Source organism: Hippocampus guttulatus, chromosome 10, assembly GCF_054856545.1.
Source record: "Hippocampus guttulatus isolate MCC_2025c chromosome 10, RoL_Hgut_1.0, whole genome shotgun sequence".
In the NCBI taxonomy this organism is placed as follows: domain Eukaryota; kingdom Metazoa; phylum Chordata; class Actinopteri; order Syngnathiformes; family Syngnathidae; genus Hippocampus; species Hippocampus guttulatus.
The window spans coordinates 19,057,285-19,179,180 of NC_141270.1; the positions used below are offsets into that span (position 1 = coordinate 19,057,285).

General features: G+C 41.2%; 4 protein-coding genes across 9 annotated transcripts in view; 3 read left to right on the forward strand and 1 right to left on the reverse strand.

Annotated features, from left to right (window-relative positions):
- Nucleotides 1-4,792, forward strand: part of vax1 (ventral anterior homeobox 1) — an 8,532-nt gene extending 3,740 nt beyond the window's left edge. Inside the window, exon 3 of the mRNA XM_086122205.1 lies at nt 3,945-4,792. Coding sequence (XP_085978331.1) covers nt 3,945-4,475 — 531 coding nt within the window. The 3' untranslated portion in view covers nt 4,476-4,792. The remainder of the gene's footprint in view (nt 1-3,944) is intronic.
- A 14,214-nt stretch (nt 4,793-19,006) lies between these two features.
- On the forward strand, nt 19,007-52,662 carry atp6v1ba (ATPase, H+ transporting, lysosomal, V1 subunit B, member a). Its single transcript, XM_086122387.1, has 14 exons — nt 19,007-19,241; nt 32,068-32,123; nt 32,454-32,552; nt 34,171-34,264; nt 35,628-35,705; nt 36,487-36,626; nt 43,205-43,306; nt 44,445-44,542; nt 44,681-44,804; nt 49,021-49,171; nt 49,874-49,956; nt 50,044-50,148; nt 51,012-51,141; nt 51,781-52,662. Exons 1-14 carry the CDS (start codon nt 19,136-19,138, stop codon nt 51,921-51,923), a joined length of 1,509 nt encoding a protein of 502 aa, XP_085978513.1. The 5' UTR covers nt 19,007-19,135; the 3' UTR covers nt 51,924-52,662.
- A 685-nt stretch (nt 52,663-53,347) lies between these two features.
- On the forward strand, nt 53,348-88,521 carry shtn1 (shootin 1). Of its 6 annotated transcripts, none has more exons than XM_086122759.1 (17): nt 53,348-53,477; nt 55,774-55,826; nt 56,388-56,541; nt 57,306-57,366; nt 63,254-63,348; nt 68,183-68,345; nt 68,851-68,948; nt 70,884-70,965; nt 71,132-71,226; nt 71,347-71,493; nt 73,144-73,297; nt 81,030-81,144; nt 82,084-82,163; nt 83,232-83,332; nt 87,049-87,099; nt 87,469-87,598; nt 87,892-88,521. In XM_086122759.1, exons 2-16 carry the CDS (start codon nt 55,786-55,788, stop codon nt 87,586-87,588), a joined length of 1,557 nt encoding a protein of 518 aa, XP_085978885.1. In that variant the 5' UTR covers nt 53,348-53,477; nt 55,774-55,785; the 3' UTR covers nt 87,589-87,598; nt 87,892-88,521. The 6 variants fall into 6 exon arrangements, with proteins under 6 accessions (XP_085978885.1, XP_085978886.1, XP_085978883.1 ...); XM_086122757.1 differs by lacking the exon at nt 53,348-53,477 and adding an exon at nt 53,494-55,156; XM_086122758.1 differs by lacking the exon at nt 53,348-53,477 and adding an exon at nt 53,494-55,156 and having other exon boundaries at nt 87,469-87,589.
- A 2,083-nt stretch (nt 88,522-90,604) lies between these two features.
- On the reverse strand, nt 90,605-119,509 carry eno4 (enolase 4). Its single transcript, XM_086122674.1, has 13 exons — nt 119,257-119,509; nt 118,453-118,581; nt 112,580-112,764; nt 109,664-109,797; nt 107,789-107,955; nt 107,375-107,503; nt 104,149-104,217; nt 103,485-103,649; nt 103,251-103,376; nt 99,141-99,315; nt 96,001-96,062; nt 91,581-91,698; nt 90,605-91,138 (listed from the first exon to the last, which is right to left on the reverse strand). The coding sequence occupies exons 1-13, from the start codon at nt 119,416-119,418 to the stop codon at nt 91,080-91,082; spliced, it is 1,680 nt and encodes a 559-aa protein (XP_085978800.1). The 5' UTR covers nt 119,419-119,509; the 3' UTR covers nt 90,605-91,079.
- Between the last annotated feature and the right edge of the window lie 2,387 nt (nt 119,510-121,896).

Here is a 121,896-nt window from a genome sequence, read left to right on the forward strand (position 1 = left end):
AAAACATGAATTTGAGGCCCAAAACAAGATTTCTGTTCAAAGTCAAAAGCTCATCTTCTCAGTTTGAAGGAGGAGTAAGACCTCAAGTCGTTGTCCGTGTCAACTCACAGAAACTAAATCACATTGATTAAATTTAGCTTTGTTTCATCAAAGTCACATGCTGCTACAATAATCAATCATTTTTATTTCTCAGCTTCTCCAGGACTAAAAAAAATTGCTCTGATAATATATGAGCAGTGGGGTCTTTTATTAACAAGAGAGCATTGTTTACATCAAATGGTTCAAACAATTTGGTCAATGCAATGCAACGGTAAAATGGCTTATGGGAGTAAGCAGTTACGAAAAGTGAACAAAAGCTCCGTCAGAATAACAAATAAAGGACCTACAGAGTCATTAGAATTCTCGCCCCCCCCCCCCCCCCCCCCCGAGACCTGTCTTTGATTCAGTGGTACTGAATTTGAAAAAAATATTGAGTTATTGCTGCAGTTAATTGAGATGAACAGATTCATGTTGACAAATGAGCATGAAATGACACACCACCAGTGAATGGGATTTAATGCGCGAAATTGGAAGAACAAATTGAAAATAATGATTTTCTTTGAATTGTTATGGAACTTCATTTACATTCTTGCTGAGCACATTATAATGAATGTACATTACTTTCTGAGTCATTGGTCTAACCTATCTATCAATGATTTTTTTTAACTTACGTTTACAAACGCATACACTTCCATAATATTTCTTTATATTACATTTATGAAAATGATTGATATGACCTCATTATGCAATAAAACCACACCAAAACAAAGTGTCTAAAATTCAGTACAAGTGGAAAGAAAATAAATAGTTTTAAACACAGCGTATCAACAAATTAAAGATAAATTCACCTGCCCCATCACGCTAAATAGATTTACAAATATTCGTTAATTTATTTCCCTCAAAGGTTTACAGAATATCTGAAAATGTCCCAAGGGGACTCTCCAGGATCCAAGAAAATGTAAACGGTTGCCAAATGAGTTCCGGGGTACATACTCTTTGACACATTTGTCAACAAGATGGACTAGGCAACACTTTGACAGATTATCTCGTTATTTCTGACTAACTTGTGTCACAACTGGAAAGCCAAATATTTCATTTTAACTCAAAGATAATTGATCTGTCTTGTCTGAGATCTCGTTTGATGGACAAACCATTTCCCGATATTTAGGAATTGACTACATCCTACAGTGTTTGTGTCGGCCTTTCTTGCATGTTTCCTGTGTTGGCATACCGAACATCCACCTGTATGTGCGTGACACTACCTGATTAACGCAACCTTGAAATATAATTCCATTGAATGTTACCCGGGATTTTGCTGATCACTGGCAAAAAAATGCTTTGTGTCACATTGAGAAATGAATTAATTAGCGATGCTCTGGGAAAACACCTTTCATGATTTTCACAATACACAAGTTAATTTGGTATTTAATCAGCATGGCTGTGGAGCAACTGCCGTGATTTGCGCAGCGCTCTGCTGTGTGCTTCAAAGGAGTAAGAATGACCCAAAGGTTGCTTATTAGCTGAATCCAAATGATTAAGCTCAAATGACCCCCGAATATTCTACGCTATACATATTTACTGTATCTTTCATAATATTGTCCCTGAAATGAATGTTTCATATTACATCGCTACACAGTTCATTCAAATTCATGTTATCCATTTCAATATCTTTCATAAATATCATTTTAACTCTGCTCGTGCATCATCAGCAAATAAGTTGCTTACAAAAAAAGCCATGATGAAAATACGCCTTAGGAAGACATTGGAAGAGGGCTGTTGTCGTGCCCTTAAGCAAGGCCCTGAACAACCGCTCTCAGCTCAGGGGCACAGCACCAGCAACGTCTCTCCTTGCATGCCTCCGCATGTGTCGTCTGTTTCTCTGTATGGTGTGAAAACAAAACTCTCAATCTAATTTCCATGTGATGACAATTCATGAATTCAACAACTCTGTGATGAATCTTTTTTTTAAATCTGGGTCAGTAAGTCAAAATGTAATCGTCATTATGATTACATTTAGAATAATATACAACTGAAATACATTATTTGAATTGACTTTAAGAGTTTATTTTTTTGTTGGTATTTTATGATTATCGTTTCCTTTCGTCAATGATTATCCGTGCGAAATGTCAAGGCTCGACTGGCTTTATAGTGAGATGTGTGGAATCCATGTTTATGAAAATAAATGACCAAAAACGGATTGCAATTGTTAATGTGATGGGTTAGTTAGCCTCTTAAAATAATATAATGACCTAGGTTATATATATTTTTTGCCTTAGACATCTTTTAGGGATCCTGTGCACCTCTGCTAAAATCTGCTACATCCTTAAACATATACCGGTAATTCATTTCTTCTCCTGAAATGAAATTACCGGTAAATATAATCTAACTAGAATTTAGTTCTGTTTTTCGTGTTTTGTGATCTGAAAAAGTATTTCAGGAGTGTATCATTATTTTAGGTGAGTGGCAATATGCATGACCTTGTTACTGGCTAGCGACCAGTTCAGGGTGTCGTCTGCCCTCTGCCCACAGCCAGCTGGGATAGGCTCCAGCACCCCTCGTGACCCTCTTCAGAATAAGCGGTTTTGACAATGGCTGAAAGTGACAATATGCATCTGGCACGTGATCACTGTGTCCTTCACAATCACTTTTTTTTTTTTGATTGATTTAAAAAATGTAATTCCTAAATTATCCATTAGGGGTACACTGTTTTAGTCGCAGTCGAGAGGCGCATTGTTATTGTAGCAGAAGAAGCAGTGCAGTTGAAAACAGATGATGCCAATGCGCCTTCTGCTAATTACGGTGTAGTCTACCCTCTTTAGCCAAAATGTCTTTGTCAAACAAGAGAAAAGTGGATGTTGAGTGCATTGTTTTCCAAGAAAATGGACCGGTTCTTAGTTATTCACAAAGGTGAGTGTAATCAACAAGTGTCAGAAGGAACATGACGTGGCGCCACTGAGACTCATGGTGAAAAAAATACGACCGCTTGCAGGGACATTAGAAGTGAGAAGATCAATGAAATGTTAGCGGTCTGAGGAAAAAGCAGTCAGGTTTTTTTTGTTTTGTTTTTATTTATCTTTATGTATTTTGAAGCAGCAGTCGGTTTTCATCCGAAGCCAAGAGGTTAATGACGCAGCAGTAAACGTCACCGATTGCTAATGAAATAGCATCAGCATCAAAGCTGTATTCCTACCGTGCGTGCGTTAAAATAGGCATGCAGAAAGCTGCAGAATTCGTGGGTCCCGAGAAGCGACAAGCTTTTTACCAACATCAGTCTGACGATCAATACTTTAAAACACATAGTGAAGACATTTCTTGCATTTTTTTGTTGTTGTTGCACTGACAAATGTGTAAAAATGTTGGAGCACTGACATGACACACGTTGCTCAACTGGCCATATTTGTATAGACATTGAGCGTCACTCAGGAGTGCCTTGTGTTGACAAAGGAAGGGAGGAGGAAGGAACTAAAGGATGTAAGGAAAGACATGAGGGAGGAAATAAAAGGAAGAAGGGAATGAAAGAAGATGAAAAGAAAGCAGAGAGGGAAGGAATGGTCAAAACAGGACAAGAGGATTTATTTATTTGTATTCATTTAGTTCGTTTTTTTAGTGACTGTAGTTTATTATTTTTGTATGGCACATTGTTGATGTTTTGTAAAAGGATATTTCATTCCTATAAAAATGTTCCTAGTGTACTTGTACTTTGCACAAAAAGAAATGGAAAAACATGGACTTATTGTTGTTCATAGGTAATTATGCTGTGACTTTACTGGTCCGGCTCGCTTGACATTTAATTAGGCAGTATGTGGCTCCTGAATGATACTGAGTTTGGGGTCTATAGTGTTACGCAATCTTGTGCCTATTTGAACAATACCCTTTTTTTTTTCTCCATGTGTCTTTGTCTACAGGTAAAGGTTTGGTTCCAGAACCGGCGCACAAAGCAGAAAAAGGACCAGGGGAAAGACTCAGAGCTTCGCTCAGTCGTTTCGGAGACTGCAGCGACCTGCAGTGTCCTCAGACTGTTGGAGCAGGGTCGGCTGCTCACACCCACGGGCCTACCAGGCATCTTGCCCCACTGCGGTAGCGGCACTTTGGGCTCAACCCTGCGGCCCGCCTCCATTAACATGGGCAACAATACCAGCAGCATCGGAGGTAGCAGCGGAGCCGCTGGTGGCAGCCCAACTCTACCCGCCGTCACCAACTCCGGGACGGTGCCAGGCCTGCAGAGCTCCGCGGCGGCTCACGGCTTATTTAGCTTCCCCATGCCCTCCTTACTTGGCGGTGTCACCAACCGCATGTCGTCAAACCCGCTGACCATGGCCAGTTCATTGGCCGGCAATCTGCAAGAACTCTCTGCCCGCTATCTGAGCTCTTCTGCTTTTGAACCTTACTCGCGGACCAATGGCAAAGAATCCATGGACAAGAAGATTCTGGACTGATGCTGTCTTTTGATGTGGAAGTATTTTTTTTTCCTCTGGAATTTTTGGGTTGTTATTTGGCTGAACCTGTCTTTGTTTTAGTCACTGTCTCATCTGTCTGTGTCATCGAGTTTAGTGATTGTCTGGTAAACGAGATACATATCAAGACCTCCACACGCTCATCTCGTATAGACAGATTTGGTTGCGGAAATGTTGTCTGTAAAATGTTAATGGAGGGGTGATTTTGAGAGGCAATTCTTAAAGGGATCATTTGAAGATCTTTCAGATTCCGAAAACGCTCTGCGGTAATCAACTTCAAATATTCTTTCAAAAAAGGTTGAGGCGGGGGCGGGGGGGGGGGGGGCGCACATTGCATAGGGTTGCGACATGACAAGACATGACAAAAGGAGGCCAGCATAAAAAGATATTTCTTGACTGTGTAATATTATTTCATGTATTGGGTAGTTCAAACAAGACACAAGACGTGAGTAGTTGTAGAGAAAGAAGCTGTTTTGTGTAGCAGTACTGTATGTCAGATGACACGTGTCACAGTCACCTGGTTTTGAGCTGTCTTGTATATTCATTTGTGAGAAACTTGGCTTCAACAAAAACATTCAAGAGATGTAGTGGTCATTCAGCAGAACTGCTCATTGTCTTCTCAATGGTTTATTGAAGACTGGAATATTTTTATTCAGCGCGTCTGTGGTGGTTTTTGTCCTCAACTTGCAGTACCCAACCTTTACTTTCGATCATTTTTCTTGTCTGTGATTTTGCTACCATTGTGACTTTTGCTGTATAGTCCTTTAGAAAAGCTTAGCTTTTCACCAGCAGCGTGCTGCTTGCTGTGATGATCACCAAAATGGGAAAAGGTTTATCAGCCTCAAAGAAATCCCTTTAGCTCCTTTGTGAAATCAGCGGCCATTAAGGCAGACACACTTGGAGAAAGGGTGAAATGTTTGTGCTATAAAAATACTGCAAATGAGAGATGTATGTTTTAAAATGGTTATTTTATTGTAAATTATTCAATTTTGTAATTATTATATTAGTATATCTGGTAAATCAAGGATGAATGGATGTACTGAACGGATTGCGTGATCAGTTCAAAGCTATTTAGTGCTGTGTTGTGAGGTTTGTCAAATGTGCGGTCCAAATGTGCGGTCCAAATGTGCATATATATAGACTGTATATCATGTATACTCTTTGGCGACATGCTTTGCCTTGTTTCTTTACTTCATCTTCCCATGAATCAAGTTTATTGATACATTCCGTGACTGTTTTATATATATATCTAATACATGGTGGTTTGATAAGTATGACGCCCGATTTTTTTTCAGTCTTTCAATGCGCAAAACGAACACACTCATAACCGTTATCCCAAAGCGGGACCTCTTTAAAACGGCAGATATTTAAATAAGAGGTTTATAAATAATGTGACGACTGCCTTGTTTCATTAATTTGATAAATTTGAATAACGGCTAGTAATGTCAATTCAATGAAAAAGATTGCTACTCTTATTGTTTTTTCCCCCTTAACGCATACTGTAATGCTATCAGTATTTTTTTCCCCCCCGAATGTAGACGTAATACATTTGGCAACTTGTTGAATGCCGCGTTGACATTGCCCAGAAAGCAGTATTTCTTTAACCACCAGTTCAGGTTCCCTACTTTTTGGGCTCCACCTTTGCTCTCATAGCAAGTCCTCATCAAGCCAGTTACTGCTGCATCCAATCAATTATTATACTCCATTCCAGCTCATGCATATGTATGATGAAAATTGATGTAATTCTTAAGAATAAGGTCGCTCAACATGGGAATCTTTCCGACAAAACTTACTGTGTGTGTGTGTGTAATCAATTGACTGAGTTGGGGAAACAACAAATTTCTTTCTGAAATCCCGAGATGGTCGCCGAGCCGGCCAGCTACATTGAGAACACATTGTCCAGCATGTAATCCATTACCTCTACAAAATTATTCAAAAAGGTCGAGTATCAAGAAGATAATTTTAGATGACACCGGTAGTCATCACAGCGTCTCACCTTCAGAGAAATGTGTGTGTGACTGTAAAAATAAATGTTGAATGTTGCCAGTAGTGGAACATGCTCTCCACTGTATATTGCAAATGTTCTACTGTGTTAATTTACTACTTGAACATTCAGTAAAAACATACTGATTCAAATTATCACAGCAAACTCGTCTGAGATAAAGGAACCAACAATTTCAATTATAATGTAATGTAGAATGTATCCAGTTCGTTACATAACACTCATCTTTACATTTTAAAAGACATTACAATATACCAATGAAGCAGGTAAAGTGGACTTGTATAATAGGCTATAGAAACATAGCTGAGAAGTACTAGAGAAAAAAATGGGACTTTAGTGAGGAGGAAACTATTAGGGCTCACACTTCTGGGTTTAGAAAAAAAGAAAAACATTTGTTTCTACTGCATCTGTCTTGGGAATCCCCCCCTGGAGAAGGACTGGGGAGTGGAGGTCGCATTTATGCTTCCTAACACCCCTCCAACAACCCTCTAAAGTCCCTCCCCTCGCCCCCATCTATTCTCTTTCTTCACCCTAAGTCTAATTAGGATGAAGAAATGTGTTTTTGTAAGAGTGTGTGTGTGTGTGCGTGTGTGTGTGTGTGTGTATTTTGGGGTGGGGGTCCTCGAGGCTGTCATAGGAGCAGACCACCAACACATTTTCTCTCGTCACATGGTCCTCAGAGTATTCAAGCTCACGTCGGCGAAAGAGAGGTCACATCCTGTCTTGTTTTTTTCTGTGACTGTTTTTTTTTTTTTTTGGGTGGTGGGTCTTTGTCGTGCCTTGGGTTTCAGTGCTAACGAACTAACACGCCTCCAGCAACAGTAATCCTAAGGTCATTGCACTGCAAAATATTTCAAGGAAGCTCCTTTTGTTTTCACGTGTTTAGGGGAAAACAAACATGTTGCATGGCTTTATTGTCCTGCTTTTTTCAAAATAATGAATCTCATGAAGTACCGGGTAATCAAACAAGTGGAATTGCTGTAGAGATTGTTCAACTTTTGGATTTGAAAACAGAAAGCCAAATGTAAAGTATTCCTTTGATGGCTTGAGTTTGTACCTGAGCTTTGTGGGGTGGCCTCTAAATTTTTAGGGATGGTGATTCCATGAACTGCGATTGGCTGGCAACTGGTTCAGGGTGTCCCCCGCCTACTGCCCGAAGACGGCTGGGATAGGCTCCAGCGCCCCCCGTGACCCTAGTGAGGATTAAGCGGTTCGGAAAATGGATGGATGGATGATTCCATGAATAAATAAATGAATATTGAGTAGAAAAACGAATACAATTATTTCTCTTTTCATTTTAAGGTATAAAATGAAATAGCTTGAGTCGGGAATGAAAAAAAAAGACTCCGTTGCTTAAGAAAAACAGAATTACGATTCATAAATAAATATCCATCCATTATCTGAATTGAGGGTCGCAAATAACTAAAAATACATGCAAATATCGAAGCTAACAGTTTACATGAAACTAGCAGCCATTATGTTTTGCTTATTCTGTTGAATGATATATACGGAAGAGGATTAGGGCCAATGAAGAAAGAAAAAATAAGGTTGGCAAGATTCTCACTTTAATCTCAGAATTCTGACTTTAAAGTCAGAATTCTGACTTTTATCTCAGAATTCTGACTTAATCCTCTTCCGTAGATATATGTCCTTCAACTGTGAGCTTCTTAAGTTGGTGAAACAGAGATGAAACTGAAACGGCGAGATTGGTCCTTTCGGATGCTATGTCCTTGGTCGTTGATGTGCCATAAGGTTTATCTAGGGCAGGGGTGCCCATTAGGTCGATCCTGATCTACCGGTAGATCTAAGACAGGTCCCAAGTAGATCCGAGGAGTGTCGAGGAGAAAACAAACAAACAACCATTTGTGTGTCTTTGTACATGTTAGTAATATATTTTTTGTGTTAATACACACTGCACCCTAATCATTTTATCAGTCTCATTTTCACTAAAAAAATATTTAAAAAATAAAATAAAGCAGGTAAATCTTAAATTTACGGTGGCGCGTGATTACGTCACCGGAAGTTGTTAGCGCTCAGCAGCCTGCAATTGCAGCTTGTGTTCAGAGCTGTTGCGCTCTATCTTTTATCGTCATTATTCTCATTCAGAGTTTGCTTCGTGTGCAATTCACCGAGGGCACGGGCAAAGAATAGGAACCTAGGAGGGCCCAGGGAAGCACTTTAAAACGGTACGTGTGAGCTACGATAGTTAACAGGCTGCAAAAGTGCGTCGCATGCCTCCGTTTCAGGCTGTTTCTCATCATGGCGTGCGCGCGTGTGCGTGTGTGTGTGCGTGTGTGTGTGTGTGCGTGTGTGTGTGTGTGTGTGTGTGTGTGTGTGTGTGTGTATGTGTGCGCTGGTAAGGGTAGATCCCGGGAGGTTAGTTGATCGAAAAGTAGATCTTCGATCCAAAAAGTTTGGGCACCCCTGATCTAGGGCATCCAGTCAAATTGATGATTATTGAAAACAACAGCAATATATTAAAAGTCACCAAACCATCCATCCATTTTCCGATCCGCTTTATCCTCACAAGGGTCGCGGGGGGTGCTGAAGCCTATTGACAAAGCTAAAGAACTCACAAAGGATATATGAGAAAAGCTAGTTCAAACTTAGATATTCATAAAATTATATACCTGTATATATGATTTGAAAATGCCAGTCTTTCATGTTCAGAACTTCAAATTGATTAAGAAGTGCGAAATTGGTGGTTCAGGTGATGGGTAAGTCACAGCTATGTAGACCAACAAATATTTGAATGACAACCACTTGGAAGATTGTTTGGGCTGCTGTGACTCGCCGCTTTCACATGAACAATAAGGAGGTGTTTGAGCAAAAATGTGCTATTAGGTTAAGTTGCTCATAAAAAGTCATTACTGCACCCTCACAAAACAGCCCACTGTAATATGCCAAACAGCACGCAGACAAGTCTCAAAACTTTTGTCATTTCAAATCAAGTCAAACATTTTTTATATAGCTCTTAATCACAAAAAGTCTCAAAAAGCTTCACATGCCCGCAGTGGACAATTAACAACCCTGATCAGCAAGGACAAGGAAACATCCATCCATCCATTTTCTGAACTGCTTTATCCTCACAAGGGTCACAGGGGGTGCTGGAACCTATCCCAGCTGTGTTTGGCAGTAGGCGGGGGACACCCTGAACCGTTTGCCAGCCAATCGCAGGTCACACAGAGACGAACACCCATCCGCGCTCATACTCACACCAAGGGACAATTTTGAGTATACAATCAGCCTGCCATAGCATGTTTTTGGAATGTGGGAGGAAACGGGAGTACCCGAAGAAAACCCACACAGGCCCGGGCACCCGGGGAGAACATGCAAACTCCACACAAGAAGGCCGGAGCCGGGATTGAACCCACGACCTCTGCACTGTGAGGTCGACGCGCTAACTACTGGACCACTGGGCCACGGCAAGGCGGGGAGGGGTGGAGGAATCAAAACACAAAAAAAAAAAAAAGAGAAACCATGAGAAGGGGCCGCAGATGGGGGAATCCCCCATCCAGGATGACCAGGCTGCAGTCGATGCCAAGTTGGCAACATTTGACACAATCTTGTGGTATATGTTCGTTAAAATTATGTAATATTCCAGTGAACAAGATGAAACAAGAAGACAAGACTTCGGAGATATGGTTCCACCTCAAAACCCAGCCCTGATTGGTTAATGAAGAAATCTTCATAGCACCTCCTCTGAGTAGGTGGTCCACCCCTGATCTTGTTCAGCTCAGTTGGTGCAGATTTTGTCAGAGCAGAAGCCGTACAGCTACATCCAATTGGGTCATCATCGCCTTGCCCCCTCTCCAGATGAGGGAGGTGCGGGAAGGATAAACAGAAGAAGCGTCAATCAACAGGCCACCATTTAGTTGAGTTCAGTGCAAGCATGTACAAATGAGCCTCAAGTTGGGTTTTAAACATTTCTACTCAGGTAACAACTCTAATTTCCTTGGATAGGGCATTCCAGAGCAGTGGAGCCCAAAAAACACTCAAGAACAGGGGTCACCAACCTTTTTGAAATTAAGAGCTCCTCTTGGCGACTGATAAATGCAGTTCCAGTTTGATCGTGTGGACTTTTGAAATAAATTTGCTCGAACTACCTATACATGTTGTAATTAATGAGTCATGATTTTCATTTCTGAGAAGACCCTGATCACATTAGGGATTTCACACAATAATTGTGAAATAGAAAAAGAATCAATTGGCCACACTTTTTTATAAATATCTGCCAGTGTTCACATTTCGAAATGATCGCTTCTACAATATTCCTGGAGCGTCACGTGTCTCATCACTGGTGAGCTATTTTTGGAACAGGTCCGCGGGCTACTCATGTAACCCTTGAGGGCTCCCTGGTGCCCGCGGGCACCACGTTGTTGACCGCGACTCAGTAACCTGCAGACTTCTTTACACCCTGAACTGGTTCGCAAGCCAATTGCAGGGCACTGATAGATGAACAAACATTCACGCTCGCAATCACACCTAGGGACAATTTGCAGTGTTCCAATAACCTGCCATGCATGTTTTTGGAATGTGGGAGGAAACCGGAGAACCCAGAGAAAAACCGACGCAGGCACATGGCGTTCAGCCACCTGACAGAATAAAACTGATTAAATTCAACACCCCATTTTTTGTCAGTGGTCAGTATCCAGAATAGTGATACATTTTGGATACATCTATCCATCCATTATCCAAAATGCTTCTACTCACGAGGATCGCGGGGCATGCTGGAGGCTATCCCAGCTGTCTTCCCTGAACCGGTTGCCAGCCAATTGCATTCACACTCACACCTCGGGATAATTTGAGTGCTCAATTTTTAGCTCTGTCCTGTGAGGCGGATATGCTAACCTGTCGGCCGTTGAGCCTCCTGCTGCATAGATGAGACAGAGAATGTTTTAAAACCGCCGTCAAAGGAAAACATTTTGAAAGGGACTTCCCTTCCCCAAATGATAATCCTGGTTGGGTGGCTGAAATCCATTTGGTGTGCCAAGGTATTTATTATTGAAGGTTGAGTATTTTAAATTTGTTTTCGTTCAAGGTGGGATTTGTTTACATGGAAATATCAGCCTTGTCACACAAATGCGTCACTTTAATTTGAATCATTTTGACCTGCAGCGTACAGGTTGATTGAATTTGACATGTCAAGGAAACTTGGGTTTCAATGTGAGGCCGAGCAATTATATTCATTTGCAAACATATCAGTCATTATAGATGACAAACTATTCACTGTTAAATTGTTTGTATCAGTTAATCATAAGATTTAAGCACTGTAATTTGGCAGTCCTTTGTTTGATATGCCTTGTCAGGTGTGTTCTGTGACCTGCAGGATCTTCTGTTATTAATGAGTGGACCCGGTAGATGATGTTTTCAAACATGTCAAAGACCATCTATTCAGTCATTGAGTGCATATGTGTGAAATTAGTCCTTGCAGATGCCAGAGTGAAAGTGACCAATCATCACATTGCAATGATTCTTTCCTATAACCGCCCATTTTTTTCCTCCCCTACCTACTACAATTGGTAAGTGATGAAGCACAGACTGCACAGAAGTGTAAAAAGAGATGTGATTTAGATTGGAAAAGAAAATCAATTAATCACATTGTTTTCTTAAAAGTTTTTTGTGTTGAATCACTGGTGGGTGGTCGGGGTGGGGTGTCCACAGATAAGGGGCCTGGCCTTTTGTAAATATTTGAAGATTATTCATTTTTTTAAAATATGTCATTTATTTTGCTGTGCAAGTTCAATATTAGGGCGGCCCAGTGGTCGACTGGTTAGCGCGTCGACCTGACAGTGCACAGAGGTCGTGGGTTTGACCACAGCTCTGGCCTTCCTGTGTGGAGTTTGCATGTTCTCCCCGTGCCTGCGTGGGGTTTCTACGTGTACTCTGGTTTCCTCCCACGTTTTTTTCAAGTGTGCCGCGAAATATTGTCAGGTGTGCAGTGGGAAATTATCCGATATGTCTGCCTGTGCAGTCTATCGCCTGACATTGTAATCGCGTAGTACTCTTCGATACCGGCAGGGAGGCAGCAGCTACCTAATTGCCTTCTGCTTCGAGATAAGCGAAGTTTTCGGCGCGAGGCAATACAACGAAAGGTATCTTTCATTTAGATTTACGTTTACCGTAGATGCAACGGCACCAATGTTCCCTCTAAGCTGGTTGCACACTCTCAGCGCACAAGAAAACCTATCCAGCGCAGTGAACGCACAGCAAATTAATTCGATCTATAACTTGACTACGACTTTTTTTCTGTATCAATTTGCTGTGTAATTCAGTGAGTGACAGGTGTCCCGCCAATCACACGAAACGATGCAATGACGCTATGCTATCAATCACGTCATTGACATTACTTGCGCATGTTCTCCATTCCATAACAACAACGTGCGGCGGCGATACGTGACACTCGTGCAAATCCTTTATCATGGCAAAACGACGAGTCAGTCGTAAGTGAATGTGATACATCGACTCCTCAAACCAAAATAAGAATGAACTGCGGTTCTTTTGAGTTGGAATGGCTGTCGGAGTATGTGCAAACAGAAGAACAAGCAGTGAAACAGGGTGAGATACTTTGTTTTTCGAGTGAGAAAGGTCTGCTCTGCAAAACATGCAGCAAAGCTAAAGTTGAAAGCAAATTTTCCGATGGAAAAATATGGACTAAATGGAAGCTGGACTACCTCAAGCGACACATTCAGCAGAAAAGTCATTTGAATGATGTTGGAATTATACAAAGACCAAAGATGGGAAAAGGGATTGGTACAATATTGCGCGAGAGCGCAAACGACCGTGAGAAAAAGAACTGGCTGTCACACAGAAAAAAATCTGAGTTAAAGTTCTACTTGACTATATTTTACTTGCCATTAAAATGAATGCACCAAATACTGGATTGATGTTGTTTTGATTCCTATTCAATGTGTTATAATATTATTTTTCAATGTTTAATAAACACTTATAGTAACAATATAACACTTAATTGTTAAAATAAGCTTATTTAACATTTTCGGGTAGTGGTGTGCCGCGGGATTTTTTCAACGAAAGAAATGTGCCTTGGCTCGAAAGAACTCTGCTCCAAATTGTCCCTAGGGGTGAGTGTGAGCGCGGATGGTTGTTCGTCTCTGTGTGTCATGACTGGCAACCGGTTCCGGGTGTGCCTAATGCCCTAAGACAGGGCTCGGCAACCCATAATGTTGAAAGAGCCATATAGGACAAAAAAAACAACAAACAAATATGTCTCGAGCCGCAAGAAAATAAAAGCCTTCTATAAAACTTACAATGAAGGAAACACATGCTGTATGTATGTAGGAGACTGGACTGTCTCAGAATTGTTTATGTTATTCATTCCTTTGTTGTGTGTTCACAAACGCCCCCATTGAATTTATTTTGTGATTTCCTCGCTTGATTTTTTTGTTTTGGTGCATTATTTTCGCTTTTCTTTGTCTCAGTGAACTGATCATGAATTTCCATTTTTCGGAGGCTGTCGAGTCGAACGAGAAGAGAGAAGGCACGGAGTCCGACGCAGACGTGTCTGCAATTGTCGTGACTGTTAAAAGCATAAATAAAGTGTACGTTTTAAAAAACCAACACCACAGCGCTCCTTTTTCGGAGCTGCAACATGTACCTCTATCTATTTGAGCTATATTAGCCTACTATCAAAATATTTTTCCATTTTCAAACATTTTTTATAAAGCTCCCGGAAGCCACCAGATGTCGCTAAATAGCCGCATGCGGCTCTGGAGCCGCGTGTTGCCGACCCCCGCCCTAAGACAACTGGGATAGGCTCCAACACCCCCCGCAACCCTTGTGAGGATAAAGCGGATCGGAAAAAGGATGGATGGATGGATGGATGGCTGTATATACAAAGAGAGTGATGACATTTTATGAATTGTATTGCCTAAAGTCAGGCTGAGGATAAAGCGGTTCAGAAAATGGATGGATGGATGGATGGATGGAAGTTCAATATTAAGGTTGTTTTCATCAAATTAAGACTTCTGTGGTGATTCCACATGTTCAAATGGGTTTATTTGATGGCTGAGGAGCAGTGGGGGCTTCAAATGCAGTGGCCATAAATAGTTAGCTGTGTCTTAGGTGCCACCAGTTTATGTAAATCACTGCTCAAGGTGAGCTAGGGAATGTTTTTCACCACACTTGCTATGAGCTAACTAGCCGCTATGCTAATTTGCAGTCACATTTAGAGCACTGTAGTGCGGCAAAAATGCCCGAGTTGTTTTGACCCATACGTATCCTGCTTCACACAGACACATTTTTTTGTTTGTTGCTGTATTTTTGTACTGTATATTGGTAATTGTTTTTAAAAATAAATAAATAAAATAAATATATAGCAGACCAGCATGTTTTTTTTGTGTTTAAATGCAAGACCAGCAGCAGTAGAAAAATAAAACAACCAAGATTCAAACAGCTGAGCATTCCATTCAGACCCTAGGTAATCTGGTCTATGAACAGAGCCACAGCCGCCCAGGATCTGGACCAGCATGTTGCTGGGGTCCAGCCAGGAGCTGGTGATAGCTGGTGACCAGTAGCAGGCGTGCTGGTGTCACCAGCTTCCAGCAGGGCTGGTCATGCTGGGTTACTGTAGGTCAGTTAGTAGACAGTGTTGCCACATTTATTTTAAAAAACGGATTCACACCCGGGCGGCCCGGTAGTCCAATGGTTAGCACGTCGACTTCACAGTGCAGAGGTACCGGGTTCAATTCCAGCTCCGGCCTTCCTGTGTGGAGTTTGCATGTTCTCCCCCGGCCTGCGTGGGTTTTCTCCGGGTACTCCGGTTTCCTCCCACATTCCAAAAACATGCATGGCAGGCTGATTGATCACTCATGATTGTCCCGAGGTGTGAGTAAGGGCGTGCATGGTTGTTCGTCTCTGTGTGCCCTGCGATTGGCTGGCTACCAATTCGGGGTGTCCCCCGCCTACTGCCCGAAGACAGCTGGGATGGGCTCCAGAACCCCCGCGATCCTAGTGAGGATGCAGCGGTTCGGAAGATGAATGAATGAAAAAAGGATTCACACCCACCTTCACACTGTCACTGAATGGCAACTGACCGCACGGTGCCCGCACACAAGTCAGTCGAGTGTCGCACTACAACATCTTTTAACACATTTCTAAAATAATACAAACACATTTAAAACACATACAGTATACAGCATATTGAGAGAGAGAGAGAAACAGCAATGGATAACCCAAAAATATTGTAGTCTAACAGTGTACCAATCCCTCTGTGTTTCCGGTAAACAAATCCAGTTTTTCCTTTCCAAACTAACTCACTTAACTTATGATCGTGCCGAGCCCAAGTCTAGTGCCGTCCAACTGTGCACATTTGTGGAGTTTTCCTTCATTTGATATTTTGCTAGACTCTACAGTCTACACAGATATAATAGGTCGAAACGGGGCTTGGATCCTGCACGTTTGGGTCCATTCCAGTCGACAAAATGGTAGCCTCCCTCAGCCTTAAGGTGCGAGGACTGTTGTTTGTGGCTTTCCACCAAACGCCAGCTCAGAGTATCCACTCTTTATGGAGTCCTCAGACTGTGTGCAAGAGAGCTCCCTGGGGACTCCCTCATTCTGCCGGGGGACTTCAGTGCTACTGTCGGCAATGACCGTGAGACCTGGAAGAGCGTGATTGGGAGGAACGCCCCCGATCAGTCAAGCACTGGACGAAGCCTTGGAAGAAGTAGCTGGTGAGAGCAAAGTCTGGGCTTTCCTGCTAAAACTGCTGTTCCCGCAACATAACCCAGAATAAGTGGTCGAAAAAGGCCGGAAGGATGGAGTTGCAAATTGTTAAAAACAATTTAATTGCTTGACAGCGCTAATTTAAACCGTTTGTGTAAGAACAGTGCTCAACTGCTGAAGTGCAAATGTAAAATATAGTTTACACATCGCGGGAGATCAAATCCCTTTGATCTCATCATAAAAGAGTGGAGACAACGGGTATTTATAAAATGAGGGCAAAACTTGTGTAGGCAGATGTCCTTCAGTTGCATTAATTTTCTATTTTTTACACGCCACCTGAAACGTTTGAATGAGCTCTCATGGGACTACCATCAGCCTCAAACCGGCAGTGCTTTCCTCTTCAGTTTTCTAGTGATTTTTTCCACTGCCATCACATCTATGCATGTGTCTCTGTGATGCGTGACTGCAGATGTGCTTGTTGGGTAAGGGTCATGGGTCAAATATCTTCTTCAAACACACACTTACAAGCTATTGTACAGACAATGTTAAACGTACCTAATATGATATAAGGTGACGAACGAATACTGTAACACATTCAGCATAGAAGAACAATTTAAAACAAAATCATTAAAAAAGTCAATCAGTGCACAACTTAAGATACTGTATGTCATAACATGATACAATACAAGCAAATTATAGGAGAACAAAGAAAATAATATGCGGGGATACTGTATACTGTACAGCACTGTCAATTTTAATTGCACAGACGTAAGAATTTCAACAACTAATATTATACACTGTGCATATATCCCTCCATCCATTTTCTGATCCGCTTATGAGGCGCAAAAAGGGTCGTGGGGCGTGCTGGAGCCTCTCTCAGCTGTCTTCGGGCAGTAGGCGGGGGACACCCTGAATTGGTTGCCAGCCACTCGCAGACAGTGTATATATTTACTCTTATTAAATGGCAGCACGGCGGTCTGTCTGCCTCACTGACGAGAGGAATCGGTCCAAATCTGAGCTCACTCTCTGGGGCGCATAGCAAGTTTAGCGAGACGAGCTGTCCAACTCTGCATGAAGGCAGGTTAGACAATGTGTTGGTATTTTCATAGATGCACTCACCCTTAGCACAGTTAAAAACAGGGTGTTTTGCGCTGTTGTTGGTGTGAGCACAGCCGACTTGATTTGTCATCAATCACAGTAGTTCTTTACATTCCCTTTAAGATTGTCGGGGGAGAGCCGCAGTCCTTGACATGGCGGAAGAAAAAAGCTAATTTGGTGGAAATACATTGAGAAGAAACTGCAAGCAGACCTCCATTGGCAGATGATGTACTGGTAGAGTTAGCCAAGGAGATTACAGATACTCTATGTGACATGGGCACTTGGAGACCACCTTCCACCCCAATCGTTCGTGTTTGTGTGTTCCATTTTTTGCATGGGTTTTCTTCAGGTATTGCAGTTTCTTCTCGCGACCCAAAACATGCTTCTTAAATCTTAAATTGCCTAAATTGTCCATTGGTGTGACTAGTGCTTTGTTCATACAGTATTCATGGGACCAGACATTGGTCAACGCTGCCATCTGCTCAAGTTCAGCTGCACAGAAGGAAAAAAAAACACATTATTTTTGGTTAGACATAATTAAAATGTGTTCAACAAATACATATATTTTTTGGAGGAAAATAGGAAAATTACACAGGTTTACCACATTTTAATCATGTGCAACCGATAAACATGTTTGAATTAAGTAAATCCAAAGGATCCTTTTTTTTCAGTGTGGGAATGAGTCCACCTAAGGGAGAGAGAGAGAGAGAAGATTAGATTTTTTAAAATTATTTTTGAAAATTTACTCAATTTGAAAATGTTAATTGCACAAGAAATTGCCTTAGAGACAAACAAAACTAATTTAATTAATTTGAACATTACAAAAGGAGGTGGCCCGGTGATCCATTGGTTAGCACGTCGACCTCCCAGTGCAGAGGTTCAATTCCAGCTCCGGCCTCCCTGTGTGGAGTTTGCATGTTCTCCCCAGGCCTGTATGGGTTTTCTCCGGGTTTCCTCCACATTCCAAAAACATGCGTGGCAGGCTGATTGAACACTCTAAATTGTCCCTATGTGTGAGTGTGAGCGGGGATGGTTATTTGTCTCTGTGTGCCCTGCGATTGGCTGGCAACCAGTTCAGGGTGTCTCCCGTCTACTGCCGAAGATGGCTGGGATAGGATTTGACCTGACTTCTATATACCCCTCAATGCAGGGGGGGTGGGGGGGGGGGGGGAGAGTGCTTAGAAGTTTAACTTTATCTGGTATTTGCACAATTTGAACAAATTATTTTTTGCGAACAAAATGCAAAAATAAATAAATTGATTAATTTTTACATTACAAAAGTAAGTCTGCATACATTTGTTTTTGCTGTGGTAAGACTGCGTAGTTTTTTGCAAGGATCCAGATCAACACTACCAGTAACTGTATTTCAACGTATGTTCACATACTCGGATCGACGAGAGAAGGGCGGGGGGGGGGGGGGGGGGCGAGAGCGAGAGACTTTTTCCCCAAGTGTATTGAATACAATTTTTTTCTGAAAACCAAATTCCCTTAGCCTGTAGTCCATGTGACAAGGATTTATTTTAACAATTGTGAAACTAAGTCTGTTTTATGTTGAAAATAGGAGGCAAATAAGATCTTGACAGTTTCTTTGGAAATGGTCGAATTCTGTACGCATTTTCTGATTCATTTTGGTTACATACTATTAAACACTCAAATGAACAAACCGCACACGAAATCTTCTTTCAGAGACTCGATGACGCGCATAAACTGTGACCGCTCAGTCGGGTGCCAGCTGCCGTCATCAGCTCAGTCAGACAGTCATATGACCAGCACTCCGCTGTCATCTATGTTGTGCAGCACCAGTTAGCTAACTCACCGAAGACCGTTCCCCATTCTCAACTTGCCGTACATTTTCCCAACAATGGCAACACTGGTGGCAAACAGGGCGATGGACAACGGCCTGTCAGCAGCAGCGAGGACCCACACTCAAGCCGTGACCAGAAATTACATCTCTCAACCAAGGCTAAGTACGTACCTTGACTAGTTGCTACTTTAGCTTTAGGCTAACACTGATGTCACGATACATTTGGCTTGAAGATATACAGAAGAAAATAAATATGTTCATCTCTCCCGAGGTTGTTACAATGTTGACTTTAGGACTGGATTACAAGTTGTGTGTGTTGAAACTAAAGGGGATGTACTGCTGTTAGATCATATGTGCAGTCTGAAATGATGATTAAATGATTTTAAAATGAGCGAATAAGTTGCCGGCAACAATACTAAGGGCTCAATAATAAAATAACACACGTTTGTCTTGGGTATATCTGGTTGGTGTTGGTGCCTATGTGTGTTTGTTTTTGACAAAATCGGGATTCGTGTCATTCATATCAAGGAACAAATCGGCTAAGCTACATTGCAAGCTATTGCTAAGGGTGGACAGCGTGTCGTACTTTGGCAAGCTGTATTCGTTGCGTGGCTTCTATTAAATGAATTGATGTCATTCACTTAGGTCATTGTATTCAGATTTATTAATGTCGTGCGAATATTTTAGTGATGTCGGGACTACTGTCTTTGGCCTGCGATTTAAGGTTCTGTCATAGCTGTAAGCCTTCGGTGTTGCGGTTAAGTCACCGTTGAGGAGACTTCTTTAGTTATTCGATTATAGGCGTTGCAAAGCTGCTTCTGTTGTACCTTTCCTGTTAAAATGTTACAACAGTAGCTAGCACACTATCAGGGAAACTCAGGAGAACGTCGTTGGCTTGGTGAAGACCGAATGATGACGGTAATGTGTCATGTGACGCGATCACGAGTGTTGCGGCACCCGGAGCGCGAGGTCACGTGACCATCTAAACAAAACTGAAAATGGACAAATATTGCTGGCTAAAGTCAATGTTGGTTAACAGGGCGTGCCGCCTGCCTCACGACCTCTACAGTAGCAGATCCTAAATGTGCTTTCTGAACGTGAAGTCAGGTGACTAGATGAGGTCAACCGTAAGTTTTGATTGATCATGTATAAGTCATGGACTGTACTGTATATAGTGGGAGCCAGCACATACCTCTCACCTTTTAAAGGGACAATTTTTTGGGGAGATTTTTCACTGTTCATGATTTCAAAAATTCAATAATTCTTTTCAATGCAATTGTCAGTGAAGTAGTCGTCAATTACATTATGTCGGGCCTGGCTTCCCCGCAAGCGGCTGCATATTTCGCCACCAATTTTCTGCTTCAGATATCTGAAGGAGACAAACTTAGCAAACGTAGTTCCTCACCATGATGAGTACAGCATGTGTAACAAGTACCATGCACTTACTTCATCATTTGAGGGAATATGTCGCTTTGAATGACGTTTTGCTTGCACGTCTACCGAAGAAATTGCTGGTAGACTCGCCAAGTGTGGTCGTTGCTTTCTATTAGTTCAGCATCAGATGGCACAAAATACGTAGAGGGACATCAATCACTCAATCAGCACAGTTGGAGCTTTAGATTGTGTTAAACAATGTCAATCGGACTGGATAGGAACAGCCAACTCTCAATTTTGAAGGCAAGAAAAAAACCTGTAAAGGTAGATGCCACTGTTGCTGTGGATAGTGTGATGATCCATTTGTTGTGTGGCTCTTGGCGATTGTCAATCCGGGGTCTCCGTTGTTTTATTTTATGCTTCATAATGCGCTCTGAGACAAGTCAGGACTGCAGGCAGGCCAGTCAAGTACCCGCACTCTGACTACAAAGCCATGCTGAAATAAGCAGGGGCTTTCATGAAAAAGACATTGCTTGGATGGCAGCATAACGGTGCCTTCACAGACTTGTAAATTACATATACCATTGGCATGAACACAGCCCCATACCAGCACAGATGCTGGCTTTTGAACTTTGCATCCTCAACTGTGCGGAAGTTGAAACAATTAGAATGAATATTCTTGCGGATTAGCATTAACCACCCATCAAATAGAGAGTTTGAATTAATGGCACTGCATTTGTCGTTTTTGCCAGCTGCAAACAAGAAGTGGAATGGCCTGCTACTATTAAGCAAATTATGTAAATGTTGAATGAAGGCATTTTAATACTTAAGGCATTGACGTGGGCACGTGTTAAAGAGTTCATAAGATCATTGGCAAGATGCTTTTTGTGACATTTTTTTTGACTTGTCAGAGCTCTCTGAGATGCCAAGGTTCAAACCTCTTCTGAGCTAGAACAAAATAAACAAATGAAGACATTTTCCATCATACAACGTCTTTTCTTTCTGGCGGCCTTTGTCTCTCGTGTCAAACAGGACAAAAGCTATTAGTCCATGAAATGTTGGTCTTTGTTTTTAGTGGTGCATTCTGACATGAAGTGCAATGAAAAGACATAGAGCAAGTCACAGTACGGCTTTTGTGAAGACTTAATTTGTGGTAATAATGTCGTGACTATTTAAAGCCTCATCTGTCACTACCAAAGTCATTTCTATAAAATCTGTAATTCTATAAAAGTTACCTAATTTGTATTCTAATTAGCCTGAAGCAACTCGCTTTTTCAGTAACAGGGAAAGGGTTGCCTCTTTTGTTGGCATCTGTCTCTCTTATTTGTGTCAAGCAAGAACAGGAAGCAATCTACTTGAACAGTCTACTTATTACTTGCCTACAGAAATCCCAGATTCCATTATTCAACTTCCCTTTCGTGTTTTTTAGTCATGTTTGACAGTGGTGATTATAAATCTCTTTGTTTCAACTGGGGATTAGTAGTTGCTTTTGTTAAAGCATCAAACGCTGTGTTTCCAGGATGATAATTGCGGTGAATTGGAACTGAAACAACATGTTTGCAAAAATTTTTATTCCAAAGTAGGGAAAGAGCAAGTATTGGCCGGGCTGATTGTCAACGGCAATATTCGGCATATTGACAAATATCGGCATCTGTCTTTTTAACAATCTGACAGCTGATTAAAAAAATCAATTTAAATACTGAAGGGAACTATTAAAATTTTCAGTTAACGTTATAACAGATCCCACTGACTCTGGCAACTCTCTGCAGCTTTTGTTGTAGTTTGAAGTTAAAACAAAGATAAGTGAAAGTTTAATATTTAAGTGATTCGGAAATTTGGCAAAACGTTACTTACTCTAGGAAACTGCAACAGAAGGAAGCTATTTACTTAAGTTTTCTTTGATCTTGAAATTATGATGACCCAGGCGGCCCGGTAGACGAGTGGCGAGCACGTCGGCTTCACAGTGCAGAGGTAATTCCAATTCCAGCTCTGGCCTCCCTGTGTAGAGTTTGCATGTTCTCCCCGTGCTTGCGTGGGTTTTCTCCGGGTCCTCCGGTTTCCTCCCACATTCCAAAAACATGCATGGCAGACTGATTGAACACTCCAAATTGTCCCTAGGTGTGAGTGTGAGCGCGGATGGTTGTTCGTCTCTGTGTGCCTTGCAATTGGCTGGCAACCGGTTCAGGGTGTCCCCCGCCTACTGCCCGAAGACACCTGGGATAGGCTCCTGCACCCCCCGCCACCCTAGTGAGGATAAAGTGGTTCGGAAGATGAATGAATGAATGATGATGACCCAGGGAGCGCCCTGAACTTTTTTGTTACACATCTGACCAGTTTGAGACAGCGTTGTCACCATCTCTGACTTTTCCATGTCAAATACTCAGTCCATCATGATCCAAAATCAGCGGCAATAAGTGGGAAAGACACTTTGGCCCCGACGACCTTTGTTGAAGCCCAAAACAGCAGAGGAAACAACCTTTTTGGTCATTAGCTTACAGAGGACATAATACGTGGCGTCTTTGAGTATTGTTGTTATATTACCTGGATGTATGTCCAGCATTTGTGTGGGCTTATTCATTATTTGAAGCAGTGGTTCTTAACCTCTCAACTGTATTTATAGAGCACTTTCAAACAGCCATCGCTGCGTACAAAGTGCTGTACATGGAGCAACTAAATGATGATCCCATCGCACCTTATATTTTAAATTACGGATATTCACAAAAGCTGCGCATATTCATTTTCAAAGGCAAGTTGATGTTCCTAATTTCAAATCTGTCAAGACATCAACTCACTGTTATCGAGATTCAACATGTAGCCCAAAAACTTGCCATATTGGTGTAACAAGCCACGCCCAGGTGGAATTGAAGTCTGAGCATTGGATATGTAGAGAAATAAATGGTCAGCGTCCAGCAAGAGCCGATGTTCTATCCCTCCTGCATTGATACCTGTTCTAAATTGATCTGACAGTCACAGCAAGGGGTTAAATGGCCAAAATGAAAAGCAGAGTGCGGAAATGACACCTTTGACTTGTTCTGCGATATTAATTGATTGTCTCTGAAATGACCTTGTTAGTTAAAATCCTGGACGCAGGTCAATATAATAATCCAATCAAAGAAATGGATGTACTGTAGCCTCAAATCCAAACTGCCACAAAGTTACAACTGGTGCACTTGGAAAGATAATGTCATTTGCTTTCACTGGATGTCATTCAAGGAGATAGTGAGTCTATAACAGTTTGATGCTATCAGTGTTATCGCTTTGTGTTTAGACTCGCTACCGGAAGTTAGCACACCATCCTGACTGTCAACAAAGTGATCATAACTTTGCTGCTGTGAATTGGGAATTTCTCCATTGCGAGACTAATAAAGGTTTTCTTATCTCATCTTATCTTATATGGACAGATTCCTGATCGAGCTCTCATAGTTTGGTCACAGTTGTGTCAGCATTCACTGCATACCAATCTGTCATAAAAAGAAGGCGGCAAAGAAGACTGTTTATGTAAACAATACTGTCAGACATAAGGAGACAGAGTCACTCTCTGTCTTTATGAGAATGCAGATGCGTTCCTGTGTTAATGTTTTATTAATTCCAGAAATACAGTATATCACGTTCTTCGTCCTCCGCAAGCATACCCCACTTTTATAGTCCGCAGCTGTGTTTCCATCCATCCATTTTCTGATCCGTTTTATCCTCACAAGGGTCGCAGGGGGTGCTAGATCCTACCCCAGCTGTCTTCGGGCAGTAGGCGGGGGACACCCTGAACCGGTTCCCAGCCAATCGCAGGGCACAGAGAGACGTACAACCATCTGCGCTCACACTCACACCTCGGGACAATTTTGAGTGTTCAATCAGCCTGCCATGCCTGTTTTTGGAATGTGGGAGGAAACCGGAGTACCCGGAGAAAACCCACGCAGGCTCAGGGAGAACATCCAAACTCCACACAGGAAGGCCAGAGCTGGAATTGAACGCGCTAACCACTGGACCACCGGGCCACCGCGGCTGTTTTTATTTTATTTATTTTTTGTGACGACATTACATAATATACGGTCACAACCTGAAATGTGTATCCAGTCCTGTTTTCGTATGTTTACAAACCTGTTTCCATAGCCTCTTTTTATCGATACACTGAAAAATCCACACCCTCCAAGTGTAAAACCCTGTTTTTTTCCAATGTGAGACCTTTTCTTCCCTAGCATTACCACTCTGGTTTATTTTTTTTTCGCAATTAAAAATGTGAATCGAAATAGGTAGTTGGTAACACACCGAATAATTGTTATAACGCATGAACACGAAATTCAGGCAATTATGACACAATTTTATTTGGATACGTTCAACGGGACACCCGCAGCGGCTCCTCTTGTTTTATGTTGAGAGGGAAGAAATTTCATCTGTTCTGTATGTTGCACATACAGTACATTTGACAATAAAGCTTATCCAATCCAATCCAACATGCTCGGCGAAGTACATTCAAGTGTAATAGATGACATTTCTATTCGCCACTAGGTTGCACTATATTTCGAACAAAACATTGACATTTAGATGTCTTCTGGTCGTGGCTAATATACATATGAAGTTTGGGGGGGGTTGTACCATGTACAAACATTTCCGACTTAGTGGCGAGGGAAGTAATGCCCAAATCGATGTCCCGCCACTGTTATATACAATGTCAAACTCAAGATTTTTCTGTTTACTTTTTATGATATGGCTTGCCGTCTACTGACTTTTTTTGTACATCTTGGGGTGCTACACATGCCCCCTATTTTTTGTAGCCCTTGGTGAAACATACAGGGATCCATTAAACTTCTTTTGGGGTCGCTAAAGAGTTTTTTTTTTTTAAATCATGGATGGCAATTTTTCGCCAGGCCTTATGTGCATGCAAAGTTTGTGTTGTCGTGCATCTTTGTGCTTTCAAATATTTGTTTCTTTGTTCACGACCACGATAATAAAAGAGGTACGGGGGGACATTTCTACAAAAACAGTGACTTCACAGCAGTCACCACGCTCGAGCCCTACTCATGTAAAACAATCGACCATGAAATCATTTGCCAACATCGAAACAAACAAGTCGCAGTGAGTCAGAGGACATGTACTGAACGTCATGATGGTTGATGTGTGTTGGGGGATAAGGTGTGGACGAGCGCGGATTTTTGAGGCAATTAGCATTCCCACTTTCAGTGGGGCTGTGGGAATCCCTTGTAGTTGAGGCTAAGACGTGAATTTGAAGCTACACATCACAGCAGCCACTGCTTTGTTGCACTCATTTATTGTTAGAACAGTGGCGCCCCATCTCCATCCCAGCTTCAGCCTCCTTGCCTCCCCCCCAATTCCCCTTTTTAGCTGGAAAATCGAATTGTGTTGGAATGCTATGCGCCTCTTTTCTCTGGCACTTGAATGGCCTCTTCAGTATTTCACACCAAGGTGTCCTTCAGGGTGCGAGGTCAGGCTACCAAAACAGCCTCTAGTGGCAGATTAGGACCAATTAACATCTTTGTTCACAAAGGCCTTGGCAGTTGAACAGACTGCAGGGTGACCCACACTGTGGTTGCCTGCCAAGCCAAGAGACCGCTGCACTTGAGCTGAAGTAGAAAAGAGGGGTGGAAAAAGTTTTCGAAACCTAATGGGAATTGTTGCTACTTCACAACTCATGAACATGTAGTTGATTGAGTAATGGTGATTGTTATGAAGTGAGAGCAAACTACCTTCACTTTTTTTGCTGCAGCGGCACATAATGGCCTACAAAGGAGTGCCTTGGTGATATTTTATTATTATATGGGAAAGGTACAACCACATATTCAAAAGTAACACACACACACCTGCACACACCTGCACATGGGCTTAGTGCCACCAGCCATGCCACAAGGACTTAAAAGAAATCAATCTTAAAAACACTTGAACAACCTGTGATTTTTATTTAATTATTTATTTATTCATTCTTCACAAGGATAAGAAGTCATTTCAGATTTTTGGCAGACTACAACAAATTCATTGGTTTTAGTGGTTTCCCTAAACACTCATATTGCATTGATGAAATAATTTGATAATTAAAAAAAAAGAGAGAGAGATGCAAAAAGGCAGACCAAAGAAGATGCTTCACAAAAGGTAGTAAGAGGGAGGGACAGACAGGGATCTATTTTGTAATGTTGCAGAAACCAATGCCGCACTCCACCGTAACATTGGCTGTGGAAGACTGCTGAACAGACCACATGCTCATGTTGGTTAAACAATACTTAATGATTGGTTGAGCTACTTGCCACAACACATAACATGATCAAGACTAGGGCTGCCACAAACGATTATTTTCCGATTTTGTCCCATCATCAACAGTGTGAATCGCAGCATCTTGCCCCACCAATCTTCTGCTCTTCTAATATTGTCGTTATATTGCAGCTTGAATTTTTTCAGGTATGTCCAAGTTCATAAAGACAATTAAGATGATATGCTAAATGTTGATGAAATTTTGTTGCTTGTACCGCCATTCCTGACATGTCTAAGTGATGGCTGTCCCCTGAGATGGATAACTTCAGGTAAATATTTCAATATTAATCAAATGCTGCTCACCCCTTAACTGGTCCTCGTAAGAGGGAGCACATAACTCTTACTCTGGCGTCTCTTCACTGACTCCCTGTACATTTTCGAGTTCTATTTGAGATACTATTTTTTGTTTACAAATGTTTAAATGGTCTAGTCCTACCTTACCTCTCTGAGCTCATTCACCCCCTACGCACCATCTGGGTGCCTCAGATCTGTAGACCAGACACTCCTACAGGTACCAAGGACTACGCAGTCTCTGAGGGGATAGAGACTTTTCCATTGCCGGTCCCTCTCTTTGGGAAGACCTCCCGCTAAACGTTCGACAAGTCACCTCGGTGCCCATCTTGAAAACTCGTCTTAAAACTAATTTTTATTCTTTGGCTTTTGACTTAGCATGAGATTTGGTTTTAGTTTTACTGTTGTTGTGGTTTTTTTTTCTTCTGTCTTTATTAATTTGTTTTACTGTTTGTTGCATGACTAAGTTTTAAAGTGCTCTATAAACGTTGAGTTGAGAAAGCCATGTTTAGACTAGTGGGGGCGCATTGAACATTTAAAAAAAAAAAAAAAAAACTTGACCTCTTTAAGGCTGGGTACGTACATAAGGATTTTTAGAAGTTCGGATCTACAATGGACTATATGCACGGCAGATCATGGCGTACTCCCGGTACAAAGATTCTGAGGCACATAACCTTATGCTTCCTGTTAACTTCAAACTCCCCGGGATGCCCTCTGAAGGACAATCAACCTCGTTCTTTAAAAGTGTGTTAACATGGGTTTTTGTAATCGGTTTATTTGATCGGAGCTGGTGCTTTTCCAGGTGGACATAAGATAATAAAACCTTTATTTGTCTCACAATGGAGAATTTAAGCAGCAAAAGTTTGAAAGAAAGTAGAAAAACAGAGTATTTCCATGCACACAAATAAATTTAAAAATGAACTGTACCACTAAGGCAGCCATCTCGTTACCTCTGTGTCCCGCATCCTAGACGCATAATTTTCCCGCGGGACACACAGTTCCAAATAATGTGCGTTTTTAGGACGCAAGGAAATTTCTCAGTCAAAACAAAAAAACTACGGTAAATAATTTTTTTTTCCAGCAACGATTGCAGTTTGACCTTCACCGCCATTGTTGCTTTGATCTCCTGTTAAGTAATCTCGCATGACGAGATTTACGTTCTCGCGAGACGAGATTGGCGAGCTCATTCACCTCGCGGGAAGCAGACGATTGCCAAGTTGTGTAATATTAAAACAAGTGTTGCGAACAAGTGTTGCGAAAGTTTATTGCGGAGATATCACAGAGGAAGCAGCTAAAGTTGGATAGTTTTTTGCGATAAGTTGATGATAAGTTGAAAGTCTTGCATCATTGGAAGCAGAGTAAAGAGAGGAGAATTTATGAACTCAAAGACTGAACCATGGGATGAAATAAGAACCTATTTCTCAGCAAATCTTGGATGCCTGAATTATTTAAAATTTTGCAGCATTTGTTTATAAGAAATAAACTTATTATCAATCTATATTGTTGTTTGTGTTACTATCATATGCAATTGAATAAGTAGAATTTTGGGAAATTTGGGACTCTCAAAATGCATGATGGGACTCATACTTTTCTGATCAGCTTGTCCCTGGGACTCGCAGGGCTCAAACTGTAAAATGATCACTGCTAAGGAAATAGAAAGTTTATACATTCGGCGTGACAATTTAAGTATTGCAACATTGCTTTGAAATGGCTTTTTTTTTAAAGGGGCTTTGAAGTCAAGATGGCGCCCGAGTAGGCAGCCGTCGGCAAGTGCTCTCATGAGCCTTGCTTTTTTTGTTGTTTTTGTGTTTGTTTTGTCACTTTGTGTTTGTTGTTACGTCGTGTGGACCTGATGTGGACTTTTTTCAGCATTTTTTGGCCACGACATTCATCAAGGAGGAGACTCTGTGCTTGGTGGTTGCGCCGTCTCGGCTGCATGGGTATACCAGCACTGTTTTTGACTGGGAGGAATGTCGGCGCCATTTGACTGTCGTTGCTGGACAGTCCCGGGGCGCTTGTGTCTTGCGCCTGTAATGGGCAGCATTTTTCACAGCCCCGCTTTGTTCAGCGGAGAGATCGGTGCTGTTGAACGGTCTGCAGCTGGATGGATGTAAGTCTTGAGGAGCGTTAGCGTGGAGCGCCGATGCGGATTTGGAACTGGGAGTAGCGGCTTGGAGTTTGAAGCGGATTACGTGGGACAGGAGAAGTGAACTAATCTCTTTTCGTCAATGGACGCTACAGCTTCGTGTTTGCTTTCAAAACTTAGCTTGAAGCAGACCTGTGCACATTTTCAGCATGACGTCTCTGATCCACTGGCGAAAGGACACTTTGATCCTCTCCTCTTTCATCTATAACTGCTTCAGACAAAGTGTATTCAGAAAATTGGTGAAGATTGCACAACTGTCTGTGTCCTATGTGTTGTGTTGTGTTATTTTTGTTATTTTGACTTCAAAATGGCGCCGCGAGAGTGGCTGCCTTTCCAGCAGCTCCTATATTTTGTTGTTCTACTTCTTCCTTTCATAACTTTGCTGCTGTGAATTTGGAATTTCTCCATTGCGAGACTAATGAAGGTTTTCTTATTTTCTTATTTAATCGACAAAGATAGTTTGTCCGTCTTTCACTGAGTATCTCAATGCTTAGTTCCCCAAGCTGCACTGTACTTTTTCTCACTCCCTCTCCTCCGTTGTACATGCAAAACACCCGATACCGAGGCGATGTCGGTCACGGCGTCACGAAAACTTCGTGGAATCATTTATCCTCATCCTGCAGTTAGTTTTATATGCTGGTTCATCTTTTTTTCATAAGCTCAATTTTGCTGCGTCCGCACCATAGAACGTGACAATAGGCTGTTTATTGTGGTTTTGGGTTGTTCTTGGGGCCTCCAAACAGTTGGGTTGAGTGTGTCCAAATAAGCCGTGCAAGTCTATGTTCACATGGACCGTACTGTGAAACAGCAAATGGCTCCTTAAATGAGATATGGTGCCATGATCGTTTGCCAAAACTTGGATAACTCGAGCAATTAATAACGCCATTTACGGTAACGTGACTTAATTTCAGCAGACTGCGAGTATATTTTAAAGCATTTGATGCTATCACGCTGTGTTGAATTTGCGACTGGAAGTTGGCATGTCTAATGCGAAAATTATGGGGGTCATAGAGTCCGTTTAGTGTGGTTGCATCTACCAATAAATTGACATTGATGAATATTAATCCCAAGGAAGCCATGCGAATAACATGACCTCCACTATGTTTCACAGATGATCTTGTATGTTTTGGATTACAAGCAAATGCTTTCTTTTCTTCAAATGTAAATGATTAGAATGGTTGGTGTCTATTTCTTAATGAAGTCTTCCTGCAAGCAGCAGATTGGGATCCCTTCTCTCTTGCTCTCTGGAGGCTGTTTCTGATTCACTAACAGTTGTTTTGAGGTCTTTTAATAAATGTTTGTCGTTAACTACTGTTGTTTTCCTTGGTCGACCCATTTGTTACTTTGTTCACCAGTGCTTGCTTTCTTCTTCAGAGCCTTCAAAATGGTTGTACTGGCTATGCCCAGTGTTTGTGCAGCGTCTTTGCTTTTTTTTTTTAAACATTGATCTTTCAGCCTTATTACTTGTTTTTCACCCACTGACAGCTGTGTTTTTATGCCGGTTACACTTAAAGTAGAAATGTACAGGACCCCCCCCCCCCCCCCCCCCCACCTTTTTGTTTTTACATATTCATCTTTTGGTGTCAAACCCAAATATTTTCAGTGTACAGCAAATGTAATGGAAATAGCCACACCGATTCTATACTTTTGGAGGGGAGTGAAGGATGATGGCTGTAGTGAATGTGAAAATGCATATTTGAGTCAAATGTCTTAAAATTTAATTCACCTCTTTGGCAGGCTGTTACTGGATCTGCTATTAAGATGCTGTAGATGTACAGATTGTGAGGTTTCTATATAATTATGTGGACCAATTTCCCCAGTATTATTATTACTATCATCATCCATCAGGAAATACTGTAGCTGTATGTATCTCTTTTGAAAATGTCTGGCAATTTGTTGTGTCTAAGTGTGGTTATTATTTCTTAAAAAAAACCACAGCGTCCATGGCATTCATATGAAGAAAGGGTCAGCGAACAATGCTTGAAATTTTACGGGACTTTCCATTAAAGCATATTTTCTGTTGCTGCAAAAGGGTATGTGTGGTTGAACTGTTGTTAGGTTAAAAAAAAAATATATATCTCTGAGCAGGTTGGATTGTGTGCGTGTCTTAAAGTCCTGTGCTTGGCTCCACTGTTGTTATCAAGATAATATTAATGAACACTGACAACTGGTTTTAAAATATTTAATGGTTTTCTGGATTTTCCCGCAGTTCCAGATTTTCAAATTTTCATGAAATTTCCACCGGAAAATTGAGGAAAAATTGCCTGAAATTAATCCGGATATTAGTTGACAACATTGAACGAACACGCGTTTGAGTTTGTTTTGCTTTCACGAGCGTAGCCATGTTGAGGCAATAACACTAGTAACAGTTACACCCCTCCCTGAGCAAGGAGCCATCTTGGGGGGTCGACATATTACCGTAATGACCATACACAAGACGTACCGGATTTTAAGGCGCTCGGTGAGCTTTTAAGTAAATGGAAGACTTTTTGGTGCGCCCTATAGTGTGGAAAATACGGTAATTTATCCGTGATTTTCTTTCACCTTCTTTTATGATGACACGCTGTGTTGAGAGATCTTTTATGAAGATGGTCAGAGCTTGCCTTGTCGCAATGTAATTATTGGCTAAGTGAATTGTATACATTTTTATGACATTTTCCTGTCTTTGACATTTGGACCGGGAGCATGAAGTGCAGAAAGCTGTGAGAATCTGAGAGTTAAAGGTCATCTTGCGTTTATTCAGCGCAATTATTGCATGTTAAGAAGTACGCTTGTTTCTAAGTCGATTGGTTGCTTTCAACAAGAAGTGAAAATTGGAATACAGTAATAATGATATTGTCTTTGGTTGACTGCCATGTAGACCCCCCCCCATCCGCACTAAATCAGATAACTAACTCTATTTTGAAAATGTTTTGTCTTTCAGCTTATTCGACAGTGTCAGGAGTGAATGGGCCCTTAGTGATTCTGGATAATGTCAAGGTGAGGCGACTAAAACTTTTTTCTACATTTCATTCAGATAAGATTTTGACGAAAATAAAAATTCACTTCTCTTCTTCCTCTGCACTTTTTATGGCTCATACTGTATTATTTGTTTTGAGAATCAGAATCTGTTAATCTCATGACAACAGTACTGATTCATTTACATTCTGTGTTAAATTAAGTACTTGTTCCTAAAATGTTCAATTTTTGGAAATATTTTAGCTGCATTTTTAAAAGCATGCATAATGCTTCTGTGTGCTTGCTTGAAGTAATTATTCAAAACAATTCCGTTTGTTTCCATGGTAACTCTGTTTCATCCGTTTCAACTAGTTCCCTAGGTATGCTGAAATTGTTCACCTGACTTTGCCTGATGGCACAAAAAGGAGTGGTCAAGTCCTTGAGGTGATCGGTAGCAAGGCAGTTGTTCAGGTGAGACACCCGTTCACCACCATGTGTTTTGAGTTGTCTTTTGTCCAATCAAACCATCAATGTTAGGTTTTCTTTAACACATGCAGTTTAGTTACATTTATTAATTTATTTGAGCTATTGCCACAGTTCGGTTGCTGTATTAATGATTTAACTTCGGCTGCCCCAGTCACGGTAGGTGGTCATTAGAGGGTGACACAAGTTATATTTCAGTCCCGTCTCACCCCACTCCCACAGAATACATCTCATCCTCTCCTGGACCATAGGAAAATACATAAATAATCAAGCAATCAATCCTGTCACGTCCTGGTAAAAATGACTCCCATTGCGTCCTGCTCCCATTCAGCATGACTCCCACTCCTGTACTGCTCCCATCGCAGAGGTCATCTACATACAAAAAACAAAAATTGCAATTAACCCATTTATTGAACAGCTACTTACTGCTGACTGCTTATTAATAAATCCCTGTGAATTGAATGTATACAGTCGAACCGAGTTGTTTAAATGGCTTTCAAAAGCTGTTCCACCCCAAATGTGAATGCGTGCGTGTGAGTGCCCTGCCTTGCACAGTAGCGAGCAAGACGACCGACGGCAGGAGAGCTAGACAGGCTGCGCGGCTTAATGTTGATGGCGTATGTAAACAAATATGCATTTAAATCACCATTTATCAAGTTTGAAAAAACAATCGTATTTTTTCCCATTGAGCGATAAGTCACCATAGTAATTATCATGACAGTCCTACCTACTGAGTAATCCCGCTCCTGTCTGCTCTTGTGAACTTTTTATCCTTTAGCGTCTCATTCCTGTGATTAAATGTAAAGGTGACTCCCATCACGGGGGAATCCCACGGGATTCCCATGACCGGCGGTATTCCCGAAAAATTGTCAGCGTCTCGTGTTCATTTGGTCGTCTATAATTGATTCTAGCGTTGTCATTGTCAACTCCCGTGTATCGTTTGGTGTTCAACTTCAAGTCAAACTTCAGTGGAGTGGACAAGCAAAAACATGCTTTGTTTAAATTCCTATGCAGTGCTTCTAAGGCCAAACCATAAGTCATCTTTTAATTTTACAACTTTTCTCATATGTTGATTGAGATCCAAATTGTATGACATCAGGACCGTTGAACTACAGTTTAGGTTTGTTCGGCCAACTTTTCGCACCACTGTATATTTTTCTTAAACGTGTATTGGTTAACTAACCCAGCACCCGGCTTTTAAAAGCAAATCATCCGCCTCACCCCAACCCTCCTTAAAAAAAAACATTACTTTTATATGGGGACTTATTTTAATCAGAGGAGCTTTTCTCGAAGGTCATTTCTCATACAGCTTAGGTGGTGAAACACCACTGTACACATTGATTTCCTTTGAAACTATTCTCTCACCTATTTCAGGTGTTTGTTTTTTTTAAAGACTATTTTAATGACTGGACAGACGTGTGCATAAATCAGGAAACAAACAAACAAAAAAAAAAACATTTTGAACCTTCAGTTAAAAGTCCAGTGAACAGTCCAACACCTGATTCAATTGTTCATGATCGTTTCAGGCTTCTACAGAGCTTACTGTTGAGCTGCAATATATGTTGGACAAGGTATCCTGATAATGTTTTATTTTGCGTTTGCTCAGGTGTTTGAGGGAACATCAGGCATTGACGCCAAGAAGACAGCCTGCGAGTTTACTGGCGATATCCTGCGTACACCAGTTTCTGAGGATATGCTTGGTATGAGGACCATGGTATAAATTTAGCCACACATCATTATGTTAGGTTGCCAATTCAGTTCGTCTGCTGTCATACAATAAACCAGGGGGCCCAACACATTTTCAGCATGTGAGATCCTTATAAAATGACAGAGTCCAAATGATTTTCTGACTTAATTCATGTCGAAATATACTTAGAATTAGGGCTGGGCAATATGACTGAAACGTTATCATGATAAGTATTTCCTATTGTTCCTTGTCGATATGTATTGATTTTTTTTTGGGGGGGGGGCGAATTAAGGTAATTTTATTTGAATATATAATCCTTAACCTTTAATAAGAGGTCAGCATAACTATGAAAACCATCAACAATAAGTATTTCATATCAGTCAATGTTGACAATTAGATTTTTTCTTAAACCCATTTAAAATTGGGGAAAATGTTTTAGGTACTTTGTAATGTTGTGTAATGAAATGTGCTCAGACAGGAGCACACTCTAAATGCATATTTGTGGAAGACGCTGCACCAAAGCAGTATTGTTGTTGTTTTTTTTTTTTTTTTAAACCTTCATTCAATTTTCAAACAACGTAAGTGTCGTGAATTAAAACTTTAGGACTACTTTATCGCCACACTTTGTTGGTTTAGCTCCTTCATCTTTTTTGGTTAAGCTACTTCTTTTTCATGTTTGGAGGTGAGTATGTACTGTCGACAACACATACAATGCCGAAGTCGGGGTTTGCGTTCTGACTTTTTATCAAACATTTGATCAAAAGCGTTTTGTATTGGTATCGATTACGTGTCTCTCACGATACATATTGATATTGAATTATTGCCCTTGGCTAGGCGGGAGTCTCGAATGCATTTTTATCAATGGCATAAAACTGGGAGGGCTGTCACTGATTGAATTAATGCAACGAGAGTCACCAGCACTCCCTTCGTGTGCTGGTCGCACACCATCTAATTAATAGGCACCCCTGCTTCAAATGGTTGTTGATAGCAATTTAATATTCTTATTCCTAGTGTATTTCACATCTACTTATAAAACTGTTGCAAAATAACAAAGTTTTAAGTCTTTTCTCTTATTATCCATGCTGCTCTAGTCTCAATAAATGTGATTATCTCACAATTATACAAGGTAACACATTTGAATTGCAGTTAAGAAAAAAAGAAAAAGTAAGCCTACTTTTGTTTTTCAAGTATCATTAATCATGTCCATCAAGTCAGAATTTCTATGCTTGTTACTACTCGTTCACTCATAAGAGCCACTCTCAACTGTTTAGTGTCTAACGTGAAATTAGAATATTCCTTCTATGCCAATAAATGAGTTAGTTGATCCAACAGTCTCAATTTTCTATTAGCTGAAAAGAAAATCCCTTCTCTTTCAGGGCGGGTGTTCAACGGCTCAGGCAAACCAATCGACCGTGGACCTAGTGTTCTGGCTGAAGACTATTTGGACATTATGGGTACCTACTCTTTTTATCATGTGTATTTTATTCTTTCCGACGGCCTCAACGCAATGTTCAAACAGGTAGACAGGCAAGCTGACATGCGTGCAATAGACGCGAGTGTTAGGAACACGTTCAAGTGGTCATGGCTTGAGGAAAAGGACTTGAACGGAGATTTTTTTGTCCGACTACATTAGAAAGGTCGACAAATCTGGTAAGTCAGTTAAAATCATATATATATAAAACGTGATATATATCTCAAAATATTAAAGGCAACTCATTATACTATTAGTATTACTAGATCTATATCTATCTCAGATAGTGAGCAATCTGGTCGAGTGTATCAGTACAACGCGACGTAACAAGTTTGAGACTTGAACGTTAATAGTAATTACTAGAGATGAATTTCTTAAAAAAAATCAAAACATGTTTAAATCGCAGAACTAATATAAGTGATTCACTATTTAAGTATTACTTTCCATTCTTATCAGGAGTAAGAAATAAAAAAGTAGAAATTTTACTTTCAATTTTTGTCAGAATTTTGTTCACGGATATCGCCAGAATGCACCACAGCCATCCATTTTTTGAAACATTTTCCAAGGGGGCATACCCCCAGCCCCCCGAGCAAGAATTCGCACCTTTGGTGCTCGCATTTGTAATTTCAGGAAAGTCCACTTTCATCTCCTCATATGGTGTTATCACTTTGCACCGTACTAAACTGTGGATACTGTCTGCACCATGTGACCAAGCGTGCCTCTGTTATATAGCAACTTAAAGCAAAACTGTGTTTACTGTCCAGGTCAGCCTATCAACCCTCAGTGCCGCATCTACCCTGAAGAAATGATCCAGACTGGCATCTCTGCTATTGATGGCATGAACAGTATTGCCAGAGGACAGAAGATCCCCATTTTCTCTGCCGCTGGGTTACCCCACAATGAAGTGAGACCACATGTACACTTGTAGTCTGTTTATTAGTCTTCCCTTAAAACCCTCAGTCATTGTGTTACAAAGGAAGAAATAATTATTTCCCGCCCCTGCACTCTCCACCATGACTATAAATCTCCACAATTTGAGGACTGCTTTAAAGAAAGAAAACACCACAATGTTCAAATTTGAACCTGACAAAAATAATTCCAATTACAATTTCCGAGAAATTAAGTAATGCAAATCAGGTGTTGTTGTGGCCCAAATAAATTATTTCAAACAAAGTCTTTGAACTCGCGTGGGCAAAACGTACGGTACAACTGAATAATTTCAAATAGGAATGGGTACCACATTTGAACTGGTTCTTTTCCGATGCTCATTACCTGGAAATCGATCCCTGTACTCAGCAGGACCTAGTTTTGGTACGTTTCTTCTTTTGTCTGTGGAAATAAATGTTATTATTTTTTTATTTAACAATAAAGTAAACAATAAAACTAAATTAATACACCTGTATAAAATTTCCATGGTAATTGGGAGGAATCTTTCAGAAGAAAACTAATTATGGTGGGAAAAGGCGCAGAATGAGAACATAAAAGGATAAAAATACACAAACTATACAACAACTAAAATAGATGCTCTTTGCACAAGATGGTGAAAACTTTCTAAAAATATTGTACATGTGCCTATGCGCCTTCACGAGTCAAAACACTGCATTTTGATTCATATTGCCTTTGTGGAACATGAGTTGAGCAGCAAAATCCACCTCATCTGAAAATTACCTCGGAGTTTCTGAAGGCTCGGGTAACGAACAATCGCGGTTCACCTGTTCCCTGAAACTGAGCTATGATTGGTCATTACCTGATCTCTGAGCAACTGTAATGTCATTTTCAGTCAACAGCAAGTGGCAAAATGGCCATCCCCTGTGATGGACAACAAGGGTGGGTTTTACTGCTTCATCATATTCCACAAATGTATTGTTGAATGTTGAGAAAATATTGGGGTTGATTTTTACTTAAAACTTTTACACTAGTAATTTGCACTCAGTGATTGTTTTCTGAATGAATAAGCTGTGAGGAGAGGAGTTTGTCATAATTCGCGTCTGCATTTGAGCTGGCCAAGTTGGAAGAAAAAAAATGAAAAGAAAAAGTAAAAGAGAGGAAAACGGAAAAAAGGTGGTTTTGCGTCACACTTAGGACTGGTGGGTGCGGTGCATTTGATTGTTGAAATCTCCAGCCTTCTTCGAAGGTGCACTAGAGAGAGTTCTGTGTGCCTGGTTTGGCCGACAAGTTTCTTGGGTTGGCAGCAGAGCACGAGTGTAGTCTATGCTGATCTGACCAGATTTCAGGATGGTTTTGTCCATGCGAGGCAAACACACAAGGCCAGAGAACACTGGGCGCACCAGCAAAGAGGGAGAAAAAAAATTCTTGAAAGAAAGGCACATGGCGGCTTGGGAAAAAGGGGAACCCAAAGCGAGGGCCCAGCCGCGTGCACATGGCCAAAAGATGCCTGTCATCTGCCCAACGGAAAAAAACAGCAATCGAGAGAGACAAAAGAGGAAGCAGGAACAAAAGAGAAGAAGGAAAGAGGAAATGGCTTCGACTTTTATAGGCTGTGAGTTCAAACCAGGCCTCTTCCGCAGTCTCATGTGGGGCTAGGGAGGATTTGCCAAACTCATCAAATGATTAAAATTTGAAACACAAGTGAAGTTAATCATGGCTACATACTTGATTTATTGTAAAATTATACTTAGTGCATAATAAAGCTTTGAAAAAATAAATGTTCAATCAATCAAATAATACTGAAGAAAATAACACACTATAATTCAAAGCAGTAACTCCTTTCCTCCTTAATCTAGATAATGCCAGTTGAGGAACATGAGACATGGAACGCAACATCAAACATACTTTTGGTATCTTGTAACGTTATATTTTTCTCAAACTTGCATGCACATGAAAGTTTTTTAATGATCTGTTCACGAACGAAAAAAAAAATCAACTTTTGCTGTGCCCTCGAGAGTCACTTGACGGGAATGCGATCATCTTGAGATGGGGGGATGGTCTTCATCCTCCCTTAGACAGAAAACTTTGTTTTGAGCAAATAATCATTAACTTAGAATTTTATGGCTGCAAAACGTTAGGATAGGGTCGTGTTTACCACTGTGCGGCATCATTTCTTTTAGGAAAATTTAGTAAACGTTTGGGAACTGAGGACACCATTTGTAGGAAGTGGAATTCTCTCCCATTCCTCCTTTATATACAGCTTCAGCTGTTCAACTGTCTGGGGTTTCCGTTGTCGTATTCTACCCTTTATAAATAATCGTACATTTTCAATGGGAGGCAGGTCTGGACTGCAGGCAGCCCAATCTAGTACCCATACTCTTTTATTATCAAGCCGCGCTGTTGTAACACATGCAGGATGTGGTTTCGCATTGTCCTGCTGAAATAAACAGGCAGGTTTATGTCAAAGACATTGCTTCGATGGCAGCATATGTATCCCCAAAATCTGCATGTACCTTTCAGCGTTTATGGTGCCTTCACAGATGTGTACGCTAACATAGTTTTCTGAAGTGTTCCTGAGCTCATGTGGTGATTATCCTAAACGCATTTGTCCTTTTTTGATGCAGTGCAGGCTGAACCCTGCACCATCTTTGCTAGTGAATGAGCAATTCAGGGAATCTCCTTCATACCCAAGTATGGCACCCACCTATTCCCAGTTAGCCAGTTTTTGTTTTTATTTATGTTTAACACAGCGTACCAACTTCACTGGAATTGGGTTTGTATTATCCACAGCGATCCATAACTTTTTTTCATTTAAAGTAAAGCAGTAATTTTAGGGGACGGGAATAGAATAGAAACAAATATTTTGGTTGCCATTATTGCATTAAATACAGCTTTACAAAGATAGGATATTGGAAATGGAAGCAAGGTATTCAGTGGTATTTTTTGGGCAGTTTCTGGCTTAGTTTGCCACACATTCCACAGAGCCAGAATGTCCTTGGTCCTTGAGAATAACATGTATTATTTTATTTGAAGCTGCACCAATTAAGTGCAAAAATTGCTACAAACTTGATTGCTCACGAAAATAGATGTATTAGCCAGGTGCACCCAGGAATGTCTCTGCCAAAAATGACTGCAAAGTTAATTTAGCAAGTTCCGGGAAGGCTACATCCATACAGATTAATTAGGCACGCACAATGGGATTTTTCAAACCAGAGACAAATTGCGATGGATGAGTTTGCATATCATAGCAGTTGGCCCCAGGGCTAAATTATTGATGTTCTTCTATGTCACGTAAAACAAAACTTCTTCCAACCCTGCATTTTCTCACATCTGGATCATTTGATTTGAGCTTAACTGTGACATTTCGTGCTCCCGGAGTAGTTTTTCGGGTTTGTTGTCCCAAGTTTTATGTGCAGCGGGATGAGCAGATGCATCCAAATGAAACAAAACATGGCTTTATGTGGTTGCCAATCCACTCAAAATTCTCGGAGTGATTGATTTGTTATGCCCTTACTTTGTAAGATGTTTGTCACTTCCTGCTAAAACTTGATCCTCTTACGAATTTTCCATGGCGAAAACAGAGCTCCTCAAAGCACAAAACACGATTTTAAATCGGGTGCATCCCACCAGTTTTACCACGGTGCACAATTATTATTTTTTTACTAGGGAGCATGCAATGACGTTCCTGCTTTTTGGGATCTTAAAAAGATATTGCAATCTAAATAGATCACGCACAACACACCTGTCAACAGTGTACCGGATGTGTAACCTCAAACACACAATTTAGCACCTACCATTTGTTACTTTCCTGCCAGAAGGTGGCCACCGGCAGTAATAGACCAAAAGTATTTGTCAACCGCCAAAAGAAAGTCAACACGATTAGGAAACAGGAATTTGGTGCCAGTCGAATGCTCTAATATTAATTTATAGTAACATCTGAATATAAGTTGCAGAGCCAGCCAAAGTATGAATAAAGTGTAACTTAATAGTCTGAAAAATACAGTACTTCCATTCCAATGCATTTGGTATATCAGTACTATTCTGTTAATTTTTAAGGTATATAAAATAAAAAACCAAAGTATCAAAGGTAAATAAATCTGTAATAGCGAGAACACAATAGCATCAGTTTCTTTAATTATTATTGTGTTATAAGCACCAATGCAGCTGTCATCCCTAATATCATTAGCACTTGATAAGTGTCTGATCAAAAGGGCCCTACTGTAGAATCGGTCAAACAAACACGGCTTGTGTCGCCCTCATAATGATGACCCACTTGTCGTGCCATCTGGATGGTGTGAAAACCTGGCTGGTTATTTAATTAAGTACAGGTCACATAGGTCATTCATGTGGGGGGTTTGCTCTACATGGACCAGGTGCCTACTCCCAGGGTGCATTGAGGTGTCGGGCCGGATCAACACACATTAAGCGAAAAGCATGAAATTCCTCTTCACTCGTGCAACACTACTTCGACAAAGGAGTGGCAGGCTACTTACTCTTGACTTTCTACTCCAGTGGTCTCAAACACCACACCTGCCTTAAACGGCAATTGCACACAGAGTTCGTTCACGAGTGTGGAATTTGATTTCATAGGTTTCCAGGTCTTGAAAATGGGTGGGAATATTCATGTTTGCAAGACTCTTACTACAGATCTATTTGGTAAAACAAACAAAAAAAAACATAAAAAATAATTCGGATTGATCCGGTGTTTTTTTTTTTCCTCAAGGCGCTTGGAAATACTGGTACAATGTGTGTGTGAGAGTGCACAGTGTTATTACACGACTCTGATTGGCTTCGGAAATGACATCAGTGTACGTTATCAGCTGATAATGAACATCGCAAGTATCAGTAGTTCAAAAAAGTATGACTGTATTTTCTGGATTATAAATTGCTCCGAAATATAAATCGCACCAGCCATAAAATGTATAATAAAGAATAAAACCCCCCCAAATATAAGTCGCATTTTTGGCGGAAATTTATTTGATAAAATTCAACACCATGAACATACATGCCATCTTAAAAGCCAGTTTAAAATAAAAATGAAATAGAGAAGAACAGGCTGAATAAGTCTACGATATGCTAACGTTACGTGGCACGTAAACAACGAATTTAGAACGTGCCTGGTATGTTCACGTAACATTCAGTTATTCAGATAACTATGGCATAAAGAACTTGCTAACAAGTTGATCAAACCATCAGTGTCACTCCAAATCACATTATCCAATGAAATCTTCATCCTCAGTGTCAGTGTATACCAACTCCGCCAACTCTGGAGGTAGAAGTTGTGGCGCTTCCTCTTCTACGTCGTTATGTCAGACTCATCATCAATTTTTCAACACAGGCCTAGAACCCCTTCTTGTGGTTGAATGTGAAATTATATAATAATGTGTTCATAATTTTACTCATAAACTGCTCCATGTTATAAATTGCACCCCACCCGGCCAAACTATGAAAAAAACCCTGCGATTTATAGTGTGGAGAAATGCAGTATATCATTTCAAATTAATGCACAGGTCCATGTGAAGTACGCAGAGGACAAAAATTTACAAGTTTAAAACAATGAGTGATTTACTCATTCACATTATTTGGTGATCACAACACCTTTGATGACGGGGATGGTGCTGAAGAATTGAATGAAAAATTTAGCGGCAGAAACGGCACAGAGGGATAGCTGTAAGATTTATATCGACTTGCAGGTGAGGAGCATGCAATTAACGGAAAGGAAACAACCAAATAGGTGATTCAATCGTAGAAACACTTTCTACAAACTGAAGACTTGAGCGTTGATCTTTGGAATGATGCCCTGTGACAATGTTATGCCACCGTCCAGTCAACAAAGACTGCCAAGAGTACAGTATTACAGGCCTTGAGACCTTGCATCAATCATCACTTATAAATATAACGAATGTGTGATAATAAATGCAGATTTTAGCATCTTGTCCAAGGTTGTTATTTAACACTCTCAAACACGAAAATGTATTTGCTGGTCTACTGAAAAGCATTCACATTACATTAAGAAAGTTATGGGAATTGGAAGAATATTTCTTATTCAAGGACTCAGGTCTTTCGAGGGGGGAAAAATATTTTAGTAAAACTCAGAAATGTATGAAATGATGAATTGGTTTCATTTTTGTTAGCCAGTGATGTATGAGTGGGTTAATGCCCTTCGAGGTATACAGTTACCAGGGATTAATGGACTGCGCACACACCAGGGTTCTCGGCTGTGCGTCATTTCACACCTCCACGCCGTCTATTAGTTCCTGGTAGCTAATTGTACCCCTGGTTTGGCATTAACTCTGACGTTTGCAATTGTTTGACATGATGATATTAAGAATCAAAATAAAACACATCTACTTACTCATGTCACAAATTATGATTTTATACAGCTAAGTCTGGAAAATATGGTCCCTAATCATTTATTTTACATTCTAATCATATTTTTGTTTTATAGGGGGGTTTTCCCCCCCAAAGTTAGTCCATACATATTAGAGTACCTGTGACTTTGTACACAAGTTGTACACAAGTTGTAAGTTTTGATTTTTGGAAATAATTGTTAATGATTTGTGCGCTCTAAACCCATTTACTGTCTCTGTTAAGATTGCAGCCCAGATCTGTCGGCAAGCTGGCTTGGTGCAGAAATCCAAGGATGTGATGGACTACAGCTCGGAAAACTTTGCCATTGTGTTTGCAGCCATGGGGGTAAGCAGGGAAAGTCAAGCATCCAGCCGAGGTGTTTTTTCTGTCGTGCACATCTGTGATGCTAATCCACCTCTTAACCCTGAAATGACAGCCAGCCTCCTTTTTTCTCACCCTGCTTTTCAGTCTTTTATTCATCAGGTGATTTAACCTTTAAGTCGTTCTTGTTACTTCTGCACCTCTGAGCATATCCTCCTGCCATGTAGAGGTTACTAATTCAAGAGACCCTTAACACTGTCATCCTGGCAGTATCAAATTCTCTCCCCTTCAGCGTCCCCTCCTGCATAGCTTTTGTGACAGGTTTGACCTTTATCAAACTCCCAATTTGCTTCACTTGCTGAATACTTTCAACCCCCACTTGACTAAGTCACATCCTACTGGGATTATTTCAACAGGGGAGTTTGCAAATAACCTCAACAGAAATTGAAGAGGTTACAGTTACACATCTTTTGAGGTGGGGGAATCCAAAGAAATGCTTCCTTGACTGCAGAACGCCTTATTTTAATCTCATTCATCAGAGGTTTCCATGTTTCCTGAACTGTGACATGTCACATCTTTCCTGACCGAATGTCGTGCATGGATGAATTACAGTCTAAAACAAACTGCTGCTTCGACTTAATCCACCAACAAATGGCACTGCCTATCATTAAACAAATAATTGAATGCTTGACATGTGCCGCATAGTATAAGATCATGTAACCACCATAGTATGATTTGCTGATGTTAAATCCGGTATTATGAGACATTCTCTGAGCAGTTCGCTGTTTTTTATATTTTTATTTTTTGTAGAATTTGCAGCCCATTTACACAAATACATTTGTTTTTGTTGCATATTTCGCTTTGCTGTCAGTTGATGCTTTTCAAAAAAGGAGTAGGGATTTTATTTATTCATCAATTTAGAGCATTGGCTTCCAAATGATGGCTCAGGGGCCATTTGTTGCCCACCATTCACGTTTAAGCAGCCCGTAGAATCTCCTAAAAATACAAAAAAAAACCCCTCCAATGTTTTTACAAATTATAATTTTTTGGGGGGGGGGGCTCTTGAAAAGTGATGATTTTGGAGGTACGCGTCTTCCACCTGATGACAGCAATTTCAGTTATGGAGTGTCACCGACATAATGTTTCTACATCTCTCCCCCAGGTCAACATGGAAACTGCTCGTTTCTTCAAATCTGATTTTGAAGAAAATGGTTCAATGGATAATGTTTGCCTTTTCTTGAATCTGGCCAATGATCCCACGTAAGATTCACTCAGACCTGATTGGATTGGATTTCCTCTCGTCATATGACAGTTGTATTGTATTAATGGTTTGTACAATGAAACATAACATGGGCTCTTAAAGGTTTTTTTTTTTTCCTCTTTTCTGTGACCAATTAGGATTGAACGTATCATTACTCCTCGCCTGGCATTGACTACAGCAGAATATCTGGCCTACCAGTGTGAGAAACACGTCCTGGTCATCCTCACCGATATGAGTTCCTATGCTGAGGCTCTGAGAGAGGTAACAGAACGACACCACCTCACTAATACCGTATGCTGAATTTATTGTTTATGTTGCTGAATTTGTAATCTTAATTCATTGTTTGATATAGAGCCGTTAAAGACAGGGTGAAGCAAAAGTAATGCTGTATATCAGAGGGACAGCCCTGCCAAATGACAAAAAAAATAGATAAATATCATGAAGCATATTAAAATGAGGCATGAAAATCATGAAAAATCAAGCAGTTGTCTCTGTTCTCTTACTTAAGGCGTGTCCACTGAATGTGCTGAAATCATGCCCCATCCAAACGTTAACTGTCAATCAAAGTACCACTGCTGTAGGTAGCTCTTGTATGCTTGGACGATAAAAACGGTAAGAGAGCTTACATTATGTGGTACCATTTTAGCAGCCTCACCATCAAAATTGAATAACTTTACACTTCAATCCTAAAATAAGTGACTTGTTTTTTGTATTCTAAAATAAGTGACTTTTTCAGACCAAAATGACAAATCTTGATACAAAGTGTGAATCCGTTTCGGTGCTGCGGTCGAGAGAGATCGGAGAGCGAGAGAGTGAGAGCAAGAGAGAAGCAGGTTAAACGAGCAATGTTCAAATTTTTGTTTTCTGTCGTCGGAGAAGGAAGACCATCTCCCCTTCCATGCTCAAAGCAACCCCCATATTGTTCACCCATGAACAAACTCATGTCAGACAGGTGGGGCAATGTGATATTTTGTGTTTGGTCTGAGCATTGCACAAGTTCTTCTACAGTGGGGGAGCGGCACCTCATGCTCGACGCCCAAGTGCGTCACTCAGCTCTGTTTTACTAGGCCCGCAAAATCAGGAGAACAGAAATGGTGAAAAACTATTTTACGCAATATCTCCACCATTAACTACTACATCCAGTCTTTGCATATTCCAGTTTTCAATTGTCTTCAGACACGTATAGTAAAGCCGATCTATAATTTCACCTTACCTGGATTGTATTACCGGTATTTGGTGCGGTGTTCTCATTTGATGAAGAAATTGTTCAAACAGGCCAGTTGTTCTTACTCTTTTGTAGTGCAGCCCCCGCCTACTACTAGATTAAGCTGTGATCGATATGCTTTCAGCAACTGTCTCAAAACCCTAATTTTGGATTTGCAAAATAAACCAGGAAAACTGTTCACAGTTTACCAAGGTCAATAGGAACATATATGAGCTACAGAATGTGACTTTGTTGCGATACAAGTGTTAGCAATCAAATTCCCAAAAATGTGTTGTTCAGCAATGGAAAACCGGTCAAAGGATGTGGATGGGCCAGATGAGGCCAGCACGCCCTATTTTGCTGAGAGGTGCAATTACCACCAAACAGCAACCTCTGGGGTTCATTTGAGAACTCCAGCAAAATTGTTGTTCACTGCGGATTATTGAGCCCTTTACTTTTATTTATCTATTTTTTTAAACAGCAGATTTGGTACCACATGTTTGTGTGGAGGTCACATTGCACAGTTTGTATTAGTCACTATAAGATGCTTTATTTTGAGCTCTCAACGGTGATATTTGTATCTTTACTTTTGACTGTATTCGGTAAAAGGGCAACTAACATATTTCCAGCACTATAAAGCATATATAATCCGATGTGCCTAATATAAAAAGACTGTAATTCTCTTTATATTGCCCATTGAGTTGTTTCCCTGTCAGTGTTCCAATGGCATCTTGTCATGATTATTGTTATTATTAGGAATCCATTGTAACCTATAAGGGTTCTGCCCGACACCAATTGACAGGTGCACTTGCCAACACACACTCAAACGGACAACTACTTTATGAGCCCTGCGCAGCCATTATGAAACGAAGATAATACCAAAAGCATAGTTAACTACTGACTAAACGAAGCAAAAAGTAGACAAGCAAGACTTCTCAGGATATTTAGCCCCTTGTGGATGTGAGCCTGCAAGGTTTGTGTGCTTTCTTGTTGAATCACCGGCACCGACTTATGGTCCCAAGTAAGCTTAAACTCCATCTCCAAATACAACACCCTTCACTTCAAAACAAAAATGTGGAGTATTTTGTTCACCTGCGTGAACACATGGAGAAACAAGCAACGTGCATGAGAAAAACCGCAAAGGTAAACGAGAGAGCCCTGAAAGCAAGCTACCATGTCGCTGAACTTGTGGCTGAATAAAAAAAGTGGCAGAGCAATTTATACTTGCCGCCTGCAAAGCCATTGTAAATGAGATGTTCAGACCCACTATTGTAGCTTCTATTCTATGCTTCTTCGAATGCAGTGCGCCCTATAAATGAAAACAGTTTTAAAATAGGCCATTCATTGAAGGTGCACCTTATAATCCGAAGCGCCTTATAATGCAGAAAATACGGTACTCTTAATGCACTCACTCAGTGAGCAAAATTGGTGTGGCCCTGCTCTGGGCCAGACACTGCACGTACACTCGGCCCACATACCATGAATGACAGTCCTTTAGTGGGCCATATCTGGGATCCACAATGTGAGCCACCTAAGGCCCATATCTGAGCCAAATTGTATAACCATATCTGGCCCTACTTCCCCCGAGCTTCCTCTTACAATAATACTTAACACAGTCCCATTCCCACCCACCAACAATCAGCTCGGTACAAGTTTTCTTCTCTCACACTGTTTCACACCCTTTTGTTTGGCACAATAATGTTGTCCATTTCTCAAAACTGACGGGCAAGTATAGAAAGTGGATGGGAGAAAAAAATTGACGTGATTGTAAACAAACATTGTGTGTATTTCGTAGGCAGAAAATCATTTGCTGTCAATGAGCGACTGAAGTCAACCGGCTGAGGAACATTTCTTAAATTAAAGCTGCAAGTCTACACTACACTTACTGTTGCAGGGTCAAGTGATGCCAATTTTTTAAAGCACAGGCAAATAATCGGAGGGCATATGTTGCCATTCTGTTAGATGACCTCGTAAAAAAAAAAAGAACCCCCCCCCAAAAGACTTTATTTTATTTTTTTATTCCAAAGTCAAGTGAATTCAAAGCAAAGGGGAATGTAAATCCAAGCCATTTATTGCCGGAGTTACAGGTTGATGTTGGGGAATAGGGCTAAATACATGTGTCAATTGAAGACTCAACCTTTCCATGGCTGAATAGGAATCTGCTATTTTTCTCAAGGCCCTTTGTATGTGCTGAACTACATGTCCAGCAATTCGCCTCTTAGCTGTGTAGACGACACGGGTCAAGGTTGGGGTAATCACAAATGCAACATTAAAACCTGGAATTCTGCTACGAGTGTATTGAAAAGCAAACTGCACAACACAAAAGCATTATGATGGGGATACAAAAGGGTGAATAGCAAGGATCTGACTTTCCAAGAAGCAGCCAAAGAAAGAAAAGAGAAGGTTTAACAGAGAAAAAAAGCAAGATGTAGCAGGAGCTTGTAAAGCTCGGCTGTTGATAAAGGTCAGATGTTTCCAACTAAAAAGAGACACTTAATTTTCCCTATTTTATAGAGTTATTGTTCTACTAATATTTCACCTCTAAAATTAAGTTGAACATTTTAAGATGAGAAAATATGTTACTATTTTTGGTTACTTGAAATTTATGTTGGACATCCATGAGTGGATGCGTCATTCCACCCCGCTATTAACTGCCTCATACCAGCACGACAGCGTACACTTGCCAATTAATTCATCAAAGAATGGGGAAGGCAACGCAATACAGCGTTTTAAGACGGCAAAACAACTTGGGGTACTGCATGTTTTGTTTTTTCCATAGCAATTATGTTGTAGCAAAGAGCTGATGATTTTCTGTGGACAAATCAACAGAAAGTAATGTGTCCAATACTCTTAATTTTCATGCTCATCTTAACCATGATAATTCCAGCTACATGCTAATTCCATTAGCATCCGCTGGTAAAATTTCTTTGATTGATTTTGCTGCTGTTGTGGAGCAACGACGCACGGGGCAGTATGGTACTGGATCTGACGTCCGTATCAGACAGACAAATGGACGGTTTGTCTTTAAATTCCAAATAGGTCATTTGACAAGAGTAACTAAAAACAGGCAAACCTTTCTTAGTTCAATGCAACCTTCAGGTTATTCAGTAACTCAACCTGGAACCTTACTGGCGCTGCAGTCATCTTGAGAATTTCCCATTACATTTCATTTGGTCTTTCTGGCCTTGGGACTAAAATGTAGTGGTCTGAAATTGGAAAATTGTTTTCATGTGGCCTTCTTCCTTCCCACCTACCCTTTTATCCACACTGTAGGTGTCTGCTGCCAGAGAAGAGGTGCCTGGCCGCCGAGGCTTCCCCGGTTACATGTACACCGACTTGGCCACCATTTATGAACGTGCTGGGCGAGTTGAGGGCAGGAATGGCTCCATCACCCAGATCCCCATTCTCACAATGCCCAATGACGGTAAGAATCGCAGTCCTTCAACAAAGCTCGATATTCTTTATGGGCAATCTCACCGGGATATTGGTTCCTGTCCATTGATTGAAAATGTCAGACAATATGGAGGACCCCACCCCCATTTACAGCTATTATACGTTTCACTCTTCTGGGAATCATTTCTAGAAGGGTCTGGTGGAGTGTGTCTGCGGACATCTTTGGCCCTTCAGTTTTTTGGGTGAGGGTCACAATCATTTTCCCTAGAAAGTCGATGTCATGTGGGTTGCTCGTTTTGGGAATTGAACCAATGATCTGTCATCGCACAAAAAAAAAAAAAGGTAAGCATTAGAAATGGGCTTACAGGCTATCGCTAATGCCTGAAGTTACCATAGCAACCGCACCATGTAGTGCACACTCATACCCCATTACAGCATTACAAGTGGGGGAGTGTGTTAACCTTTACTTGAACACTGCTGGTTTCCTAGCGATTCTCAGGCGCTTGATTTGGAGTGAAGGTGGTAGAAATGGCTGCTAGAAAGGTGATTTATGCACTTTTATGTTCTAAATTTGGCTTTGTTGAAAAGCCAGCTCTGAACTGATTTTCGAACCCGTTTTTTAAGTCTTCATTTCACTATGAACGGGAAATTAACACAATAAAATGTCTAGCTTGTTCATTTATTCCATTGTTGAAACATAAATAAAGGATCTCTTCACCCCCCTTCCCGGTAGACATCACCCATCCGATTCCTGATCTGACGGGATACATCACTGAGGGTCAGGTGTATGTGGACAGGCAGCTGCACAACCGTCAGGTCGGTTGGCCAGATGCCCTGAAGTCAGTCTTTTTCAACTGTAATCAAATTTCTTTCATTCATCTTCCAAATATGCTTGTGTTTCAGATTTACCCACCCATCAATGTTTTGCCCTCTTTGTCCCGTCTGATGAAGTCAGCCATTGGAGAGGGTATGACCAGGAAGGACCACGCTGATGTCTCAAACCAGCTGGTAACACAAGTTCATTTGTACCGTATTTTTCGGATTATAGGTCGCTTTGCAGTACGGGTCGCACCAGCCATAAAATGCTAAATAAATAAGAAAAAGAAACATATACATTACAAGTTGCACTGGAGCATAAGTATAAATTTATTTGATCAAATCCAACACCAAAGACATGTCATCTTGAAAGGCAAATAAAAATACAAAAAGAAAAAATAAATGATGAAAATAATATGATAATATGCAAAGTAATGAAATCTTCATCCTCTGTGTCACTTTTAATAAACAACTCTGCTTACTCCGGAGGTAGAATATGCGGCGCTTCCTCTTCTACTTGGCTTATGTCAGACTTATTGACATATCGACACAGGCGGAGAGCGCCCGCTTACTGTTTAACGTGAAAATAGCCTGTGAAATGATATAATAATGTTTTAATAAGTATAAATCGCCCCACCTGTCAAACTATGACAAAAACTGTGACTTATTATAAGTAAAATACATTAGTCTAGTTTACAATAGTCTTTTTCTAAGTCTAGTTACATTTCAGGGAAGAGCAGCATCTTAAGGGGAAAAAAATACAGATACATATAGGGTTTTTTTTGGGTGTGCATTTCATTGCTAACTAAACCTTGCTTGACAGACAACTCTTGCTGTATTATACAGCTCAGTAATTTTGTTGCTTTTTCCTTGGTTCTTTCCAGTCCCGACAAATAGTTTCAAAAGATTTAAAGAGTGGGCTCAAGCTCTGAGTGAAAACACGAGAAGGAATTGACAGCATACTTGTTTTCTTTTCCTTCATAACAACATTTTAATCCTTTTTTCCCCAGTCTTTGATAACTTTGAACTCTTTTCATATCCTCGACCATTTTTAGTATGCCTGCTATGCTATCGGAAAGGATGTTCAGGCTATGAAGGCTGTTGTGGGAGAAGAAGCCCTCACTTCTGATGACCTGCTCTACCTTGAGTTTCTACAGAAATTTGAGAAGAACTTCATTGCCCAGGGTGAGTGGGTTCTGAACAAATGATGCCCCCACTTAATGTGTTCTGTTCATGCGTTAACAACCGTGGTAATACGGCAGTGAACGTTGAATTACTTGTATTTTTTTTCCTGACATACACCCGTATATTTTTTTAACATCTATAAAGTCTACAAAAACGTTCTTCTGAAAATGTCTTTGTGAATTACCTTCCGTTACGAATCCTGGTGTTATCCTGTATAGAAAACGTACATCTCCTTATTGCTCGAAAACATTTTCCACATGGACATCCATTTCTGTACATACACATACTAAGCAAATAACAATTTTCTGCAAAATTGAAACGGGATAAGAGCTTTGATGTTTGAACACTTTTTTCATGGAGACAGGGTTGGTTACTGAGAGACTCATCATACATTTTGTGTGACGAAAGCTCGGCAATACGACTGGAAAATGTATCACGATGTATTTGGTCAAAAAAGGTTGGGCATCCCTGCCTTAGGAGGCTAAAAGAATGAAAACATGTACACACACAATCACACCATCTTACCTGCCCCCCCCCTCCCCCCACCTATTTGACTCTTTTTAGGACACTTTTAGAATCACATGAACAAAGGCTATACAGTTTTAATGTGTGGCCTTTTGACATTTCTGTGTGACTCAGGCCCATACGACAACAGGACGGTGTACGAAACCTTGGACATCGGCTGGCAGCTGCTCCGAATCTTCCCTAAGGAAATGCTGAAGAGGATTCCTCAGAGCACGTTGGCCGAGTTTTATCCCAGGGAGTCTGCTGCTCGCCACTGAGGCGCCAAAAATGAATTTTGTGATTCTTTGTCATCTCATCTTCTTACAACCATCTTCCTCCCTCTATGATGCCAGCAGTCTTCTCCCTTCTACCTTGTGGCATGGCGATGAATGTTGTTGAGCACCCCTGATCCCAAAGCTTACTTCCTTGCCCCAAAGTCACCTTCCATGATACCCATGTCCCTAAAATACCCTTCTCTCGCACCACAAGATCACAGTAGTAAATTGATGTCTGTGTACTGTTAGTGTATCCTTCTGCAAAGTATGTGGTATATGAAAAGTATCTGTGGTTGTATTTATGACAAAGAAATGTGATCATATCGGTAAACCTTTAGTCAAGCCCATATTACATATGTTACTGCTGGATTCTCCACATTTTTTAAAACATTATGTACTGTCCAATGTCACAAAGCATTTCTCGGTGAAGAATGTTCCATATGTGATATAAGCTGAATGGTATCCTCAGCACTGATTCATCAATCAAATGAACACTCAAAGCCGTCAGTGTGAACCGTATTCATGAAAGGCAGGTGGTAGTCATGCTGTACTTCAACTCTCTTGGGCCCTCATACTAACTATATCGTGGATGTTTACATTGTTAGTGTTTTGTTGTTTGGTTTGTGTTCTAAACGTATACGTATATTGAACGTTCCTAGTAGTCAGAAAAATTATTTGTTGTGCAATCACAATGGGGGTTTTTTGAGTTGGTGAACAGAAATAAATTGAATTATGAGTACAATTTATCTCCATCCTTTGCTGATCTATGGAAACCTCCTCAGCAGATTCATGTCAGCCCTTTTTCCACATTGCTTTGTACTGTTTCCCCATTTTATCACCTCAATTCATTGGGAGTTGAAGCCAAACCTCGTTTGCATTTTATGGGACAAAATTCGCTTTTTTTTTAAACAGAAAATATTTTTGCCTCTGTGTTGAATATATCCTGCGTACTGCCAAAGAACCAATTTAAATGCATGCACACATGCAAGTCAAGCATCCGACAGAAAATAATTGGGTGTTTGGCTGTATATAGATTTCAGAGTGAATTTGAATGAAAGAAAAGTAAAGCACATGGAGGACAGAGGGTCAAGACTTGCATCTCAGTCCTTTCAGTTTCACTGACTGAATTTTCAGAATCCGTATGATTTGTGCGATACGGCCATATACGTAAGATTCACCACAAAATCCGTATAAACTATGGCTAAACCGTATGATTTACCCTGTGCAGCCAAAACTTAATGTTTGAGTTTCACTTTCTGAATTAAACGAAATGGAACATTTCTTCACAGTTAGTAGCTTGAGAAGCACACTTTAATCAATACGTTTTCTTAAATGGTGAACACTTGTTGCGTTAAACACTTGTATGTTGTGTCGCGTGCTTGCGCATGCGTGTTTGTGTGTGAGTGAAATACTGACGATACTTTGAACTGCGGCGCTCGTGCGTGGACTAGATTGTGCCACTGATTGAAAGTTACGTTCACTTACTGCTAGAAAAAAGACGTATGGCTTCCGAAGAGTTTGATAAAAAGAACACCATTGCCGAATTGACAAACCAAGGTAGGCGTGTCAAATAGTTTACGCTTTTGAAGAAAAAAAAACTTATTTTGTATAGCACCTCGCAAGGTCTCTTGCTTAAATCGTATCCTAACGTTGTTAACAAAAACTACTTCAGCCTATACATTTGTGTCCATTATATGATTATATGTGCGTACTGTGTGTTGCTTTTACATTCCTAAAAGGAGAACCGGCTTGAGGAGTTTTTCTGCAACATACTGTACTTTGGAATGAGAGTCCACCGTGTGACATTCAGTATGCGCTTGGCCTGTGAAAATAATCATTTACAAGCCTGAAACGCAATTACAGAGGCATTTGAACTTAACTACGAATACTTTTTTTTTTTTCAAATGAATTACAATGTGGTTGCTGTAAAGACTGTATTCAACACTAGTGCTGTGGTCGGGTCGGCCCCCGCTTACCTATTCAAAACGAATGCTGCGTTCGAGGAAGGTGGGAAGTCGGAATCTGCGATTTCCGACTATGTAAAGTACACGTGATCGCCCCTTCTTACTGGGCTGTCTGGGTTACGCTGTTAACAAACAAAACAAACCCACCCCAGTTCATCTATCTACTTAAATGTAACATCACTCAACAACGGCGACCCTTTGGAGAAATACCGTGAATGGCAAAACATATTTCTCAAATTATCAACATATATTTAGCAATATATATTATTACATTAATGTAGTAAATCAAAATAACGTAAAACAAACCCTTTTTTGTGCTGACTTCGTGAAGCTATGGTATGCTGTTATCTCCCTACATTACATTTGGTAAAATGCTTTGAAGATAAAATATTCATTTTTGTAAATACATTATGGAAAATTATGAAGAAAGGTTGAGGTCAAAATGGGTTGTGATGAACCCGAACAACAAACAATTTATCAGAATCAGCAAACTTTGTTTTTTACATTTACCTTGAAAATGTTGAGGTCGAAACTGGGACAACCTGAGTGGGTTCTCTCCAATTTTCCACCTTCCTCGAATGCAGCAATAAATTTCGGGGGAAACCATCAAATACAAGCCACCCTCCCGAACTAAGATGCAAATTTTTCAACATTGACAAACGGAACAGCACGCATATCGTGGCATTTCATCAATGTTCACAAATAGAATGGCCAGAAAGTTGACACACTATATATTTTATAAAGACAACAGTGCATTTTTTTCAATCATTTTCTATGAATGAAAAAATATATTCGAATAGTATTGCACCAACATGATGAAAATTACACTTCACCAAGGAGCACACATACTGCACTCTTGCCCTCACAGTACATGCTCAGACCAAAATAATATTCAAAAACTAATAAAGTACAAAACACGACAGAGGTCTGGATGGTTGCGTTATGCATCCCATAATGCCCTGTGCCAAATTCAAACAACATAATTTGGGATAGAAAACTTGGCGTTAATATGAGGAAACGCCACACTTTGGCAATGGTAGAGAGTCGTGTGCACTCGGGTGCCACAACAAGAAGGAGCAAACGAAAGCTACCAAAGGAAGAACCAATTAAATTGTCACGCCGGCGTTTGGGTGGAAGGGTTGCTGCAAGCGAGCGCGCCATTCGAAGCACACTTTCTACAGTGAGGCCGAGACGCCCTGCATTGGCATCCCCTCCTCGCCTGCCCTCAACTACGGAAGCAGGATGTCCCGTGAGCCTGTGGCGTGTATTCCGGTGAGCGCCGCGTTGCAATTTTTGAAAGTTGCAAGGACTCACCAGTGTAGTGCTCTCTATTTTAGGAAATGCAGGGTTTTATGATTCTTGAATATCTTCAGTGTTACTGACAAAATCCTGTCAGTACTCCAAAATCATCACTTTTCAGGAGACCACCAAAATATCAAATTTTTTCAACCATTAACATTGCAACATCAAAGAGAGCAAGCCATAATTCATTAAAAAAAAAAAAAAAAAAGAACGCCCGCACGTGCTGACTAACCAAAAGTATAGTTTCAGAAAGAACATCAAATCTACCAAATTGTGACAGCTGAGGTTTCAGCCTGATGTGAGCGATTTGTTCCGTATGATTCGGGAACTGTAAAACATGTACAGTAGGTGTATATTTATATTATTGAGGAAATGGATTTCTTGAAGTTTTTTTTTCCTTCAGCCTTCCACTGTTCCACTCAAGTGACACGAGAGGAATTAGTCAGTGCGTGAGAAGTTATCACATGTTTTCAAAGTTCCCCTGTTCTCAATATACGAATCGGAGAGTGAGGGGAAGCTTTGACTCTTTTGTTTTTTTGTGGGTTTTGATTTGACCATGGATGGCTGGCATCCTTTGCTTCCCACAGCTATCCAGGAATATGAAGGCCTGCAAAGGAGACATGAAGCGGCAACTAAGGAGGTAAATATCATTTAAAATGAAATATAAAATAGTCCACGCCATGACCAGATCCTTATTGACACATTCATAGCTGTGGAAGCAGATCATCTTATGAGTTTACATTCTCATTCATCCAGGTCATTTCCTTACCCTACAAACCCTTTCAGGGACAGTGATTACTACAGTGGACAGCTTATCATTTTATCATTATGGGTGCATGAAAGGGTTAAGAGCTCTTGTATGTTTTATCAATATACATTTGAAGAAAATGCAATGTCTGGTGTGCAAATGTATCTAGTGTGTTTGGAACATCGACATAATGGGCTGAGTTGCATACAACTGTACAAGGAATAGAGACAGCTGAAACAATTCTGCGATGACGAGGAAATAATGAGTGAGGGGCAAAACTATTCTGATTTGTCATCTATCAGGGGAACCGTGGCGCATTGCAGTAAACGATTTATATTTTGCACATAGATTCATTGTCATATCGAGACTACTTTCTATAATTTTCTCTCTAATCTGGTCATGATACTGTTTTGGTATGCGATTTCAAATGAAATGTACTCTATTCATTTACAGGCCCGGTCACGGGAATACCGCTGTCACCTTTTCGTTGTCTGTCCAGATGCTCCCAAAATTGGAGATCATGCTCAAACTCAAGAAAAATTTTCATCATGTCGTTTTTCATCTACCCCAGCCACTTCACTTTGGGCGAGGAATGGGCTACACTCTGGTAACCCATGAAACAAATTGGCAACAGAACATTAAAAAATGATCGCAAAAATGTAAAACGAATAAATAAATAAAAAGAGAGAGCATTATATGATGAAATATAACACAGCATTTATTTGTTATTTTTTAAGGAATATTAATGGTCATCATAATTCTTATTTATATATAAAAGGGCATTATGATGGACGACTGGTTCGCACGTCCACCTGACAGTGCAGAGGTGCTGTGTGGAGTTTGCATGTTCGTCACGTGCCTTTGTGGGTTTTCTCCGGGTACTCCGATTTCATCCTACATTCCAAAAACATGCGTGGTAGGTTGATTGAACACTTTAAATTGTCCTGAGGTGGGAGCACGGCTGGTTGTTTGTGTATGTGTGCCCTGCGATTGGCTGGCAACCAGCTGGGTGTCCCCTGCCTACTATCCTTGTGGTTTCTTTCTGACTTCTGGGTTGAGTGAACGCTGGCGCGTTTTGGCTGCCGCTGCTCAACCCGTATTGTTTTGTGTTTTTTGTTATTGTAAAGTGTCCTTGGGTGTCTTGAAAGGCGCTTATAAATAAAATGTATTATTATTATTATTATATCCTAAGACATCTGGGATAGGCTCCTGCATGTCCTGCGACCCTTGTGAGGATAAGCGGATCGGATAATTCATGGGTGGATCAAGACAAAACAGTAAAAAAGAAAATTGCATGTACTTGCCGATCAGGCGTTTGGTTTGGCCCAAAGGAACAAAATTGCATTAAAACTGTATGTTTGCCTCCCTTAGCGAAAGATACTGGAGGAGGAACGAGATGAGGCAATTAAGAGGCTCGATGCGTTTCAACAAGGTAAGTTGTGTTAAATACATATCTGCAAACTATTTTATAAAAGTACATCCAGTTTGCCTGATTGGGAGTGTGTACTTTGTATTACGGCAAGGCAATCATTTGAAATGTAGTCATGATTGACATTTTGGTCTCTCACAATCATAGAAACATTAAATGTCAATCGCCATTATGTGTGTGCACCCCGTATACCACTTTTTTTTTACTTGTGTGCTACTTTATAAATGACCAACTCAAAGACACACACACACACACACACACACACACACACACACACTATACGGCAGACATTTCTGCCGAAGCAATCTGATATCACTCCCACCAATCGCTGCAATTGCCTTCTGCTCGGGCCGTCGCTACCGCAACCTCAACGATGCCTGTCAGTTGTATTTTAATTCAAGTATTGAATCAATTGTAAGAAGACGAACCTGAACAAAATTCGCTCTAGAGAACAAGTGGCTTTGGAAAAGCCTTTAAACATGCACTCCCACCGCTCCACTTTCTCAGCTAGCTCGGCAGTCTCACTGTTTGCAACTCAGGTACAGTTACTTCATTTACGTTTGTCATGACTTCGTTATACAATGCTGAATTATTATTATTATTTTTTTACTGTTCTGACTTCGTGGTTCAGTTTTTTCTTTTCTGTCATTCCAGGCAGCATTTATCTATAACAGACAGAGGGAACAACTGCCTCGAAAAGATGTCATAACTATGATGCATACACACCTGTGTGTGAGATCATCCTTTAGCAACGGTGCTATGTCCACCCCCTCCAACCATGCAAGGGCTAGAAAGTGCATCTGAATAATCAATACTGTATCTTCAAATTTGAGACCATAGTCCTGAGTCGGAAAAGGGTGGGGCGCCCTCTTCAGGTCGGGGATGAGATCCTGCCCCAAGTGGATGAGTTCAAAGATCATGGGGTCTTGTTCACAAGTGAGGGGAGGACTGGATTGGATAAACTTTATTGTCAAATGTACTGTATGTGTAACATAAGCCGGAGACTGACAGGTGGATCGGCGCAGCATCTGCAGTGATGCGGACTTTGTATCGGCATGTCGTTGTCACGTAGCGAGGTGGTGGTGGCGGACCCCAAAAAGCAGGCAAGAGGGAGGAGCAGGGTGAACTTGACGAGTTGTATTAAAACACAGAAAATGAATCCAGAACATAGTCATGAAAACAAAAAGATTCCAAAGTAACAAACCAAAACCATGGCTGTGGCAAAAAACTAATGTTAAGGAATTTATTCCTTACTGTGATTTTATTTAGCCCCTCTCTGTTGTTGGTTCTGTTCAAACACGAAAACAAAGAATGTAGAATGCTGTTGGAGGTATTTACTGCTCACTGTGATTACAATCACCTTCAGTGCCCCTTGACCCCCACTACTTTTAGGGCCCCCTCCAGAGGACATGTTTGACATCAAAAGAGTACCGTATTTTCACGACCATTCGACGCACCGTATGGTTGGGCGCAGTCTCATTAATGGGTGCTATTTCTGTATTTTACACATAGACAAAACGCACTGTATTATTGGGCGCAATTTTAAAGTGGTAAAACATACGCCAGCTTAAACATACGGCATGCATGCGCGCACGCTAAAAACACGTTAGCTTGTAGCATACGGTAGCATGCCAAGACATACAGATACAAGCTAAAAACACGTTTTTAAAAAGGCAACGGAAAACTGAGTTCCGTTGTATTTTATTTAGCCATCGTACAATGTACTCACGTTTTTCGATCAATCATCACCCAGAAATCCATCAAAGTCCTCATCCTCTGTATCAGAATTGAACAATTGTGCAAGTACCGGCAATCCATCAAAAACGCCGTGTTCCCTCTCGTTGTCAGTCACTCTCATTGCCATGTGGCTCCACAGAAATGATGCCGGCTTTGCCAAAAACTCGAACAACAGTGCAAGTAGACACGTTCGTCCAAGCAGCCACAATCCATTCGCAAATTGTGGCGTAACTCGCCCGGCGCTGCCTCTCACTCTTTATAAAGTTGTGTTTGCCATCGATCATTCATTGTTCCCATGCCGTTCGCAACTTTACTTTGAACGCCCGGTTGATGCCGATGTCCAGCGGTTGGAGTTCTTTAGTCAAGCCTCCGGGAATGACGGCAAGCTCAGAGTTCATTTGCTTGACTTGGTTTTTCACCGCTGCTGTGAGATGGGCACGCATCCCAAAAGCATAACCGATGGCTTGAAGTTTGAACTGAGCTTCGTAGGCGTGTCTCTTTGTAGAATTTATTTTCGGGGGTTCTTAGAAACCAAAACCGAAGTTGTTTTGCAACAATGCACATAGCCACACTCTATACAGGTGTTGGTACCTGCTTGGGGCGTCCCTTTAGCGTCCACTTACACGCCCACCCTTCACTCATTGGCGGACTTCTTCCCCGCATGCCTGTCACTCACGTCTGCCTTTTCTCTCTCTTTCTCTCCATATATGTATATATACACGCCCACCCTTCACTGATTGGCCGACTTCTTTGCCGCATGCCTGTCCGCAGTCACTTCCGCCTTTTCTCTATATAAACAGCGTGTCGGCTGTCAGTCAGGTTTTGGAACTCAGCACATAGACAAGACACTCCGCATCATAAGGCGTCCTGTACATTTTGGAGAAATTTTTAGACTTTTAATGGCGCCTTATAGTCGTGAAAATACGGTAACTGTTATCTCGAGTATCTGTGTTCCTGCCATCACATCACAGATCAGACCGAAGACAATCGTGGGTAGTGGTGGTCTGGTCTCACCTCACCACTCCCAACTTTTTCCAGCTACACCGAGTCAGACGACATGTACATTCCTTTGTTTCCAGGATTTGCATGGAGGCGTAACTGCCCGCCTCTCATTATCATATTGTCCCTATATATTCTCATGACTGCATTTTTTTCTAGGCTTCCTGATGAAATCTGAGACTCTCAGGAGCCCAAATCGATTCGTGTTGCGTTGTGATAAACTTCAGAAAAGACGATGTGGTGTTGGGTCTTCTTCCACCTTATAGAGAAATAAAAGAACCTGTGTCCGAGGAGGGCCGAAAGGAAATTGACAGCTCTCACTCCTCTACAACTAACAGGAACAAAAACATGGCAGCAGCAAGGAGCAACAAACAAACATGACAGTAGCCAACAGCAACAATGACCCGACAATGAGTGCTCGGGCTGGGAGTCCTTTTAAAGCACTAATTACATAACGACCAACAGGTGTGCAGCTGCAGGGAAAAGCCCCACAGTGCCACCTGTTGGTCACAAACCGAAACATGACAGTCGTGAAGACGAAGCTTTTGATTTACCCGTGAAACAAAATAATTAAAGTAAATAGCACTCCAAATAGGCATAATGGTAGCCTGCTCTATGGGCTTTTTTGTTGGCTATACCATGTCATACAGTACATTAAAAACATTAGAAAGTCTGATTTCCTGTGATTGCGCACATGGCAGACTTCATTGCATCAAGGACCATAGTAGAGACAATGCCGCCCATTATTAATCTGTGCCTTGACAACAAATGTGGAAATGTTGGCGTCAAACAAGTCTGACAACTACTAACTGGCGAGAGACTGCAAAATCTCATATTTAAAAGAAACATTGTTATGGTTTCACAATCACCACCACTCTCGAGCAGAGGTGCCCAACCTTTTTTGCCCCACGAACCGGTTTCATGTCAGACAATATTTTCAGGGACCGGCCTTTTAGGCCAGATATTTACAACAATATATGATATGACCTGCATGAAAAGTGTGGTATTTTCAAACCATAATAATAAACACGAATCATGTCACAAGGAACATCCTATCTGGCCGCAAAATTTCTTGGTCACTATGGTAACATTTAAACGTGCCTTCAAAATAAGATACGCCGCAAATAAAAAGTGCATGAAAAATACGACTCACCATCGCCGTTTATAATGCAGAGTAGGCTTGGTGCGTGTGAATCTCCCGTTGAGATAAAGCCGTATTTGAAATAGGACTTCTGATACTGTCTATTAAATGTAGCCTTGTCTTTCTTGGAAGTCGTTGGCTCCTCTTCTGTATCCTGGCTGGGCCTTCCCCCTTCCCGAAAAAACTTTTCAAAGATGTTTGCGGTTTTTTATGCGGTAACCTATCACATGACCGAGATGCGTGCATTCACCTGCGTCAAGAGTGACATACTGTCAACTGATATAACAGAGAACTTGGTAATTTTTTAAAATAAAACATCTTTCAGATTCCAAAATGAATAAAATGGAAGGAATGTAAGTTATTTATTCTTTCTGTGCGACCAGGTGGCGCATTGACTTGAAGTTGCAGAACACGGGGGGGCGGGGCAATCTTTTCGACCACCTAGTACCTCTGTATGGCTCTACTTCTACTGGTCTGATCACAACCCATCTGCGGCGATGCACAGGCTAAAATAGGTCATCAACAACACTTTTGTCATTTAAAAAAAGTATATTAATACCGTACTTTCATGCTTTTGTTCTGTTGATGTTTGATATGGACTGTCAACAAATGCAGTTTTTTTTTTTAATGTACCATAGCTCGTGCTGACCTGGCCCTGCTGTCAAATTTTAAAAGTCAATGCGGCCCCCGAGCCAAGAAGTTTGCCCACCCCTGCTCTAGAGCGCCCCTAACAAATTGCCCTCCCACTTAACTAATTTAAACATTAGGGCTGAGCCCGGAAAAAATAAGCCCTCGTTCCATGTCTGTAGGCAACCCCCCGCCGCTGCCACCTAATTAAGACTTTGATGAACACCACGATCCCCATCTATTCCTTCCGCCCTTCACATCAGCCTTCAATAGCACTTAGCTGCCAGTTTTTATCTTCTCTGTCTCGCTTTCGACGCGATCTTCCTGTCACCGTTCATGCCCCGGCCACGCCGATAAATCTTCCAATGGACACCTTGAACTTAATGACTTGTTAATTATGATTACTGCCAGCCATGATAAACAAACAGCAGTGTCGAAGTGATGAAAGTCAGCAGGGGCCCCCTCTGACACATCAAATATGGCAGTCTTAATTGTGAGTTTTGGCATCCCCCTTTATCACCATCACCATCATCATCATCATCATCACTCCATCTGTTTTCTTCTCTCTTTTTGTGGCTGTCTTTATTCATTCTCCTCTCAGGAAAGACAGTGATTACCCCTATGCCGATGGGCCGCATAATGGTATCAGCGCCGCCAACCGAACGGTGAATTAAATTGTATCTTCAGCCACTGTGAAGCCGTGATGACGGGGCCAGATGCCTTTGTGGTGTTATCATTATAACACAATGGTCATGTTGTCATCAACCTTGCCATCGCCAATTGAAAAGGCATGATTGTGTGTTAGGGGGCTTTTTGTCCCGTCCTCCAGCTACTCCTCACCAACCCTGCCACCCCACCTCCAGCCGTTTTGTTGTGAATAGGAGCAATTTTCTAAGAGCTATGAAATCACGTAATGGCTCCTAATATGCAGCTGCTTGGCACAGTGAGGCAGCCTCTATTAACATGGAAGTCAAACATAATATGTGTTTTGGCTGGAGAAGTGCTGAATACACGAGCACGGGTGAGATTTATTCAAATGAAAAACGTCTGTAACTGTCATCGTCACAAACACAAACTGTTTGCGTTTTTTTTAACATCTCATCCTCCATTTCAAATTCTGTCTTGTCTAAAGTGGTTTCAAAGCTTTTTGGAGAATCATTTGGTGGGGGAAATGAGTGGAGGGTCAAAACATTTGAAACAAGTTGCTGCACCCTTTATGTTCCTTTCAACTCTGACGGATTTTAAAAGCATTCATTGAAATGGCCCTTACTTTAATGAGTGTTTTTCCAAAATATGCTATTCAAACCACTGTCCATGAGGATATCACACATCATCATTCAGCGCTTGTGCTTGATCAATTTGTTTCTCCTTCTTTCTCTTCCTTAGTTTCTACGATGGTCATTGAAGAGATCAACGCCATTCAGGAGCAACTGGAGATCGAGAGGACGTGCAGAGGAAGCGCTGAAGCCCTGGCCTCCAAGGTGCACTTCTACATAGCATTTGATCCCAATGACTACAACACCCGTTTTTCCCCCCTCCCCCCACGTTGTCCGTCGTTGTTGAGAATGACAAACAAATGTGACAAATAACAACGTGGGGAGTAAAAAAGGATCACTAGGTATGAACATTTGTCAAGCAAACATTGCACCAAATCCAGTGAAATTTCACAGTAATTTGATGATTTGGACAAAAGCAAAAGCGGTTTGTGCCCAAATGGTTCTTGTCCTCTCCTTGTGTCTACTGAATTGCATTGTAGTCTTTTGATCCAGAGCACAATTTTGGAGTCCTCGCTTAACTGTGAGTTATTATTTGAGAGTGATGGAGTCTAGACATAGTAGTTTGCAGCTTTTTATATCATAATTTCTCATTCAATTCCTGGACAAAAGCCCCAGTTTGCCAGATTCAACCAAATTTTGTCAAGTTGTAGTCTGTGGAAAAATTGATTGTGAATATTGACTGCCTTCCTAAATCTTCCCCATTGTCCTGGGACTTTTTATTTTCATCCCATTGCTGAGTTTAGTGATGGTCTAACTAGACTTTTATGTTGCCTGAGAGAGACTGAGATCATTATGACTTCTTGCAGGATCTCGAGAGGATAATGCTCAATCAGAGCTCTATAAACGGAAGTACTGTATTTTCCGCACGATAAGGCGCGTCGGAGTATAAGGCGCCCCTTCAATGAATGGCCTATTTTAAAACTGTTTTCATATATAGGGCGCACCGCATTAATAAGGCACACAGAATAGAAGCTAAAATAGTGACTGCATTTGCGCTATGCATCAACTAGATGGAGCTACGCTAAGGGGAATATAACACAGCGTTATTTAGATCGAGCCTTCACAATCGCTGCAGCTGGAACAAAGCCATGAGAACTGGTCACAAACACGGACATGAAACATATCAATACAAATGGCATGACAAAACAATAAATGAAAGACAAAAGTTAGGAAGACAATTGATTCAACAAAAAGGCACACTGGTGGGCTCACATCCACAAGGGGCTAAATATCCTTCGAAGTCTTGCTTGTCTCCTTCTTCCTTCATTTGGTCAGGAGTTAACTATGCTTTTGGTACTAACTTTGTTTCATAAGTAGTTGTCTGTTTTAGGGTGTGTTGGCGAATGCACATGTGAATTAGTGTGGGTAGTAGTACCCTTTTAATTACAATTCCTGCTCATAATCACCACCAGATGTCAGAGGAACACTAACAGGGAAACAACTCAATGGGGAATATAAAGAGACTGTGTAACACCATCCATAAGGCGCATCGGATTATACGGCGCACTGTTGGCTTTTGGGAAAACTGAATGCTTTTAGGTGCGCCTTACAGTGCAGAAAATAAGGTCATTTAAAAAGTAATGTCTTATTCTGATCACATGCATAACAGGGTGGGATGAGTGAGTTAGAGTTTATCAAGGCTAACTATTTCATGAAAAGTTGAAAATAGAAGAGAGGACGTAACCTTGCTCGATCTATTCTTTTGGTCAACTGTTGATGATTTCAAGTCCAGCGTATCATGGGATTCACTGCTTTCCTTTTCTTCTACCATGCTAAAAAGGTTTTATGGTCACAGGGTTCTTATATGAAATCTTATGTTTATTCAAACTAATTTTCCTGCAGTTACAAGAGACAGCCATGAATAAAAAAAAAAGGAAAGACATTTAAATTTCATTTTAACAGTTTCATTTCCAATTCAGTTTGGTCATTGCTGTGGTAGGACAAGAGAAAATGGCATTTTCGGGGTACTATTTGTCTATTTTTAAAACTCTTATTAAACATTCTTTTCTCTGAGTTTTTTTTTTTTTTTTAGATTTGTTCTCAGGACAATAAAATTTACTCGAGCAATTATCATTGCAAGCGACACTTGGGCTAGGATGGTCAATTTTTCACAATCAAGCTCAATTTTTTTCCCCCCGGAATCTGGGAGTAATTTGCATTTTCGATTATATTAATTTGTTTAGGAGAAGGGCGGCGCGGCGCGCCACTGGCGAGCACATCCACCTCACAGTGTCACAGTGCAGAGGATTTGAGTTCAATTCCTTTGTAGAGTTTACATGTTCTCCCCATACCTGGTGGGGGGTTTTCTCCGGGTACTCCGGTTTCCTCCCACATTCCAAAAACATGCATGGCAGGCTGATTGAACACTCTAAATTGTGCCTCGGTGTGAGTGTGAGTGCAGAGGGTTGTTTGCCTCTGCGTGCCCTGCGGTTGGCTGGCAACCGGTTCAGGGTGTCCCCTGCCTACTGCCCGAAGACAGCTGGGATAGATTTCAGCACACCCGCGACCCTTTTGAGGATAAGCAGACTAGAAAATGGATGGATGGATGGATGGATATACAAATTGAAGTCTATTTTGACATTTGTGTGTGTGTGTGTGTGTGTGTGTGTGTGTGTGTGTGTTCAGTGATGGTATGCTGGATGTGTTGAAATGCCTTCGATTCAATTTTCTAAACATTGAGATAAAGGCTCGCTATATCTGGTCATAGAGTTCCCAATGTTCATTTTGCATCTGTTAAAGAGCATTATATAAATGTTATTCTATGCTCTATATCCCGGTAATTTCAAAGAAGGTTTTCGAGAAAAAGGCCTTCAAGCTTGTTTCACGAGGGTGCCGTGAAATATTCATTTTTGTCTGTTCTTTCCCATCTTCATTTTTTTCCCAACTATTTCCTTTTCTTTCTTCAGAAACCAGCATTATAAATTGAATTGATCTGCACTATATCCCATGTTTATGTTTTTCTTCGAATGGGCTTCTTATTTTTACACGGTTGTCCTGATGATTGAACTTGTTGAATATGGCAATGCAATACGCCAGCCTCATGTTGAATGATTCAATCTGAAAATACGGTTCAAAAGGTTCAGAAATGTTTGATGAATAACTTAAAAATATATGAATAAAATATGAATAACTAAAAATATGCATAGAAGGAGAGATTCTGCCTATTTCTTCATCTGCATGGTCCTCTTCTGATTTATGTTTTTCCACGCCTGATCATAGCCTTTGCATGTGTCCTGCCATTATAACTGATTGCAGGGCAAAAGAAAAGAAGAAACAGCTCAACTGCCCTGTTAGTTGCGCGGCTACCTTATTTTCTTGCTCGATTTTCCTGATTGTAAATACAAACTGACTGCCACTTCACACATTTGAACATTTGAATATGAGCTCCGTTATGTCTAAGTGACATTGGCTTCGTGTTTCAATGTTGTCCATGGTCGCACCTTGTATCATGTATCAACTTTATGTTGTATTAAATGAAAACAGTGCTTACTAAATAGTACTGTGGTCCACTGAAAACACAAATTACTGAAGGTGACATTTATTCTTGTCATGTTTCCAGAAACCAGAGACCTACAATTAGTTCATCAAGTCATCATATTACGCAATTCGATCCAGATTCTCACAGTCCAAAACGCTCAGGGTCACAGGTGACATTATTATTGCCGAAGTAGTTTCAAAGAAAATTACATCTCTGACTGTCACCAAGGGCGGCCCGGTAGTCCAGTGGTTAGCACGTCGGCTTCACAGTGCAGAGGTACCGGGTTCGATTCCAGCTCCGGCCTCCCTGTGTGGAGTTTGCATGTTCTCCCCGGGCCTGCGTGGGTTTTCTCCGGGTGCTCCGGTTTCCTCCCACATTCCAAAAACATGCATGTCAGGCTGATTGGACGCTCTAAATTGTCCCTAGGTGTGAGTGTGAGCATGGATGGTTGTTCGTCTCTGTGTGCCCTGCGATTGGCTGGCAACTGATTCAGGGTGTCCCCCGCCTACTGCCCGAAGACAGCTGGGATAGGCTCCAGCACCCCCGCGACCCTAGTGAGGATCAAGCGGTTCGGAAAATGTATGGATGGATATTCATAAGATAAAATTTTAAATATATATATATATATATATTTTTTTTTTTGAAGTCTGCAAACGGTCCGCGAGAAGCAGTGAAAGTCAGCAAAACAACAGTGAGTCACATAGAGTAGCATATACAGTACATGTGGGTTGGGGGGGGGGGGTGAGAAGAAAGCCATGTTGATTGGCTGTGCATCTTCTTTCTGTCTTACACGTGGGTTACTCTTTGATCTTTAATTGTGTCTAAGTGTTGTTACATGCTGCTGGTGTGCGTGCACGTGTCTGTGTGTATGTGTGTGTATGGCTGAGAGAGAGAGAGAGAGAGAGAGAGAGAGAGAGAGAGAGGAGGCTTATAAGAACAAAAGCAGGTCTCTTCCATCCTTAATTATCTAATCAATTAACTTTATGATAACCAGCTGTTGATCACCAGTTTAATATCCTGTTAGTATTTTTACATAATGAACCCTCCCACATCAGTGAGAATTATTCATTGTGGTGAATATTATTAAATACCGTATTTTCCGCAGTATATATTAAGCGCTTCAGAGTACAAGGGATACCTTCAATGAATGACCTATTTTAAAACTGTTTTCATATATAGGGTGCACTGCATGAGAAGGCACATAGAATAGAATGTAAAATCGTGGCTGCAGTTGTGTTATGCATCCACTAGATGGAGCTACGCCAATGGGAATACAATAAAATATAATACAGCTTTATTTCTATAGAATGTTCACAACCGCTCCAGCTGTAACAAGGCGCTTGACAGAACATTTAAAATACTACATCCAAGAAATCAGAATATTGATTCATATATAAGGCGCAACGGATTATAAGGCACACGCTCGGCTTTTGAGAACATTTTAGGTGTGCCTTATAGTGTGGAAAATATGTTACTTTCCATCTAATTTGCCAACGTGAAACCGCATACTTTGAAGTTTATAGCTTTCATCTTTCTTTTTTCTGCACTTCATCCCTGCAGTTGAACAAACAGAACCATGCTCTGAAACGCCAAAGCATGATGTTGCTGTCTCAACTTAGCCCAGCGACCATCAGCGAGATAAACCTCGAGGATGAAGTTGAAGAAAGTGACGAGTTGAATGTTGCCAACTGCTTGTCAACCATGTGCCAGACCAAAATCTCAGGTACAAAATTTCTCTCAGGATTACATTATGATGGTAACCGCATTGTTTTTAGTTTTCAACATAGACACACAAAAAGATAAGATAACATAAGAAAACCTTAATTTGTCTCACGATGGAGAAATTCGCAATTTACAGCAGCCAAATTTGGAGGGAAGAAAGTTGAAAAAACATGAAGTATTTGCATGCACAAAATAAATTAAAAAAATGGACTATACACAGTCCAGAATGTGATATCAAATATAAAATATCAGCATATATGCAACTGCATTTATGCTGCATAAGGTGCAAAAGACATGCACAATTCTTCATTCAGGTTGAACTTATGACCAAATGTCTTTTGTCTTGGTATGTAATTCAATCTGATATGATGTCATGTAATATGCTTATATTTTCCTGCATCCCCTTGTGTTAAAAACTAGATACGTGCATCGGTACACCACTGGCGCCTCATATTGTCTGGATCAAGTCTCATTTTTAAGAGTACAGTATTTGTTTTTGTTTTCAGAGCTGCAAAGTCAATTGCAGTTGACGCTGAGGGAGAAAGATCACCTTTGTGAAAATCTTGCAATGCTGAATGAACAACTTGAGGGAACCAGGCAACAAGTGAGTGCGTCGACTGTGGGCATTTTCGTGGTTAGGCATTCGCATACCCTATTGGCAAATTTTGGGGGTGGGGACCTACTCTGCGTTATTCACGTAGACAACAAACTGAACCAATCAACATCAGTTGCAGAGCGACACGGTATCTTTTGGGATGGTCAGAATCATGTCTTGAGATTAGAGCATTCAATTCTTGCAGTTTATTATTTTCACACCTTAGCAAGAAAGCAACATGGCTGAGAAATTAAAATAAAAGAAATAAAATGCACATTGATAACATAAGCAAGAACAAGCCTAAGTAAAAAGAATTGTGACGAATATTCCAGTTTTCCTCCCACATTCCAAAATCATGCATGGCAGGTTGATTGGGCACTCCAAAATTGTCCCTAGGTGGGATTGTGTGCACGAATGGTTGTTTTGTTTATGTGTGCCCTGCGATTGGCTGGCAACCAGCTCAGAGTGTCCCCCGCCTACTGCCCAAAGACAGCTGGGATAGGCTCCAGCACGCCTCATGACCCTTGTGAGGATACGCGGATTAGAAAACAGATGGATGTTATGTCTTTATGCCTTTAAGATATGATTTGAATGAGAGGGCCATTAATTGCAGAATGAAAAACAGTGTTGGCTCTTATTGGTACCTAGCAAGTGCATGATAAGTAAAGCAAGGCAAATAAAATGGCATTACCTCGGATATAAAGATCAGCAAAAGGTAGCTTTTTCGACTTTATCCTGCTTGCATTACGAGTGTGTTGAGCAAGGTTCTGGATATGGGTGCCTTTTATTTCATGAAACCCTAACTGTGGATGGAATGACAAACAATGACTACTCAGTTCTAGGGGTACTTGCAAGCATGCGCGTATTGGTGTGCACATCCACATGCGCGTCCTGTCTACAGACAATACAGTACAAACTTTTAAAATGGACTGTAGAAGAAATAGACCACGGATGTATTGTCACATACATCAAACAGATACTGCTGAGCGAGGAAAACAATCACTGTTGATGTCAACTATTTGTAAAGACCCTTCAAACCTGTTCGTGACATCAGCAATAACCTCCAGAGAGCAGAAGTAAAGCTCATTCACTTGAACAAAAGTACAGAACTATAGTTGCAAACCATTCATTAGTATGAAGAATGGGGAGGCCAGCGTGGAAATTGTCAATGAGTACTGACAAAAAGATGGTGAAGGCTAAAGCTTCTGCTCATGTTCCTAAACGTACAAGGTCATCTTTGCAATTCAGTGGAGGTTATGTCATGGCTTCTTCTGGGACGGGCTAACAAAAGTTCATTGATGTACCACATCATGACAGCAGCAAAATACACTTGAAACATTTTTTTAAGCTAATTAAAATAAAAAGTTGCAACTGAACTCATTGGTAGATTCTTTAGTAAGATGATTACCCAAAACGCACCGCATTTCAGGGCAAGGCGGGAACATTGGGAAGTCAATATCCAGACTTAAACCCTATCAAGTATGTGTTCAACTTGCTAAAGAGGTGACTAATGGGAGTGAGACTTCAAAACAACAGCAACAAAAAATAACACTGAAAATCTGAGAAGGCATCACTTAAGATTAATGCAAAGTTAGGTGATGTAAGTGGGTTCCAGATCAAAATGATTTGTTTTATTCATTTCAAGCCATTTCAAGTAACTTTTCCAATACTAAGTCAGCCAAAAGAAAAAAAGAAAACGTCTCTTCAGTTGTGTTTCCGATCCGCATGTAAATACCTGTAATTAAAATCGGAACTATTTCATATCCCTGTCTCATATTATCAATCTTGTATTTCGCATTCACATTCCTCTTGAACTTGACTGACGGACGACAAATGGATTACCGCTGCGGTGCTAACCACTGATTGACTGCCCTGCCCCTGACCTGACCCTTCCTTGTTTGCTGTAAATCCAACCTTCTTTTCCATTCTCTTTTCTATTTGCAGCTGCTGGAAGAAAAACGTGCCAATGCTGTTTTAATGGCCGAAACAGTGCAGCAAAAGAAACTACTGAGAAAATATCACCGAGGTGAAGAGTAAAACGGGAGGGATTAAATTACAGAAAAAAAACTTTTTTTTTTTTTAATTTGAAAAAGACAAATTTGGCTCACAATATTAGTATTTGTTGTTGACTGGATAATTATTTATGTACGGTACATCTCGCTACTTTAACAATATATGGGAATTATGTCCAGTGTCTAAACTCGCTGTGGAGGAATTTGAAACCTTACAGGACAACTTGAACCTGGAGCGGGACTTGAGAGAGGGGGCAGAGACCTTCGCCAGAGCTGTGAGTTATATTACAATTTCAGTGTTATCATTGTAAGATGTTCATCATGTGTTATACGCCGCTTGCGACTCTGTCTTTGAACTACCTTCCCAATGGGGGTGGTGGTGGTGGTTGTTTCAGATGGTTGTTGAGCAAAAGATGCTGAAGAGACAGAGCCAGATTCTGATTCAGAGCACCACACCGAGCCACGCTCTACAGGAGGCGCTCAATCAGGTTACATCGCTGACCAAGGATTTGGAAACCTTGAAGCAGGAGCACCAGAGCCAGGTAGAACTGCTAGACTTGGGATACAAAAAAAGCAAGAGTGGGGAAAACTGAATCTTGACATACTTAAAACTCTAAAGCGCTAAAAGTCAATTTTCAAGTAAGTCAGATGGGTTTTGATAGCGGGCAGCCCGCTGGTCAAGTGTTTAGCGCGTCAACCTCACAGTGCAGAGGTCGTGGGTTTGCATGTTCTCCACGTGCATGCGTGGGTTTTCTCCGGGTACTCCGGTTTCCTCCCACATTCTAAAGACATACATGGCAGGCTGATTGAACACTCTAAATCGTCCCGAGGTGTGAGTGTGAGTGCAGATGGTTGTTCATCTCTGTGTGCCCTGCGATTGGCTGGCAACCGGTTCAGAGTGTCCCCCGCCTACTGCCCGATGACAGCTGGGATAGGCTCCAACATGTCCCAGCACGCCCACGACCCTCGTGAGGATAAAGCGGTTCAGAAAATGGATGGATGGATGGGTTTTGATAGCCTTTTTCTGGTGCTCACACAGTTTGAAGATAATGAAGTCACGTGTTGTTTATGTGTCACACAGCGCATCCGACATTCTGGATTTCATAATGCAGTCAGAGGTAATATGTACTCAGTGGCTAGGTACTCAGCAGGAGCGTTTTTATTCGAAAACAGTTTTAAAATAGGCCATTCATTGAAGGTGCGCCTTATAATCCGAAGCGCCTTATAGTGCAGAAAATACGGTACTTTGTCAAAGCAGCTGCTTGCTGGTGCGATATGCTGAAATTTACATATGATCTGATTAGTCGACTAATTGCAACCGCTTTCAGTGGCTAGTTGACTCACAAAATAATCGTTTGTGGCAGCATTTGTTGAGAATTATTATTGCATAGCCGACAAGGACTGGGTTAGTGCTAAACAGTAAGCCATTTTATTCATGTGACATGCATAAAACTTGCCAGGGAATGCAGAAAATGAAACCTGAAATCGAAGTGTGTGTGTGTGTGTGTGTGTGTGTGTGTGTGTGTGTGTGTGTGTGTGTGTGTGTGAGGGTTTTATAACCTCCGCGCTTGCAACTGAACCTCTTGCCACCCCAGTAACCTCGAGTACGTCAAGTCGCTACTGGTCCTTCATTTATATTCGTATCTTACTGTGTGTCATTCTTTTGTCAGATAGAATAATAACAGCTAACACACTAACACGCATGAGTGAAAACATAACCTCAGTGTTAACAAAACATTTTGCACATAGAGGAAAGCATTGAAGAACATGCTCAGTAATGAAAGCCAGAAGCTTGGCCTCGAACCAGCTCCCATCTCCACTGGCTCAGATGTAAAACAATTAGAGCTGAGTGGGATCCCTGATCTCTGTCGGTGCCATACAGAAGGTGAACATACTCCTCGTTTGATGAACAATTGGAACTTGGAAAAGGTTACGGACAAGGGGTTGTAGAGCAGGCAACTGAATGTCAGCTGGCATCCACCCAGGACGACTACTTACCACCAATTACCACTGCAGGAGCTGACGCAAGAAATAGAATTGAAACAGTTCTTTTTTGTCATTTTTTCCCCAATTCAACTAACCGGGATCCTTATCAAGTTGTTTGTGTTGTGAAAGATCGATACGGAAAATCTTGTCGCAACTAAATGTTTATGTTTGTGTGTGTGTGTGTGTGTGTATGTGTATGCGTTCAGATAAAGAAACTGGAAGACAAATTCAGTAGCTGTGAGACGCTAAAGGAGCTGACAGCCTTGAGGTGTAAACTTGAGCTTGTAGAGGAAGAGAAGAGGGAGTACAGTGATGAGTGCTCCAAGGCCCAAGCGGAGGTCAAGGATCTGAGGTTTACAGGTAAGAACGTATTGGCAACCATGAAAACAAGCTGCATTGTGACAAGTAACATGAACACGTCCCATACGAGTAAAAGCACGACCGAGTATGGAGGGATTGAGGCGGCCTGGTGGTCGACTGGTTAGCATGTCGGCCTCACGGTGCAGAGATGGTGGGTTTGATTCCAGGCTCCGGCCTTCCTCTGTGAAGTTTGCGTGTTCTTGCCTGCGTGGGTTTTCTCCGGGTACTCGGGTTACCTCCCACATTCCATAAACCAACATGGCAGGTGAATGGAACACTCTAAATTGTCCCTTGGTGTGATTGTGTGTGTGAATGGTTGTTTGTGTATGTGTGCCCTGCGATTGCGATTGACTGGCCACCATTTCAGTGTGCCTACCGCCCGATGACAGCTGGGTTCAGCTGCAGCACGCCCGCAACCCTCGTGAGGATAAGCGGCTTGGAAAATGGATGGAGGGATGGAATCACTGGAATTTGCAAGAGTCGAGCTTCGTACCTCTTGTTGTATATTAGTATTGCTGTTTGGATTTGTAATTATGGTATTGAAATACTAAGTGTTGCACATATGGACACAAATAAATTCAAGCATGCGGGGTTTTGAGAAAGTCTGTCTTTTCCATCTGAACAGTTTTAGCCAGATATAGCACAACAAGCTGTAGATTGTCTTCTGATGGTTGCAAGCCTTCCGGGGTCAGATGATCCCATTGCGGTCTCAGGTGCCTTAATTAACTTCACATTATTAACATCTAATTATCCGATGGAAAATGACTGTAATGTTTGCACATACACAAAGCAACAACAATTGAGTTATTTGTTTATTTGCATGGCAGTTTTTCCTTGCGGCATGGTGAATCGAAACAGGGGTCACCAACCTTTTTTTTTTTTTTGTAACTAGCATCTTTATTATTTCAACCACACATAGGACCATACAAATCTGAACATATGAATACAGAGGACGTCGTACATTTCCACCCGTGTTTAGTTTCCAAAACAACGTCCATACATGGCTGTGACGGCCCTTTAACATAGGAAACAACAAATGACGTACAAACATATTTGGGGGGAAAAAAAAGAAAAAGAAAGAAAAAAACAACACACCTACAAATAAAACTAGCAGAATATTGTGATCAACAGTGACAAGTGTCCCTTTTGTTGGATTTATATCCGTAATCTATAGTGACCTCTCCCGATTTGTGGTGTCATTCCCTCTTTCATTTGTTTTTGTACTCCTCCCATTTTTCCCATCTTGTTTTAAACTTCCCTACTTGGACCCTTAATATGTATGTGAATCTTTCCAACTCAAATATTTCTCCCACTATTTCCAGCCATAGGTTCTTTGTCGGCGGGTCAGTTTTAAACCATGTTCTTGTTATGGCTTTCTTGCTGGCACCCAGCAACACTTTTACCAAGTACTCGTCACTCGTCAGTACATTTGCTTGATTTATATCGCCCAGATACATCACTGAGCCGGTCTTTGGTATTTCATAACCGAGTATCTTCTTCAGTTCTCTCCAAACCTCTTCCCAATAACCTTTCAGCCTTCGACATTTCCAAAATATGTGTGCATGATCTACAGACCTGTCCTGTCCACATAACCGCCAGCACTCACTCTGCCCTTGTTTGTATTTCCCGGTCATCTCTGGGGTTATAAAAAATCTCATGATATTTTTCCAACCAAACTCCCGCCAACGTCTCGAAGCGGTTGTTGATTGTTGTATCCTGCACATATTTAACCATTCTTCTTCCGTTATCTCGGTTTGGAGTTCTTTTTCCCATTTCTCTTTTACATACAGAGTCGAATTCCCCTTGTTCAACAGGAGCCCTTTGTAAAGGGATGAAATCACGTTACTCTTGCCCCCGTTATATGCATCCATCATTATCTGTATTACATCATGTCTTTCAGTTGTCGTACCCATTTTTATTTCTTTTGTATAGTAGTCTCTAACTTGTAGATACCTGAAGAGGTCGCTCCTTTCTAGATCAAACATTTCTTTCATTTTCTCTATCATTGTACTCATCGCTGTGATACCTTTTCTTTCCCATCTTTTGAAACCATAATCTTTCCCTGGTTGAAAGTCCTCATCATGTGATAGCCACCTTAGGATTTTCACCTCCTTTTCTAATTTATTTTCTTTTACTATGGTGAACCACGTATTTAAAGTGAATTTTGTTATTTGATCTATCAAGCCCTCCTTTACCCGAAATAATCTTCTGTCCCCCAACAGTGTTTGAGTCAGGTATCCCTCAGCCCTCACTTCAATTTCGTTCCATTTTGCTCTATACTCTCCGTTACACCAACATGCTACTGCTCTGAGTTGTGCTGCACGGTAGTAATCCTTAAAATTCGGTACCGCCAATCCTCCCTTCTCCTTGGGCAACTGTAGTGTCGTCAGCCTAATCCTCGGCCGCTTACCCCCCCAGATAAATCTTGAGGTCAGTTTATCCCATTCTATAAATTGTTTTTGCGGTATGGGTATAGGTAGCGACTGATAGAGGTATAGCAATCATTTTGACCATCTCTATTCTAGAGCTTAAGTCTAGGACATGTGTTGACCATCTCCCAAGGTCTGCCTTGATGGCTTGATTAATCTTTGTGTAGTTCGTTTCAAACAGTTTGTCCATGCTTTTCGTGACATACACACCTAGGTAATTTACCGTCTCACTGTCCCATTTTACTTTGTATTTTCCCTTCATCAACTTTGATGGTGTGTAGTTAAGTGCTAGGATCTGCGTTTTTGTTACATTAAGTCTATATCCTGAGTAACGTTCATATTCTTCCAGTTGTCCCATCAGTTTCGGGAAGCTCTCTTCCGGTTGTGTTACGTATGCTATCAGATCATCGGCAAACGGGCTCAATTTGTGTTCTGAGCCTCTCAGCTCCACGCCTTTGATGTTGTGATTCTGTCTGATTGCCTGGGCTAGGGGTTCGATGAAGATATTGAATAGTGATGGTGAGAGGCAACATCCTTGTCTGGTCGACCTTTCAAGTGTTATTCGGTCCGTCAAGCTGCCATTCACTTTCACTCTTGCGGTCGGCCCATTATACAGTGTCTGTACAACTCTAATCGAATCTCTATTGAAGCCGAATTTTTCCATGACTTTATATAGATAGACCCACCGCACACTATCGAATGCCTTTTCTGCATCCATGCTCACCAACACTGCACTCATTCCTGTCTTCCGAATCGCCTCCACTATGTGTAAAGTTTTTCTTATATTATCCTGGGCCTGTCTACCTTTGACAAAACCCGTCTGGTCTCGATCTATAATTTCAGGCATGAAAGTCTCGAATCTTATGGATATGATTGAGGTATAATAGATCTTATAATCGACGTTAAGTATGGATATTGGTCTGTAGCTACTACATAACTCTTTATTTTTGCCCTCTTTGGGGATTATAGAGACTATTGCCTCTTTCCATGATGGTGGAATCTTGCCCTCCTTCATGGTATATCGTAGTGAAGATAGCAAAATATCTTGTAAAACTCTGAGGGGAAGCCATCACTACCCGCGGCTTTACAATTTTTCGTTCCGCTGATTGCGATCTCCAATTCTTCTGCAGTAATTTCAGAGTTCAGGGATTCATTATCTTCTTCCCCTATTGATGGTAATTCCAGGCCCTCCAAAAATGTTGTGATACTCTCTTCGTCTGCTGCATCCGGTTGTGTATATAAAGTCTTATAATACTGCTGAAATGCTTCCTCTACTGCGATTGGCTGGCAACTGATTCAGGGTGTCCCCCGCCTACTGCCCGGAGATGGCTGGGATAGGCTCCAGCGCCCCCCGCGACCCTAGTGAGGATCAAGCGGTTCGGATAATGGATGGATGGATGGATGCTTCCTCTATTTCCTTTGGTTCTTTTAATAATTCATTCGTTCTGGGGCACCTAATCTTATGAATTGTGTTTAACACTTGTTGTACCCTTAACCTTCGTGCCAGTAATTTACTTGCCCTGGACCCACCTTCATAGTTAACCTGTTTCACAAACCGTGCTCTTTTTTCCACCTCCGTTAATAATATTCGATCTACTTCCTTTCTAGTGTCTGTGACCTTCATAAGTACCTCTGCGTTATTTGTTCTTTTATGCTGATCTTCAAGTTCTTTCAGTTGTCTTGTTAAGTTTTCATATGATTCTTGTCTTATCCTTTTAAGCCGTATTGCATGTGCTATACGTTTTCCTCTTATTACTGCTTTCAGAGCATCCCACACAATATTTGGGTTAACTTCTCCATTGTCATTTTCTTCCCTATATTTGACTATATCTCCCTTTATTTCTTGTACCAATTCCTTATCATTCAATAAACCTACATTCAACCTCCAAATTGTAGATTTCCTTCTACTGGTCAATTTCACTGTCATATACACAGCGCTGTGGTCTGACAAATCTGTGACACCAATTCTGCATTCTTCCACCCTGTGTCTATCCTCCATCTTCATGAAAAAGTAGTCTATTCTAGCATAGGTTGCATGTGGATGAGAGTAATGTGTGTAGTCTCTATGTAACGCGTGTGCATCCCTCCATACATCAATTATCCCGAGTTGTTTTATTTGTGTGTTGATGCACTTGGTTATATGTATCCTAGACTTCCTTGTGCTTGTTGTATCCAAGTCATGGTTCAGCACCACATTGAAGTCCCCTCCGCATATCAAGATCCCATCCATTTCCACAGCTATGACATTGAAAAGGTCTTCAAAAAAATTCCTTTCACTATCTGGTGGAGCATATACATTGATTAATGTGACCTTCTCGCCTTCCATCGTCCCCTTGACCACTATATACCGCCCTTCTCTATCCTTTATCTCTTTGTCAATTTCACATTTCACAGAGTTTTTCATTAATATAGCCACCCCTCCTCTGTGGCATTCTTTAAATGAACTATAGTATGTATTAGTGTACCCATACCTTTTCAATTTTTCATGTTCTTGTGGCGTCAGGTGTGTTTCTTGTAAAAAAATGACCTGCATCTCCTCCTTTCTTAATTTTGTCAACACCTTCCCCCTCTTTACTGGGTTGTTCATGCCATTCACATTTAATGACACCACCTTAATGTCTCTATGTTGAACCATCATTCTTTCTGGAATATCCTGTACTTACCCCCATGTCACCGATCACAACATACATACTAAACACTGTAACCGTAAAACATAAAAAATTGTCATCAACAATCAGAAATTGAACTTCCAAAGCTTTAAGGGATTCCCTTTTCACATCCCCTTTCCCCTGTTGGTGGGTGGGGGGTAAAGCCTCTCCTAGTGAGAGGGCCCCCTTAGTGGCAGAGATCATCTCCAGTGCTGATCTCCCAAGCTCACTACAAAAGTCCAACAATTCAGTACAAGAGCTCCCGGCCAGAGCTTTGTAGATTTCGAAACATTCTTTAACCTTTTTCACTGGATTATTTCGGGAAAAGAAATCCCGCCTATCAATCAAATTACATTGCTCTATATATCCTTCGTTTACACCCGAACATTCAGAGCCTGTCGACAGATTTCTAATTATCTCGACTCAAAGTTGCTCCCCCCTTCAAAAACTTTTAACAGCATCCCCACATAAAATTTGTTCTTTACTCACCAACCGTTGAACTAGGGAAATTAAAGAAAGTTATGTGGCTTCCAAAAGTCCTTTGAAAACAACTGCATTCCTGTCCGAGTTCTTTGTTCCACAGCTTTTGTCCTTCATTCTCCTTGTCTCGTTCAAATTTTCTCACATTTATCTCTTGGTCTTTGTCCACTTGCGCGCTGCCTCCAGTCTCTGTTGTGTCGTCGGGTTCTCTTGTCCAAGGCTCAGCACCTGCCACCCTCTCATCCGCATCGCCTCCGCCGCCTCCTGAGCGCTGTTGTATATTTTCACTCCTTCAGTCCAGTGGACCCTCAGTGTGTCCATCGGGGACTGGAACCTAATTCCCTTCTCCTTTAGAATTTTTTTAAGTCCAGCATATTCTCGACGTTTAGCCGCCACTTCTGTCGCGTAGTCATGGTCAAAGGTCACTCTGTTCCCCTTCACTTGAAGCGGCGTTCGCCAGGCCGTCTTGAGTACGTTTTCTTTGATGTTGAATCTCAGGAAGTTTACTATCATCGCTCGTGGTGGTTTGTTCAATAATGGCTTTGGAGCAAGCGCTCTGTGCGCCCTTTGTATCTCCAGTTGAATATCTTCGGAGATTCCCAGCTCTTTATGGATCAGCTTATCAACAAAGTCGATTGTGGAATCTCCCTCGACCCCCTCTTTCAGTCCCCAAATTCGGATGTTGTTCCTCCTCGACCTTCCTTCCAAGTCGGCCACTTTCTGTTGGAGCTTCCTTTGTTGTTCGAGTGAGACAGTGAGAATTTCCTGTACCTCTGTACTCCAGTCCTCCACTTCACCTGCTCTTTCTTCCAGCATCTCTATATCCTTCCTTTGCACCCGGATGTCAGCGTTCACGGATTCAAGCTTTCTGTCAGTTTCCTCCCGCAAGTTTTCTAGTCCTTGTTTCATCTCCTCCATTTGTTTGACGATTCTGTCCAACTTGCCGTCTAAATGGTGTTGTCTCGTGTCCATTTTGGCTCTTATTTCTCAGAGTCCGCTCTGTAGATTAGCCTGCAATGCCGAGGCCCAGGCAGGTTGTTTGTCGATGTCGCGAGCTAATGCTATGTTAGCAGTAGCCGCTAACGCCGATCCCCCTTCATCTTCGTCGTGCGTGTTTTCAGTCTATTTCTCGCTCTTCTTCTTCTTCTCCCTTCCCTTTCCCGACAGAGCTTTGTTCATATCCATCTTATCCTATGTTCGGGTCGCAGCCTCCGTTCTTTTGTCGTTTTTTTTCTCCGTTTTTTGCTCGTACGGCCGGGAGCTCCACGCGTTTGCAGCCTACCCTCTCGCTGTCATACCGGAAGTCGTCACCAACCTTTTTAGATATGATGGCTACCTCTTTGGTACAAATTAATGCGATGGGCTTCCGCAGTGTTAATGCACACTTCTGAAATAACAAATTTGCTGACTGTTTTTTTTTTCTAGAGGCTCAAACTAACGTTGATGCTTGTAGCACAATTTCTAAAACTATTCATGTCTGTCCTAAAACCACTCACAGTGTTTGCAAAACTAAAAGCACAAACACTGCTCTGTCCTTAGTTTTTCATTTTGTGACACACAAGTCACAAATTTCCCGCGGCCCTTGTGAAGATAAAGCGGATCAGAAAATGGATGGATGGATGGAAGTCACAAATTGAGTTAAGATTGGTTGACCAGTGTTATTGATAATCATTGATGTGAAGACACTAATCATGTTAGTGATTCTTCAAATTAACCCTTTCATGCACCCTGCAACCTGATAACATGATAAGCTGTCCACTGTAGTAACTGCTGTCCCTCAAAGAGTGAATTAGGAAATCGATACATATCATATCGTATGCATCACTTCATTTCTTTATTTCTATAAATCTCAGTGTTTCCATTGTCAAATGATCATTTCTCCAACATTCCTCAAAAATCACAAAGTCTCATCACTGGTGAGTCCAGTGAGCTACTAATGTGGTCCATGGGGGCTACCCGGTACTGGCGGGCATCATGTTGGTGAGCCCTTATTCAAACCAAGGCAGCCTGCTTCTGTTTGCAATTTCTGTTCTTGAGCAAGTGTGTAGACATGATCATCTTATTGATTGAAAAGCTTCATGGTTTTAACAACATGGATCAATGGGGAACACCTGCTTGGGAAAGGTCAACTACCAATGACAAGTCCCTAAATCATGTTGTCATTGCTTTGGTCAGTTCAAGAACTTCAAAAGAAATTGGAAACGGCTCCCAATCCATCACATCTTCCAGTGCCGCCATGTCCACCACCACCACCACCTCTTCCAACTTTAGCAGCGTTCAACCCACTCAGGTAACCTTGTTCTGCCCTTCGTGGTTCGAAATTTTAATTATAATATACGATATACAGTCCATGATATATGATATCATATGGTATGATATGATATCAGATGATATCATCTGATCCACGGTGCTAGAAAAAGTCTGCACACTGGTGTTCAAAAGGCAGGTTTTTGTGATGTAAAAAAATGAGACCGGGATATATTTCAAACCTTTTTCCACCATTTATGTGACCTATAACGTGTCGAGCTCAATCTCTATTTTTTTTTCAAGAGGAACACTAAAAATAAACAACAAAGATCATGTTGTACACCCCTCACCTTTGTAACTGGAGATGTGGCAGGCTTCGGAATGAAGTGTGTGTGTACAGAAAGAGAGAGAGAGAGAGAGAGACACACACACACACACACGAACCCAAAGATTTTGTGCTAACACTGAGTGGTATTTGGAAATGTTCATCATTCCCTCCACCTTATATGGATATGTAAGGTGGGGTGGGATGATGAACAATTCCAAAAATATTGCAGTCAGTCTTAGTCTCAGGAAAAACCTACTAAAACATCGAAAACTTGTTTTGCTTTAGTGAGAGGCAGTTTAAATGGTGCCAGGTGTATACTGACTCCCATTTAACATGAGTTTGAATGTAATTGATTCATTCCCAATGGCCACATACCTAATTATAAGAGGGTGTGCACACTTGAACAACCATTTTATTTCCCCCCCCTCTCAAAATGATCGAATTTCTTTTTCATCTGCAGTCCATTGGTCACGTTGTGGTGCAAACATTATCGAAAAGATGTACCTTTGTTGATGGTTTTTTTTCTCCCACAAAACCTTGCATTTGTAGTTAGATTTTCACTTTTCAAAGTGAAAACAAAAAATGAACATCTGTGGCAGCTTTTGAATGCAGACTTTTAAAAAAAACTGTTATTGATTTGTGCTCACTCCATAGCTCGCTGCTGTCATTGATCAGAAAGAGACAAAACAGCAGCGATATTCCACTTGTGGCCCACAATTCTGACAAGAGAGCAGGTAAAATAAATTGCAAATGGTTTATTGATTACTCAAAAGCTTTTCTCTTGTTTAAGCATAAAAGCACACGACTGATTTTTAGCAAGAATGTAAGTAAAGTAAATATAATTGTATAAATGAATCGAATATGAAGGAGGGTGATTTCAACCATACGACTGTCATTGACTGGCAGAGGCTTCACTCCACTACATCTTCCTGACTGTTGTTAGCATACCATTTTTGGCTGGCGTGTGCCTCAATCTTAGAAGATAAATACATGGATCCTTCACCATCCACTCAAAGTAGCGCTGTAAATTAATGAATTAATTATGAGCAGACCCGACTGTTCGGAAAAAGGTAGCCCAGACAGCTGCGGCTGGCACACTGTGAAACTGTGACATTCCTCGTGGCGTTCGCCAATGCAGAGTTGCTAGCTGCGAGTGCTAACGCAGGGGTCTCAAACTCAGTTCCTGGAGGGCCGCTCTCCTGCATGTTTTCCAAGTCTCCCTGTTGCAACACACCTGATTCAAATGAACAGATCATCAGCAAGCTCTGCGGAAGCCTGACATTGAACCTGTTCATTTGAATCAGGTGTGTTGCAACCAATGCAGAGGTGCTAGCTGCTAGTGCTAACGTGTACTGCACTTTGGATCTCGCCACTTGTACGGTATTCTGGTTGGCTTCCACAAGCTAACACACAAGCTACACTTCAGCTGCTTGGAGAAACGAGTAAATGTCTTGTGAGGGCTTCTTTCAGTTTCAAGTAAATGGTGTGTTTGTTCTTCTTCATCTCGGTGCGCTAAACTGAGAGTAGAGATTTTCATAAATTGAGGGAACGTATTCTCACTGTGACTTTTCTCATTCCTTGGCTCCATAATCAATATCAGTCCAATAAAACTCAAACCCGAGGTTCCTTCAATATCATGAAAAATAATTGGTGTTTCAAGTGTTTGCTAATTGTGCATATGCAATCAAAATCAGTCACTTTGTTTAGTGACATGATTCCCTCTGTGTGTGTGTGTGTGCGTGCGTGCGTGCGTGCGTGCGTGCGTGCGCGTGTGTGTGTGTGTGTGTGTGAGTGTTTTACAGAAGTGGATGTGAACCAGCAGGCCGTCGAGGAAATGATGAACAGGATCAAGAAAGGGGTTCAGCTTCGGCCTGTCACGCAGAGACCTACTAACAGGGGACAGGTTATTAATATCATTGTTTTTGTATTAAGATTTAATCATTTGATTACTGTGATGCGTTATGACACAAGTACAATACAGTAACTTTATTATCCTTGCAGTGGAATTTAAAATTCATTGTAATTACATCAGCTAATAGGGTCAGAGCCAGCAAGCAGATGAACATCTCTCCAGTTGCAAATTTGACATATTTTCCTGTCTACAGCCCACAACAACACTCCCACTCCATGTGTATAATAATAATAATAATGTGAATATTTACATTCATTTTGTCCTCAGGGCATTGAATTGATTACAATTAATGCTGAACATATCTAAAATATTACTTTCACAACTGTTATTTACCTTGTTCGATTCAATCAATATTTAGTGTTTCCACAATATTCTCGTCCCTTCTTACCAATGTTGGCTCACAAAATAAAGCCACACAGGCGAGCGAAGCCTACCTGCTCGTTAACTGGGCGCCGCTCAGATGAGGCACAACATCAAAACGAAAGATGGGTAGGGGGAGCAAAGTGTGGCTGTGCTGCCTGGAGAGACACTAAATTTGTAGGTGGGGAGGAGCCACGCAAGGACGCAGTCAGTTACCTCTCAAGAACCCTGCAGCAATATCATACAGGAGCGAAACAAAAACTTCTTTCCATCTGCCAACAGCGATGTCCGCCAATATCAATACCAATATCGCTATCGATATTCTCTTACTTGGATCCATCCGCCCACCAAAATTGAACAGCTGGAGCCTCAATGTTGGTGTGGAGACACGATTATTTATCCCCTAAGTTCGAGTCCTGCCCCCAGAACAAATGGTATCACTCTTCTGGGATGCAAAATGATTGTCGTTAAGATGCATGGAGGAGAGGCTTCTGCGTCTTCCAACAGCAGTCATTTGGGCGGAATCATCATCTGTAATATTCATTTCGGTTGTGATAATGGTTTGTGGTGGCACCTGAAGGCCAAAAGTGGCGATGTGGTTTGTTTGTTATTTGTTAGAGGCTAAATAATAGAATGTCTTTGGAAGGGAGGCAAAGGTGGCATTGTATGTGGGAGATAAGTGGTGTTGTAAGTTCCCTCCCTCCTCTGTTTAGTGTTGGTTTCTCAACCTTAATATAGACAGCCTCTCTCACTCCTCTTTCAAACCATTTGTCCTCTCTGTCCAGAATATCTATATTTTGTCCTCAAGATTGATATTGAAACCAACACTTTGGAGGCAGCTGTCATCATCATACTCCAAAATAAAAGCAACTTTTTGGCTTTGACCTCCTCACGCGTAAACCTTACTGTATGTTTTTGTTTTTGTTTTGTTTTTTGTCCACTGAGTTAATGTGCTCAGTAGGGTTGTGCGATTTGGCTAAAATTTAATCTCTCAATATTTTTGCCAGATATCTCGATAATGATATGATAATAATATTACTATGGGTTGAGTAAAAACGAAGCATTTTTTAAAAGAAAAAAGGAAAAATCAATCCAAAAGGATGTGGAAAGTGTCGTGTTTTTTTAGAATTTACTGACAACCATCAACATTAACAAAATAAGCAATAAATTATAGAGGTGACATATTATCGCGTTAATTGTGATAAATTAATTACAGCCTATGTAGCGCGTTAGGCTTTTTAATCGTGTTAATCTATATTTTAATCTCTAATTTTTTTATTTTATTGGTGGGTTGGTTACCTTTTTCTAATATCCCTTTTTATGTGTTGGCTTCCAGTGTTCGAGTTGTTGAGGGTGGGGAAACAACTGTCAGTCAGCCATTGATTGGCTGTCATTATGTGTGGGCTTGTTTAGCATAAGCCGATTGGCTCCCATTAGAGTTGGGCGGGCTAAAAAGCAGCGGTGAGGAGAGGAGAGGTGAAAATGGAGGTGCATGTGAGAGTTCTCAGCCCAATGAATGGAAAAGTTACATTCCAAAAAAGCCCTAATGGCACTATTGATAAAGGTACAGTGTTGTAACTAATTTTTAAGGAGTTTGCTTATGACCGAAGCAGCTCAAGATTAGCCTCCTACATCAATTCAAAGCACCCAGTTGCGAGCGCAGCCACGGCTAACGTTAGCACTGAAAGCAATAGAGGGAGCCTTGCGTACAAGGCATGAAGTCTGCATAGCTGCTGTGTCCTCTGTAGCCTATTAGAAGTGCTTGATATTTATTTCAAGCCCTTTATTTTGTTATGTGTTATTTCTGATGTGCTAACTTAAAGCACTGTGCTTTTATTTATTAGCTGAAGCAAGTTCCGTGTTCAGTGCATGGATTGCTCAGATGTTTTTGATATGTTAACCTAAGCACTTTTTGTGGACCTGGTGTTCTCTTTTATTTTTATTTTGTAGTTATTTGGAGATTTACGAAAACAAAACAGTGATATTCCCCCTGGTGGTCGAAACTAAAGGTTGCAGGTGGGATTTGGGATTAGTCTCAAATATAGCAGAAGATAAATTGCTTGGACTGTATCTTTTCTCTGTCTGTTGTATTTTGTTCTTCTACTTCTTCCTCTCATAACTTTGCTGCTGTGGAGTGGGAATTTCTCCATTGTGAGACGATTAAAGGTTTTCTTTAAAAACAATTAAATACTTTATAATTCCACTTTTTTGCAATGTGAATCTTTTGATCTGCCTCAATGCTCAATAATGTAATGAATTTAAAACGAAAATAGGGGTTTTCTCAGCAATTATTAGATGAGATTAAAATAGATTAATTTGACCAAGTAATTATACATCATAATTAATTAATCTCACCATTTTTAATCTCTTGACAGCACTAATAAATCAAATGGACTATAAGGCGCACCAAAAAGTGTTTTTCCCAATTTTCCCAAAAGCCGACCAATAATGCGATGCGTTTTATAAATGGTGTCACACTCTTTATATTACCCATTGAGTTGTTTCCCTGTTAGTGTCTTCTTATGCCATCTCGTGATGACTATTAGCAGGAATCAATTGTAACCTCAAAGGGTTCTGCCTGACACTAATTGACATATATGCATTCGCAAACACACACTCAAACAGACAACTACTTTGTGAGCTACTACTTTGAGGCTCACTATAAATGAAGTTGTATTGTGTTGTATATTATTCCCTTTAGCGTAGCTCCATCTAGTTGATGCATCGCGGAAATGCAGCCACTATTATAGCTTTTATTCTATGTGCCTTATAATGCAGTGCGCCCAATATATGAAAACAGTTTTAAAAAAGGCCATTCATTGAATGTGCCCTTTATTGTCCGAAGCGCCTTATAGTGCAAAAAATACAGTACTTTCACATTGTTGTGTTTGCGTGCATGCATGTGTTAACTGCATCAACGTGTGTTCTGAACCAATTTGTCCATGAACGACCGTAGTAAGGATAATCGGTTCAGAATGTTACTGGATGTGTTGTGAAAAAAACAAATTCTAAGTTCATGAATACTTCTTCATAACCCTGTAATTGACTGCTAATTAGCGTTCTTATATCGGTCTGCAGGTGCGTATGTGCTCTACCGGCGAGGTATCTTTGAATGTATTGCTTCAGCACAATAATTGGGAACTGCTACTGAATATGAAGTAATTGTCTTGAAAATAGGAAATGGTCTATTGACTTTATTTGTTATCACAGATGTTTGCTTGTAAAATGCTTCCATGCTAAGCTTTGTCAATTTGTAATTGGAGGTGCATTTAAGACTCAATGTGTTGCACGGGACATAAGTATCGTATTTATATTTTGCTTCTCTTTTGTCATTTTCCTTTTATTAGATGGCGAGGAAACCCTCTAATTTGGCCTTCCAGGAACTTAAAGCCGTCATGGTAATGGAGTTTGTCAAATACTTATCGTGTGGAGTTTTGATTGTGTCTGCCCATCAGTGTGACAACCTCCCACTGTCAGATGTCATTGGACGGAAGTACAAAAAAAAAGCTGCATCCAAATTCATAGACCGCATCCTCTCAAGGACCCTTCGCAGACTGGGTCCTTTGAACACTCCTGCTCATGTAGCCTCTGTGGACAGCGTAACCGTCATGTGACCCTCAAATTTGGCCTTAGGAGGAGGCAGCCTGATGAATCTGTACACATTATAATGTAGAAAAAAATGTAGTAACTGTAACACAATCACATTTATTTGCTCCGTAGCTTTATGAATTTCAATTGAAGTGTGTATTTTTGTTTTAATCTTTCAGAGGAATCTTGACACAAGTGTTTCCTCACCGACACAAGTGTCGTCATCATCACCGGATGGCGAACTGCTGAAAATCTTGATGAGACGCCGCGATGTACTGGAGGCAACAAATAACTCTTAGGGTATTATCGGTACTGTATTTACATGACAACCTATATTTATTTTCATTATTTGTCTGTTTTTGAGAAGTTTTCCTGACAGAAAATAAATGACGAGAAAGACTACCGTAATTTCCAAACTATTGCATGTAAGCCGCACCCACTAAATTTTAAAACGATCGTGTACATATACTGGATAGGCCGCACTGGAGTATAAACTGCAGGTGTCCACTTTGTAATGTGGGATATTTACACTGAAGAATTTGTTTTAAATAGCGCACATGTGTAAATAGACTCTCATGCTTCTGTGTTGTTTTGTGTTTCAGTTCCAGCGAGATCGGAGGGCGTTCCCAGTGCTGCACTTCTTCCGCGTTATCATCATCTGCCTTTAAAAGAACTGCCACGCCGACTACTCGAAGTCAGATTACTCAGCCTTGCTCACGACTCTCCTACCAAGCGTTTGATTATTCGAGAAACTTCATGCCTCATAGTTCTCTTGTTCTGGTATTTGCTCAATTAAGTAGTATCTTTGTAATTGTGTTAATCTCCATTGTATCTTGATCATGTAATGAGATTTCCTTGGCCTGAGTGACAAGTGGCTTTGCGTTATTTTTCCTTGCATGTTGCAAGCGCTTTCTGTGTGTCCCGTTTTCTTTTGGTTCTTGGTTACCAGCGACTTTCGTTGTACTTTGTTGGTCTTGCATTTTTCTTTCATAAATCTTTTTTGTAAGCACTTATTCATATCTATGTTTGTGGCATCCGATTCAATTCCGGAGAAATCCCGAACCTGTGAGAAGGACATTCAAAAGCTTTTTTTTTTCTTGTGTTGAGACAACGTGTTTTTTGTGTGAAGAGAAATTCTCTTACCATGCTAACCAGTCACCCACCGTGCCACTGGCCGACAATCATGTTCCTCAAAGTTATGTTGACAAATAAAAGCTTCCCAGTTGAGTCGTCACTGCCCCTCACTGACTTGAACGAGGGCGCTTTCGTTTTGTCTTTATCTGTGACAACTTCATCCATTTATTTTCTACATCGTACGTCTTCATTACTCATTCACTCCCAAAGACGTTTATAAACGTCTTTTCAGACTTGGTCTAGAATTGGCTGGTACTGAATGAGTTAAAGTCCTGGTGAGCTTGAGCCAATTCCAGCTGACAGGTTCAGCCTGGCCTATTTACGCCCCAAACGTCATGGCATCCTCTAAATTCAGACTGGCTCCAATTTTTATTTTTAGGTTTTCCCCTCAGTCTACTCCCAGTCAGTTTTTCTAATGTTTTTCACTCCATCAGTTGTTGCACTGGTGGCAAACTTCCTCATTCATCTGGGCTGGGCCTGAGCGGCGAGAATGACATGTACAAATCCTGTATTCTCCCCTGACACACTTCGCACTTAAACAGAATTAAATGTACCACTTATTGTTTCAGTTCTTCCAAATGTGCAGTAGTGCAGTCAATAAGCTTAAGTAAGTGCGATTAGGAGTGGTATATTGGACAAGTACACTTGGACAGACTCTAATGTAAGATGAAGATCCAAGTCAAAAGTCCTTTTGTCACACACACACATGCACACAAACCCATCTTGATACCAGATTTTTTAAAATGGTAAATAAGGAAAAGATGGTTGGAAAGTGACATCAGTGAAACAGAGGCGACCATTCAGCACTGTCATGCGCATGGCTACTGGTGATCATCAATTAGATTGGCAGTCTTTCTGGTTACGTATTTTTGATTAAATTGAATTTACCATCTGGTGGGTGTACATCTGCATTTTCATTCATTTTCAGTTCCTGTCTGTATAATTGCCAAGATTCAAAATAGTTTATTCCAACCAATTAGTTGTGTTATGATTGAATTGAAGCCCAACAATGGCTGTGCAAGTTATTATGCAACGCTTGCTATTGTGTTGTTTCAACTCGACACCTGTCCAGATTTCCCAGACACATCCTCATGTTGAATGCCTGAAACACAGTAAGTGCTGTGTGCCCTGTCCGTCACGTATTGGACACTTTTGCTTATTAAGGTTTTACGGCTTCGTTTAGCACTGAGGTGCAATTTCCATCTTGCCGTCCCCTTAACACAGTGTGGAGGAAATGCCATTGTTGTTGTAAGTCCTCTCCTTTCCAAAGCAGATTCACCCCTCAAATGGTTTCAAAGAAGCCGCTCTATATTTTCCAATGAAACAAACTCTGCAGAAGAGGTCTCGCTCAGACTTGATTGAACAGATTTAGTCCAAACAATAGTCCTTACCGAAACGGGAAGTAATTTGTAGAGACTCCACAAACAAACCAAACAGCATATCGAGGTAGAATGTGAAAGGATATGTGAATTTGGTCCGACGGCAGCGTCGGTGTTGCGACCCACTCGAAGACAAGCACAAGGAAAAATGATCAAGTATATATCGATTTGACTTCCTTTTTAACCGCAGAGAGAAAGTGCTGTCTTTGTTGTCGTTCTCGTAGCTCAATTTAAACCCAGTTTGACTCCTGTGATTTGATCCCCTGCGCTGGAACTAACATTTGTTTGCGACACAGAGTGGATGTAATGACACATAGCATATTGCATTGCCATCAGAAAAAACGCTCAATTTTGGGGCAGGCCTTTCAGAAAATAATGACAGCGCCACCTCTGAGATCCAACACAATCCATTCAACGGCACCAGTCAGCCTCCCAATTTGGTCGGAATTCAAAACATTTTCCCTCACAGGAAATGCAGGCATGGTACGAGCAAGAATTTGTTTTGGGATAAAACTTGCCACAATGAAAAGCAATTTTCTGAACCGCAATTCTGTGAATAACATTCTCAACTGTCATGCGAGTGTCGAAATAAGCATAAGTATAAAATGCTTTGTAAAACGACACGGTGGGTTGTGTATGTGAATAACGGCTCTTTTGCAGAAGACTGATATGATCCAACATATATTGAGATGTGCCCCATCAGTCGACCTCAGCTGGCTTGTAGATTCATTTCTCTGTGTATATATATTGTGAGGCATTGGTGGAGTCAGGCAAGCTGCTGATGGATTTTTTTCGCTCGGCAAGGCAAGGCAGCTTTATTTATAGAGCACATTTCACACCCAAGGCAGCTCAAGTCAACACAACAGGTAACGACTTTCAGAAGCAAAGCAAAGAAAACAAAAGTAGTTGATCAAAAGGACCAAAATAGCGACCGTAACAGTGAAACAATGGTCCCTCTCCGACAGAAAATCACGACACACAGGACTTTTATCACAGCATGATAATAAAAATAATGACATTGTATTATTGGGCTAAATATACTAAGCTGTTAAAATATATCAATGGTACGGCGAGTACATTGTTGTATTGTATGCATAACCCTGAGAAAAGACGCAAAAGTGGTAAATGTGATGAGTTACTGGAATTTCCTACGATATAAACAAAGAGAAGGTTTCAGCTGTAATGTGGATGTTGAAAGCAGTCGACAGAAAGTGGTTGATTGAAGGAAGCACAAGAAATGTGTGCTATGGTGGCATACAACCAGAAAATGGTCCCGTTCAGACTTCCTCCTCTTCTGTTTCATGGAACAGCGGCAGGGAATGTTGCTCCTTCGGGACTGCCAATGAAACGAATCATGAAATAAAGTGAATGGACTAAAAAAATTAATACAACTCACGGTACGGCTCAAATGATCTCGGAGACTTTGTCTTCTAGGATCAAGCCACAACATATTGCATAAGCTTTTTCTGTCTGGAATGGTCTCACAAGCAGGTCCTCATTTCTATTCTCCCCGCTACCCCCACCCCTTCAATGTATTTTATTTCTTTCTTTCTTTATTTCTTGGGGGGGGGGGGGGTTGACAGACAAGGCAAGCGTTTGTCCTCGCATGTCATTAGGCAGCCAATTAACAGATCCAAGGTAAGAGATTTCATCTTTGCACACACACTGGTTTCTTTCACACATGAGAGAAGAGAGAGAGAGAGAGACTTCCTCTTTTGCTTTGGGCCTTTGTCCGGCCGACTCTCAGACGAGAGCGAGAGAGACTAAAAGAAACATACCCAGGATCCCCTGTTGAGACAGTTCTTCCTCAATAGAAAGCAGCCTGTTGTATTTAGTCATCCTCTCGGCACTGGTCAGACCTCCCAGTTTGACATAGTCCAGACCCAGACCCACCGCCTGAAAGACAAGAGAGGGTGAGAAAAAAAATATATGTCTGACGGCACCAAAGGGAGAGAGACAATTAGGCTGTGTGTGTGTGTGTGTGTCTGTCATCCCTTCCACACTGCCTTTGGCATCAGAGGTGTAACACATTTATTGGCCTGCGCCATTCACCAAAGCGGGACATTCCTGTGCCTGCAGTTCGTGTTCACGCAGCTGATGCGGCTTCCAGCGAGTAGCTAATTAGATGGAAGGCTACATCGGTGCCAGTGTCTGAAGTAAAATCACGTTCCTTCAACTGAGTAGATTTTTCAGGGATCTGTACTTGGGTGTTTCTTTTACTACATTTTAACCCAGCTCTCTGTACAGTATTTTGTTCTTTGTCAAAATAGTTTCCTAACTTTTTTTAACGTCTGCAGATGACGACACTTTGCAGCAAAAGACGGAACCGCAAAGAGTTTTGTTTTTTGTCATTGTGCCACGTTATCATAATAGGAGTTGTAATATTTGACAATAAGGATACATTTGTACTTTTGCATTTCATCACCCTCATACAGTCATTCTTTTCACTTTTTTCAGAAAACATGCAAAACGAATCCTGATTTGATTACCGTATTTTCCACACTATAAGACGCATCTAAGAGCATTCAATTTTCTCAAGCTGACAGTGGACTTTATAATCCGATGCGCCTGGATCAATAATCAGATTTCGTGGATTTAGTAGTTTAAATATTCTGTAAAGCACTTTGTTACAACTGCAGTTCTTGTGAAAGCTCTACATTAATGAAGCAGTATTGTATTGTATTCCATTTAGCATACCTCCATCTAGTGGATGCCTAACGTAACCGCAGCCACTATTCTAGCTTCTATTCTATACGCCTAATAATGGGGTCCGCCCTGTATATGAAAACTGTTTTAAAATGGGCCATTCGTCGAAGGTGCGCCTTGTACTCTGGAGCGCCTTATCATGCGGAAAATCCGGTATATGTATTAATAATTTATTTTCAGGGGTACAAACGAATGATCTGCTTCACTTGGGATGGAGAAGAGCTGGCCAGCATCCTGAGGTGATGTTTAGGGCAAAGAAATTACTTTTGTCAAAATATGATTTATTTTAAGAGGCTTACCAGTTTTGGAGTATGTATTTTATACCTTTACAGAAGGAGTTTAATCATTGATTTAAGTTTAACCAAAGTCTTTTTTTACACAAGTAATCACTACGCATTTGGGAATCGAGCACGTCTATCTGATACTATGTTGGAAGCCGGCAAATTTGCAAGACAACTTAACCACGACATCCTTTAGCGGCACTTTACAATGTATGTGGCTGTTACTTCATGACTGCTGTTGATAGTCGCATGCTAGCATGACAGCTTACTAACAGCAGATAAGCCTGAATGGGGCAAACAAATAGGTCAGCACAATCAGAAAGTGTGCCCAAAGCCATGAAAGCGATGTAGCTTCAAATGGTCCACCACCTTCCTGGACGTGGGAATGCGGCAATCAGTGGAACACATGATTGCTGCATGCTTCGCGTGAGCCAAATATCCACACTGATTAAATTTTGCTGTTTGTAATGTTTCACTTGAGAGGATGGCAAAATATCTCCATTCACTGCAAAACTGTCTTTTTGGAATAATCTCTTTTGCATGCAGGTGTGCTTTGAAATTACAAGTATAGCCCCCACCACCCCATCACCCCATATTTATCACCTTTCAAGGGTTTCAGAGAAAAAAACACATGCCTGTATGTACAAGTGCTTCTGTGTAAGGAACCCTCATTTAGCTTTAAACCTCTTTGGAAGGCTCCTTTGTGTTAGATAAGTAAAATATATTTGTGCGATGCCTAACAATTACCGTATTGGCCCGAATATAAGACGGTGTTTTTTGCATTGAAATAAGACTGAAAAAGTGGGGGTTGTCTTATATTCGGGGTCTAGACATTATATCCATTCACGACGCTAGATGGCGCCAAATATCATTGAAGCGAATGCTGAACTTGACTCTTCAGGCCAAAGTGAACCCCTGCCACGAAGAATAAAAATAAAAAGAGCGGAAGCACGAAGAAGAAAAATAAAAAATAGCGGTAAGAATGAAAAGAGAAGAAAATAATAGAAGAGACAACAGAAAATGGAGAAACGTAGCGACAATCTGGGGAAAAGTGGGTCGAAGATCGGCCAGGTTAACTGGCAGCTGAGGAGAAGTTATGATGTAATTTACATTTCAAAAACCAGAAGCCATTCATTTACGAATGTGATTGCACTTTAGATTTGAATGAGGCAAAATAACATGCTTTTTCTCTCAAATATATTGTTATAATCATTTGTTTCGGATGCACTGTAATTATTTTCTGTATAAAAATTTATTTGGTGTTCAAAAAGTCTTTTTTCAAACTTGAGTCTTGCAAAAGAAGGGGTCGTCTTATAATCAGGGCCGTCTTATATTTGGGGCAATACGGTCATTTCTCAAATAGCATAGCAAGTGTGCGTTGCCATCAACATTTTTGTCTGTATAGTCCGTGAGCCGAACTGGCCTATGTTAGTGTAAACCATTAACTCATTTAATGCCAGTTGTTTTTCTCAAATTGGGAGAGCCGGTGACATTTTTTACCATTTTGACAAATTTTTGAAGATCTTCAGAAAGTTGACTTCTCTAGCTATAAAAGCATGGAACCAACCAAAAGAAAGCATTAATCCTCTTCTTTCAATAGGAAAAAGCAAATTTCGACCATTTACCATTCTATATAAACAAAAAACAATTTCTCCATTCCCTTTGACCTTTGACAGCTCCTCCATCTCCCCCTCCCCTCAGGTCAAGAGTCTGGGCGTCATCCTTGATAGCACCCTCTCCTTCACCTCACATATCAACAACATCACTCGTTCTGCAGATTATCATCTTAGAAACATTCATCAGCTCCGCTCTTCTCACCCACTGCTATACTTGTTCATACCCTCGTCACCTCCCGACTTGACTACTGTAATTCCCTCCTGCTTGGTCTCCCTCAAAAAACCCTCCATAAGCTTCAGCTGGTCCAAAATTCAGCCGCTCGCATTATCACGCTCACACCATCCATAAACCATATTACACCTGTCTTCCAACATCTCCACTGGCTCCCCATTATACAGCGCATTCAATATAAAATTCTGCTCCTTACATTCAAAGCCATCCATAACCTTGCCCCTCCATACCTGTCTGACCTCATCCATATTCCTACACCTGCCCGCTCTCTTCATTCTTCCTCCTCTCTCCTCCTCACCTCGTCACCATGGGAGACAAGAGCCTTCAGTCGCTCTGCTCCCCAACTCTGGAACACACTCCCCGCTGACCTTCGTAACTCAGACTCATGAACACATTTCAAATCCAGCCTCAAAACACATCTGTTTAGACAAGCCTATTCACTCTAACCATAAATCCATGGTCTCTATTTTGTTTTATTTTATTTGATGTTGTTTTTAACATTGTATTTGTGTTTTTTAACTGCTTGCTATAAGGTGTCCTTGAGTTCTTAGAAAGGCGCCCACAAATAAAATGTATTATTATTATTATTGTTATTATTATTCTAAACAGCAGTTGTACATTGGTAAGTTTCTTGAAAATACTCGTTTCTGAGAAAAAGTCTGGGAAAAGAAGCGTTTTGTGAAAGAATGTATTTCGAACAGAACTTTCATTTTCATGCTGGTTTTTTTTTGCATTTGTGATCCCTCATTGCAACAATGCTTTCCTCCTAAATAACATAAACAACACAAAAAAGGTCACTTGGATTGCAAAATAACAGTTTATTCTTTATATCATAACTTTATGCGTGTGCGTGTGCGTGTGTGTGTGTGTGTGTGTGTGTGTGCTCGTCAAGGATGACGATGGGACTTAAACCTTTTTTTTTTTTATTTGAAAAAGCTGTGTTGTAGAGTTAGTTGTCGGTATTTATCCATGTTCTCAACACCACACTGCTTCCGCACGCCACCTCGCGCTGTATGATCGCCGTAACACATGCTGCACCCATTCAGACAGAGTGGACCAAGATTTGATCAAAGCCACTCCTGCCATTTAGGGTGATTTATCATACTGAAATCATTCTCACAGCCTCGATACTGACTGAGAAAGTGCACGAAGCCCTTTATTCATATTTTTAATTTAAAAAAACACCCAAAACTTAAGTTTTGACATTAAATGATCGGGATTTTTATTTTTGACGTTTTGGCATTAAATGAGTTAACAGTGATGACAATAGCAACATGGACAGATCTAAATCAACACACTCGGTTTTGTTGAAGCTGGAAACACACACACACACACACACACACACACACAAAGCAAAACTCACTATGTCTGACAGAGAGTTGTCATCACAGGACTCATTGCTAGATTTCCCCAATAGAAGTGTACCTGCATGAGACACATGTACACAAAATTAGCTTTGACAGCAATCCTTCATGCAACACATGCCACAGAAACATATCCCACAGTGGCAGACATTGTGCCATCAATGTTTGCATCAAGACGCAAAAAAAAAAAAAAAAAAGTTATTTTTATGCCTTTTTTGTTCAAATTCAGAACAAAAAATAAATAGTCAAACATTAACTTGAATGCATTTGTATGTACTTGTCGATGGTATACATTTTATTTAAGAAAGCTTGTGAACTTGCCGCGGTTCTGATTTGGTAGCTGATTTGGGTGACTTACTCAACTGAATTTTATTTGTGAGCTGTTTAAAAAACAAACAAACTGAGTGTTGTACAGAAATACAAATCAAACATACAACAAAAGACAAAAGAATTTTGCAATGAATGAAAAATAATTCTTAGATCAGCATATCACGATCAAAGACAAACTCTGCAGCCGGGACATTGAGCTGCTAGCCATTAGCCTCAGGCCCCATTATCTCCCGAGGGAATTCTCGCACGTCATAGCTGTGACAGTGTACGTCCCCCCGTCGGCTAATGGTGATGCAGCGCGTGATGCGCTGATGACTGTCGTGAGCAGGCTGCAAACACAGTCCCCCAACGCCCTGCTGATCATCTCTGGGGACTTCAACCGTGTCTCTCTGTCGTCCTCCCTTTCAACCTTCACGCAATATGTAACCTGTGCCACTAGAGACAATAAAACTTTGGACTTGTTTTATGCCAATACCAAGGAGGCATATAAACCCCTCCCCCTCCCCCCTCTTGGAAGAGCAGACCACAACTTGGTATTTCTCGAGCCTGTGTACAAACCACTGGTGCACAGGCAGCCAACTGTGACCAGAATGGTCAGGAAATGGTCCACGGAAGCTGAAGATGCTCTGCGGGACTGCTTCGACACGACCAGGTGGGAACTCTTCAGCGAGGTTCACGGGGAGGACATTGATGCACTCACTGACACCATCACGGACTACATAAACTTCTGTGAGGAGAACACCGTACCCACCAGAACTGTGCGGTGTTTTTCCAACAGCAAACCATGGATTAATCCCGACATAAAGGCCCTCCTGAAGGAGAAGAAGAGAGCTTTTATGTCGAGAGACAGAGAGGAGCTGAAGGCCGTGCAGATTCGGCTGAGATGAAAGATCAGGGAGGGGAAGAAGATATACAGGATAAAATTGGAGGACCAGTTGCAGGCCAACAATGTCACTGGTGTCTGGAGGGGCCTGAAAACCATCTCAGGCCATGACAGCCCAAAGACATTGACTGAGAAGGACAAGAACTGGGCAGATGGACTGAACCGTTTTTTCAACCGTTTCGACCAGTCGTCTGTCCCTTCCCCCAACCACCAACTGCAACCACTCTCACTGAGGACTTCTTCTCCTCCCCCTCCTCTTTCGACCAGCTCTCATCAACCCAGTCTGTCACCTGGTTCCTGCCTGTCCGTCACAACAGAGCAGGTGAGGAACCAACTGAGGAAGATGAATGTGAGAAAGGCAGCAGGTCCAGACAAGATCAGTTCCCGGCTCCTCAGGACCTGCTCTGACCAGCTGTGTGACATTGTCCAGCACATGTTCAACCTGAGCCTGAAGCTGGGCAGAGCTCCACAGCTGTGGAAAACTTCGTGCCTGGTCCCAGTGCCCAAGACCCCCCATCCTAAGGAGCTGAACAGCTACAGACCGGTGGCGCTGACGTCTCATCTGATGAAGACGCTGGAGAGACTCGTCCTCGCCCACCTTCGACCGCTGGTGAGCCCGGCACTGGACCCGCTGTAGTTTGCCTATCAGCCTGGCATCGGCGTGGAAGACGCCATTATCTACCTCCTCCACTCAGTGCTGTCACACTTGGAGAAGGCTGGGAGCACTGTGAGAATCATGTTCTTTGATTTCTCCAGTGCCTTCAACACCATCCAGCCCAACTGGGAGGCAAACTGCAGAACGCCGGAGTGGACCACCATCTCATAGCATGGATCACAGACTACCTCACAAATTGGCCGCAGTACGTGAGGTTGCAGAGCTGTGAGTCGGACAGGCTTCTCTGCAGCACTGGAGCGCCGCAGGGGACTGTTCTGGCTCCATTCCTGTTCATCCTCTACACCTCGGACTTCAGACACGCCACTCCAAACTGCCACCTTCAGAAGTTCTCCGATGACTCTGCGATTGTTGGCCTCATTACAGAGGGGGACGATCGGGAGTACAGGGGAATGACAAAGGACTTTGTGGACTGGTGCCAGCAGAATCTCCTCCAGATCAACTCTATGAAAACTAAGGAGTTGGTTGTGGATTTCTGCAGGAAACAGTCCTCGCCAGCACCGATGAACATCCAGGGTATGGACATAGAGAGGGTGACCTCCTACAAGTTCCTAGGTGTTCTTCTGAACAACAAACTGGTCTACAAACACGGACACCCTGATTAGGAAAGGAGAGAGCCGACTCTTCCTACTCAGGAAACTGAGGTCTTTTGGGGTTCAGGGGTCGCTCCTTAAGACTTTCTATAACTCGGTGGTGGCCTCGGCCATCCATTATGGCATTGTCTGCTGGTCAGGCAGCATCTCAGCCCGGGACAGAAAGAGACTGGAGCGACTGGTCAGGAAGGCCAGTTCTGTCCTGGGCTGCTCCCTTGACACTCTGGAGGACGTGGGCAACAGAAGGATGCTAACTAAGCTAAAAGCTATGATGGACAGTCCCTCCCACCCTCTCCAGCCCGCCCTGACAGCACTAGGTAGCTCCTTCAGCCAGAGACTGTTACACCTGCGCTGCAAGAAGGAGAGATACCGACGCTCGTTCCTACCAAATGCTGTCAGGCTGCGGAATAAAAAATAGCAACAATAATATTAATAATAATTAAATGATGTGGAAAACAACTGTAAATAGCACTGCGATTTATCCATTTTGTATTTATATTGCACTTAATTGAACGGTGTTTGTTTGTTTTTTCTTCTTCTTTCTACCTACATTCTTGCTGCTGGAGGCTGTAAATTTCCCCAGTGTGGGACAAATAAAGGATATCTTATCTTATCTTATCCGTGTGTGTGTCCTTCAGCAGTGCATAGATGCGCCGCTACCTTGTTGCTCGGATGTGATGCGGATCAAGTCGCTGACAGTCATCTCGTTGATGTGTTTTAGGAGATGACCTGTGACTCCAGGAAGAGGCGGAGCTTGTGGCTTGTAGGTAACATCAGAGAGCAGCACGCACGATTGTCCAATCACAGTGCTCAGTTTCTCCCACTGTTCTCTGTCCTTGCAAAGTCCATAAACACAAGCGGACAAAAAGCACAGCATTCTTCATATAGCCGCTACATACATTTAACTCACGATAATCAGGCATTGCTATCTATGCGGCCCAACAGAAACGAAATGTATTGTTAGGGAATCACTGCACTCAAAACGATTTCTGTAACTCTCCATGATTTTTCTGCATGTCCTCTTCTGATCTGAAGGGAATATTCCACAGACTGCAACTTTCAGCTCCTTGAATAGTATTTAGATCAGAGCTCGTAGAAGGCTACTTACTTCAGATAATTCAATGTTTAGTTCTTTGCACTTGTTGGTTTTGAGCTTTTTGTTTGGGGTCTTCATTCTGTTGCGAGGACTCAAGACCTGTGACTGAGCCTAAGCTTTTTGACACCGGGCAGTACATTTTGCTCCCGAGTACCTGAATCAGAGTCAGTATGAGTCATAAGCAGACAAAGAGGCTGCTTCAACCCCACTCAGTCCCATGAGCACTTTTTTTAGGTGTCACCTATATTTCTTAGGTGACACAAACATCAGTATCCTACAATTTACTCAGGTCAAGGTCATTGTGATTTCATGATCACTAGATCTCAGACTCACGCCTAAAATCTCCATTCTAACTCCCGTATTGGCCCGAATATAAGACGGCCCTGATTATAAGACGACCCCTCTTTTTCAAGACTCAAGTTTGAAAAAAGACTTTTTGAACACCAAATTAATTTTTATTCAGAAAATAATTGCAGTACATCTGAAACAAATGATTATAACAATATATTTGAGAGAAAAAGCATGTTATTTTGCCTCATTCAAATCTAAAGTGCAATCACATTCATAAATGAATGGCTTCTGGTTTTTGACATGTAAATTACATCATAACTTCTCCTCAGCTGCCGGTTAACCTGGCCGATCTTTGACCCACTTTTCTCCACATTGTCGCTACGTTTCTCCATTTTCTGTTTCTCCTCTATTATTTTCTTCTCTTTTCTTTCTTACCGCTATTTTTTATTTTTCTTCTTCGTGCTACCGCTATTTTTATTTTTATTCTTCGTGACAGGGGTTCGCTTTGGCCTGGGGAGTCAGGTTCAGCATTCGTTCAATGGTATCTGGCGCCATCTAGCGTCGTGAATGGGTATAATGTTTAGACCCCAAATATAAGACGACCCCCACTTTTTCAGTCTTATTCCAATGCAAAAAAACACTGTCTTATAGTCGGGCCAATATGATCATGTTAATGATCCGGAATGACATTGGAAGCGACTCACATCTTGAACTTTTCCAGAAAAAAAAAAATAATCATCACAATCCAACAGATGAAATATCCATTTTCATCATAATGGTTGATGGTAAAAATGAAGTGCATTTATGCACTTTATCGTCACATGTTACAAATTCATATTCACTTATCTCATTCAAATGCACAGGATTGTAGCCTAGACCGGCATGATGACTGTATATCAACCCACGGAAAGATATTCCTTTTTAGTTTAATATAATTGACTTTTATCAGGATGAACCAGGATTTCTGTGCCCTGGCCAACAGCAAAACCACGCATGTTTTCGTCCCATTTTAAATCCACCACCATTGTGCTGTACTAACCTCGTTTTAGCTAGTGCTAGGCAAGTTGGTCTCTAATATCCGAAGTCCAAGTTTTCAATCTTTCATTTGTTGCTAGGACGGTCTGGGAAACCAACAGCAAAGCAACGACAAAAGCATTGATACGATGACTCGATTAATTGTTTAATTTAATGCTCATTAGCCAGCCACAAATTCCCATACACAGGCAATGACTATCCTGCATCCGCGTAACATAGCACATATATTAGCTTTCACGCATGTCCTCTCACCACATAGATATGTCACATCTCGGGCGACGTGAGCGCCACCCACCATTCCTATCGGACCACAGAGTGCTACAGTGAAACTCCTCTAGAACGAAACCTACATGGGCGAAAATACCCCCTAATGTGGAAAAATCTTCATGCATTAACACCATTCCCATTCTCCTGCCCCCCATACGACGAAAAAAAAACCCTGTTGCGTTACACGAAATCATTTTCTCTGCTCCAGCCTCGCGAAGACATTCACTACAACAAAGTCTAATCCAACAGCGACCTCTACTGCTTCGTTCGGAAATGGCAACAGCAACCACCACACTGGTTTACATGTGAACGATATTTATTTCGGTCACAGCTGCGAGTTTCCTGAACGCAACATACTCATAGCTGCTCTGCTATTGGCTTACCGAGCATCATCCTGGCCTCCAATTGGCCAAGAGGGACCTCACTGTCTATGTGTGTAGATACTGAAGGTAGATCCGGAGAAGATAGAGTGGAATGCATCCGATTAGCTGCTCAGAGTAAATTGCTTATGGCTCGACGGACATTCAAATAAACGAACCTTTCCTCGAATGCTTTACTTGTTATCATGCTAAAAACTGCTAACTGGAGCGCTAATGAGAGAGAAGCGCTCCAGTTAGTGTAAGGTTTTTAGCCTTCAAGAGCTAACTATGGCCATCGAGGACTACGAAGCATCCCGTGGCTGGCTTAAAAGTTCATTGCATGACATCAGCTGAGCAACGCTGTCTTGGGTGGCGATCGAGGGGAGGTCGAGTTAGAGACAGTGAGATGGTGATAAAAGAAAAGCCACCGGGTCCAGGAAGTATTTGTTATTGTTAGATTCAGACGAGCATGGACGTTGCATTGCTAAAATGGCTACAAAACGGACCATTGGACGTCAAGCAGCTAAGACAAGAATAGCTCTGATGCTGGAAGAGAGGGTAAAAGTGATCAAAATGAAAGACGGTGCAAGCAAAATAAAATACATTATCCAAGAAATTGATGTAAGTGAAAGTGAATGCTGATCGTAAATTTCGCAATTTCTTTCCCTTTTTTTCTTTCTACACTGACAATATGAAGTGTCAAATAAGTGTGTGCTCATGCACTATTGGAATAAAAATAGAGTACACATACGTTCGTGTGTGCGTGTACACATATGTTTGTGTGTGTGTGTGTGTGTGTGTGTGTGTGTGTGTGTGTGTGTGTGCTTACATCTGAGATCAAATTTGCTACAGTGAAAAAACCCCTGTTGTGAAAATTTTCTTGCCGCAAACATGATTTCGTTGTAGAGGAGTTTCACTGTATGACCCATTCTGACTCGATTGCAATTCTCATTTTGCGTTTCTTTTCAACAGCCAATACGCAACTCAGTTCGAGTTGTCTTGTCCAGGGAAGCCAAGACAAGTAGTCGCACGAAAAAAATAATGAGATTTATTTGAAAAATAAAAACATGGAGAGGCATCGTTCACAGATCTGTCAAGGGAGCCTTCTCCCTCTCCGCATCTTGCGCTCTCATTTTATCTTGTTGGGAGATGGTGAAGGTCAGTTTTTGAGCAGCTCCACAGTGTGCAGACTCGTGCATGAGCAGGCAACTTCGCTTATCCGCAAAATAACTGGTCAGCATTCAAAGCTATGAACAGTTACTTCCATGTAGCGCTGTTATATGTCAAATTGCCATTACAGTCACCACTGATTCCCGCACAGCCCTCATGATCACAATGTGCCTGTGATGTTCTTGGCCCTCGATTCTTGAGATTTCAGTGTTCCCTGCACTAATTCAAGATACCCAATGCGAAATGTAGCCTCCTCAATGTTTTATAGTCTGTAGAACAGGGGTCTCACTGCCCAGAGGCCTTTTGATGCCCGCACCTTTTTGCCCTGTTATAAACGCGTATGGCCACCTGTTCCTGCTGATGTCATCCAGCCATCAACCCTATAAGGGCCCCGTTTGGTCACACTAGAACTCACAGAACCGTCATTTTGACTGTTGTCAAGTTCTGAGGTCTTGTTACTCAGTTTAAATGATTAACATTTGTCCTTCAACCCTTGAGTGACTTTTTTTTCATAACTACAAGACAAGTTAAAAAGAAAAAAATGACACATACCTCCCTCCTGAATGGGTCGATTAAAGCGACCACCGCAGTATATTTGCTGACAAGGTTTTGATACATCGTCACCAGTTCGTCTGCAGACTTAAAACCTCCTGTTGCAATCTCATACTTTTCTTTGGTCTGAAATGGAGACAGAGAAAAAGAGAAAAGCATTGTAGTTCTCAGCACTTGTATTTCCTTTTTATGAGCGTGGATGACTTATTCAAACTTACTTGATGATGCACTTACATAGTCCATGAGGTCGGGGCCAGCACAGCTCAGTGCCAGATGAATCTCCGTTCCTAGTGCTAATGCAAGGTTATTGCAGGCTTCGGAGATCAGATCCAGAGCTTGTTCCGGACGATCAAAGCTCATAGGAAGCACACCATTCTCGCTCAGAATGGCCTGGGTGACCTTATAGCAAACACAAAGTCCATCTTATGAATTGGATTTCCCACATCTACTAAGGCATTAAAATACATACTGTATGGACTAAATACATTTGCCTTTATTTGAAATCTGTTTGTATAGATCTGTGTTTAAAAAAAAAAGCAGCTGTATTGGACTGACAATAAATGTGTGGTTTATTTGCGGTCATGATGAATGAAATATGCAGTTGGGACTGCAGGGTAATGGCAGTTGAATGTGCCACTCACAATTTCCATTGTTAACATTCTGTTTGTCAGTGTGAATGGTTGAACAATCTTTTCAATAAAACTCCAGGGCTTCGTGTTTGAATTAATTCGAAAGACTAGTTGCAAAACCTCAATGCATATTATCTTTTTTTTTTAAAGAAATTTCACATACTGTTCTCTCATAAAACTTGTCAGACCATTGTTCCGACACTTAGGAAATGTGCCACGGTCTTCTTTCGCTTCTGTTCTTTTGACCAATAGATGAAAATGTCCCTCACCCCAGCTTTTGATGAAGCGCTCAATATTCTCATCATTTCCTTCTGTAACTGTGTTGTCATTGTGATGATCTGTTAAAAGGAGGTCACAGTTTAGCATGACACGAGTAGAAATGAGTGAATGATTGTTTGAACTCTGAAAAACACTTGACACAAAATGGATCAAATAGATGGGACAAAATAGCCATGACTTTGTCAAATTCAAAACAACAATTGTTGGTCATCCAAGTCATAGTTATGGCAGCTGTAACCATTTCGGTGGTTAAAAACATTTAATCTTTTATCTAAAAGACTTCCATCCATCCATCCATTCATTTTCCGATCCGCTCTATCCTCACATGGGTCGCTGGGGGTTGCTGGAGTCTATCCCAGCCGTCTTCGGGCAGCAGGTGGGGGAAACCCTGAACCGGTTGCCAGCCAATCGCAGGACACACACAGACGAACAACCTTCAGTGCTTACACTCACACCTAGCGACAATTTAGAGTGTTGCATTACCATGCCATGCATGTTTTTGGAAAGTGGGAGGAAACCGGAGTGAAATCTGGGCTTCCATAACTCCCAGGCAATGCCACAAGCTGACCGCATCATGCCACGGTGCATCGAGGCAGTGATGAAGGCAAAATCCCCAACCAAGTCCTGAAGATTGACATATCATTTTGAAAATACCATATTTTGATGGATTTGATCTGATCCTAATTTGGTGGCTTTATATTTTTTAATTCTTGATTTCAGGAGCTAAACTAAAAGGAAATGTGTGTACGAGGAGAACAGCTCCACCCCACCACCTGAGCCACAGCTCAAGCGCGGGTCCAAAATTGGTCGGCGGATTTGTGCGACTGCAGGGCACATGCCCATGGCGTACTCCTCTTTCCGGACAGCCGTGCTGCTTGCCTCTTCCCTGACACCTGCGGTAATGAGTCTAGACGCATGCTGGGCTTTTCTGACAGATATCTGCAGCTGTTGCTCATACCGGCACCCTCGTAGGGTGGTCAGCCGTCCCACCCGGGGCTCCGTGATGCGTAACTTCAAGAGGAAAAAAAAGCCTGTCTTCTGCTTCGTGCAACACGTCATCAAAAATCAAAGGAGGTTGCCCTACAAATATAAAACACACCCGCATGTCCTGTCTTTGAGAGTGCTGCCTGCCTCTAATGGCCTTGTCAAACTACACGACTTTTTTGGCGTTCACAACGCTCGTGCTGTCAGACTACCAGATGAATATTGTTCTGTATTTTTGACCTGCCAAAATGTCACACAAGTTTGTCACTGACCAGACCCTGCCCAATCATTGAATGCTTCTGACAAGATTCAGATTTTCGGCGCAGGTTCATCGTGGGAGGTGGGAGAAGCAGCTGTCGTCATGTTAACGGAGGACTTCTACAAATGTGCCTTGTTTTTGTCCTCAGGGGGAAAAAAAAATTATGGACCCATTTGTTCCCCGATGGAGGGGAGAGGGTGGTATGGACTGTCTATTCTCCAAAAAGAACTCAAGGTAACAAATTTGTTGAATGGCACGATTGCTAATCAGCTACTAGCTTGGCAGTTAGCAAATGTAGCATGAGTTGAAATGGTACAGATACAACTTTTTTAATGCAATTTCAATTCTCAAGGATATGGAGTATTTGCACTGAAGTGTAGAACAATAAAATAAATTGAATAAAAGAAATAAAAATTAAATAAAATAAAAAAAAGACAGTCTCTGTTACTGTTTTTTAACAACATTCACCAAATACGAACACAACATATACACCACATAGAGTAGTGGCAGACAGTCTTATTTCCTTCCTGTCCTGCTTCCATTCTGAACATCCATCCATCCATTATCTGAGGCACTAATCCTCACAAGGGTCACGGGCGTGCTGGAGCTTATACCCGGAGAAAACCCACGCAGGCACGGGGAGAACATGCAAATTCCACACACGAAGGCCGGAGCCAGAATCAAACCCTGCACCTCTGCAATGTGAGGCAGACGTGATAAACAAGAGTCCACCGTGCCACCCTGCATTTTCAAAAATGTATCTTAATTTTCCAAATTTAAAAATTCTGGCAGGAATGGCCATATTCCTGTCATTGTGCTTTTTTTGGTGGTTGCGCCTTCTCGGCAGCACGCCTGTACCAGCACAGATGTTGATTGGGAGGAATGTCGCCGCCATTGACTGTCGGTGCTGGACAGACCTGGGGTGCTTGTGTTTTTTGCGCCTGTAATGGGCAGCATTTTTCACAACCCCGTTTTGTTCAGTGGCTATGTCGGCGCTGTGGGACAGACGGCGTTGGTGCGGCTGGATGGATGGCTGCTGAAGTTGAGGATGAGGAGAGAGGAGCGTTGGCGCAGAGCGCCGATGCGTATTTGGAACTGAGAGTCGCCGCTTGGAATTGAAATGGATTTCCATGGGACAGGAGAAGTGAACCAATCTCTTTTTTCGTCAATGGATGCTACAGCTTCTTGTTGACTTTGAAACTTAGCTTGTAGCCGACGTGTGCACATTTTGAGCATGACGTCTCTGATCCACTGGTTAAAGGACACTTTGATTCTCTCCTCTTTCATCTCAAACTGCTTCAAACAACAAAGCGTGTGACGGAAAAGTGGTTAGGACTGCACGACTGTCCGTGTTTTATGTTGTGTTGTGTTTATTATTTTACTTTATGTTAACTGTTTTGTGAAGCGCTTTGTTACAGCTGTCGCTGTTGTGAAAGCGCTATATAAATCAGCATGTATTGTATTGTATTGTATATTGCACGTGGGAGTGTTTTACTGAATGTATACTGTATTTAATATTAATGCCTCAACAACTAAGTCACGCACAGAATTGTATTTACTTGATTTTTTTTACTTAGCAGTGACCTTTTCGAGAATGCTCATGCACACAAACTTGTCCATGTACACACACATAATAAATGCGGGACCACAAACATCTTAGTGCTCATGGTCATTTTCATGTGAAAACATTTTCAAGGACCAAAAAAAAACAATATCCCAAATGATTAAAATTATAACTCATCATAGCTGCACTTCAACAAACCATGGTCATTTGTATTCCAGCAAGTATTAAAACGCAATGTCATAGCGTTTGCCATCCATCCATCCATCCGAGAAAAGCATGGTGGCCCGCCAATCTTATTTAGCTCTGGGGTAAACGGTGCCCCTTAATAGAAAACTGGCTTCTCTCACAAGAAGACAGCCAAAGAGAGAAAACACTTGGCAACTATGTGAGTGGTTGGAGCGTTGAGTACTTGTTTGACTTGTTGTCCTGCGTTGGGGATCAGTATGACCTCTTCAAGCAAGTTGAGTTTTCCGGGAGACGTCTTCCCACAGCTCAATAAAGTTACCAGGGAGATAGGAATGTGAAATCCATCTTGATCCTGCGCACAAATATTGAAGACATTTTTACATGCAAAACAAAGTTGATCTTCAGTAAAAATTTAAATTAAAAAAAAAAAACAGTAGATGTTGTGATAAATGTGTGTGCTGTGTTTGGGATGGTTTACAGGAGTTAAAACACACAGACCATCAAAAAGACTTTTATCGCAGTTAAACATTTTACCCCAACACACAACACACAGCGCTTTGTTTTCTTTTGGGGGGAAAAAAACATATTTGGGCAAATATTTTAATATTAGACGCCAATTTATGCAATAGGCTCTCACCTCTGGGTTCTTTAAGTTACGGATGTATTTGTAGAGAGGAATGCCCTTGATCTCAGCCCCACTCTTGGCCACCGCAAGAGACACTGAGCCAATGGCCAAGCACCCAGGTAGCACTGGTTCAGGCGGCTCTGCCGGACAAAATGGCTTCTCTGAAGCGCCCTTTTTTTCTGTGAAGAAAAATGTCCGAAATAAACAGCGTTAGTAGCCAGGACACTGAAAGTTGCATCAAACTGTAATTGGTACTCAATGGTACATGACAAGTTATTGAGATGTCTTTTTGTTGTTGTTGTGGTGTACCCACCATTGTTGTTTCAATGAATTGTTTTGACATGAGGAAATCCCCACTACATCCTTCTATTAAATGTCCTACTTTCATGATATATATCACTGTAGCGGGAACTTGTTACATTTTCCACAAATTTCACCTGAAAGCCAAATATCTGTAACTTTTTGTGAGGTGTGTACATTTCTATACATCAGAGGCGATTACTCTAAGACTGCAAGGGAAGCTCAGCTTCCCCTAAAATGTCAAAAGACAAGTGATCAAATAAATGTGTGGATATACAATTGTGTGTACAAGTCATTGACTAAATATGCGCGACAACGCGCTCAACTTTTGTTCCGAATCAGCTTCTTATTACTGGTTATGACGCGACTCTCTTCTCATTCATTCCCGCAGCTTCACTGTGCTTTAACCTGTGTGGACGGTGAGCGTCGACAGCGCGGACGCTGGGCATCTCGAGAGCTGAGTGTAGGTTGTCCCAATGCATTGAAACGAGACGAGTCATTGGATAAATGCTGGTTTTGTCCCGCCCATTGGACGCTCAGCGTCTCTTGGCGTCTATAGACAGTGGGCGTTTATGGGCTGGCCCGCACGCTCAGTTTCTCTGCATGATGATTGGATGATCTGTCTGAGGCTGAATCTCTTTTTGATTGACAGCGAAATGAGCCAATCACCGATCTTTTGGTGTAGCTAATAGATAAACATAACTTTAGGCAAAAAAATGAAAGTCATGAAAATAGATTTTTTTTCAGCCCCCACTCATATCGGTCAAGCAACCCCACCCCCGCCTTGTCCCAGGAGAGAATAAAAAATAAAATCATGGCGCCTTGCCTGACCATCCAGCATTTAAGTTGCCCATCACTGACGTATACTATTGTACTCTATACTACAATATCTGTGACCAAGGGCCCAAGTTTGGTATGGCATAACTTCATTTTCATGCCAGGGCAAGTCTGGTCTGGTGTGTTTGGGGATGTATTGCATCTATCTGTGCGTTCCAGCGCACCGAGTTGCCTCGTCCTTGATTTATCTGAGAGTTTGGTAAAAGAAAGCAGGACGCACTTGCCGACAATGGTCTAGTTCGCGCTCGGTCTCACCGCATTTCTGTCCTGCCCATAAGCGCATCTGCAAATTTGGTGACAAAAAGTAGACTAAATTTTTGGCTGGCTAAGAGGAGTGGTAGACCAAGTGGTCCAATGCAATTTTCGTGATCGAGGTACAGGCAGAACTTCATGAATGTGTGTGATGGATGTCGTGGTATTTTATTAATAAATACAGACAAATGATCCGTGTCTTAATAGCTCCAATTGCCCCTATATCATCAGCAAGGGGAGAGCTCGCATTTTACCTGCCAATGTCATGCATGGACCATAGCGAGTCTATTTCTGTTTCTGCAATGTCAGGCACGAAGATAGCTACTTGTGTGTACTGCGCCTCCGACCGCCCTGATTTTGATGCAAATGAGGGTTGCGACTAGGATTGGCAAAATAATAAAAATACTTAATAGTTTTCATTGAAGTGCCTAACATATTCTAGCGTGTCCTGTCAGCTATACAGTATAAGGTGACCAAAATGTGAAAACTACTCATTACTTTTATCAGCCTTCTTTTCTTTCTTCTTTTCAGGTGGCGGGGACGGTATTTCAACCTCCTGTTCACCAGAAGAAGGACTCTCCTCCTTTTCCTTCATTTCTTTCTCCTCCTGCTGGCGGGCCGTGAAGAAATTGCTGTGCAATGTCCAGATATGAAAGAATGACCACAAAGCCGGTTATTTTTGTTTTGCTTTCACATTGAACATTTTACAATTCACCCTCACAAACCATGTAGTGATCACATTGTGCATTTAGTCTTTCATGTGTAAATTGGGGGCCGGGGCCAAAAACGAAATCAGTTTAGGAACAGAAAGAGATACAGTGCAACCAGGAAAGAGCTCTGCAGGTGTTCTGCCGTGAAATGACAGAGGAATAGGAATGATTCTCTTTTGCTGTTTTTTTTTTTTTTTTTGGTTTGCTTTTAATTTCAGAGGTGACTGACAACATTGAATCCAAATGCTTGAAGATGCCTTCTTGGCCAGCGGAGCCTCATAATACAGATGTCACCGCGGCAATGTCACGGTGCGGTTTGCCTTTTTACTCGCGGCCAACATACACGCATCGTTTTGAAAATGTGCTGCAGTTTCACTGCAAATCGTTGGTGTCGCTTCGGCTGGTATTTGGCAAAGACACCACAGGGTGGAATTTCCTTTGCATTTTATAGCCAATTCCGGTAGCTTTCATCACAGTATGTGACTAAACGGTGAACAAGCGTGAGATGATGCACGCGGCATCCTACGCGTGGCGGCAATTTTTTGCGTGTGCACGGCAGGTGTTGCAGAGCGGCCACCGAGGTGCCGCGCGACACCAAGGCGCGTGTTGCAATGCAATGCGGCCGTTGTCACCCGCGTGAGCGCGGGAAGTGTAAAAAGGCCTTTTATACTTTGTCATGCGTCTGAGGGGAATTATTCTTATGTCACCAATTTATGAAATGTAACATTGGAAACAACATTGTGGAAGAGATTCAATGTCAATCGTGGTCTGTCAGGGCTGCATTTCTTCTCCTGCACTGCTTCTTTTGTATTGTCTTTGGATGTTATATACAGTATAGAAATATTTTTTTGTCCAAAAAGATTTACGCCTCTACATGCTGCCATGTCCATTAAATTCTACCAGGTACCCTAATCAAAGGCTTACCACTGCTGACTTCTTACAATATGTCATCGTGTTCCACAGTATCTCACCACTATTCTGCTACAATTGTGTTAATTTCTCTCAGTGCTTTTTTTTGTAGGCTTTTGTGTAGCACCATGGTATCGTGTTTTGTCACGCAACAGGAGATGGCACAAATTGCAAAGATTGTTGATGTCTTGTCTGGTCATCTCAAGTAAGTGTTGACAAACATTGACCCAGTATGCCTTCTGGCTGTCCGATAAAATAATTGGGCACCAGCTTGACACCCACTTGCATCCCCATCTCCTTCACCAAGGTGACTCCTTGTTGAGGCAGATATCCTCAGCTGTTATTCGCACAATCAATCTGTGATCATTCTGCACCAGCTGGTTCAATCTGTCAATGATCAATTGTCATGGAAGGCTGTTCTGAAGTGCGGTCTCCCATCACTTACTTATATTGGTTCCACTCAAAGACGAGCGAGTGCAGCACTTGGCTGGCCACCGGTTCAGGGTGTCCCCCACCTACTGCCCAAAGACAGCTGGGATAGGCTCCAGCACCCCAGCGACCCTTGTGAGGATAAAACGAATCGGAAATGGGAAAGTGTCCAATTAACCTAGATTTGCATGTTTTTGGAATGTGGGAGGAAACCGGAGTACCCGGAGAAAACCCACGCAGGCATGGGGCATAACATGCAAAGTCCACGCAGGAAGGAGGGAGCTGGAATCGAACCCTGCACCTCTACTGTGAGGCCGATGTACTTATCAGTCGACCACCGTGCTGCCGCAAAAACTAATGTTTTTACAAAATACTGGTTTCAATACTCAGATGTAGCGATGGTTACTGAGCCCCTAAACTGGCCCCTGAACTATTAAAACTATAGTATGCATACGCTTAACGGATCTGTTCACGTTCTTGAAGAAATTTCTCTAATTTTCGATTGATTTATACTACATGAACGTTATTTTGCATCTCATTTCTAACAATCAAATGAATATGTTAATCTCGCCGCAAATGTTACCTGACAGCTAGAAACACTCAAGAATGTCTAAGAACAAAACTTTGTACTATTCAAAAAAAGTTTCTGATCAACAGTGAATGTTTTTCAACATCTGTGGAAGAATCTAAACGACATCTAGAGAAGGCAAACCACAGACAGCCGGAGGGGTTTTGCGCACAAGAAGTGATTCAGAGATTTAAAGAAATTATTTGATTTGAGATGTGCAGAGAGTTAAGGGTACTAACATTTTGTCCAGGGTTCTTTCATAGTTCTCTGTTTGAAAATATTCTGCTGGAATGCAAAGCAAAGCCTGATTTTCGCAAATGTAATTTCTGTTGCTTTTAATTCATTACTGCATTTGTCCGTTCCAAGATATTTCAGTGATTCATGTGGGTTTTTCTTCCTTTAACAGAACAAGAACAATTTTAATATGTGTGTAAATGCTAGCATTTAATTTTGGCCAATTGCTTCCACACAATAGTGTTCTGGTGCTGAAACCCAAAGTGCATATTATCGATTTGTGAGTAGGATTTGCACTTTCTTGTTCTGAACTCCATGATCTCTGTAAAACAGTTAAAAATGCACATGGGAAAAAAAATACTAGGTCATTTTAAACAGCCACGTAAACTGGATTTTTATGTGACTGGACAAATGGTACATTCTGTTTTTAAATGGTGACTCTTTTTTTGTTTTTAAACAAAATGATTGTTAAAAGTTTAAAACAGCACTGATAAGCAAGCCATTTTTGAACTGAAAGTGGCGTTGCAAATGTAACTTGACAGACGGACAACAGCTGTATTCTACCTGAGTTTCTGGTCAACTTCTGATTGGTCGCAAGGGGTCTGTCCTTTCAGCATGAGATTCAGAGGTTCAGCTATCCACTGGACAGCAGTCATGACATGGTGCGCTCTCTCCTCACTTTTTGCTTGCCAGTTTGCGAAAGTCTCCTTTTGCCCAAGATGGCTGGAAATGGCGGCAGAGGACGTCATCTAGAAATAAAGAAATAAAATTAGTCCTTTGAACTCTAGTGTTAGGATCGGTACCAACCCATTTTTAGGCTTTAAACCCATAAAAGTACTGAAAATGTGTTTATTACATCAAGATTTTTTTTTTATTTTGACAGTAACTTCCATTTAAACAAGATGAAATAAAATAAATTAATTTGACCAAATTATAAAATGCTCTGGTGAAAATTATGTACTTTGCGTCTATTTCGACCTGGTTAGTTGTTATATCATGACACACTGGGCTGTTCGCGAAAACGAAATGAAAATATTCTCGTCAAGGCATTTTCACTGGATGAAAACTAGACGAGACTAAACCTCCATTAATAAACAACAACTGAGTGCAGTTTCATGGACTAAGGAAGATGAGATGAAAATGTTGTTCATTAAATAAAGACTGGGGTAAAATCTACCGTATTGGCCCGAATATAAGATGGTGTTTTTTGCATTGAAATAAGACTGAAAAAGTGGGGGTCGTCTTATCTTCGGGGTCTAGACATTATACCCATTCACAACGCTAGCGCCAGATATGGCGCCAGATATCATTGAAGCGAATGCTGAACTTGACTCCCCTGGCCAAAATAAACCCCTGTCACGAAGAATAAAATTAAAAATATAGGTAGCACGAAGAAGAAAAATAAAAAAAATAGCGGTAAGAAAGAAAAGAGAAGAGATAACAGAAAATGGAGAAACGTAGCGACAATGTGGAGAAAAGTGGGTCAAAGATCGGCCAGGTTAACCGGCAGCTGAGGAGACGTTATGATGTAATTTACATTTCAAACACCAGAAGCCATTCATTTACGAATGTGATTGTACTTTCGTTTACATATTTAAATGTTTAGATATTAAGATTTGAATGAGGCAAAATAACATGCTTTTTCTCTCAAATATATTGTTAGAATCATTTGTTTCAGATGTACTGTAATTATTTTATGTAAAAAAATTAATTTGGTGTTCAAAAAGTATTTTTTGAAACTTGAGTCTTGAAAAAGAAGGGGGTCGTCTTATAATCAGGGCCGTCTTATATTCAGGGCAATACGGTATGTCAAATCCTGTCTGTCGCCTCCTCCTTCTCGGCTAATCAGCTGTTGTGCCAAAAGTTACCCCTGGAAAAAATTGTATCCCGTGCCTCGAGACCGCGCACACATTGACTCAAAGTGGTGCAACATGACTTGCTTGTATTCATTTATGGTTTTGAAAAAAAAAGTGCTTTCATTTTACAATCAATAGCTGCATGGAACGGAAAGCAAGTACTCTTCTCACTCGTGTTAGGCAGTTCTCAGACTCGTGGTGCGTTCAATGACCACTGACACAGCAGGGCTTCCAAACATCCATAAAAACTTTTCAACGCACCAAACAATAGCAGTCACTCGTACTGTACAAACCCAATTAAAATGAAGTTGGGACGCTGTGTTGAACATCAATAAAAATCAATGATTTGCACATCATGTTCAACCTAGATTCAATTGAATACCCTACAAAGACAAAATGTTAAATAATTAAACTGATAAACTGTTTTTAGCAATGCACATAAGAATTTTATGGCTGCAACATATTCCAAAAAAGCGGGGACCGGTGGCAAAAAAGACTGATGAAAGCTCATCAAACACTTGTTTGGAACATCCCACAGGTGAGCAGGCTCACTGGGAACAGGTGGGCACCATGATTGGGTATAAAAGGAGCTATAGAAGGAGCTTGCCTGAATTTCTCAGTCATTCACAAGGAAAGAGACATGTTCACGACTTTGTGAACAACTTCGTGTGAAAATAGTCGAACAGTTGAAAGGACAATGTTCCTGAACGTACATGCCTCCATTTTCTGAACTGATTTATCGTGGGTATGCTGGAGCCTATCCCAGCCATCTGTGAGCAGTAGGTGGAGTACACCCTGAACTGGTTGCCAGCCAATTGCAGGGGACACAAAGACAAAACACTACACGTATTTGCACTCCAAATGACACATAGGGACAATTTAGAGCAAGGGTGCCCAATACGTCGATCGTGATCGACCAGTAGCTCGCGGACTGGTCCCAAGTCAATCGCGAGGGGTGTTGAGAGAAAAAAAAAAAACAACCAAAAACATTTGTGTGTCTTTGTGCGTGTTCATATGATGTATTTTTGTGTTAGTGCACACTGCACCCGTAGCATCCTATCAGTCTCACTTTCACAAATACTATTTAGAAAAATAAAATAAAAATCACCTTTAAACTACGGTGGCGCATGACCTGCATCACCGGAAGTTGTTCACGATCAGGAGTCTGTAAGTGCAGCTTGCGATCAAAGCTGTTGCATCGTCTATGGGAGTAAATCTCGCTGCCTGCGAAGGCGGAAATTGTCTACTTTCGAAAGAGAGTCTCCCAGACGAAGCTCATCCAAGACTACGAATTGGCAAAGTCAACGATTAAACTGGAGAAGACACTTTTCTTTTGCTAAACATGATTATACTGCATTACATGGTCATGTTTTTACATCAATAAATGTTCATTCTTTATCAGAAATTGTAGTTGATGGCTATTTTATTGGAAATGTTGACAATAAACTACCATTATAATGTACAGATGCATTATGTTCCTCAAAGTACATTGTAACGAGGTTCGACGGTAATCATATTCAGCTGAAAGCACACCGAAAAGCCAGCCAAACTTACTTCAAATGACTTCCCATAGCATGGTAACCACATAACCGGGACAGGTCATGTTAACTAGATTTACGTCACTCAACGTCATAAAACTCCAAACAATCTTCAAAGTTGATGTTAACATATCCACTTATGTGACCTTCAAACATCTGCTGCAAATATTAGAAATATCGGCCCGATCCATCCATCCATTTTCTAATTCCCTTATCCTCATGAGGGTCGCGGGGGGTGCTGGAGCCTATCCCAGCTGTCTTCGGACCGTAGGCAGGGGACACCCTGAACCGGTTGCCAGCCAATTGCAGGGCACACACAGACGAATAACCATTCGCGCTCACAATCACACTTCCATTAACCAGCCATGCATGCTTTTGGAATATGGGAGGAAACCGGAGAAAATCCACGCAGGCGCTGGGAAAACATGCAAACTCCACACAGGAAGACTGGAGCCAGAATCTAACCCTGTACCTCTGCAATGTGAGGCGGGCGTGCTAACCAGTCGACCACAGTGCTGACCAAGATCGGTCCAAATATTTGGAATTTTATGAGCATAATGTCTTCCGTGCCATCAGCGTTCATTACAGCTTGCAAACAAAATCGCTTATGGTACATAAAATCCCAAACATTCTGGCGATCTTTCAGATAATTTCAAAGGCTGACAAATACTTAAGTGTCATGTCTCCGAGACACATAAATGAACAAGAAGCATATGGACAATGTTGAGGTGAGAGGTGAGACTCTTAGATTAATTAGTTTGTGTTCCTCATTCTGGGCATGCGATGGAAGCTCTTGGGAGTCACACCAACACTATTCTCATCCGGGCAGCCAGTTCAAAACATTGGTCTTGGATTGTGCCAGATTCAACGTCTTCTGCTTGTAGGTACAACCGACTGCAGCTTAACAACTTCCCAAGATATTGTTCAATGCAAAGAGGGCTAACAATTGTTTAGAAAAGGATGTGGGGGAAAAAAAATAACTCAGTGAAACGAAACTCACTAGAACAAATGGGAACATTTTCCCAGCTGGGTGCACTCTGGTTTCTCCGTCAGAGCCCTCAGGAATAAGGTGGATAGTTGATACAAATCCCCTGGACAGGTAACTGTACACACGGATGCAAACTACAAAATTAAAACTAACTAAAACAATTCATCCAGATATAACAAAAGAAAATAATACGTCACACAAAACCACTTTAAACTTACTTTTTCAAACATGAAATAACATATCATAAATCTAAAGCAAGTAAAATTGTCTGTGTTGGAGTTATCTGGTATCAAAATGGGTTCAGAGCTAAAAAAGGTGGGGAACCACTAATTGAGGAGTTTGCAATCCGATGTATTTATTTGGTAAAATGCTTGTCTTCACAGAACCATCACAGGGACATTTGATTTGAATTGGCATCAGTATTAATCGAAATAAATGTGTGCAAACATAAAAATGCCTGCAATTATTTTTGCATAAAATGGGATAGTTATGATTTTAGTATGAGTTTGAGACGGACTGTTATATGTATCGAAATAGAATAAATATGCAAACTTTGTCAAAACATGCTCCATTTCTGGATGTATGAATTATAATTGTGTTGTTTTTCATCAAAAAGATGACAGAAAATGTTCTGTGAAATCATTTTTGATCAGATGGAAATGTTCAACATTATCGGTGCACAAAAAAAATGTAAAAGGGTCAAATGTTCACAATTTTGGCTGACTAAAACCAGATGAATAAAATGATGTTTTCTTGGATCAAAATAAAGGCTAAAATGCTCTACTTAAAGTAAAACTTGAAAAAACAGGCTGAGGTTGACTAAATATGATTTTTAAAAAATCGAACAGGCGCGATTAAAACAAAACCAGAGACTTAATTTAAAAATCGCTGATAAAATTAAAACTAGTTACGTCACTCGGATACATTCGAATCCAAATACATAGCTCCAGTAAACCCAGCTACTAGTGTTTGATTCTTCGTTAAAGATGTGAAACAAAACGGCTTGTTTACAACGCCCAATTGGCTGCAAGAAATCATAAATGTCAAAAATAAAAACACAAATAATAATAATAATAATAATAATAAAACATACACCAGGGAACTTGAACCCTTGACGTGAAAGAATGAAGCAAAACCTCGGGTTCAAAACACCACCAGCTGGCACGTGTTCATTGGCACATAAATTGTACTTGCACTCCTGTGTTTTGTTTCTAATCGGGCTCAAAGTACATGCCCATGTAAACTGGCGTGTGGTGAAATGTGCATTCTTGTGCCACGTCCACAAAGAAGAAGAATCTAAAATCCTTTAAAAATCAATCAATCAATCAATCAAGGTCTGACCTTCTAAAATAGTGGTGACTAATTGTAATTTAGCTTTGACGGAAGCGTGGTTAAAATAATGATGGTCCGACGATGACAAACAGGTGGCAGACCTACCAAATTTACACACCCATCTCTACTGAACACCATGCCACCAGTCAAATATGGTTGTGGTAGTATGATGGTTGGTTTGCTATTTCAGGTCCTGGATAAATTGCTGTGATGAAATGAGCAATTATTTCTCTTGTCTACTAGGAAATATTACAGACAAATGGCTGGACGTCAATCCCCCCCCCCCCCCTCAATCTCAAGTGCTGGTGGATTAGGCTGCAGGAGAATGACCTAGAGCTCACCCGCAAATCGACCACTAAGTGGCTTAAAACAAAAAAAAAAAAAAAAAAAAAAAAAAGGGGGAAGTTTTGGAGTAGAATCCTTCCACATGGATGCAAAGGACTCTTGATTTAAATGATTGCGGCCAAGGGTGGAAGAAGTAGTTGCTTTACATTAGGTTCAGGGAGCAATTATTTTATCAACATTGGGCCAAAAGGTTCGGAGGGTTTTTTTCCGATCATTGCGAAACTGCACTTTATAATTACTGAACTTGGGTTATCTTTGTTAAGTATAAAAACTAGCCTGATAAACTGAACATTTAAATTTGAGAAATATGCAAAGACTCAGAAATCGGGATGGGGGTGCAATATTTTAAGGCATTGTGTCTTATTTATTGAGTTTTACCTTTTCCTTATTGCAGATGATGCAAAACACTTCAGCCTCAGCACACAGTTGCCCTCTTGAATCATAGACCTCCTTTCCATTCAATCTGCTGATAAGTGGTTGCGATGAGCGGTTTGTGAAATAGTTTGCCTAGGGAGTCAGTGGTTGGGGAAAACTCATTCAAATATGAATATTCAGGAAGAGTACAGCAAATACAAATATAAAATGCATGCACAGAACACATATAGATGCAAATAATCTACATACTGTAAATAGTAAAGAAAGATGCAGGACAAACTAATCAGATTTTGTTGTTGCTGTGGGCAATGATGTTGTTGGAATACAGTGTGAATTTTGTCTTGGCTGTGGAATTATTTAAGTATCATGGTTGTAAAATTGTGATTTAAAATTTTCTCACTTGTACCACTATATGCTTAACGTCCTCCCCGAGATCAACGCATGTATAAAGCACTACAATATGTGTAACCTGTAAAAAGAAAAGGGGATTAAGGTATTGTATGAACTTGAAATATTAAGGTCCCGTTCAAGTGATCGCTATACCCAATATTTTTTAAAACATTTTACGTCAAATACAGCGACAGTAATTTCTGTGGCCTGTTCTCTTAAATATGCATTACGCACAGAAAATCAGAATGTATGGGCTACATAAATAGGCCTTCGCCGCCTGTAAATTCACGTAAACATACTGTAGTAGCTCGTTTGTACGTCACCGAATTAACAATAAAAGAAAAGTGCGTACATAAAATAAGGTTGGCTGAATACTGTATACGTATGCTAAATATCAGGAAGTAAAGTTTAATGCACCAGGTAACCGTGGACGTCCTCGGGGTTCTGGAAGAAAAGCTCTCCCAGGGCTTTCTCAAGCTCCTCGGGCACTCTGTTCGCCCGGTAAAACTCCGCAGCTGCGTTTTTGATTTCGTAGAACTCCTGGTCTTCTTCAGAAAGACAGTTGACGAAAGCAGACATTGTACGGCTGTCGTGTGGTCCTCACTCAAACTGCTGTTTTTTCGTTACCATGGGAGCGGCACGTTTGGGTGACAGTAGGAGACGCGGAAATGGGAAGTGTCTCGCAATGCGCTTTCGCGTTCCCTTTGTGACATCCTCATCAAAAAGATTAAAAATAAAAAAACACGTTGAAGCGCACTACGCAGTACGCTCAATGTACCCATGGAATTGAAACAGTCTCTAAGAGTCGAGTTCCCGTATAAGTAATTGAATTAAATCACAGATAGTCGCAACATACGGCTTCGACTCCTCACTCATCACTTGAATGAAATCCCTCTTTGACTTTATCGAAGTTCAACGCAACGTTAGCGTCAGTGAAAAAAAAAATACATTATCCTCAGTGATAGCCGTGAATACTTGTCCCAGTAACCTCCAATAGCTCCACTGGCGTCGAAATAAAATGACATACGCAGGGTCCCATTAGCGTTCGTCTGTCATTTGTCAAGTGCGATTGGAATATAAATTGCTATTTGACGCAGTGAATTACTGCATCACTGATTAGAACTAGATTAATAAGTATCGTATGCTCTAAACACTGATGATACACCGAAAACAAACCCGATGTTGAATTTGAGTTCGCCAGGTGGTTGCACAAAATAAAATCATCTCGCTCCAGATACATTTTTAAATCGATGTATTAAATGTAGTAAATTCAACGTGTATAGTCTACAAATCAACCCGTGTTGTGTTTTATTGTTTTTGTTATTGTAAAGTGTCCTTGGGTGTCTTGAAAGGCGCTTATAAATAAAATGTATTATTATTATTATTATTATAATACTGAGGGAAAAAATGCTGCTGTAACTGACATAAAAATGTACCCAGCCAGACCACTCCAGTAGATGATACATCTACTTTAAAATGTATCTGGATTCAGATTATTTTATTTTGTGCAATCACCCGACAAAATGACATAAATGTTATTTTGTAGCTTTGCTGTCGTTAATCAATTAAATGAGTAAATTCAACAACATTGTTATGGTGAAAACAAGCTAAGTAAATTTCACAGATGAATGAAAAGTGTTGTTCAGATGGACATTTAAAATGGATGACATGAAATGTCATCTGTATTAGAAAACGGCTATATCCACTCTTTCGGTGGGGTTATTTCTGAATCCTTGTGTTGGGACACAGCAAACACGCCGTCTCCCATGAATATTTGTGAATATCCATTCAAATCCTACGCAATGTGTAAGTAATTCTGTTTGTGATTGGTTCACAAAAGTCCAACAAACTCTTGGGCTCAGCATTGTTTTGAAATGGAAATATTTTCACATCCTTGCATCCAAACATAAACAGCCTATCCTACACGGGAGTCAATGTCAAAAAGATGGTGTTGGTCTAACAAATGCTATTTATCAACAATGTAGCCCACCAATTTTACTTGTTAATTTCTTTCAGAAACAGACAGTAAAAATTGGTCAAATAATATGACACACATCATCCCCACATTTTTTTAAATACACTGAAATTTTTGTTGAATGTACAAAATAAAAATCCTCTGGATCCAGATACATTTTGAAAGTAGATTATACATCAATTTAAAAATGTATCTGGATCCAGACTTTTCTGCAAACACTTAATGGAGTAATTTCAACACACCATTTTTTTCAGTATATACTGCACGCTTTTACTTTGTTTTCCTATTGCTAATCTCATTTCCACTCAGCGTTTCCTCAGAGTTTGATCCGCGCGTTATCACTATATCATTTGAACTTAAAATGTTTGTGTTTTGAAATGCAGAAACAACAATGTGAATTTTAGAACTTTGCCTCACTTGATTTAAATGAATTTATTATGTTTATTTGATGGAACGAATATGCACACAATCATTTAAGCATGTGCTATTTGATTAACAGCAAAATATAAATATTGACTAAATGTTTTTGACTAAAGTATATCAAACACCGATGCCTATATCTGGAAAAATAATTATTGATGATATATTTTTCCAACACTATTTCACAGCAAGTGTTATATATATATAAAACAATAAAACCTGACTTGAGGCAACTGAAGCAAAGCTTTATGTATTTAGAGGACATCCACACACACACGCACGCACACACACGCACAATAAAGTTAAGCATTTATTTCCTTCATAATGCAGGAAATGTCAACTAACATGAGTTTCCGTGCAACCTTGTAACTCTTTTACAGTGACACTCTCCCAAATAATATGTTCCGATCACAGCAATCGATACAACATTGACTCGCATATTACATAAAGATTCATAAATAACCGTTTGACATAATTCCATCATAGCAAAGTCACAAAAGTGTTTTCAAGCATGTATTGTACTCTTTTGGGTTTTTTTTGCAAAGGATTAATGAGACCCAGAGGTTGATGTGGTGGTATGCTTATTTTAATGAACCAAATGATTGTCATAACCTTGGATACAGCTCAATTCACCCGAAGGGTTCCCTTGGGGACACAGACTC

What these genes read in the sequence shown, in the direction of transcription:
- eno4 (XM_086122674.1), bottom strand. Translation starts at nt 119,418, where the DNA reads ATGTCTGCTTTCGTCAACTGTCTTTCTGAAGAAGACCAGGAGTTCTAC. An exon ending in CATCACATCCGAGCAACAAG is followed by an intron (nt 96,063 to 99,140) that starts GTAGCGGCGCAT and finishes TGTCTCATGCAG; the next exon opens with GTACACTTCTATTGGGGAAA. An exon ending in GTCTCAACAGGGGATCCTGG is followed by an intron (nt 91,139 to 91,580) that starts GTATGTTTCTTT and finishes TTTCATTGGCAG; the next exon opens with TCCCGAAGGAGCAACATTCC.
- shtn1 (XM_086122757.1), top strand. Translation starts at nt 55,127, where the DNA reads ATGTCCCGTGAGCCTGTGGCGTGTATTCCG. An exon ending in GTGCCAGACCAAAATCTCAG is followed by an intron (nt 68,346 to 68,850) that starts GTACAAAATTTC and finishes TTTTGTTTTCAG; the next exon opens with AGCTGCAAAGTCAATTGCAG. An exon ending in CAAGGATCTGAGGTTTACAG is followed by an intron (nt 73,298 to 81,029) that starts GTAAGAACGTAT and finishes TGCTTTGGTCAG; the next exon opens with TTCAAGAACTTCAAAAGAAA.
- atp6v1ba (XM_086122387.1), top strand. Translation starts at nt 19,136, where the DNA reads ATGGCAACACTGGTGGCAAACAGGGCGATGGACAACGGCCTGTCAGCA. An exon ending in AATCTGGCCAATGATCCCAC is followed by an intron (nt 44,543 to 44,680) that starts GTAAGATTCACT and finishes GTGACCAATTAG; the next exon opens with GATTGAACGTATCATTACTC. An exon ending in CTGATGTCTCAAACCAGCTG is followed by an intron (nt 50,149 to 51,011) that starts GTAACACAAGTT and finishes GACCATTTTTAG; the next exon opens with TATGCCTGCTATGCTATCGG.